At 46.2% G+C, this 144,179-nt stretch overlaps 7 protein-coding genes across 10 annotated transcripts; 6 read left to right on the forward strand and 1 right to left on the reverse strand.

The window, feature by feature from the left end:
• Nucleotides 1–1,985: 1,985 nt before the first annotated feature.
• On the forward strand, nt 1,986–3,113 carry LOC308311238 (actin, cytoplasmic 3-like; the record flags this gene model as incomplete). The annotated part of the gene is made up of 1 exon (XM_080757887.1): nt 1,986–3,113. The coding sequence occupies one exon, from the start codon at nt 1,986–1,988 to the stop codon at nt 3,111–3,113; it is 1,128 nt and encodes a 375-aa protein (XP_080614013.1).
• Nucleotides 3,114–6,804: 3,691 nt separating this feature from the next.
• Nucleotides 6,805–8,205, forward strand: LOC308310993 (serine incorporator 1-like; the record flags this gene model as incomplete). The annotated part of the gene is made up of 1 exon (XM_080757486.1): nt 6,805–8,205. The coding sequence occupies one exon, from the start codon at nt 6,805–6,807 to the stop codon at nt 8,203–8,205; it is 1,401 nt and encodes a 466-aa protein (XP_080613612.1).
• Nucleotides 8,206–12,607: 4,402 nt separating this feature from the next.
• On the reverse strand, nt 12,608–25,879 carry LOC308310994 (E3 ubiquitin-protein ligase HUWE1-like; the record flags this gene model as incomplete). Its single annotated transcript, XM_080757487.1, has 1 exon — nt 12,608–25,879. The coding sequence occupies one exon, from the start codon at nt 25,877–25,879 to the stop codon at nt 12,608–12,610; it is 13,272 nt and encodes a 4,423-aa protein (XP_080613613.1).
• Nucleotides 25,880–31,584: 5,705 nt separating this feature from the next.
• dnah12 (dynein, axonemal, heavy chain 12) lies at nt 31,585–109,669 on the forward strand (the record flags this gene model as incomplete). The annotated part of the gene is made up of 72 exons (XM_080757488.1): nt 31,585–31,774; nt 32,367–32,436; nt 33,051–33,215; nt 34,125–34,320; nt 35,080–35,268; nt 36,403–36,556; nt 37,217–37,308; nt 39,380–39,558; nt 39,850–39,985; nt 41,440–41,565; nt 42,185–42,319; nt 43,180–43,373; nt 44,155–44,413; nt 44,915–45,100; nt 45,973–46,173; nt 46,907–47,101; nt 47,683–47,804; nt 49,318–49,453; nt 50,142–50,288; nt 51,309–51,428; nt 51,717–51,873; nt 52,328–52,500; nt 52,766–52,918; nt 53,397–53,636; nt 54,623–54,744; nt 55,336–55,459; nt 56,949–57,068; nt 57,594–57,703; nt 58,103–58,286; nt 59,591–59,731; nt 60,175–60,258; nt 63,779–63,967; nt 64,080–64,199; nt 65,211–65,399; nt 66,149–66,300; nt 66,871–67,009; nt 70,020–70,186; nt 70,704–70,959; nt 71,250–71,414; nt 72,172–72,309; nt 75,952–76,133; nt 77,644–77,836; nt 78,581–78,742; nt 81,443–81,637; nt 83,436–83,569; nt 84,483–84,645; nt 84,937–85,017; nt 85,319–85,495; nt 86,288–86,419; nt 86,530–86,619; nt 87,373–87,513; nt 88,230–88,471; nt 90,072–90,219; nt 92,131–92,276; nt 92,609–92,823; nt 94,119–94,311; nt 94,724–94,916; nt 95,216–95,388; nt 95,488–95,628; nt 96,804–96,965; nt 97,143–97,438; nt 97,881–98,134; nt 98,428–98,568; nt 99,115–99,252; nt 99,648–99,878; nt 101,231–101,422; nt 103,057–103,160; nt 103,585–103,789; nt 106,490–106,627; nt 107,175–107,266; nt 107,912–107,979; nt 109,467–109,669. The coding sequence occupies 72 exons, from the start codon at nt 31,585–31,587 to the stop codon at nt 109,667–109,669; spliced, it is 11,640 nt and encodes a 3,879-aa protein (XP_080613614.1).
• Nucleotides 109,670–111,605: 1,936 nt separating this feature from the next.
• Nucleotides 111,606–116,426, forward strand: mrpl42 (mitochondrial ribosomal protein L42). The gene is made up of 5 exons (XM_080757539.1): nt 111,606–111,700; nt 112,502–112,565; nt 114,769–114,853; nt 115,817–115,983; nt 116,328–116,426. Exons 1-5 carry the CDS (start codon nt 111,619–111,621, stop codon nt 116,377–116,379), a joined length of 450 nt encoding a protein of 149 aa, XP_080613665.1. The 5' UTR covers nt 111,606–111,618; the 3' UTR covers nt 116,380–116,426.
• A 1,128-nt stretch (nt 116,427–117,554) lies between these two features.
• LOC308310996 (E3 ubiquitin-protein ligase TRIM11-like) lies at nt 117,555–121,117 on the forward strand (the record flags this gene model as incomplete). The annotated part of the gene is made up of 5 exons (XM_080757489.1): nt 117,555–117,563; nt 118,240–118,320; nt 118,491–118,625; nt 119,561–120,286; nt 120,737–121,117. The coding sequence occupies 5 exons, from the start codon at nt 117,555–117,557 to the stop codon at nt 121,115–121,117; spliced, it is 1,332 nt and encodes a 443-aa protein (XP_080613615.1).
• Nucleotides 121,118–123,543: 2,426 nt separating this feature from the next.
• Nucleotides 123,544–136,959, forward strand: LOC308310896 (ubiquitin-conjugating enzyme E2 N-like). 4 transcript variants are annotated; one of them, XR_013963560.1, is made up of 5 exons: nt 123,544–123,674; nt 127,991–128,237; nt 128,794–128,934; nt 131,457–132,474; nt 132,551–136,959. XR_013963560.1 is itself a non-coding variant. In XM_080757356.1 (4 exons), exons 1-4 carry the CDS (start codon nt 123,645–123,647, stop codon nt 131,501–131,503), a joined length of 465 nt encoding a protein of 154 aa, XP_080613482.1. In that variant the 5' UTR covers nt 123,544–123,644; the 3' UTR covers nt 131,504–136,959. The 4 variants fall into 4 exon arrangements, 1 of the variants encoding a protein (XP_080613482.1); XR_013963561.1 differs by having other exon boundaries at nt 131,457–132,449; XR_013963562.1 differs by having other exon boundaries at nt 131,457–132,394; nt 132,425–136,959.
• The last annotated feature ends 7,220 nt before the right edge of the window (nt 136,960–144,179 follow it).

The following is a 144,179-nucleotide window of genomic DNA, read 5'->3' on the forward strand; positions in this document are numbered from 1 at the left end:
TGTTATTTTTGTTTGTTTTTTCCAAGAGTAGTTTTTATTATGATGGTGTTTTCTGGCTTGTGTTTTTTGTCCAAATAAAATACTCTCGAATCAAACAAAAGCTTATTCTTTTCCTCTTTAGGTCTGAGAACGTGTAGGCTTTATTATTATGCCTATAGCCATACCCTATTTGAAGAGTAATTTTCTTGTTTACAAAACCACATTTCCAGACCTAGTTAGACAAAAAATAAAAACAATTACATCAGCAGATTTTAGCATGAGACAAACCAAGAATACAGAAATATGCAATCATGTATACAGTAGCCATGCATATTTGATATGCATATTGTCGGTATAAGTAGGCCTATATACATAAGGCGACGTTTATAGGCTATATACCACCATGTTTTCATGTCCATCTCTATACTTGTTGCGAGTCGCAGTTGCAGTTAACCCATTCTGACCTGAGATCAGATTCATACGAGGTTTTCCACTGGACACACACTGGTCTGATTAACCCATTCTGACCTGAGATCAGATTCTATAAAAATGTCAGTCGTTCAGTCGATTTTTCAAAAATAGCAGAACTACAAGCTCTTAGCGCGCCACTCGGTGGCGCGCTAAGAGCTTGTAGATCTGCTATTTTTCAATATCTAAAGCATAACATTTTTAACACCAAAACGGGTTCCCGTTCAGAATGGGTTAACTATGGGATTGTGCATTTCCCGTCAGTTTGTGTGTTGGTCGGGCACGTGACATCATCAGGGATGGAGATCCCTGATGCCATCAATATTGACCAGCACTTATATTATATTTATAGGTGCTGATAAATAATCATTATACTTTATAAGCGTAATCATAACACATTATAAACTTTATCATAATGACTTATAATATCAAGTATTATAATACTTCATAACTTGCTATGTATTCCAGGTTTATAACGCATTATACAAAATCTTATGAGACAAAATAATTTTCTCAAAAACATTTATAATTATATATATATATATATATATATAAGTACTTATAGTACTAATGATCATAACCCATTATAAAGCTGATTATACTGACCTATTCATGTCAAGTATTATAATACCTAAAACACCATGGACACTTGTGCTTTCTAGGGTGTGATTTGGGGCCCTAAAGATTAATTCAAAATTAATATCAACATCCTAATACTGTCCAATAATTAGATACGAGGGGGGGGGGGGGGGGGGGGAACTATGCCCTGTTCAGAGCCCGGGCCTTTCGTGGCGGTTCTGGGCATACCGTGGTGGGTCCAACCCACTCAAGGCCGGGCACGGCACTCCCGGTAGTGGTGGTGCGAACGGTTCTCGTCTCCGTCTGTGTCCCTTTTTATGCCCATATTTGGAGATTTCTGTATCTGCTTCTTTAATGTTTGTTTACAGCAGTTAAACATTGACGTCATGTGGCAGCCACAATGGGCCCTCACTTTTTATACTTCTGTAAATAAAAACCTGTGATGGGACACTAAAGCTACGAGCTTGTGTAGGTCTGCTATTTTTGAAAAATCGAAGAACCACTGACACAGAAAACTGTCAGGATGTAGAAGACATTTTTAGAATCTGATCTCAGGTCAGAATGGGATAAGGCACAGAACTCCATATATAGGAATAAAGGTACACAGAGAGACAGATACAGAAATATCCATATATGGGCATAAAAGGGACACAGACAGATGGGTGGAACGGGTACTCTGACACGGGTACAATGGGTATTGCATAGAGCATGGATCTCCAACTTCCATCGTTAGACCGGGCACCGGTCTAGTACAGATGATGTACATGTTTCCCCCTGTTGTCTATGCGCCTTCCAAATATGGACTTCTTCCACTGCCACGTCCCAAATGAACGATGGTCCTTACGGTGACATCACGGTGAAAACCATATAAAAGGAATGGAAACCGCGTGGCATGTCATTCCGCGTTGAAAGCACTTCCTCTTAACTGCATAAATCCTTCACTTAAAAAAGTTGTAAGCATGGAAGGTGAAATCAACGCACTGGTTTTTGACAATGGATCCGGCATGCTCAAAGCCGGATTCGCCGGAGACGACGCCCCCCGCGCCGTCTTCCCCTCCATCGTGGGTCGCCCCCGCCACCAGGGGGTGATGGTGGGCATGGGCCAGAAGGACAGCTACGTGGGCGACGAGGCCCAGAGCAAGAGGGGCATCCTGACGCTGAAGTACCCCATCGAGCACGGCATCGTCACCAACTGGGACGACATGGAGAAGATCTGGAACCACACCTTCTACAACGAGCTGAGGATCGCCCCCGAGGAGCACCCCGTGCTGCTCACGGAGGCGCCCCTGAACCCCAAGTCCAACCGGGAGAAGATGACCCAGATCATGTTCGAGACCTTCAACACCCCCGCCATGTACGTGGCCATCCAGGCCGTGCTGTCCCTGTACGCCTCCGGCCGCACCACCGGCATGGTCATGGACTCCGGGGACGGCGTGACGCACACCGTGCCCATCTACGAGGGCTACGCCCTGCCCCACGCCATCCTGCGTCTGAACCTGGCCGGCCGCGACCTCACCGACTACCTCATGAAGATCCTCACAGAGCGCGGCTACTGCTTCACCACCACGGCCGAGAAGGAGATCGTGCGCGACATCAAGGAGAAGCTGTGCTACGTGGCCCTGGACTTCGAGCAGGAGCTGGCCACCTCCGCCTCCTCGTCCTCCGTGGAGAAGAGCTACGAGCTGCCCGACGGGCAGGTCATCACCATCGGCAACGAGAGGTTCCGCTGCCCCGAGGCCATCTTCCAGCCGGCCTTCCTGGGCATGGAGTCGAGCGGCATCCACGAGTCCACCTACAACAGCATCATGAAGTGCGACGTGGACATCCGCAAGGACCTGTACGCCAACACGGTGCTGTCCGGAGGCTCCACCATGTACCCGGGCCTCAACGACAGGATGCAGCGGGAGCTCATGACGCTGGCGCCGTCCTCCATGAAGATCAAGATCATCGCGCCGGCGGAGCGCAAGTACTCGGTGTGGATCGGAGGCTCCATCCTGGCCTCCCTGTCCACCTTCCAGCAGCAGTGGATCAGCAAGCAGGAATACAACGAGTCTGGCGCTTCCATCGTCCACCGCAAATGCTTCTGAATAGACTTGTTGTCCCTCTTTCCCCCTCCCCGAAACAAAGGACCTGATCTCTGCTCCAACGCTATGTTCTCACACCCTCGGGCACACAGAGCTTAGTTACGGTTGGTGCTGGACTCGGAGGAAAACAAACAAAAACAAAACCAAAAAACAGACTGGGTCTAACGACAGTGTGGCTCCCCATGTTGACCTCTGACCTCATGTGGGCAGCATATGATGTCATCTAGGGGCTATTGCTCCATATGTATGGCTCTGGTTTGACTCATTCGACTCCCATAGACTTCCATCATAAAAAATTAAGTCAAACATACAAAATCCTTATATAACATGCAGTGTGCATGTGTCCTCCCTACATCTCGGGAGCTGCCTGACTAACTTACTTCAAACGTATTGGGTGAAGTGCCCATATATGGCCATTCATCCAGTTGTCCAGAACTGCCAGTCTGACCGATATGCACATCATATACTGATGACATCAGGGATCTCCATATACATGGGCATAAAAGGGACAAGTGCAGACACATCTCCAAATATGGACATAAAAGGGATACAAGACCACTGGTGCTCTGACAATGTGTACAAACAGTTGGTCCGCGTGTTCCCAACCTGCTTCGTTTTTGAGTCACGTAAAACAAAATGCAACGGAGGTATTCCCTCCTGGGCCTGCTGGCGGCGTGCACAAGGACGGATCGGTACCGATGGGTCTAGCAGGACATCGGTACCGATGGGTCTAGCAGGACATCGCTACCGATCGGTCTAGCAGGTAGGTAGCCTGGGCACCATTTCATTTCGGTATATGATCCGGGCTGGAGCAGGATGATATGCTTACGTCATGTTGTAGGCAATGGTTTGCCTACAACAAACAGGAAGCTGTTGTTGCTTCCTGTTTGATTAAAAGCAATAATAGCTCTCGTAAGCGAGAGCTTTTATTGAGAGGTAAAAGGAAGTTGTCGCCGCCTGTTCATCCTGTCTGGCGACTACAAAACAATACTACAATATGACGTAACCACATCATCCGGCCCCAGGCGGGATCATACAGACTTTTGAAACAGAGACCAGGCTTTCCTCCGAGGCGGTGGAAAGCCTGGTGATGCGAGGTTGGCAGGTAGGCGAGATTAGTTATCAGATCTACAAGCTGACAAACGCGTCACTTCTGCCACGTTATTGTTGTAAAGCTTGTGACAGTGGCACGCGGCGAATTACAAAGTGGGCGTTAATATTAGAGATATAATACTTGGGGGGAAAAAATAAACACATGTAATACAATGCATTAATACATTAAGTAAATAAAAAAAACAACGTGCTACATAATGTTTATTTATTTCTCAATCTTTTGAGCCTCTCCCCTTGGTGTGTGGGTGTGTTCACACATGCCAAAGGTCGCCCACATTGTGCAGACACTATACAGGCTATAGAGGGTCTGCACAAAGTGCCACAGATTCCCACATAACTTCCGGGTATGATGATGATGTCACGCGCATACCCTCTATAAGTGGTTGGCGCATATTTTTTTTTCCTACAACTTTAATTGGTTATGTCTACCATGAGCCGTTATTTTTTATTTCCCTTCTTTCTTTTTTTTTTTGGCCTTCCAATAATGAGCAGCTTATTGATATTAAAGTGCTCAATGTGTGTGTTTCCACGAGCACCACTGCCGACATCTGTTCAATGAAATTTGACATGGTTTCCCCTTTGTTTGAGAGCTAGCCCCTCCTATGCACAGCTTTGTATGTGTGTACCACGAAATGGGATGATTTGATTGGCTGAGCAAGGAATGTGATGATGTATAGTATGATGTAGTGAGCGGCCCTCACTTCACACAAGTGTGATTTTGACTATAGTATTCATTATTATGACATAGCAGTACATTTTTTGTTTTTATTTTTGAATTTCAAATTCAATGTTTGCTCATGTTTTGTTTATTCTCGAGATTACACTGAGTAATCAAACTCGTTTTCAGTGTCTTAATACAATATCATATAGAAAAGAAAAAAAAAACATCACAATAGATCAGAAGATCAGGAAAAGAAAAACAATATATATATATATATGTATACATGTGAATTACATAGGTTTACAAATTTCAAAACGATCTAAAAACAGTTAAATATTGTGGCGGTCTGTATTCTCAACAAGGTTTTAAACGACTCAAGGGTACCAAATAATTATGTGGTCAGTTTCAATGTCGTTTGCAGGTCATTCCATGTATTAGGGCCACAGAAGCCAAAAGCAGATCTACCAAGTTCAGAGCTAACTTTTGGTATACCTTGAATTTGGGGAAACCACTTGACCGGGTGTGGTAGGTCTCAGAGTATAGTCCCACTTCAGGACAGATGAGATGTATTTAGGACAATCTCCAAGCATGGCTTCATACAAGAACATGTGCCAACACAGTTCTCGTCTCTCTGTCAGGGAGGACCATCCAACCCTATCAGCCGTAATAAATCCAATCGATGAGTGATAAACAGAGAAGGGATTTAATGCTGTTGCATGTCTACAGATTATGTCTCCATAATCCAAGACAGACGGGAACAATGCCCTCTTTCTGCTAATGACAGGAAAGCTGGCCTTATTTCTATACAAAAAGCCAATTTTCTGTCGCAATTTACGAGCAAGGACCTGTATGTACATGGTGTTTAAAAGTAAGTCTCTCATCAATCCAAATACCAAGATAAGATATACTCTGTGACTCTTTCGATATCGGCTGTTCACACAAACACTCAAAGCTGGCCGTTCATTGTCAATGACATTCAATGTTTGTGTTAACACAAAGTGTATGCTTACACAAACCTTCAAAGCTGGACATAGGAGGGGCTAGAGCCCCTCAAAAATATAATAAAATAAAATCACACTCGTGTGAAGTGAGGGGCGCTCTCATCATCATACATCATTGTATAATCACATTCCGTGCTCCGCCAATCAAATCATCACAATAGTCATTCCACTTCCAGCCAATACGACTCACATTTATCTTCAATATGTACTTTGCTCAGCCAATCAAATCGGGGGGTTTATCATCGTACATCATCATGGCGTAAAATTGTCCTTTCTTTGTCAATGGCAATCTAATGTTTGCGTAGTGAAGGATTGATTCAACAATATGGGGTGCCAATTAAGACACAGTCAGAAAGTCCCTTTAGGGTTTTTTTACTTTGACATTTGCACAGGCACGATTACAGGGGGCTCATGGTCTTGTGGTCACAGACGCACACTCTCTGGCAAAACCAAACTGAACTGAGCTCTCAAACTAATTAGACAACACTTGTGCTGGCATCTATCAATCAATGAAATACACCTGGTGCTCGTTTAATAGTGGCTCTGGCCAGTGGAGTCACTCTGACCTCTGTCTGAATTACTACTTGAGCCTTTTGTACAGTTTGTGTAGGACGAAGTTTGTGCACGCACACTAAAAGCTGGACATAAATCACCTGTGTAAGGTATTGACCTACATGTCCCTTGGAGTGTGGCTATAGAAGGAATAGTTTTCCGTCCATATTTGGACAAAAGTTCGTGCCACGTCCGTGTTACGTCACACCATGGGCCTATATCAAGACGTGCAGCCGCTGCTGTCAGCGTGTAACTAACGTCTTGTAAAAGTAGACTCCTCTTTGCAGCTACTGTAGAGCTTTGTATACATTACATATCAGACCACCAAGAAAGAACAGCAGTTTGTTTCAACCCAGCGGTCATCGCGATGGGGGCCTGCCTGGCCGCGTGTTCCCTCGCCAGCTGCGTGTCGTGTCTGTGTGGCTCGGCGACCTCGCTGCTGTGCAGCTGCTGCCCGTCCAACAACTCCACGCTGACGCGTCTCCTCTTCTGCTTCTTCCTGCTGCTGGGGACCGCCGTCTCCGCCGCCATGATCTTCCCCGGGATGGAGGCGCACCTCCAACGGATCCCGGGCTTCTGCGACAAAGGAGGATCAGGGACCGGCGCCGCCGGCGCCATCATACCCGGCGTGGCGGCGGAGGTGGTGAACCAGGTGAACTGCGACGTCATCGTGGGCTACAAGGCCGTGTACCGCATGTGTTTCGCCATGGCCTGCTTCTACGCCCTCTTCGCCGTGCTCATGGTGCGCGTCCGGAGCACCAAAGACCCGCGCGGCGTCGTCCAGAACGGCTTCTGGTTCCTCAAGTTCCTCGTGCTGCTCGGCCTCTCGGTGGGAGCGTTCTTCATCCCGGGCGACGGAACCTTCCACACCGTGTGGTTCTACGTGGGAATGCTGGGCTCCTTCTTCTTCATCCTCATGCAGCTGGTGCTGCTCGTGGACTTCACGCACTCCTGGAACCGCTCGTGGGTGGAGCGGAACGAGCGGAGCGCCGGCAACCGCTGGTTCGCGGGCCTGCTGGCCTTCACGGCGCTCCACTACGCGCTGGCCCTGGCGGCCGCCGTGCTCTTCTACGTCTACTACGCGCAGCCCGGCGGCTGCGGCGAGCACAAGTTCTTCATCGGCCTCAACGTGGCGCTCAGCGCGGCCGTCTCCGTGGTGTCCGTGCTGCCCCGCGTGCAGGCGGCGCAGCCCCACTCGGGCCTGCTGCAGTCGTCGCTCATCTCCCTGTACACCATGTACCTCACCTGGTCGGCCATGAGCAACAACCCCGACCGGAGCTGCAACCCCAGCCTGCTGAGCATCGTGACGAGAGGAGGAGGAGGAGGAGGTCGCGTGCAGTGGTGGGACCCCCAGGGTATCATCGGCCTGGTCATCTTCGTGTTCTGCACGCTCCTCGCCGTCTTCAAGACCTCCGGCAAGGCCAAGGTGAGCAAGCTGACGTCGCTGGGGCAAGCGCGCGGCGGCGACTCCAGCGACTCCGGCGGCGAAGAGGCGGCGGTTGGAGAGGCGGGGCCGCGGAAGGCCACGGACAACGAGCAGGACGGCGTGGCCTACAGCTACTCTATCTTCCACTTCCTGCTCTTCCTGGCCTCGCTGTACATCATGATGACGCTGACCCACTGGTACCACCCCGAGACGTCGACCCACACCATGCAGACCACCATGCCCACGGTCTGGGTGAAGATCACCTGCAGCTGGCTGGGCCTGGGTCTCTACCTGTGGACCCTTGTCGCCCCGGTCGTCTTCCCAGACAGAGACTTCGATTAAGCCCTCCCTCCGACGTCATATACTGTATCGCGTCCAAGTCTATGGACTTTTAATGACGTAAAAGAAAACAGCACCCCACGTGATGTTATGTGGCAGGCAAGTCTATTGACTTCCTAATGTATGTTTAGCACACACAACAAATATAGTATTGTTTATTTGTTTATTTATTTGGATCCCCATTAGCTACTAACCTTAATAGCAGCTACTCTTCCTGGGGTCCACACATAAAATACATTACAATTACATATTTAAATACATTTTACAAGACTGTAAGAAAAACTGTTAAAAAACAAAAAATAAAACAAGTGATTAATAAATATAACATTGCAACCATGAATACAATTTGAATACAGTATGATGTTTGTTTTATTTCAAGGATATTTTATATGCACTAAGGGTTAGGCCACAGGCCACATTTTTGATCCTTTTTTTTTTGGGCCTCCCGGCATGCTCAACTGAATTCCCCACCAGATGATCCAGAACGCCACAGCACGCCTGCCTTCAACCCCCCAAAAGATGCCATCGCTCCGCCCATTTGCATTCCCTAATCCCTACACTGGCTTCCGGTTGCTGCCCACACCGTACAAAACACTGGAGTTGGCCTACGAGGCAAATTGAGGGCAGGCCCAGGCCCAGCGCGGCTTGGGCGCGGCTAGTCGTGCGGTACAAGTACTGGGAGCTGATGGTAGGTGTGGCCCTCCACCTCAGCAATCCATCTCCCAGAGGTCTAGCAGCACATCGTGAAACACGGATAGACTCCTGTGGGGATTAATGGGGATTACAATGCAAACTAGAACTGTTCTCTGTCGAGTGCCTACTTGAGCGTTGCACACAAGTAGTAGTGCGCAGTGCGTACTTTTGATGGTGACGTAATAAAGATAGATTACATACATGTATACATACAGACATTACCTTTAATTCACCCGACACTGAAACAGTCACCATGCGTCACCATCGACAGCCAGTTATAATCCGACATTGAAACATCTTAATTACCGTCAACATCGGTATACCTCGGAGCATACGCTTTTTGTTGTTCCTTTTTTGGCCAGTGGAAAGCGTGCATGTGCGTATGTGTTTGTAGTTAACCCCCGACATATCCGATATACACTAGCTGACTGATTATTATATATATGGCCTGGTTTAATGCACTTGATTGATTGGTCAGTATGATTTCAATCGACAATCTCTCAATAATCGCTATCAATGCTAAATGGTGCATCACTCCCAATCTTCCGCCGTAGTCTGAAAACCCACCTTTTCAGACTCCATCATGGCCCATAGCACTTACCCCACCCCCTTAGATAGCAATTCTGTAGACTTAGATAGCATTTGATACAGACTTATAGCATGTTATGTAGACAGCATAAGTGCATTGTATGTGCTATTGTCATAGCACGTCATAGTACATATGTATAGCATAGTAGTATAGATGTATAGCTTATATGTATAGTTTCATTATAGATATTCCACTGTTACTTTCTTAGCTTACGCATGTTTCATGATAAATGTTTTTATGTGATGTATTCCCATGCTTTTTTGTTCTTGCTTAATGTAAGTCGCTCTGGATTAAGAGCGTCTGCTAAATGCCTAAATTGTAAATGGTGCATTAACGTTATATATAGCGCTTTTATCCAAAGCGCTTTACACAGATTGTGCATTAAATTCATCCATTCATACACCGATGGCAGAGGCATGCAAGGCACCAACCAACCTGCTCATCGGGAGCAGTTGGGGGTTCAGAGTCTTGCTCAAGGACACTTCGACTAACTGGGGGAGCCCACAGGGATCGAACCGGGAACCTCCTTTCTTCTAGGAATGATCAGTTTCAATGTATTTTTTCTTGTTACAGTGGCACTGTTTCTTTCCTTTATCCATTCTGGCTTGTTTCTGGCTGTTGATTTTGCGAATAATTTATGTCTCATAAGTGCTCTAGTCTAAACAAATTTAACTATCTATACTTGCTGCCAATATCACGTAATCTTCTAAATCCATGTATTAGACAAAAAATCACACAAATATGAGACGTGTGCGGACAAAAGCTGTATATAGGAGGGGCTAGCGCTCCTCGATTAAAAGGACTAGCGCCCCTACCTTTTTTTTAAATCACACCCGTGTGAAGTGAGGGGCGATCTTATCATCGTACATCATCATACATCATCTCATTCCGGCCAATCGGAATTTGCGGAACCCTGGAACAACATATTTTGAGATATTTTGAGAATACATATAATTCTAGGGATCCTCGACATTAAATAGTTTGAGCACCACTGACAGAAACATATGTGTTTTTCAGAGCACATCATTACGTGACTGTCTTGACCATTTATCATTATAACATATCATTAAAAATACCATTCCACTTTAAACAGTTTTGGCTCAAAATGTTACAAATTCAACACAATTTTATGTGTAGGCCATGTAGTAAAAGTACAGTATGTACTTTTGAATATTTGAGGGGGTGCTATCCCCTCCAACGTCGTCTGACTTTTATAATTACGTCATATGCCAGCCAAGTCTTTTATGGTTTTGTTTAGAGCACTTTTAACAAACATAGTGGCAGCCAAATGTATGGACTTTTACTGTTTGCGTAGAGAAATAAACGTGGGGTCTATAGGTTGAGGACTATACAGTATTCGCTGTCTCTTCATTCATTGGTGGACTTCAGAAGAATCTGAAGACCGATTGTTCAAGCCGGCAATCGACCTTCGACCTCGGGCACATCGCCGAGTCGCAAGAGACCACAGGCGATCGAGTCGCCTGACTCTGCAACTCTCTCTCGCTCTAGGTGGTGTAAAGTAACTATATATATATATATATTTCTATTATTTATTTATCTTTATCCCCATGAGGATTATATTCATTTTCAAGAAACAAGGAAGTCAACATTGTCCCCATTTATAATCATCCCCATTGCTCATTACCGGGTTTGGGTGAACAAAACATTGGCTTGTGTTGTGATTGGCTGATCACCCCACAGCGATGTCATGATTGACAAAAGTGAAGATGCCAAAAGTGATTGGCCTTGGAATGACTTTTTGTGATGATTTGATTGACGGAATGTGATGTATATGATGATGATGATGATGATGACACAATTGTGATTTTTCTTTTTTTGCTAGCCACTCCAACCTCTGGTCTTAAGTTCAGACTCAAGACGTCATGTCTATGAAGTTTTAATGTTTTGTTGTTTTGGTGTTTTAAGCATTATGTTATACTTTAGCTATTGGAAATGAGCAGATCTACAAGCTCATAGCGTGCCGCGCTGCGAGCTTGTAGGTCTGCTATTTTAGAAAAATCGTGAAAATGTGGCACAAATCTTTGAATATTCTTTCAGAGTGAATGTTTTTAACTCAAATATTTTCTTCTGAGGGGGTCCCTGGAACAACATATTTTCAGATGGGGTCGGCAGCCACTGACATATAGAAACAGAGGGTTTTTCAGAGGGTTTTTCAGACATTTGTAGAATCGTCCTCGGGTCAAAATTAATACAGCCCCAAAAAGTCTGCATGCCCCCTTGACATCATGTGACAGTCACTGGGCACCCCTCACTTCACACAAGTGATTTTATTTTAGGGAGGGAGAAAAAAAAGATTCAATAAACATATAAACTCTCAAACCTTTTGCACAGAGTGGAGCAAATGCCTCTTATATTATATTAGTCCATGTCTTTAATCCCCTGAATGTGCTTCTGTGCTTTGCCATTAACCACATTAACCACGGTGTCTCCATTTTGGGAATGTCATCATAGATAGACGGAGAAATGTGTGATATGGTCGATTTGATGGCATTGTTTTTGTTACATATGGGATTTGCTTTAATTAGGTTTTACCCAGTTCATATCTTGTATTGCGTAATCCAAATATATAAGGTTGAGCTGATTAAAAAAATAAATCCACACTTAGGGATGGTTTCTATGGCCATTATAAGTGTTCAAACTGTACCGGAACATCAGGTCTCAATCCACATTTTATACACGTTTGAACTAAAAAAAAGGGGGGAAAAAAGAAAAAAAAATGTTCTGTTGTGGCCCCATCTCTGATACACACTGCTTTTTATTTGGAGTATTTTACGACGTTCACTTTACTTGCGACCACTGTAGCCACCACTGTAGCCACTTGGCTACCGGCATGTGGAAATATATTACCTTTTTTCCATTTTGTATCTGTATTACATACTGTTGATGAAGCTTTTAAAGGACATGTATGGAATTGGAAACCAATCCGTAATGTTTTTTTTAGGTGATAATTAGCACCTTTCAACTTTGAACCTCATCACACTGAAGTAACATGTATACATGTATGTGCTTATGGGTTGTTGGTATGAATTTGTCAAGAGTAGGCAAGTCTCAATTATATTGTTTTGAACGCATCTCTGTGTGTTTAAGAGTCTCTCTCTGTGTCTAAGCCAGTCCGAATCCCTCTGAGCATTCCTGAATGGCCATCAGCAGCAGGTGTCTAAGCTTGTCATAGTTCTCGTACACCGGCAGGTCCAGCTGGTTGAAGCAGGTGTGAGAAGACGGCAGACGGTCAGTGGAGCGGTCGTCGCGGTGGATCTGGAACTTCTGGGTGCCATTCATGCCTTCCAGAGACACGAAGCCCTGCAGGGGCACCTTGGACGTCCCTGTGACAAACTGCAGGAACTTGGCCCGGTCCGCCTGGTCGAAGGAACGCAGGGCCCTCCAGAACCACTGGATCTGAACGGAGCCCGACTGGTACTTGTGGTACTCGGTGTTGACCTTGAGGTCTTCGATGTCGATGGTGGGCAGGCCGGAGATGAGAAGCTCCAGCTCCTGCTCGGTGAAGATCGAGATCAGCCTCTTGGGGATGATCTCGTAAAAGCCCTCCAGGAATGCGCCCATTTGCTTTCTGATCGCGCCTGTGGTTTTCATCTGGCAGACGAGGTGCACGTACTCCTTCTTGTTCTCCTCCGTGACCAGGATGTTGGTGCCGTCGGGCTTGAGCTCCCGCACCTCGCACACGCCAAACTCCTGGACCTCCGTGCTGAACGTCAGCTCGTAGCCCAGCATCGACACGTTGTTCTCCAGCAGGTACACCAGGCCCTGGTAGAACGTGTAGTCCTCGCTCTCCATGTCCGTGTAGCGGACACTCTTGCCCAGGATGTGGTTGTAGAAGCTGCGCGTGAAGTAGCACTCGAGGAGCCGGTTGTCGTAGACGGCCTTGGCCACCACGCGGCCCACAAACTTGAAGTAGCTGAGGTGGTTGGCGTTGCAGTGGGAGGAGGGGTTGATGGTGTTGGTGACGCGGTCGCCCGGCGACGTGCAGAACAGAGCGTACATGGGGTTGAACATTTCTCTGGAGATGATCATGTACCACTCCCTGAGCAGTCCGCCCGCGTCTTGGCCTTCCTCTCCTTCGAACACCACGTACAGACGGTTCTTCATCTCCTCGAGGCTCCTGCGGTGCAGCTCCCTGTAAGAGTCCTCAAACACCTGGCCCCTCTTGATGTGCACTGGCATCTCCTCTTTCCTCAGGCCCTCGTCCAGACGCTCGAGCGCCTGGCGGAAATACTTCCTCTTGACGTCAAAGTCGAGGACGCGGACGTGGTCGACCAGCACGGCAAAGGGCCCGTCGGCCAGGTGATTGGTGGACTGGCGCAGGATCTGGTTGAGCACGGTGCGGTGCGTTTCGGCAAAGCGGAGGAATTTCTGGGTGTCGGGGGGCAGGTTGGAGACATACGTGGAGGAGGAGGGCTCTCTGGAAAAGAAGGGGTCGGCTGCCGGGGACAGAGGCACGTCCTTCATGTGGGATAGTTGACTCTCCCTGGTATCCCTTGCCAGAGGTTTGCTGTCCTGTTCTGTGGCGGCAGCGTGAACCAAGAAGAAGGCCTCCACCGCAGGCTGGAGAACCAGCACGGCATGCTCGTCCTGGGACTCTTCCAGCTCTTTCAGGCCCTCCCCGAGCACGTCCCACAGCTCGTCTAGAAGCAGCTGCTCGCTCAGCAGAGGGAGGTCCGGGAGCCTCTCCTCGCTCTCGGACTGACCGCTTCCATCTTCTTCGTACGGAGAGTCCGGAGGGGACTCCACGTCCATGGGAGAGTCATCATCCTGGTCCGCTGCCTGGATCTCGGACCCAGACTGCACCTCCGACGTGCCAGTGCCAGCAGCCGGGGCATCGGGAGCTGGCAAGGAGACGGTGACGGTGGTGGTGGGTGGCGAGGCCTGCAGGGGCTGGAGCTGGGGCGACTGCTGATGCTGGCCATCTCTCACCATCTGGATGATGGTTTCAGCATCGGTCTCTAACTGACGCACCACGGCCTGGATGCTGGCGCCGGAACCCTGCGCAGCAGAGCCTGAGTGTCCCGGCGTCTCCTTGGCCTTATTGGTCATGCAGCGTGTCGTGTCCTCGCGGAGTTGGATGATGACCTGCAGCACGCGCAGGAAGAACTTCTGTGTTGAGCTCTTGGCGGTCAGGGAGCTCATGCAGGGCAGCTGCAGCTCGCGGCCCTCCAGGGTGCGCTTTGTAGCCGCGACGATCACCACACTCTCTGCCCCGTCGAACCTGCTGGTCATCCTGCCCTTGAGCTTTGTGGAAAAGGAGCTGTCCTCTGGAGGGGCATCGGTGGACTGGGCATCGGCCTGCGCCCGCCTCTGCTGCTCCAAGCTGTATTCTCTGAGCTCTGCCAACAATGTGCCAATCTGTTTGCAGAGAGTGGATCCGAGGTGTGTGGCTCCACTGAGCAGCAGTCTGATCAGCGTGTCTCTAGTCGCTCCGTCTCCCCTGGACAGCTGAAGGAGGACGCTAGCAGCATCTTCCCATCCCCCCTCTGAACACGAGTGAGACGTCAACACCTCCACAGAGAGTTGCAATTGTTTCTCGGTGAGTCCAGTGGAGGCCATCTTGGTGGGCGTGGGTATAGACAGCGTTGTAGATGAAGAGGTCTGGGAGGCTGCTATTAAGGCAGGCTCTGAGGATGATGAGCCCTGAGCTATAACTTCCACCGAGCCCCCTGAGCTTCCCGCGGCAGCCTGGACAGACTCGGCCGAAGCCGGACCCTGGGTCGCTGCCATGTCTGTGGACACTGTGGCAGCAGAGCTGATGGTTTCTGCCAGGTCTGTGGCAGCAGAGCTGATGGTTTCTGCCAGGTCTGTGGCAGCAGAGCTGACTGTGGCCACTGTAGTGATAGTGGTTGTGCTGTTGGGGTTGGCAGCCTGTGGGGTAGCGTGGCCAGTGGCCACCTCAGCCACCTCACTGGCTTTGTTGTCGGGCAGGGCAACCGAGATGAGGGAGAGCAGTCGCAGCAGCTTCTCTGTGAGCAGGGAGCTGCGTCGTATGACAGGGTGGGAGAGCATATTCATCAGCTGGCCAAGTGGAGAGGCCTCCAAGCTGAACTGGCCCCCCTCGACCTCAGAATTGGCCCCCAGAGGGTGCACCGTCTTGGCCAACGCTTTGCCCTTACGACTGACATTCGCGTTGTCCAGCTTGACCAGCAAATCCCAGAAGTCTGTGGAGATGCCCAAGGAATGGGGTGTGACAGTACATGAGCCCAGGGAGTTCTGGGTGTTGGAGGTGTTGGTACTCGGGTTGTTCTGTGATCCTGAAGAGGACGATGAGAGATCCTTACAGCACTGCTGCGTGAACTGGCCAGGGAAAACCTTGGCCAGCTGGATGAGTGTGTCCAGTACGTGTCGACAGACTACCGGAGCAGCCTGAGGGTGAATGTGCACAGTGGAAGGGACCCCTGCCGATGCCCCAGACATTCCCGCTCCTCCTCCTAATACTCCTGGTCCTGCTGAGCCTCCTGCAGAGTGACGGTCAGCATACTTCCTACTGGACGCTCGCTGGATCTGGAAAATGTTCATGCGGCAGCCCAGGGCTGCGTCCATGGACACCGAGAGCCAGGACAGCTGGCTAGAGCTGCGAGACTCCATTCTGTTCAGTAGCTCCAAAGAGGAAGATGCCGAGGAGGAGGAGGAGGGCAAAGACGAGGATGAGAGGGAAGACACGGTAGTGGCCAAGCCTTTGGGTCCGCACCCACCCTGGGTGCTCCTCTTGCCCCGTGCGCCATCGTCAATGCGCAACGTCTCCCTAAACACATCGCTCTCGCTGCTGCGCTGCAAGATGGAGAGCAGGCTGCTGATCATCCAGCCACGGGTCTGCAAGTGGGTGCACAGGTTTCGAAGCACACGGTGCAGGCAACTGGTGTCCAGCTTGGGCTCATCCACAAAGAGCAGCACCAGTAGACAGGACAAGGCCTCGTGATCCAGCAGCAGCCGGCCGTGAAGACGTAATGAGTCTGCGCTGGAACTGGATGGTCTTCTGCGGTTGCTGTATCCTCCTCCTCCTCTCTGCACAGCCAGCCGGGTGTACTGGATGCGGCGGTTGGTGCCTAATCGGCTGGTGAAGGCTGGAGAGCGTAGCATGGCTGTCAGGGCTGAGGTCGAGTTGTGAATCACCTGCCTGTGTCGGCGGTCCTGTTCTCTGCGTAGCATGGCCGCCTCCGTGGCAATGTCCGGGGGCATCACGGCCAGCACACTGTCCTCCATGTCCTCCAGGACACTGCGCCGGAGCTCTGAGGGCAGCGTCTGGATGAATGATACCGGGTCCAGGGGAAGGTCTCCCTGGGCAGTCTGTTGGGAAAGCTCCCTGCGATGCTGCTCTGCCCGCTGCTGGGCCAACACCTCATTCTGGATGGCCGGAGGCAAGGCTGCCAGGAACTCAGGGCTAACGTCCGTGACCCCTGGCCCTCCCGGGACAGAGGAGGCAACAGGAACAGAGGGTGGCCTGATGCCAAAGTGATTCTGCAGGACTTCACGACGGATATCCTCAGGAAGTGCTGCCAGGAAGGATGGGTCCACGCCCTCTGGCAGACTAATGCCTGCCAGTGGGTCCTCCTCATTGCTAGTGGAAGGGATGAGCTCCCCTTGGATGACCTGGGATTGGCTGAAGACACTTGGGCTCCTGGGCATCATTTCCCCAGGAGATGAGTCAGAGCTGGAGCCTGTTTCTTCATCTATCTGCTGGTGTGTCACCTCACTCTCTCCAAAGCCAGACTCCCACTCCTGGGTGGTTTGGGCATGGGCGGAGTGGGCCGTGGCTTCTTCCTGTGTGTCAGAGCTGGTATCCATGGGAGAGCAGTGTAACACACCGACGTCGGGGTGTGTCAACAGTCCTGCTGCAGGCTCCGAGGTCTCCACAAAGCCTGGACTCTGGGAGGCTTCCCTGACTTCGTCAAACGCTCGTCCCAATTCCGGCCACATTTCAGAAACGCGAGTCATCACCTCTGCTTCACTGCTGGGCATATCAACTGCCAACACGGGTGGAAGATCTGTGGCTCGTGGAGGTATGGCAGGTGGAGGTGAAGCTGAAGGTGAAGAAGCTGAAGGTGTGGCCAAGAGGTCTTGTATCAGCTGGTTGACTAACACAAGTCCAGAACCCTGCAGGCTTTGTTCCCTAATCTCTGCTCCACTGGCTCTGCTCTCATTCTGCTTTGTCTCCTCCTCCGCCCGCTGCCTCCTCCTGTTCTCCCTACACTCTTCCAGTTCCTTGTCACGCAGACTCTCCAGGTGCTCCAGGATGGGTACCTTCACAACTTCCACGCAGTCGTGCATACTCTCGCCGTCCAACACTTTACACTCATCTGTCCATCTCATTAAGGCGGTGGGTACACTAGAGAGGGTGGCAGCAGCATGTCCACCTGTGCTGCTCTGCTCGGGGAATACGTAGTTTAGAGATTCATGTTCGGGCCAGTGGATGTATACGTCGTCCTGCAGCGACAGCAGTCTCTGTAGGATGAGTGGGGTGCTGGCCTGGCGGTTGCCGTGGTTCGCTGCGAAATGGCGCATACCGCGATGGCTCCGGCCCACGACGCCTCCTTGTTGTGGCAGGCGGCCGCTAGTGCTCGTCGAGGGCAGGCCGGGGGAGCCTTGGTTGCGAGGCCGCACCATCAGCGGGTGCGAACTGGGTATGACGCTTGAGGAGAGACGGCTGTTGTGAGTGCGAGGGTAGTAATTGTCTACCTCTATATGGAAGTCAATGTTTCCCCCCTGAAACACGGGGACGGTTGCGGTGTTGTTGTCAGGAAGGTCCTCTCCAAAATCCATTCCCAAAACGTCATCCTCATCCTCATCCTCATCGTCGTCATCTCCCTCTACCTCGTCCGGGCTGTCGCTCCCGCTGGAATCCTCCTCCTGCGAGTGCTCCTCGTCCTCCGGCTCCAGGATGCTCATGGAGTCCTGGCGGTTGGTCTGTAGGGCGGAGGCCTGGCTAATGTCGGAAGTGGCCTGATCCATCAGCACATCCTCCCGCGATTCATCCTCGCCGCTGCGTCCCAGCAAAATGGCTCTGCCGTCTCCCTCCAACAGTTCGTCGATCAGATCCACAAACTCGTCCTCCGCCTGCTGAATGTCCCGTGTGCTGAGCGGCTCGGGCTGGCCAGCGATGACCGCCGTGTCTCCCGATGCCTCTCCTTCCATCGGATCACGGTCAGTAGCCCGCGCGCCGTGGATTCCCTCCATTGGCTCTGACTCGCAGGACTCTCCGTGGTTCTGTGTACTGCTGGTACTGTCCCTGGCAGAGCCCACTGTGTCATGTTCGGCCCTGGTCTTGCTGGAACCTCCCTTTCCACCAAACAGACTGCTGTCCTGCAGCATGCGGGACAGAGTCTCCAGAGGCTTCAGGGCTGCATTGACAGTTTCGGCCATGTTGGGACTGGACAGATCCAGGCTGTGAGGCACGCGGGCCAGGTCATTGACCAGGCCTTTCTTGAAGAACAGGCGAATGATATTATTCATGCCATTGTGCTGTGTCTTGGCCGCCGCTGTGTTGAAGCTAGAGGTGGGAGAACACAACTCCATGATGGTACTGATTATGCACATCACTGCCTGCAGTCTAGCATGTTTCTCAGTGCCCTCTGTCATAGCTAGTGCGCGACCGAGTGCAGCTTTCACCTCGTTTACCAAGGCCGCCTGAACATCGGCAGTGGCTGAGCCAGCACCAGCCAGGCTGGCCAAGAACAGGTGGGCCATTGCTGGAGTGTCCTTGTCCTCATAATTCTTCTGGCTGTTGGGCAACAGGTGGTCCATCACAAAGGCCAGGACACTACAGTCCTCCTTGATGAGCTCAGACAGTCCGGCAGTGTAGCAGTAGGAGGTGATGAGGGTGGCGACGCCCACATAGGAGCGCACAAGCTCAGACAGCAATTTAAGGATTTCGGAGGTGGGCATCAGAAGTTTGCTGGTCTTAGCTGCATTAGCCTCCTCTGAGCTGACACCTTTATCTCCTTCCTGCATCTCCTCTGGTGTAGAGGTTTCACCTTGTAGTGTGCCAGACTGGGAAGTCTCAGCAAACACCTGAGCATTTATGTGGAAGGTGGACTGGGAGCCATAGTCGCTGCCCTGCTCAGTGAGTCTGTACTGCTGGTTGGCATCATCACCAACATCCTGGCACGAGTCCTGGCCACCAGACACAGACACTACTGACTCCTCTGGATCTTCAGGGGCATGGTAGACAGCCAGAGCATTGAGCATGGCATAAATTACCTCTTTGATGGTGTCAGGAAAAGGGAGCAGGGAGTACGGTTTGAGTGGGGTGGTTTTCACAAGCTGTACAGCATTTGGCCCCTTGATCTGCAGGTCAAACTCCTCGTCAGAGGCTGTCCCAGCTCCGAGGGATGCAGGCAGAGCGATACGGACACAGTTGCTGGCCGCATCAGTTAAGAATTCGGGGTTGCGGCAGGCAGCCGGGGCCAGGACACGCAGGATGTAGTTGATCTCCCTATTACCTGATGCAGTGTTGCCAGCTCCATTTGTCGCTGTAGACCTCACCACCTTCTCCATGGTGTGCCTAAGTGTGGCTGGGTCCTCTATTATGTGTCTGAATAGCAGTGTCACCAGTGAGTGGAAACCATTGAACAATGAGTCTTGCCTCAGCCCCAAGATAATTTGTGTGCTCTTCTGCTCAGCAAACATCATGGCATAGTCATGGGTACGTGTGAGGCGCAGGCAGAGGCGCAAGGTGGCGTGGAGTGTCTGCGGTTCCACAGGTACGCTGATCATCATGACGCAGGCTCTGATGAGGACGGTGGTCATGTCCTCCGTCAGGCCTTGGACCACAATGTCACCCTGTGGCTGGTCTGGATCCAGGGAGGCGGCGGGAGAGGAGGAAGTAGGTGGCACAGATGGAGCCTCCTTCAGCTCACTGGAGTCATCTTTCGAAACTCCCACCTCTGCTACCGCAGAGGCCGAATCTGAGTTAGGTTGGGTGTCCTCTCCTTTGCTCCCCTCTCCCTCGTCTTTCCCGGCTTCAGTGATGCTACTCACTTTGGCAGGATTGGGTACACAAGGCACTCTCTGGACAGTGCGCATCACTGGCCTCCTGTTACCCGTCTCCTCGTTCACCTGCACCATGGTGTTGAACTGCACCGTGTATCTCCTACGTCCAGATGTGACGCGGATACAGCTCGCCCCGCTCTTCCAGGCAGAGTCAATGGTATTACTGTTGGAAGTGCTGTAGCTGCTCCAGCGACCAGAGCGCTCGTCAAACCACTGCCAAATGTTACCGTTAGGCTGCAAGAGCGCGTTCATTTGTGCTCTGCGCCTGGAGGAGATGGCCATTTTCTCGTAGAAGTCAATAATCAACAGCACTGGGGCGATCCATTTGGGTGTCTGTACGTTCTCCTGTTCTTTAGCAGCCTGCAGACAGGGCTGCACCACCTCCAGCAGCTTAATGAGCATATTTAGAATGCCACTGTTCTCCACCACTCTGGCACCTGGCAGCTTCAGCTCTTCTAACAGCAAGGTGAGCAGCAGAATTCGAGTTTCGAGTTTGGAGGCCTGGGGCAGCGTGGCCATCTGCCTGGTCCATTCAGTCACTGTCTTTGTGTCGCTGGTGGTTAGAGGAACGGCAGCCTTGATCAGCGCATCTGCCGCATTCCACACCTGGTCAATGACCTGGCTGAGTATGAGGTCTCGGTACTCCGGGCCACTCCTCTTGATGGCCGTCATCAGCAGGTCGGATAGACGATAGATGGTGTCAGGAATCTCGTCCAGAAGATGGAAGCAGCCGGGCAGCATGGAGTCTGTGAAGGAATTCAGCTCTTGGGGTTCCAGGGGCTCAGCCTCCATGAAGTGTTCCAAACGGCGGTGTTCCTCCTGGGCTTGCTTGTCGTCCTGCTCACATCGCCGGGCAGCCTCCTCAGAGTTGTCGGAGCACTGCTCCGTGTCGGCCTCTTGTCCCAGCGACATAGCAATGGCCCTCATCATCTGGTCCTCTTCAGAGATGGCCGGGTCCCTGACAGCTCCACTGAGAACGGGCGGAGGGTGTGTCAGCAGGTACTCAGTTGCCTGTTCCATGGTGCTGGTGTTGACCAGAGCCTCCGTGGCATGCTCTCTTGAGAAACCCATATCCATCAACTGCTGGACTTGCTGCTGCTGAACTTGCTGTGGGTGCCTCCCTCTCCTTCTTCCTCCTCCTCCTCTCCCCTGTATGAGCTGGTTGACCTCTCTGTGGAGGGTGGAGCTGGCCTGCATGAGCTGGTTGACCTCTCGATGGAGGGCGGAGCTGGTGGAGCCATTGGTAAAGCCTCCCACCGCCCCTCCGGCCAGCACCATCTCAGCCACTGCTATTCCCGATCCCAATACCCCCGGAGCGCCAAAGCCGAAGGGACCCGAACTGGTCCCCTCCTCGTCCGGATGGGCCGTGGCCTCCCTCTCCTTGGCCAGGCGATGCTGGATGAGAGTCTGCCCTCTCAGGATGTGGCAGAGGATAGCCAGCATGGATTCAGCCATCCTGCCTCCATACCCCTTCAGAAGTTTGCGGTTCCACAGGCTGCGGATGCAGTTGAACGCAGCCTTTTGGGTCACGATGAGGAACTGCAGGGCACTGAACTGTGGCGTGGTTGGGGTGACACCGGGCGCCTTAGCTGGAAGGGAGTGGGGCGAATCCAGCATGGATACGGGATTCACCAGATTCTCCACCAGCATCAACCAGGCGTCCAGGAACTCACCTGTGCCATTTGGCAGATCAGTATGTTCCAGACTCTCGGAAACGGCCACGTTATCGCCACCCATGGACAAGGCCCAATTAAATGTCTCGAACAGGGCATCGTGTCCTCCGGAGCAGAGGAACTTCTGTAGCATCAGATGGTAGGGGTACTTCTTTTCGTCAAATAGCATTGGAGATGTGAAGTTCACAGAGCAGATGAAGAAAGTCAGCCTAAATCGATCGGTGGGCGTGTAGGTTGGGGGCTGCCAACTCAGGCCATTGGTGAGGAGCTTGGTTAGGGAGGAGGCGGTGGCATGGGCAGCGGGCGTGGGGGCCATGCCCATGCCTCCGACATGGTGAGAACGGCGCTGTCGTACTGGGGAGCCCACGCACAGCTTGACTAGCAGGCCGAAGAGCTCAGCCAGAGCCTTACCGAGAAGAGACGAGGCAGAAAGCAGCGGCTTAATCTGTTTGATGCGAGTGGCCATGGCAGGGCTGATGTTGCACTTGGCCTTGGTGGCAATGGGTCCATCAGTCTCCATTGGGGAAAGTGTGTCACTGTCCAGCCCCATGCCTTCCACCAGGACCCCATCAGATGAATCCACAGACGCCGTCTCAAACTCGGTTCTCCTAGAGTCAGAGGATGCGCATGTTGCAGCGTTGCCAGATGACGTCTCTTCCTTGGGCACAAGTTTTTGGATGTCAGACTGGCCAAATTTGCAGCCTGGAGGCAGACTGTTGGGTGTGCAGAGAGCGAATAGCACCGTGCTCTCCCACACTAGAGAACAGTAGAGCTGGCTGAGCTTGTTGAGAACACTCAGGCCAAGCGGAGACCCCCACTGGTTCACTGCGATTGACCTGATCTCACTGTGACTCACCTTGCAAGCATGGGCAAACATGAATATGTAGGCATGGGCTGCCGCGACCGCATGAAGCAGGGGTGTGTCACGGGCAGACATTGTGGCGTCGGTGACTTGACCGGCGGTGGCCAGCTCTCTGAGCAGCACAGAGCCTCCAGGCGCCTCGATGGGCTGATGGAGAGGCTCCAGTTCTGTCAGGATGCTGTCCAACTGGCACAGACCCTCCTGGAGAACTTTGGGTTCGTGAGCCACGGTCAGGAGGGACTTGCAGACATTCGCCACAGCCAGGCAGGAAGGTGAGGTGTAGAAGTCTACGGGTAGGTTAGGCAGACCCAAGATGGAAACTAGTGGAATCAATCCCTTCTGGTTTACAAACTCCTGACAGTGGGCATCTGTAATGTGTTGTGATGTGCTGAGAATGCACTCTACAAATTTCATAACATTCAGGATATAATCCATGAGAGGAATGGGTATCCGCTCCTCAGTTCCGACCACCAGTTCCCGTGGCACTGACTGTCCGTTCCTCTCCGGGTCCACCTGTCGCTGGCTGAACGCGTGGAGAGCCTCCTCATCGTCTTCGTCCTCACTCGATGCCCCCGTGGTAGAGCATGCTGGGGCTGCCGCGACCGCGCCGTCCGCCTTTTGGACGGAGGACTTCTGGCAAACGTACTCTGGTGCTCGGCCGAGGTTACAGACCTCCTCCAGCAGCTTGACAATGGCAGCGGTGGCATCGGCCTTCAGAGTGGGCTGGTGCCTCATCAGGTCGGCCACAGCGCTCCCCAGCATCGACGCAGTGTCGCTGCCACCTATTGGGTCACGGGAGTTGCGACGTCGACGCATGGACGGAAGGTAGTCGGGGGACAGCAACACCTTGAAGAGGCGCTCAAAGGGCTGGCACTGAACGAAGGACTGCAGACCCCTCGCATTCAGACACAGTGCACTGAACACGTTGGGAAGATAGGCGAGCACATTGTGGGTTGCAGGCACGTCTTTAATGAGAAGGGCGTGTAGCGTGACATCAGTGAGGCCATTATCCTGGAGGGAGGAGAGCTGGGACGGCTCCTGGAACACAAACACCGTAACAACCTCCGTCGCCAACAGGAACAGTGCAGGGCCATAATACTCTGGATTACTGATGATGTGCTTGAGTGAGGCGGGCAAGGACCCGTCCATTGCGTTGCGGACGCCATCAGAAAAGGACGGATCCTGAATAGCTTTCTTTAAGAAGCCTAGCATTGACTTCAACACGGCCACCCTTTGCTCGCTACACTGCATGTCCGTGAGGCGCGTGTTAGAAGTGCTGCTCTGCACCGCGTGGTCCACCTCTGGTCTGGAGCCAGAGGACGTGGAGAGGTCAGCGCCACTCTCCGCAACAACGTCCGACACTTGCATGTCTGTTTCCATGTCTTCGGACTCCACCGCTGCACCCGGCCTCTGGATCTCTGGCTTGATGACAAAGGGGCATTCTTTCCTCGACAGGTCCACTTCATGCTCCAGACGGCAGATAAAGATGGAAAGGCCACCGTGGGACTGAAAGGCAGCCATGTCCAGGTTAGTGATGATGTCCACGACTCTCACTGCCCGACACACAAAGGTGAGCTGGTCCTGCCCATCTCCCACGAACTTGATCACTTTAAGTAGGGCTTCTATCATGCCACAGGATACCAAAGCTTCTGCTCCTTCGTCAAAGGTGGAGGACATATGGTAGAGGAAGGAGAAGAGTGCTGTGGCAAACTGGTGGGGGTAGGGTTCCATCATGGGATCTATCATGACTTGTATACAGTTGCGCACCAACACAGGCAGGAGGCCATGATAGGAGGCGACGCCTGTGCAGTCGATTATGTTGGATAGTTTCTGTGTCCTGTGCTGACAGATGATGGAAGTTAAAGTGCGCAAAGCTGCTGCCTTTATATCCACAAGCTGTTTGTCTGTTATTTGCAGCACATCCACGAGCTCCTCTATCAGGCCGTTGTATAGAATACTGTTGGCTGGAGTCAAATACATCAGTATAGTGATGGCATGCAGGCGGGCCTGCACAGCCTGCAACCTCTTGCTGTGATTTGAGAAGCCGTGGGCCAATCGGATGTGTGTGAACAGCTGGGTGTGCTTGTCTTTAGGGATGTTGTACATTGCCGTCAACGACTGCATGATCTCAGGTGGACTCTCTGACACTTTGTCAAGCTGCTCGATGTGAATATAGTGCAGAGTATTATTGCTACTGGCTTGCTTCATCTCTCCTTTGACCTCAGGGCCCGGTTCAGCATAGAACTCAAAGTGCAGCGTGGTGGCACTGGGGGGATAAGTCACGGGCAGGTCCCTGCAACACTCCGCCAGACCAAAGCCATTGTCCTTTCCACCCCAGCTCTCTGCGAGGTGTTTCAGGGGGCCCAGCAGAGGGGTCCTCCTCTTGTCAGAATCCAGCCTGGCGAAGAATCTGGAGCGCTTGCTGAACACGTAGATCAGGTGCAGCACGGACAGGACCACCTGCATGTCGCAGGACGCCAGCAAGGCGGTCAAGTGCTCCAAGGAGCTGTAGAGGTGTCTGGAGAAGCTGTACTCGATGAGCAGGGCCGTGAAGTTGAGCACGGCCAGCAGAAGGGCTTTGAGCTGCCCGTTGTCCGGCCGGTCACACACCAGCCACCAGGACATGTTCTCCACGGTTTGGCCCGCGTCGCACAGTATGCCATCGAAGCGGTCCAGGAGGTCCACCCAGTGGTACAGCTCGCACTTGCCAATGTTCCAGGTCTTGATGTGCTGCAGTTCGAACAGCAGCTGTTCGTCGTTGCATGCTTTGAGCTTCTCTATGAGGGCCCTGCAGTCGGCAGGAGCTTCGCTGTGGTTCTTCTTTAGTTTACTTCTGTCGACTTTCATTATTGCTACTTTCTAATTGATACTTAGCAAGTGACTCTCATCTGCCCATTGCCTACGCACACAACCTATGCACTGAGCAATTGCTTAAAGGCGCTACGGTACTTATGTAACAACTGTTTCCGTGGCAACACATTTGTCTATCTTCCTAAGAATCCAAATATGGTAACTGTATAGCGGGCGGCCTAATTAATTTGAATTGCGAGAATCCAACCAAGCAAGTTTGCCATTCGCTACGGGTTAATTAACCACCTAAATAAACTGTTACTCTTCAGCCAATCTACAATCCAGGCTCACATGGTGATGATGCAACATGTGAGCTTATACTGTAGTTTTTTTTAATGCTTTTCAAATTTACAATATTACTGCAACCATCAACTCGGGAACGATACAAATTGGGAATGTATGCCCTATCCAGTATCGGTTGCAACTGTACTTGTCTTGAGTCATCTGTCTGTGTCCCTTTTGTGCCCATATATGGAGGAGTTATCTGTCTGCCTGACTGTGTCCTTCTATGCCTATATGTCATCAATAGGCTATATGCCCATATGGGCATGGCCAAATATGGGCATTGCAGTCAGATCTGTTGCTTTATACCAAAGCCATAGAGTAAGATAACTTCGTTCACTTCATGGGGCCAGGGTCCCAGTCTTAGCGAAGAGCATTTCGAAGAGTGACAATGTCCTGGACCGGGTGTTGGCAGAATGCACTGGACTCAGGCAACAGCCTAGCTTTAATGATCTTAAATTCCTTTATTTTATATCGTTTTTTAGTAATAGTACAACACAAACATTTCAGAGACTTTAGTTGTCACTGTGCAATAAACAGTTTAAAACTGTTGTCATGTTCCACGCATGCCTTAAATTGCTTGATATTTATTTATTTGAAAGCACGCTGACTAGTGGGCCAGGCTATAGTGTCAAAGTGTCCTTGAGCAAGACTCTGAAAACCTAGCTGGAATTAACCCCACATGTAAAGTGCCATGGATAAAGGCGCTATATATAAATGCAATGCACCATTTGTCCATTTTACCATATTTTACCACAGACACTGTCTCATGCATCTATCTCTCTCGTCTAGACTAGACTGTCCCTCTCTCTCTCTCTCTCTCTCTCTCTCTCTCTCTCTCCCCGTCTCCCCCCCCTCTCTCTCTCTCCCTGTCTCCCCCCCCCCTCTCTCTCTCTCTCTCTCTCTCTCTCTCTCTCTCTCTCTCTCTCAGTCCCTTCTGACGCTACGTATAACAACAACGCGGGTTACCGTGGCAACTATGTTGTTGTGTTTTCTCAACTACAGAATGCCAAGACAACTAAAAGTGAAGGGTTTTAATCGCTGAACAAAGAGGTAACTAATTAATTCATTAAGTTAGTTAGACTACTTTGTGTGATATAGCCATAGCAGCCAGCTACAGCCTACACACCTGTTTGAAAATTAGTCTACGTCATTGAATTCTGTAGCGTTGTAGCCTAAACCAGTGGTTTTCAACCCTTTTCATATCAATATATTCATTATTTATTCGGCATTTGAGTCACGGACCACCATTTGATGACATTTAGCCTCTCGCACCCAAAACTTTGTTATCGTTACGACTTTGTCCACAATTCCATGCTGTAGCCTAATGCTGTTGGTAGCCTACCAAACCAATAGAAGAGGTAACAGGCAAACGTACTCAAAATAACAATTCTTCTACATTCTCTAATTGTGTAGCCTTCTTGTAAATTAAGAAATGCAGATAACTCGTGAGAGTGTTTCATTTTACATTCTCAAGAGTTAAAGGTATATCATCAGTGTTTCACTTAATTCAAATATCATCAGTCCTTTTTTGTTTTGTTGTGATAATCTAATGTGTTGTCTATAGTAGGGGAGGATTATATACCATGAGTATATTAAAAAATATATATTTTAATTAAGTGAAATCACTGAAGAGCTGTAGGGCTTTTACTGAAGACTACACAAACACTCTACTATCAGAATATAGAGCTATTTAACACTGTTACTGAACAAACACTATAGCAATGATTATTTAACCTTTTTTATTATTATTAAATGTTTTATCCCACAATTTTGTAACCCATTTTTCACCCCTATGTCAATTATCTAATGTGATTTTCGCTCCTATGCCACCAAAATGTGGAACGCCCTACAAACAGTCATTAAGACATGTGAATCCCATGACTCCTTCAAAACCGCTCTCAAAGGGCTGCAATTCGAAACTGGTCCCTGTAAAATCGAGAGCAACGGACTTGAACTCATGCTTCCTTCATGACTGAGTGTCCAAGTTGCTCCTTTACACCTGACAGGGGGGAGTTTCCCTGGTTGGACGTAGCGCGTGGAAGGAACACGTTATTCCAACCAGTTCCTTTCACCTCCATCAGGCGCCCCGGCTGGCCAGGGGGAGGCAGTTTAGAGACCAGGATTACTGCATGTTTTTTGTGAGGGTACCTACCCTAGGGGACACGGGGAGAACATGCAAACTCCACACAGAAAGGCCCTTTCGCCAACCCCACCTCGCGTATGGGCACTGATGACGCGGAGGAGGAGACACGCCGCCAGCACCCACAGCGTCCCCAGCGGGAATCGAACACCTTTTAACAAAAAAAAAAAATGTTTGTTTTAACCCAAGAATAACACTTACCCTACCTTCTTTAACTGTGTTTCCAGTTATGTCTATGTCGTCGGACGCCTCCGCCTCCGCAGCAGCAGGTGGCGCTAGAAGCTTCTCACTGCTGCCTCCAATCCCATGCAGCCAGCAGGTACAGTAGGCCTGTCATCATGATTACATCATCGCCTAATCACAGTTGTGTTGTTTTTTTGCATAATCGTGTTGAAAAAAATGTCCTTACATTTTCCAAACGTTTTTCAAAAATAGCAGAAATAGCAGATCTACAGAAATACAATAACGTTCCAATGTTCAATGCAAATTGCAAAAAGAAACATGGCACAAACATGTCGGTCTAAAAGTGTATTGATACCTGCCAAAGCTGGGTAAACAAAATAACACTTTTAAGTTTAACAGTTTCTTTAATATTATTTTATTGGTATTGTTACTGTATCTGTATCTCAATAAATAAATCTTAAAAAAAAAGAAAGAACTGTATTTGAAGGCCATATAGTAAAAGATACTGGTTCTGTTCAGAATGTATTGTCTCCTGTCTTTCCACAAAATAATAGTAAATGGTCGATAGTGGGCTCGATAAGAACCCGGCTCGATAAGCCTGATCGATAAGGTGATCGTTATCAATAAGAATGAACGAGCTCCATCCCTAGACTTGACAAAGGGTGACAACAATTGACGGTCAACTCTGTGTACTGAGCAGGAGGACGGAGCCGCAGGGGGTAAGAGGAGGATGTTGTTGAAACACCGGAGGAGCAGACATCAGCGGGAGGAACTGCACAAGATCATGTGAGTACGCAGTGTTGATTCCGTCCACTAGTACTATGACAAAAAGAAAAGAAGTCCGTCGACTACCTTTTTTTTCACTGACGAACATTAAAAGCCTATTATTCATAGTCTGGATTTTCGGTGGTGAGGTGACCACCGGAGCTGAAATAACGTTGAGCGGTGGTGAGTAAAAACAGGCTGGAGCGCTGGCGGTGGTTTGCTCTTCACCGTGGCTCGTGACGTCATGTTGTAGTTCGGTGGTCACCTAACCACCGAAAATCCAGACTATGTATGAGCCTTAAATGGTAACCAAATGAAAACTAAGCTGTGTGATGACTAAAATAAAATCTGCCATTTTACGACGGCTAAAATGTTATGATATCTTGTTTTACTTAATCCTAGAACACTAACACTAAACATCTGGTATATTTTACCCAATGTAAAATATTCCATAAAACAATACTTATATATTGAAGTACAGCAATACATGACAACGTAACTTATTTAATATTTCATCATGACTTTTCACAAAAAATCAAATAAAAATAAAAATGAAAAAAAAGATATCATTGAAGGGCCATATCATAGGTGGGCAGAATCTGTGATAAACATGGGTAGGCCTATTATTTTAAAAATATTCCTTCCTTAAGGAAAATGGAGCTGAGAACTTCTCCTTTGGTCCACCACCCATTCCTGAGACAAAATGGTCCAGTGGGCAAAAAAATACCATTGTGGGTGTATGGGATTTTTCTCTATCACTATCACTAAACAGGGGTGAAATTCGCCCAAACACCTGCCTGTTGTAGAAAAAACAGGCATGTGGGCAGGGAAACAAACCTACCTTCTATGATGTCACTGAGCATCAAGAAGGTACTGAAAGACCCATCCATCTCATTTGATGAATTGAACATGGTGGACCCTCTTGTAAACAAGTGTAATGCTTAATTGGGTCGTCCACTCACAGTTAACAGTCTTTGTATTGAGTTTGTACTTGAAATGTACTGTAATTCTGCAAACTGTAAATATTTCAATCAATTAAATCAATCAATCAGACATCAGTAACATTATGAAAATCACCCGTGTTTGGGTTCTAGGGTTAAGTAAAAGTATCAATACTGCAATATAGAAATACTCTGTTACAAATACATTGAACATTTATACATGAGTATAAAAGTATTGGCATCAAAAGATACTTAAATTACCAAAAGTAAAAGTACTCATTATTATGCAGAATGTCCCATTTTCAAGTTTACAAACGTTATTTAAAGATCTACAAGCTCACAATGCGTCGCATCGCGATTCCGGCATTCCTCTTATTATATACTTAACCCATTTCGACCTGAGGACGATTCTACAAATGTCTTCTACAGTTTTCTCGAAAAACCCATGTTTCTATGTCAGTCGTTCTCATACATTTTCATGTCGAGGATCCCCAAAAATATCTGTATTTGGCCGCCGACTCCCATCTGAAAATATGTTGTTCCAGGGAGCAAAGATTTGAGTTGAAAACGTTCGCTCTGAAAGAATATATATTCAAAGATTTGCGCCACATTTTCACGATCTTTCAAAAAATATCAGACCTACAAGCTCGTAGCGTGGCACTCGGAGCTTGTAGATCTGCTATTTTCAATAGCTAAAAGTGTAACCTAATGCTTAAAACACCAAAAGGGGTTCCCGCTCAAAATGGGTTGAGAGATGACGTTGGCTTCCCCATCACACTTTTCAGGGTTACCAGTGCCATGGACACCTACAGAGCAAGACCCGACCGAAGCATGGTTCCCAAGACTCCTGAGCCACAATTCCCACCCACTGTAAGACTGTCTGTCTGTCTGTCTGTCAGTCTATTGATCTACGTATCTAATGTATCTAAAGCGGTAGTTCAACAACTGTTTATAGGAAGGAGCCCATTTTGGTATGCATTTTAGGCCACAGACCCCCCCCCCCCCCCCTAACTCTGAGAGTACCCCTAATGGGTCCATTTGGTTCCATTTGTACACATTATTTATCAGTATCTAATCTATTCTCGGTCTCATTCATTCCTGAACATTGGGAATGCAAATTGTTTTTGTATTCTATGATAATAATGTATTTTCTTTACAGATGTACAGTGAAGACCGGAAGCGGCGGGTGAGTTTGGTTTTGTAATCCTACAGTAAATGTAAATAATTAATAATAATAAATAAATAATACCTGGGTTAGCCAACATCTTAGCCGCTAAGTCAAAGGGATATCCCTTATAAGTGCTGCACGATTCTTGCTCAAATGTGAATCTCAATAATAATGTCCTCCACAAGAGATGGCGATTGACGGTCGTTCCGTTGTTCCGCAGATGAACTACCTGTTCCTGAGGCAGAGCGTGGAGAGCCGTCCCATGGCGCCCATCCCCCAGCGGTGGCTGGACAACGTGCTGCGCCGCGTCCCCCCCCAGCTCAGAGAGGGTCCCGGCAAGGAGCAGCTGCTGCAGCGCCTCTGCCAGGAGGTCAGCCAGGACTTCCTCAGCCAGATGGTCCAGCATACAGGTTTGTCTATTGGCTCATGGGGGGGTTGGACTCGCTAAAGATTTGGCTTTTTGCGACAAGTTATATAGGTATGGGTCAGAGTAATCTCATTGTAACAATGGAATGCGGAAGTGCTCGTTCTATCTCAATGGAATAGTTCCAGGCTCCAGCCATAGGAGCAATGTTTGGAACTATCGCCCATAGGCACCCGCTTTGCGGCGAGATCAAGTGTCTCCACTTTCTTAGTAGACCAGTAAGACGCGCAAACGCGGGAAGCGAACGCAGCTCGTACATATTTGGGTTTTGGACGTATAGCTGCTTTGGGGACTCCTTATATGGTTATAGCTGAGTCATGGTGACGTAATCACTCAGCTCCATATATGGGCACAAAAGCGGGACAGACAGACACACAGACAGACACACAGACATGATCTGCTAGGTCTCATAGTAAGTGCTCACTGCGTTCGCAATCACTGCGTTCGCAATTACTCTGTCATGGGTATAAGGTTTTCAAAAAGCTGTGCAAAGCTGTGCAAACAGACCAAAGCACGCCCCCTTAGCAGTGGACATAATTTTAACGATACATTGCTGTTGCTGTACTTATTCCCTGCAGTAAACACTGTGCTGCAGAAGCCAGACATTAAAGGAGCTGTTCTGGAGGAACGGAGAGATATTACACCAAGGTGAGAGCACCAACACCCTATAGACAAATCCACAGAGGGTTGCCTGGGTGCGGCCATTACTGAGGTGTACCATTAAGAACAGCGGCACTGATTAGCCACACCTGGCCTACGGAGCACCTGCTCCATGGATTACACCTCAGTAATGGCCGCGCCCAGGGCACCCCTCTGTGGATTTGTCTATACCCTATACCAACTAGTACAGGGGTGGGCAGCTTTGACGCTGGAGAGGGCCACTATATTTCCACACTCACTCTATCCACACTAACCCTATCCACACTATCCCAACCATAGGGACTCCGAGTCCCTATGGTTGGGACTGATGCACTTGATCAGAGTACCTAAAAAGCAGATCCAATACATCGCCAAGCCATAATAAATATATTGCTCATCTTATATTCAATAAATATATATTCCATCCATTCTTGAGTTGTCCTGACTGAAATATTATTATATATTTTGTGTAGAGTTGTAGATTTCTCCAGACCCTGGCACGAGTGCTTCATTATAATATAAATATTATTATATATTTTGTGTAGAGTTGTAGATTTCTCCAGACCCTCAGCCTGGCACGAGGGCTTCATTATAATATAAATATTCTTCTATATTTCTTGTAGAGTTGTAGATTTCTCCAGACCCGTACCGTGGCACGAGGGCTTCGTTCGGAGCCGCAGACAAATAAAGGACAACCTGCACATCCTTCATCCGGTCATGCGAGCCGTTTTGGACCTGGGCTACGTCACGTTTTCCCCCGTGCTCCTGGCCGACCTCTCAGACTGCCGGTAAGACCCAAAGCAACGGGAATGACTGTTGTTTTGAGATCTGCTTTGTGTTGGTGTGTCCAGGTCTTCAGGGCCTGTGGACTGTGAGATCTGCTTTGTGTTGGTGCAGGTCTTCAGGGCCTGTGGACTGTGAGATCTGCTTTGTGTTGGTGCAGGTCTTCAGGGCCTGTGGACTGTGAGACCTGCTTTGTGTTGGTGTGCAGGCCTTCGGGGCCTGTGGACTGTGAGATCTGCTTTGTGTTGGTGTGCAGGCCTTCGGGGCCTGTGGACTGTGAGATCTGCTTTGTGTTGGTGTGCAGGCCTTCGGGGCCTGTGGACTGTGAGACCTGCTTTGTGTTGGTGCAGGTCTTCGGGGCCCGTGGACTGTGAGACCTGCTTTGTGTTGGTGCAGATCTTCAGGGCCCGTGGACTGTGAGATCTGCTTTGTGTTGGTGCAGGTCTTCAGGCCCTGTGGACTGTGAGACCTGCTTTGTGTTGGTGCAGGTCTTCAGGGCCTGTGGACTGTGAGACCTGCTTTGTGTTGGTGTGTCCAGGCCTTCGGGGCCTGTGGACTGTGAGATCTGCTTTGTGTTGGTGCAGGTCTTCAGGGCCTGTGGACTGTGAGACCTGCTTTGTGTTGGTGTGTCCAGGCCTTCGGGGCCTGTGGACTGTGAGATCTGCTTTGTGTTGGTGCAGGTCTTCAGGGCCTGTGGACTGTGAGACCTGCTTTGTGTTGGTGTGCAGGCCTTCGGGGCCTGTGGACTGTGAGATCTGCTTTGTGTTGGTGTGCAGGCCTTCAGGGCCTGTGGACTGTGAGATCTGCTTTGTGTTGGTGCAGGTCTTCAGGGCCCGTCGACTGTGAGATCTGCTTTGTGTTGGTGCAGGTCTTCGGGGCCCGTGGACTGTGAGATCTGCTTTGTGTTGGTGCAGGTCTTCGGGGCCCGTGGACTGTGAAAGCCTGAAGAACAAGGTGGCTGTGGATTGCAGGAGGACTGAAGAGCGCCTCATGAACTCCTGGTTTCCCAGGATCCTCCACCTGCTGACCAGCAAGGACATGATGAAGGGAGTGAGGGCGGACAAACTGGACTCCTTCTACAGCTGTGTGACCACGCTCATCTCCAATCAGGTCAGATACGGCTACTGTAGGTGGGGTTTGCGAAAGGGCCTTTCTTGTGTGGAGTTTGCATGTTCTCTCCTAGGGTAGGTAGATACCCTCACAAAAAACATGCAGTAATCTTGGTCTCTGTACTGCCTCCCCCTGGTCAGCTGAGGCACCTGATGGAATAACGTGTTCCTTCCACGCGCTACGTCCTACCGGGGGAAACCCCACCCCCCAAGGAAGCATGGTGTCAGTCCGTTGCTCTCCCCAGGTTGGCAGAGGGAGTACTAGCGCCCAGGATTACATTCGAATCTAATGCAATCCTGGGCGCTACACTCCCTACACATTTTGCAATCCATTTTTTCCATTAAAACGATCGCAATGTAAGCTAGCAATGCAAAGTAATTTTTTTTTTTTGTAGATTGTTTCCGGGTCGTGGGTTTCAGAGTAAAACTCTGGCACCCCGGAGCTCCTATTTTGAAGAACGTCCGGCACCGATTGTGTTTTAACCCATTCTGACCTGAGATCAGATTCATACGAGGTTTCCACTGGACACACACTGGTCTGATTAACCCATTCTGACCTGAGATCAGATTCTAAAAATGTCAGTCGATTTCTCAAAAATAGCAGACCTACAAGCTCGTAGCCCGCCACTCGGTGGCGCGCTATGAGCTTGTAGATCTGCTATTTTTCAATAGCTAAAGCATAACATGATGCTAACACCAAAATGGGTGCCCGTTCAGAATGGGTTAATGTACGTATGTTGGTCCTCTCTGAACTCCACAGTTGAAATGCGTGCTGGAGAGGAACGTGCTGGAGTTTGCGAAGCTGTTTGAGCCTCCCGACGGCCGGCGCCTGCCCCTGTTCCGCATGGACCTGACCTTCGACGACGAGAAGATGGAGCTCTATCCCAGCTTCCAGGCCCTGGAGGAGGCCGTGCTGGAGATGCTGAACATCATCACAGATACTCTGCAGGTCCCAGAATACATTGTTATCCCATTCTGACCTGAGATCAGATTCATACGAGGTTTCCACTGGACACACACACTGGTCTGATTAACCCATTCTGACCTGAGATCAGTTTCTAAAAATGTCAGTCGCTCTTCGATTTTTCAAAAATAGCAGACCTACAAGCTCGTAGCGCGCCACTCGGTGGCGCGCTACGAGCTTGTAGATCTGCTATTTTTCAATAGCTAAAGCATAACATGATGCTAACACCAAAATGGGTTCCCGTTCAGAATGGGTTATATATATCTTTTTTTAAACGAGATTTATTTTTAAATATTTTTGTATTATCATGAGAACGATGGCTTCCATTATTGCATTGCAACTTTTCAGGAATAGAAAGCCTGCCGTTTCTATTAGCTTGGATTCCCCATAGACAATGTCACTGGTGGACAAAAATGGTGCTTATTCATCATGATCATTAGGTTGAAAAGTGGTGAAGTGGTCCTTTAACCCATTTAGACCTGAGGACAATTCTACAATTGTCTTCTAAATCTAAACCATGAAAAATGTGTGGTTTTATGTCAGTGGTGTTCAACTATTTTCATGTCAAGGACCCCAAAAATGATATGAATTTGGCCAGGCAGGCCCACATCTGAAAATATGTTGTTCCAGGGACCCCCCCCCCCCCCCAGAAGCAAAGATTTGAGTTAAAAATGTTTGCTCTGAAAGAAAATTCAAAGATTTGCTCCACATTTTCAAGATTTTTCAAAAATACCAGACCTTGTAGATCTGATATTTTTCAATAGCTAAAGCGTAACATCATCATCATACTATAATTCTAACAATGTCTGTCCGTGTCTGTGTGTGTGTGTCAGAAACACCGCCGTAGCTCCTTACTGCCTGCACCAATCACTCCCACTTTTCACCCAGGCATTGACCATATGAATATGGAGGGCGTAACGAAGCCCTTTTTTCGATTTGACACATTAATGATTATTAATGAATTTATTAGTCAATTACAAACGCACCCGGGCGCAGCAAATATCTCACAACGGGTAAGGGCTAGTAATGCTTAAAACACCAAATGGGGTTCCCGCCCCAAAAAGTAAAACATGTGAGTACTTACTCTTCCCCACCGTGGTCTGGAACGTTGCCCCACAGAAGGTCCAGACGGTGCAGTCGTGGATGACCGAGAGCAGCACGTGGTTCGTGGACGCCAGGCTGGTGGACCACGTCCACGCCTGGGCTCAGACCACCGTGAAGACCGCCGTGAGCAGGAACCTGGAGGAACCGGCCAGACACTTCCACAGATACGGTGAGGTTATGTTCTCTTTCGGGAGTGGCATGGTATATTGTGGGGATGAGACGGCCGGTAGCACGCGCACTGTACAGAGTATAAATAAAAAAAATTGTCTAAAAGGATTTTTCTTTAAAAAAATGTGAAGTGAGTTATCATCATACATCACATTCCGTGCTCAGCCAATCAAATCATCGCTATGGGGTGATCAGCCAATCATCAGCCAATGTTTGTGTTCACACAAACCCTCAAAGCTGGGCATAGGAGGGAGGGACTGACTATCGCCCCTCAAAATGTCCTTTTGGTCTTGTTTCCATTTGGTTCCCATCCGTGCTCAAAGTTGGATATTCCAATTAAGCCTCATTTGACTTCCGTTGAAGTGTAAAAAATGTTCCGGAGTGGTTCCAACGGATTGTGTGGCCCTGCATGGTCTTTCCCTAGTGGGTCTGATCGAGGGTAGCTACTGGGACGTAAGTCGGGACTTGATCACCCCGGCCAATTTCGGGTATGATGTTGTTAGACCCGAAACCCCGTTGACCTCAGGATACATCACTGAGGATACGTCCCAGGTGCATCCATGCGATGTATTTTGTATTTATTTATAAAGGTCCATTTAGTTCCAACTGAGGGTTCAACTTAAACTGAGGGTTTTTCCTGTGTATGTATTGTTGTTGGCAGTGGACAGCTATGACTGGCTGGTCAATGGAAGAGCCCAGGCCGAGGTGGACAAGTTCATGGAAGAGGAACATGCATTTGTCGAGTACACCCAGGTATGATTTTTTTACAGGGTATTCAAGCAGGTTGTCCATCCATCCATCCCTCTCCAGAGCAACATTAGTGACATCCTCCTGGGGGATTCTGAGACGTTCCAAGGCCAGTGAGTCGATGTTTTTCCTCCAATTGTGCCTTGGTCTGCCCCGGGGGTCTCCTCCCAGTGGGACGTGCATCGAGGACCTCCCTATAGGGAGACGCCTGAGAGGCATCCTAATCAGATGCCCCGAACCACCTAAGCTGGCTCCTTTCCAGGCGAAGGAGCAGCGGCTCTACTCCAAGTCTCTCCCGCGTGACTGAACTTCTCACCCTATCTCTAAGGGAGACGCCAGCCACCCGTCGGAGATAACAAATTTCGGCCGCTTGTATTCGCGACCTTATTCTTTCCTTCATGACCCACACTTCATGACCATAGGTGAGAGTAGGAACGAAGATTGCTCGGTAGACAGAGAGCTTTGCCTCCTGAACTCAAGCAGGTTGTCAGGCAGTGAATCACATATCAAGTATATAGTCCACTTTGAACGTTTCACTTAAGCCGTGTCAGCAAAATGCTTGATGCTGACATCAGCCTGCTCTCTGACCACGTGGAACAAGCGCAGGAGCTCCTGACCAGAGTGGAGTCAGAATGTGCCAAGGTTGGCCTCCGGCTGAATGCCAAGAAAACTCAAGTTATCACTTATAACATCCCATCAGAGCATCCACCTCTAACAACAACAGAAGGCACTGCTTTGAAGGAAGTCAATGACTTCAAGTACCTGGGCTCATGGGTCAACTCCACCGAACAAGACCTGAAAGTGAGGAAGGCCCTTGCATGGAGGGCCCTAAACGGCATGGCCAGTGTATGGAACTCCAACCTCCCCCGTCAAACCAAACTAAGCTTCTTCTACGCAACGGTAGAGTCCGTTCTCCTATATGGCAGTGAATGCTGGACCTTGAAGCCAACCCTGCAGAAGTCTCTCGATGGGTGCTACACCAGAATGTTGCGGGCAGTACTCAACATCAATAAGAGCACACATGTTACAAACACAACTCTGTATGATGGAATGCCAAGGGTGACCCAGAAAATAGCAGCCAGGAGAATGAGACTAGCAGGACACTGCCAAAGACACCAAGAGCTGCCAGCCAGTAAACTAGTGCTGTGGGAACCAACGCACGGGCACCGGTCACGAGGACGTCCAACGCTAACATACGTGGATGTACTCAAGAACGACGCAGGAGCGCAAAGTACCAACGAACTGGTCAGATGTATGGAGAACCGGGATGACTGGAAACGACGATGGAGGGCTCGTCTGAGGACGACCTAGAGAGACACTAACTGCTTTGGACCGATGCATCCGATTGTTTATGTGCTGTGCCAGGAATAAAAGTGCCATTATGTACAGTATGTGTGTCCTGTATTGTAGACTATGTTATATATTATATTATTATACTATAATTGTCTTGTTTGCATTGTTGCTCACATGGCTGAGTGTGCCCTCAGTGTCAGTAATTGTGATGGGACGAGTGGCCCAGGAAAGAATTCCCCATTCATCTCTGATTCATTCATTCATTCATTCATTCATTCATAGGCTTTTCTCACTACACAAATCAATAAGTTGTGGGAAACATCTATTTGGATTGGAATCAGGCCATGCTATACACAAAATAAGAACTTATAGCGTGTTGGCAGAAACAAGCTCGTAGCGCGGCACCGCATGCCACGCTACGAAAAATCGTGAAAATGTGGCACAAATCTTTGAATATATATTCTTTCAGAGCGAACGTTTTTAACTCAAATCTTTGCTTCTGGAAGGTCCCTGGAACAACATATTTTCAGATGGGGGTCGGCGGCCAATTACATATATATATATCTGGTGGTCCTTGACATGAAATAGTTTGAGACCCACTGATGTAGAAACTTGGGTATTTCAGAAAACTGTCATGATTTGAAGACATTTTTTTAATTTCGACGTCGGGCCTAAATGGGTTAAAAAGCAGTTGTGGTAGTATGAGAACAGACGTTTAATTTAAGCTGTAGGTCATTCCACGTGTTTGACGCACTGAAACTAAAGGCTGTGTGTTCTCCTATAGCGTGTGGAGGAGTTTGGTGCGCTGGCCAGGGAGATCCTCAGCCTCCCGGTGGTGGTCCATTTCACCATGGTCCACCTGCACTGTGAGGAGCTCAACCAGGGCCTGGCCAACAAGGCCAAGACGCTGGCCCGGAGTCTCCTGGAGAAGCTGGTCACCGACCACCGACAGCACAACCTGCAGTGAGTACATTCATTCATTCATTCATTCATTCATTCATTCATTCATTCATTCATTCAAACCTTTATTTATTCTCGAAAGACATACCATCATTTGGCAGTGCCGTCGAGATACGCCTGTTACCTGTTACCTATCCACTGTGGTGTCTTGTGGCACAGAGCTGCTATTTGTAAATAGCAGATCTACAAGATCGCATTGTATGTGTGTGTGTGTGTGTGTGTGTGTGTGTGCGTGTGTGCGTGTGTGCGTGTGTGCGTGCGTGCGTGCGTGCGTGTATGCGTGTGATCTCAAAGGATCTGCCGTGAATTTGAAAGCATCAAAGAGAAAGCCCTGGTGGTCCCACAGAACACAGAGGACATGGCTGAGATGGTGGCTTACATCAGCCACACCAAGACGAAGGGGGTCGCAGAGCTAAATAACCAGATAATGGTACGTCGGCAACCGGAACTATTCGTCCGAATAGTGTAAAAATAATTGCATAATTCGGTATTCGATTCGGTTGATTTTAGTGCCGACACCGAATAGTCAAAGACTTTTAGGTTACCTTTCGTAACCTACTGTTTTGGTGTGATGACGTGATCAAAATGTAATCATGTCTTTTGCCATTATCGCATTATTATTCAATATTATACTGCGTATGCTTTACAAATACATCCAAACTTTAGTTAGTAGTTACTTTGGGGATTTGAATTATGATTAGAAATCATACATTAACCACTTCAACCCTAAATACATTTCAGCCATTTGAAAATAGCGAGCTTGTAGATCGGCTATTTTGAAATGTGAAATGGGACTATGAGTGCTATGAGCAATACATTTTGTACATTTTGAGTACATTTTGATGCAGATACTTTTGTACATTTTTAATACGGGACTGTTACTTGTAACGGAATACATCTATATTCCAGTATACATTTACTTAACTAAAATATTTTACTTTTTCACCACTGCATTCAAACAGCTTCCTGGGCTACGCCAAGGTTCAATTAAAAGAGGTTAGGAAGTGAAGACCGTACGGTGGACTCCATGTTGCTCCCTAGAAGAAACATGCGCAATGGGTTATATGCAGCCAACACCTCCGCGTTCAGCTCAAGGAAGCTCTGAGAAGGAAGAGAAGTGGTCACGTGACTGGGCTGCGCCATGACACTTCCATGTACTGTACACTTTCATGGGAGCCAAACTACCTACCGTAGTCAATGAGAGCTCAGTGACCAGCTCATGAACATTATTTATGAATGACTGAGACGTTTTGTAAAGTAATCACTTCTGGAAAATAACACAAGACATGTAACACATTATTGTCTGCTGTGTTGGTTTTCGATGTGTACACTGTGTAATTTTTATAGAGGTATACCTAAAGAGCACAAAGCACCTTTCTGAATGCACCATGTATCGCAAAACTTCCAACCGTTTCCTGTCTGGCAGCCAAATCTTGCGATACCATGGAGCCAGAAACGATACCTGCTGCTGTGTAGATCCTCAGATAAAAGTATATACTGTGCACTCTGTGCACATCGGAAAGTAAGTGATGAAAACAACCTGTGATATGTCTTCTGTTATTTTCCAGAAGTGATTACTTTACAAAAGGTCTCAATTGTTCATAAATAATGTTTGTAATGAGCTGGTCCAGCCGGCTCTATTCACTGCCATGTATTCATTGCACTTCCGGTGTGAGTTTGGCTCCCATGAAAGTGTCCATGAAAGTGTCATGGCGCAGCCCAGTCACGTGACCACTTCTCTTCCTTCTCAGAGCTTCCTTGGTTCAGCTTCCTTGGTCTCAATTGCGCATGTTTCTTTCCTTCCAGGGAGCAACATGGAGTCTGGAGTCCTCTTTTAATAGTCCTTGGGCTACGCTCAACCGTCTTCATGTTCTCTTCTGACAGGAAGCCAACAAGACGTTGAACTATCTCCTGGACGTGCACATCTTTGACTCTGAGGATTTGGAGCTGATTTCCACTGTGCTTCTCTGGCCGCAGAACATCCTCCCTGCCTTTGAGCTCAATGACAAGGTATACAGTTCAGTCAAAACATCAAAAACAACATCAAAACGCCACCAGATGGCGCTGTTGGCCGTAATGATGGGAGCATTTTTTTTTGGTTTTTGATTTTTGTTTTGGCATAAATCAGTGCTATTGAACACCATTTACGTCTGTGTGTTGTTTCGAAAATATTGAACCAATGGAAAATAGTAAAAAGTGCTTTGGACAAAACCTCTTAACTCCATTGGACCCGCAAACTGTCTGCTAAAGCAACTAACTCCACCACCTCTCCCCCTCTCATGGAAGTAATTGACAATATATAAAGTTACAACACCGACTTTGATGAGGCTGTATTGCTTTGTTTAAAAAAATAAGGTTTTCTTAATTTCCTGAAAAATGAACATTTTGGAGTTATGAGGTTTCCTCCCGACAACAGAGATATAGAAATAATCATCAAGAATCATACGTAAGCTAAGAACCTAACATCCGTCTTAACAGTAGAATATCTGTACAACTAAACTAAGTATACATAAAATCTAAATATCTATCTAAATTACATAAATTGAGCATGCTCCACATCCACACGTCCCAGTGTTTTAGAGAAGGGAGTCCTCTTACTTAATGACTTCTTTGGTCTCTCCCCATGCAGGTGATGGAGGACGCGACACACCGAGGGGAGCAGGAGCTTCTGGGAAGAAAGGAGAGGTTGACGATGGAGTTGGAGAAGCTGGGGCGCAGGATGGAGGAGTTTGCAGGTTGCTCCGAGCTCGACAAGATGCAGCAGGTACTGTACTGTGCTGTGCTGTGCTGTGCTGTGCTGTGCTGTGCTGTGCTGTGCTGTGCTGTGCTGTACGCATTTTACGCATTTTTACGATTTAAAAAAAATAGCAGACCTACAAGCTCGTAGCGCGCCACTCGGTGGCCCGCTATGAGCTTGTAGATCTGCTATTTTTCAATAGCTAAAGTATAACATAATGCTTAGTTAAAACACCAAAAGGGGTTCCCGCCCCAAAATGGGTTAAAGGACGACTTTTAGAGAAAGTAAATGATGAGTGTGTTTTTTTTCCGCATTTACTGCTTTCTTTCGTTTTCGGGATTTTAGCTGTTTTTGACAGGGGGGCGGGGGCATTCGAGCATGGGGCTAAATGATGTATTTATTTTACAAAATATTATGGCGATTTTCTTTTTTTTATTATTTACTATAGTCCTAATAGACCTCAGGAAATTTCATCTGTCCACAAAAGATCACAGGATATACTGAATGTGAGCGAGGCCTCCTGGGGGGAAGCCACACTGTGTGTCATAGGCTCAATATTTCAGTTTGACACATTCAGTGGATCTCGTGATCTTTTGTGGCTAGATGTAATTTCTTGGGGTCTAGTAGGACTATAGTAAATAATTAAAAAATAAATCGCTATAAAGATTTGTGCAAAAAATACATATTTAGCCCCATGCCTGAATGCCCCCACCCCCTTGTCAAAAACAGCTAAAATCCCTAAAATTAAACAAAGCAGCAAATGAGAAAAAAATAAACTTTCTCTAATAACAACCTAAAACATGAACCTTGGTTGGAAAAAAAACTAAAGTTGTCCTTTAAATGTGTAACCGTGACATCCCTCTCCTTATATGTCTTGTTCTGAGCAGTACGTGACGGACATGCGGACGGTGCAGAAGAAGCTGCAGGACCTGCAGGAGTCCATCGTCTTCATCAACAAGGAGGAGGCCCTCTTCAACACGGAGCTGACGTGTTACCCCGAGGTGGAGCTCATCAGGGACAGCATGGAACCGTACCACAAGTTCTTTGGACTGGTGCTGAGGTGGCAGCGCACCGAGAAGAGGTTAATAATAGCACTTTATTTGTATACTGTAGCACCTTTCATGACATGAAATGCAGCTCAAAGCGCTTTAAAGAGCAATAGAGAAAAAAAGAAAACAACAAAAAGGCATAAAACAACATTAAAATAATAGCAGTAATGTGATACAGTGAGGACATGCAAAACAACATGGATTTTAAAAGCCCAACTAAAAGCAGGTAGGTTTTGAGCTGTGCTTTAAACATGTCTAGAGGCTGCCTGTTGCACTCTGAGCCCCCCACCACACGTATAAAGTACACGAGTAAGACGCGCAAACGCGGGAAGCGAACGCAGCTCGCACATTTTTGGGTTTTGGACATATAGCTGCTTTGGGGACTCCTTATATGGTGCCCCTTTTGTGCCCATATTATATGGAGCTGAGTGGACCTGGCCCCTTTTGTGCCCATATATGGAGCTGAGTGATTGCTGATGCAACACACTCCATATTTGGATAGAGGGACAGACACACAGACAGACAGACAGACAGACACACACACACACACACACACACACACACACACACACACACACACACACACACACACACACACACACACAGACAGACAGACAGACATGATCTGCTAGGTCTCATAGTAAGTGCTCAATGCGTTCGCAATAAGTGCTCACTGCGTTCGCAATAAACGGTACTTTTTGGCCGACCAGAGCTAGCAGCCCTATATGGATACGCTGATGGTCTTCCGAACCAAACAGTCAGTCAGACACAGACCTACTGCGGACGCCGATGGTCTCTTTGTTGTTGTTGCAGATGGATGGACGGCTCCTTCCTGGGCCTGGACGGAGAGCGCATGGAGGACGAGGTCAACGACTTCTTCAGGGAGACCTACAAGACGCTGAAGATCTTCCAGCAGAAGCAGAAGAAGATGGAGGAGGAGGAGAGGGAGAAGGAGAGCAGCGTGGTGAGGAGGAGGAGGGGAGGAGGAGGAGAGGAGGACGATGCCGGCCACCAGGACATTCCCACCGTACTGATGTGCTCCCAGGTCATGGAGCAGATCAAAGAGTTCAAGGTAGTACTGTTTATTCTGTCACATTTTAAATATAATATTAATATCTGAAATGTTTTGGTTTTAGTCTGTTTTAGTCGACTGAATATCATAAGAGTTTAGTCGACTGAATGTACAGTTGATTTAGTCGATTAAAATGTATTTTGGCGGGCCTTGATGCCGTCGTAATGGCTGACTTTAGACCTGTTGAAACATGCTGAAACTAGACGCAGCGCGATCTCTTCTCCACTAGTCCCTCCCTGACATTTTTTGTCTAGTTTTTGATGAGCGCGATTCCCTCTAATGTCTGGCTTTTAGAATTACGTCATATTGCAGCCAAGTCTATCTGGACTTTTGTTTATTTAGACTTTAGAGCACTTTTAACAAACAGAGTGGCAGCCTAGTCTATGGACTTTGTTTAGAGCACCTTAAACAAACATTACCTCACTTCAAACGAGTGTGCTTTCTATTTGTCGATGAAATTCTTAGTGTGTTCGTTCTTGTGTTTGGTTTTGTCGTCACCAGGAGCACATCCCCCTGGTGGCCATCCTGTGTAACGCAGGCATCAGGCGGCGCCACTGGGAGCAGATGTCACAGATAGCGGGTCAGGAGCTGGCGCCAGACTCTGGCACCACGCTGCGGAAGGTCCTCCGACAGGACCTGTCTTCACACCTGGAGCGCTTCGAAACCATCAGCACGGCCGCTAGTAAAGTGAGACCGCCATCTTTTCTTTGTCTTTCCCTTCATACTGTTGTGGTGGAACCAGTGTTGTTTTTCGTCGACTAAAACTAAGAGGAAAAATGTCCGTCGACTATCCTTTTTCCACTGACGAAAACTAAATGGAAACGTAATAAAAACTAAGCTATGGTGACAAAAAAAAAATAAGACTAAATATACTGACGATTTCGTCAACAAATAAAAACTAGGCTAAAATGTTAGGAAGGGACTGGTGGACAAGAGATCCAGTATAAGTCATTTTACAATTAGTTGGATGCTGAAAATAGCTGATCTACAAGCCCACAACGCGTCGCAGTTGTGGGCTTGTAGATTGGATATTTTCAGTGATTGGCTGATCACCCCATATAGCGAGTACACATTGAAGATAAAAAAAAAGGGCAGAAAAGTTAAGATGCCAAAAGTGATTGGCCGGAATGACTTTTGTGATGATTTGATTGGCTGAGCACGGAATGTGATGTATATGATGATGTATGATGATAATAGCGATAATAGGGGGGGGGGGGGGGGGGGGGGGGGGTGAGAGAGAGAGGGGGGAGTTGCACCACTCAGTTCACAATTTATTTTAGTAATAGTACATAAACATTGCAGAGACTTTAGTTGTCACTGTATAATAGGCACACATGCCTAAAATGATGAATAATAATAATGATATTTGATATGATATTTGCGCCGCCCTCATTGAAAACAATGTAGCGGTATTCCCGCTTGTCACACTCCAGGGCTGCATGAGCAGCTCAGTTTTCTGCCCCCTCAATGTCACATAACTCTCTCTTACTCTATGGCTCTGACGTGACCACCACCATCCTCTAGTTTAAATATAACTCTATGGTCTGTTGACACGTCAGGAGTTCTCTCTGGAGAAGACCATGCGCTCCATGGTGGAGCTGTGGGACGGAGTGTCCTTCCACCACCACCCCTACAGAGACACCGGGGTGAACATCCTCACGGCGGTGGACGAGATCCAGACCATGTTGGACGACCAGATCATCAAGACCCAGACCATGAGGGGCTCGCCCTACGTCAAGCCCTTTGAGGAGCAGATCAAGGTGGGTGGGCCGTGAGGTGGGTGGGTGGACCTATACTTCAAGCCCTTTGAGGAGCAGATCAAGGTGGGTGGGCCGTGAGGTGGGTGGGCACACTGTAGGGTTCCAACAGCGTTGAGATTGACGACTAAAACTATGACGAAACATGTTCGTCAACTGACACTTACGCAAGGGTTAAATTATTGTTAAACATCTGCATTACTTGTCTACACAATTAGAGAATATAGAATTGTTATTTTGATCAACGTGATGCCTGCTATCTCTCCTAATGGTACCAACATCAATACTATACAGCAAGGAACTTTGGACAGTAAAAGACATTCTTGGGTCTGAGAGGCTAAATCTCATCAAAATGGTGGTCCTTTCCAAAAGTAAAAAGGTCAATTGCCTCACACACGGTGTTAGAAAAGTACTGTATGTGAAGGCCCTAGCTAAAGATACTGGTTCTGTTCAGATTTTATTGTCGTCTGCCGTCTTTCCACAAAGGAATAGAAAATGCTCGATAGTGGGCTCGATAAGAGCGTGTGTGTGTGTGTGTGTGTGTGTGTGTGTGTGTGTGTGTGTGTGTGTGTGTGTGTGTGTGTGTGTGTGTGTGTGTGTGTGTGTGTGTGTGTGTGTGTGTGTGTGTGTGTGTGTGTGTGTGTGTGTGTGTGTGTGTGTGTGTGTGTGTGTGTGTGTGTGTGTGTGTGCAACTGTGCATGTGCGCATGGTGTGTGTGTGTGTGTTCCTCCTGTAGCTCTGGGAGGAACGTCTCCTCCGCATCCAGGACACCACAGAGGAGTGGCTGAAGGTCCAGGCCCAGTGGCTCTACCTGGAGCCCATCTTCTCCTCCCAGGACATCATGCAGCAGATGCCCGAGGAGGGACGTCTCTTCCACACCGTGGACAAGACCTGGAGAGACGTCATGAGCCACTGCGTCAAGGAGCCCAAGGTAGGCCTTTCTGTGTGGAGTTTGCATGTTCTCCCCGTGTCCCCTAAGCCTAGGGTAGGTACCCTCACAAAAAACATGCAGTAATCCTGGTCTCTAAACTGCCTCCCCCTGGCCAGCCGGGGCGCCCGATAGAGGGGAAAGGAACTGGTCGGAATAACGTGTTCCTGCCACGCACTACGTCCAACCAGGGAAACTCCCCCCTGTCAGGTGTAAAGGAGCAACTTGGACACTCAAGCATGAAGGAAGCATGAGTTCAAGTCCGTTGCTCTCCCCAGGTTGGCGGAGGGTGTGTAGAGCTCAGGATCACATTAGATATGGTAGATCCTCTCAGCCACGGTGAGCCACCTCCCTGTATATGATGGTGTGTTCAATGTGTTGTAGATCCTGTCGGCCACCTCCCTGTATATGATGGTGTGTTCAATGTGTTGTAGATCCTGTCGGCCACCTCCCTGTATATGATGGTGTGTTCAATGTGTTGTAGATCCTGTCGGCCACCTCCCTGTATATGATGGTGTGTTCAATGTGTTGTAGATCCTGTCGGCCACCTCCCTGTATATGATGGTGTGTTCAATGTGTTGTAGATCCTGTCGGCCACCTCACTGCCTGACCTTCTGCTGAAGCTCCAGGACTCCAACAACCTCCTGGATCAGATCATGAAGGGACTGAATGTGTACCTGGAGAATAAACGGCTCTTCTTCCCTCGGTACGGTGCAGATCCTTTTATAATGTGTATTATTAGGTTAATAATATTATTTATTAACCCGTTTAGGACTGAGACCAGATTCTACAAAAATGTCTTTTAAATCATGACAGTATTCTGAAAAACCTATGTTTCTATGTCGGTGGTTCTCAACCTTTTTCATGTCAAGGACCCCCAGAATTATCTGTATTTGACCGCAGACCCCCATCTGAAAATATGATGTTAAAGTTCCAGGGACCCCCCCCCCCCCAGAAGCAAAGATTTGAGTTAAAAACGTTCGCTCTGAAAGTATATAATATTCAAATATTTTTCAAAAAATATAATATTCAAATATTTTTCAAAAAAGCACCTATCTAGTGATTTCTTAAAGCTGTAGGTTCCTGTAGTACTCAGACAGCTGGTCAGTTTAAAGGAATGCTCCAAAACATTTTTAACCGTGATTGCTCCTGTTCAATTGAGTTATTTTATTTTGTTTTGTTTTGATTGACTGGCTGTTATATGCTTACCGGTAATTCTTTCTGTGCGATCTACGATTATACTCGTACCCTCTGGCTAGGGTGCAGCATCAGCCATCTACGGACATGTTCGTACCCCCCCGTATAATCCATAATATGAAAGAGGCGACCGTCACCTATACCTGTTAGCATTGCTGCCAGTGGCGTGCACAGCAATGTGCCCTTTTGAAAATAATAAATAATAATGAATCGGTTTTTTTGGGGTTTTATTTTTGTACACACGCTGCACAAGGTGCCCTTTTTTCACTTGATCACCTGCCCCTCTCTAAATGTCTGTGCACGCCACTGATTGCTGCGGTTGCTATGGAGCTCCTCCGTTCTCACCAGCTATGGGATTTTTTACATCCAGGCTCCATTTAAATCCATTAAAAGCAGGATTTTCAAAGCTCTGTATCTCTGAAGCTTCGAGCTCTGTCCATGGTCAGCCGCCGCGCATCCCGACGATCGTAAATCATTTTTTTTAACTTTGTATCGCATCGCTGATGACATGTAACCGCTTCTGACGAAAGCTCAAAACAACAGCCCCCACCTCCCCACCTCCAGTGATAACCTGGAAATTACGGGTCATTACAATGGGAGTGAACGGTGGCAAGGCTTAGCTGTGCTGATGCTACCACCTGCTGGGCCCACATGGAGTTAAAGTTCCTTTGTAATTTACCCTGATGTATGATGTAATGTGTAATAATGGGTGTATTTTCATTTGTATTGTGCTGTATTGTAACCTCGGCTACATTGACAATAACCCATTTTGGGCGGGAACCCCCTTTTGGTGTTAGCACCCCTTTTGGTGTTAGCGCGCCACCGAGTGGCGCACTACGAGCTTGTAGGTCTGCTATTTTAGAAAAATTGAAGAACGACTGACATAGAAACATAGCTTTTTCAGAAAACTGTCAGGATGTAGAAGACATTTTTATAATCTGATCTCAGGTCAGAATGGGTTAATTGTATAAATAAAGGTAGTGATGATGATGATGATGCCTCTCTTCCACGGTTCCTGACAGCTTCTTCTTCCTCTCCAACGACGAGATGCTGGAGATCCTGTCGGAGACCAAGGACCCTCAGCGCGTGCAGCCCCATCTGAAGAAGTGCTTCGAGGGAATCTCCAAGCTGGACTTTTTGCCTGACCTGGATATCCAGGCAAGTTACAGTACTATAGGCTTGCTTGATGTTGGTGTTGATTTTTACAGCACATTTTGATTTGGTTGTAGTCTTAGTCATTTTAATATATATATATATTTATTTCTTTAGTTTTAGTGATATTTTTGGTCATCTGAAATGTTTTCGTTTGAGTCTAGTTTTTGTCAACCCTAACCCGAATAAACCTACAGTGGATTTTGTTGACAAAAATGTGTGTTGGCGGGCCTTGGTGGCGTCGTACTCGTAATGACTGATTTTACACTTGTAGATCTTCTATTTTCAGAGCGCAACAAAGCATAAAATGTCTTTCAGCTCTACTGGATCTCTTCTCCGCTTGTCCCTCCCTAACATTTTAGTCTCGTTTTCATTTGTTGGACAAAATTGTGACTATATTTAGTCATAGTTTCAGTCATCATAGTTTAGTTTTTATTTAGTTTTCGTCAGTGAAAAAAATGTAGTCGACGAGCATTTTTTGTCATAGTTTTAGTCGACGAAATCAACACTGATCGATAGGCTTTTTTCCACATTGTTCCACTCCTATCTGTCCGTCAGTCTGTCTGTCCAGGCCATGTTATGGCAGAGTGTTGAAATATCTGTCCGTCCGTCCATCCGTCTGTCCGTCCAGGCCATGTACGGCAGAGTGTTGAAATATCTGTCCGTCCGTCTGTCTGTCTGTCTGTCCGTCCAGGCCATGTACAGCAGTGAAGGAGAGCGTGTGGAACTCATCCAGCTGATCTCCACCTCGGAGGCCAGGGGAGCGGTGGAGAAGTGGCTGGTGCAGGTGGAGGACGTGATGGTGCGGAGCGTCAGAGACGTGGTGGCTCGCTCCAAAGAGGTGAGAAGAGAAGATCCCTGCCCTCTTGTCCATACAACAACACAGTTCACAGGAAGAGAAGATCCCTGCCCTCTTGTCCATACAACAACACAGTTCACAGGAAGTGAAGATCCCTGCCCTCTTGTCCATACAACAACACAGTTCACAGGAAGAGAAGATCCCTGCCCTCTTGTCCATACAACAAATCTGTCTTAAATCTGGATAGTTTGAGATGCATCACCATTCACCAAAGATACATTTATTGATTTAGTCGACTAAAATGTATTTTGGTGGGTCTTGATGCCGTCGTAATGACTGATTTTACACTTGCTGACAATAGCCGATCTACAAGCTCACAACGCGTCGCGCTCTCCTATTGTCATCAAATTACTTATACTGGATCTCTTGTCCACTATAGTCCCTTCCTAACATTTTAGTCTAGTTTCAGTCATCGTGGCTTCGTTTTCATTTAGTTTCCATTTTGTTTTCGTCAGTAAAAAAAGGTAGTCGACAAACATTTTTCGTTATAGTTTTAGTCGACAAAATCAACACTGATTTCCATAAGAATCTGGACCTAGCGATCTGAAAAGGGATGGTGTTGTTTTGGACAGGCGTACTGTGAGACTCCTAAAGGGATGGTGTTGTTTTGGACAGGCGTACTGTGAGACTCCTAAAGGGATGGTGTTGTTTTGGACAGGCGTACTGTGAGACTCCTAAAGGGATGGTGTTGTTTTGGACAGGCGTACTGTGAGACTCCTAAAGGGATGGTGTTGTTTTGGACAGGCGTACTGTGAGACTCCTAAAGGGATGGTGTTGTTTTGGACAGGCGTACTGTGAGACTCCTAAAGGGATGGTGTTGTTTTGGACAGGCGTACTGTGAGACTCCTAAAGGGATGGTGTTGTTTTGGACAGGCGTACTGTGAGACTCCTAAAGGGATGGTGTTGTTTTGGACAGGCGTACTGTGAGACTCCTAAAGGGATGGTGTTGTTTTGGACAGGCGTACTGTGAGACTCCTAAAGGGATGGTGTTGTTTTGGACAGGCGTACTGTGAGACTCCTCGGGGTCAGTGGGTGACGGAGTGGCCTGGACAGGTGGTGCTCTGCACCTCCCAGATCTACTGGACCCTGGAAGTACACGAAGCCATCAGAGCAGGAGCTGGCGTGAGTTTTACCTGCTCTCTCTGGTGTGTGTGTGTGTGTGTGTGTGTGTGTCTGTGTGTGTGTGTGTCTGTGTCTGTGTCTGTGTGAGTGAGTGAGTGAGTGAGTGAGTGAGAAAGAAATAATTTTCCACATCTCCCAGTTAAAGCACCACCATTACCGGATCCGGATTACCGGCCAATACAGCCGATGCATCCTATTGACAAAACGCCTGTGGTTCCCGAGGCTAATGAAAATGCGACGAGTCTGTTTCTGAGGAGCAATAAGTGTGTTTTGCTTCACGGCATGCAGGGTTTAAAGAGATACCACGAGCAGCTGCAGAGTCAGCTGAATGACATCGTGGAGCTGGTGAGAGGACGACTACCCAAACAGACCCGCACCACGCTGGGGGCGTTGGTGACCATCGACGTGCACGCCAGAGACGTGGTCCTGGAACTGAGCCAGAAAGGTACTCCATGCATGAAAACCTTCATTTAGGACAGAAGCCTATCTCCTGTTTCTGTCACCATGGGACCCATAGGACAGGAGCTGCTGAGGAGTTCTCTGAGCTTGATGTACAAGTACACCCCCTGGACATGACGCTAGTATGTCGCAGGGACTTACCCAGAGTCTTTGGTATGACCCAGCCATTCACACATGGCAGGGGAAATCACCAACCTCCACATCGGGAGCAATTAGGGGTTCAGAGTCTTGCTCAAGGACACTTCGACACTGACTCTGGGGGGAGCCCACAGGGATCGAACTGGGAACCTCACTGTACCCATCCGGCCACTCTACCTCCTGATCCACTGCAGATGAGCCATGCAGCTCAGCTATGCACACCTCTAGGTTGCCCTATAGTTTGTATGCTTTCCCTGGTCAAATTAAAGTGAAATATACAGTAATAATTATCCACTTTTCAGGTGTTTCGCACGAATCTGACTTCCAGTGGCTGGCTCAGCTCCGTTACTACTGGACCGATGAGAACGTGCGCGTGCGCATCATCAACTGTGACGTCAAGTACGCCTACGAGTATCTGGGCAACTCCACCCGGCTGGTCATCACCCCGCTCACTGACCGCTGCTACCGAACCCTGGTCTGTCTGTCTGTCGACGTAACATGTCTATTTGCTCAGACACTATGACGTAAAAATAGACAACTATGACGTAAAAAAAGAGACAAAAATAGACACTAAGCCGTTTTGCTAAGACACTATGACATAAAATGTTCTATTCATTGTCAATGGGAATTGAATGTTTGTGTGGGACATAAATCTACACTAATAGCTGAATATAGGAGGGGCTAGCTAGCGCCCCTCAATAATGCCTGGTCATCATCATCTTGCTCGTCCTCTGTCTCAGATCGGAGCGTTCTACCTCAGTCTGGGGGGTGCTCCTGAGGGTCCGGCCGGGACAGGAAAGACGGAGACCACCAAGGATCTGGCCAAAGCCCTGGCCGTGCAGTGTGTGGTCTTCAACTGCTCTGATGGACTCGACTATCTGGCAATGGGGAAGGTGATTCATGTACTATTCTATTGTGCAATTTAGTTGTCTCCACCAGGCCGAAGGCCTAGGGGGAGAGAGTATGTTTTGCACTCCGTCCGTGTGTCCTTTCGTCTGTCCGTTCTTCCGTCCGTCCGTTATCAGCTAATCTCCGGCACCGTTGGCCTGATCCATGCCAAACGTTGCACACACACTCCCTGGATGCCAACGACGCACCTCTGCTCCAAATATTCCTCAACGGCCTGTTATAGCGCCACCAGGAGGCCACAACCTGACCTGCCCTGGTGGAGACCTGTGCCGATGGGCACTTTATCTTTATATTTTCTTACTGTAAAGCGGTGGTTTTCTCAGACCCAAATCTCCAGTAAAGTAAAAGTACCTCAAAATTGCATTTGCAATGTGTTGGTGGAAAGTTTCCACCAACACATTGAGACTGCGAATGAGTTTGGGCTTATTGACATGCGTGTTTCTCTCTCTCGTCTCGTGGCAGTTCTTCAAAGGCCTGGCGTCGTCGGGCGCGTGGGCGTGCTTCGACGAGTTCAACCGCATCGAGCTGGAGGTGCTGTCGGTGGTGGCGCAGCAGGTGCTGTGCATCCAGAGGGCCGTGGAGAACAAGATGGAGTTCTTTGACTTCGAAGGCACCCGGCTGAGGCTCAACCCAAACTGCTTCGTGTCCATCACCATGAACCCGGGCTACGCCGGACGCTCCGAGCTGCCGGACAACCTCAAGGTCTCCTGAATTCCTTCTGCTTTTCTTTTCTTGGGACCAGCAGTTTAGCCCACACTGCGCTTATTGTAGGCTATATAGGACTGGCCACATTTTAGCTGACGATGCAAATAATAGTTTAAATATTCCTAAAAAACTATATAAATAATGGAGCTGGGAACTTCTCCTTTGGTCCAACCATTCCTGTGAATTCCTAACCCTGTGAGAATGGTCTCACATGCCATACACGCACAATGGGCCCAAATAAAAAGTCCATTGTGGTTGTATGGGATATTTTTCTCTATCAATCTATAACTAAACACGGGTGAGATTCACCCGAACACCTGCCTGTAGAAAAATACAGGGATGAGTGCAGGGAAACAAACCTATACCTTCTATGATGTCATGAAGGTACTTGAAAGATACACTTCACACTCACCTCAGACATCAGCAACATTATGACAATCACAAAAATATAATTGTCCGATATAATCACCTGTGTTTATAGTGTCTCTGACGTTTCGCCTGCAGGTGTTGTTCAGAACGGTAGCCATGATGGTTCCTAACTACACCTGTTTCCCCCTCATGCAGGTGTTGTTCAGAACGGTAGCCATGATGGTTCCTAACTACACCTGTTTCCCCCTCATGCAGGTGTTGTTCAGAACGGTAGCCATGATGGTTCCTAACTACACCTGTTTCCCCCTCATGCAGGTGTTGTTCAGAACGGTAGCCATGATGGTTCCTAACTACACCTGTTTCCCCCTCATGCAGGTGTTGTTCAGAACGGTAGCCATGATGGTTCCTAACTACACCTGCTTCCCCCTCATGCAGGTGTTGTTCAGAACGGTAGCCATGATGGTTCCTAACTACACCTGTTTCCCCCTCATGCAGGTGTTGTTCAGAACGGTAGCCATGATGGTTCCTAACTACACCTGTTTCCCCCTCATGCAGGTGTTGTTCAGAACGGTAGCCATGATGGTTCCTAACTACACCTGTTTCCCCTCATGCAGGTGTTGTTCAGAACGGTAGCCATGATGGTTCCTAACTATGTGCTGATCGCAGAGATCTCTCTGTACTCCTACGGCTTCCTGAACGCCAAGCCACTGGCGGTGAAGATTGTGATGACCTACAGGTAGGGTGACCCAGATCGTGATGACCTACAGGTAGGGTGACCCAGATCGTGATGACCTACAGGTAGGGTGACCCAGATCGTGATGACCTACAGGTAGGGTGACCCAGATCGTGATGACCTACAGGTAGGGTGACCCAGATCGTGATGACCTACAGGTAGGGTGACCCAGATCGTGATGACCTACAGGTAGGGTGACCCAGATCGTGATGACCTACAGGTAGGGTGACCCAGATCGTGATGACCTACAGGTAGGGTGACCCAGATCGTGATGACCTACAGGTAGGGTGACCCAGATCGTGATGACCTACAGGTAGGGTGACCCAGATCGTGATGACCTACAGGTAGGGTGACCCAGATCGTGATGACCTACAGGTAGGGTGACCCAGAGCCTTAGAGATAGACAGGGTTACGAAAACTCTGTTCACTTCATAGACTATGGCTGTTTTTAATAACTGGCATTAAGCTACTGAATTGGACATGGCCCCCCCTTCCAAAATGAAACGTATGGGGATGGAGAGCAGGTGGAAAACTAATTACGCTTCTTGTTGTCAGCCCTGTCCACATTTCTTTTTTCTCCCTGGTCACATACAGGCTGTGCTCGGAGCAGCTGTCCTCTCAGTTCCACTATGACTACGGCATGAGGGCCGTCAAGGCCGTGCTGGTGGCGGCCGGGAACCTCAAGCTCAAGTTCCCCCACCAGAACGAAGATATCTTGGTACGGTGTTGGTTTTTAACCCATTCTGACCTGAGATCAGATTCATACGAGGTTTCCACTGGACACACACTGGTCTGATTAACCCATTCTGACCTGAGATCAGATTCTAAAAATGTCAGTGGTTCTTCGATTTTTCAAAAATAGCAGACCTACAAGCTCGTAGCGCGCCACTCGGTGGCGCGCTATGAGCTTGTAGATCTGCTATTTTTGAATAGCTAAAGCATAACGTGATGCTAAACACAAAAATGGGTTCCCGTTCAGAATGGGTTAATACATTTTGACCTGGGAACGATTCTACAAAAAAGTACCACAGACGAAAGACAGTCCAAGTCCAAATTTCATTCTGACCCCTCCACGAAAAGGCCTCGTTGTCCTCCTGACCCCTTATCTATCATTTATACATTATGGATTGCTAGTGTGGACTTAGACTGTTTTTCGTCTGTGGCATTTAGTATCATGACAGTTTTCGGAAAAACCCATGTTTCTGTGTCAGTGGTGGTCAACCTTTTTTACGTCAAGGACCCCCAGAATTAGCTGTATGTGGCCGTGGACCCCCATCTGAAAATATGTAGTTCCAGGGACCCCCCAGAAGCAGAAGATTTGAGTTAAAAACGTTATAGAATATATATTCAAAGATTTGCATCACATTTTCACAATTTTTTTCAAAAATAGCAGACCCACAAGCTCGTAGCGCAGCACTCGGTGACCTTGTAGATCTGCTATTTTTCCGTCGACTAAAATGTACAGCTGATTGTGTTGACTGAAACCTGTATTGTGGTGGTGCCATGATGGCATCGCAATGCCCGATTCTACACTCGGTTGCATGCTGAAAATAACACACCTACAAGTTCCCAACTTGTAGATCACGTTGTGAACTTGTAGATCTGCTGCTATATTTCAGAGTGCAACACCCGAGCGCAACCAACCGTAAAATGACTCTCCACTAGTCCCTCGATCCCTAACATTTTAGTCTAGTTTTAATTAGTTGACAAAATTGTCAATAGCCTATATTTTGTATATAGGCTATATATATCTTATTTAGTTTTTGCTTGATGGCTTGGATGGCGTTTTAACCCATTCTGAACGGGAACCCATTTTGGTGTTAGCATCATGTTATGCTTTAGCTATTGAAAAACAGCAGATCTACAAGCTCATAGCGCGCCACCGAGTGGCGCGCTACGAGCTTGTAGATCTGCTATTTTTGAAAAATCGAAGAACGACTGACATTTTTTAGAATCTGATCTCAGGTCAGAATGGGTGAATCAGACCCAGTGTGTGTCCAGTGGAAACCTCGTATGAATCTGATCTCAGGTCAGAATGGGTTAATGGCTTGGATGGCGTTTTAACGACCGCGCGAGCAACAGATTTTACAAAGCGACAAACTATGCTGTGACCTTTGCATCTTTGCATCTTTTGCACCTGCCCGTGGTGTCAGAAGCATGTCTGTCTGTGATGTCGCCTCACGGTTTATTCTCCTGACCGCCACCAGGTGCTGAGGTCAATCAAAGACGTGAACGAGCCCAAGTTCCTCTCGCACGACATTCCGCTGTTCAACGGGATCACCAGCGATCTGTTTCCTGACATCTCCCTTCCGGCGGCCGATTATAAGGTTTGTTTATTATATACATTTTAACACAATGCCATGTGTGTCAGTTAACACGAACACTGGACAACTCACCCCGGTGCTTGCCCGTTTTTCCTCCCGGAATTTTCACCAGTGAGGGGGATAACTTTGTAATATGCTATTGGCTGTTTGTATTCTTTTTGGAAAAATATAAAAAGATACTCCTGTGGAAAGGCTATATTATTTTACTTATATTGACCCTATAAACAATTTAGTATTATTTAGTATATGTAAGGTTTTGCACACTCAAATGGTACCTCGTCAGATAATCCCCCACATATCCTACAGCAACTTATGTGAACAGACTTCACTGTAGTAGCCTTTCATAAATTATATTTGTCATGAAAGTTTATAGTTGGATAAATTCAAAGTCCAGCCGTCTCATGCTGTCCAGCCTCTCCCATTCTGGGAGGAAAACAGCAACGGGGTGAGTTGTCTTGTTACCGTTAACACAATGCCTGTGTAGTTACACACTGCCCGTTCTCATGGGTTGTTCCTGGTCCTGTGCAGCTGTTTCTGGAGGCTGCCGTGGAGTGCTGTGAGAAGGTCAACATACAGCCAACACAGGTGTTCCTGGAGAAGATGATCCAGACGTACGAGATGATGATAGTCAGACACGGGTATGATATATATACGATACGGTATCAAACTTTATCAAATCAAAATCAAACTTTATTCATAGAGCACGTTTAAAAACAACCGAGGTTGACCAAAGTTCTTCTTGTACAGAGCATGAGCGAAAAACTATCCAAGCAAGAAACGAAAATACATGAGAGGGGGAAAAAAGTGTAGACATGAGGACAAAAACACATGTATATTAACAAAATAAAACACAACATTGGATGAGCTCAGATGAGATTAAAAGCGAATGAAAATAAGTGAGGGTTGTGAGAGCTAAATGTCACATGCTGAATATAGCCAATCTACAAGCTTGTGAGCTTAATGTATATTGTAGAATTGCTGTCAAAATCAACACGTAAATTAATTCCCACATGTGATGTGATGGTGTTTTTTTGCAGGTTCATGCTGGTGGGGGAACCCTTCGCTGGGAAGACCCAAGTCCTCCACGTTCTGGCCGACACTCTGACGCTCATGAACCAGAGAGGACACAACCAGGAGGAGAAGGTCATCTACCGCACGGTCAACCCCAAGGCCATCACCATGGGACAGCTGTTTGGACAGTACGACCCTGTCTCCCATGAGGTAGGCCCTCACTAAAAATGAAAAAAATGACGGTGCTACATAAATATTTGAACTTTTTCCACACTAGTGTTGATTATAGACCCTGTCTCTCATAAGGTGTGACTGAGTGGGACAACACTATTGATTATAGACCCTGTCTCTCATACGGTGTGACTGAGTGGGACAACACTATTGATTATAGACCCTGTCTCTCATAAGGTGTGACTGAGTGGGACAACACTATTGATTATAGACCCTGTCTCTCATAAGGTGTGACTGAGTGGGGCAACACTATTGATTATAGACCCTGTCTCTCATAAGGTGTGACTGAGTGGGACAACACTATTGATTATAGACCCTGTCTCTCATAAGGTGGGACTGAGTGGGACAACACTATTGATTATAGACCCTGTCTCTCATAAGGTGTGACTGAGTGGGACAACACTATTGATTATAGACCCTGTCTCTCATACGGTGTGACTGAGTGGGACAACACTATTGATTATAGACCCTGTCTCTCATAAGGTGTGACTGAGTGGGACGACACTAGTGTTGATTTTGACAGCAAATTTGTATTTTGTTTTAGTCACAAACGGGTCCAGTGTAGACCCAGTGTTTGGCGACCAGTGGAATCGAGGGATGTTTAATTAAGTGAAATCGTACATGCATGGATGTTGTAATCCAAATCATTATCCATCCATCCATCTTCAACCGCTTATCCGTAGTCGGGTCGCGGGGGCAACAGCTCCACCAGAGAGCTCCAGACTTCCCTCTCCAGAGCAACATTAGTGACTTCCTCCTGGGGGATTCCGAGACGTTCCAAGGCCAGTGAGTCGATGTATTTCCTCCAACTGCGCCTTGGTCTGCTCCCCGGGGGTCTCCTCCCAGTGGGACGTGGTCCTTGGTCTGCCCCGGGGGTCTCCTCCCAGTGGGACGTGGTCCTTGGTCTGCTCCCCGGGGGTCTCCTCCCAGTGGGACGTGGTCCTTGGTCTGCTCCCCGGGGGTCTCCTCCCAGTGGGACGTGCGTCGAGGACCTCCCTAGGGAGGCGCCCGAGAGGCATCCTAACCAGATGCCCGAACCACCTCAGCTGACTCCTTTCCAGGCGAAGGAGCAGCGACTCTACTCCGAGTCTCTCTCGTGTGACTGAACTTCTCACCCTATCTCTAAGGGAGACGCCAGCCACCCGTCGAAGAAAACTCATTTTGGCCGCTTGTCCCCATTATATTCCCCTCTGCTGCTTCTTTTCTTCGTGTACTTGTTGTTTTCTGCATGTACTGTACATACTGTAAGTACAGTGGGCAGATGGGTGTTGTTTCTCTTCCAGTGGGCGGACGGGATCGTGGCCAACACGTTCCGTGAGTTTGCGTCGTCGGACACCGTGGAGCGTAAGTGGGTGGTGTTTGACGGACCCATCGACACGCTGTGGATCGAGAGCATGAACACCGTGTTGGACGACAACAAGAAGGTAAATATGATGTAGCGCAATGCTACATGTAGCGCTACGCTTTTAATATATTTACATCCATATTTTGGGCATGCCATGATAAGTAAAGTTCACAACGCATCCCGAAGGGACGCATTGTGAACTTGTACATCGGCTGTTTTTCCTTTTTTTTTTGCAATTTCCACACAACACCGTTGTGTGACTTAAGCTTAAGTGGTTAATTGATTGATTTAATACTATACTGTTTCTTGAACATTCAATTAAATTGAATAAGTTATCCACAGAATGATCTCTCGATGCAGCCTATACAATACTACAAGGATTTTAGACGGTCATTGAAGTTTTGCACTTAAGGTCCTTGCAGACTGGACAACTTTTTAGGAAATGTGAGAACACCTTTACTGTACGGTGTGCACTGGGCAGACACCTGTACTGTACCTTTACTGCTCTTCCTCCACACACAGCTGTGCCTGATGAGCGGTGAGATCATTCAGATGTCCAGTCAGATGAGTCTGATCTTTGAAGCCATGGATCTGTCGCAGGCCTCAGTAAGTCGAGCAACGGTTAATCCAACTAATCGATGTTGTAATCCAATAATAATTGATTGATTTTGCCGGAATTTTTTTTATGTCGTTTTAGTCATAGTCTTTTGAATAAAACTTAATTTAGTTTTAGTCATATTTTAGTCATCTGAAGTGTTTTACCTTTAGTCTAGTTTTAGTTGACTAATTATCAGGTGATTTTAATCGAGTAATTCTGCAATTGATTTAGTCGACTACCCTAATCTAACCTTAACCGCATGCGGGAGGCAACACATGTCGGACAAACGCATGTCGGACGTTTGGAGTGTCGCATAAGCGTGCGCACCCCGACCCTTGATGGTGTCGTAATGGCTGAAAATAGCCGATCTTGTAGATCGGCTATTTTCAGAGTACAACCACAACACAAAGCAACCAAATATAAAATGACTTGTCTTTAAGTTCTACTCGATCAATTTTTTTCACTTTAGTCCCTCCATTGCATTTTAGACTACCGGTAGTCTAGTTTAAGTTTTTATTTAGGTTTTATTTAATTTCCTGCTGAAAATGCTAGTCGACGGACATTTTTCGTCATAGTTTTAGTCAACACTGATGCATGAAAGCGTTTAAATATGGTGACAGAAGGTCATAATGAGAGGATTGTTTCACGACAACGTGCTGTTTCAGCCCGCCACAGTGAGGTCATATGGTTCTGTTTCAGCCCGCCACAGTGAGATCATATCATAATGAGAGGGTGGTTCTGTTTCAGCCCGCCACAGTGAGGTCATATCATAATGAGAGGCTGGTTCTGTTTCAGCCCGCCACAGTGAGGTCATATCATAATGAGAGGTGATGGTTCTGCTTCAGCCCGCCACAGTGAGGTCATATCATAATGAGAGGTGATGGTTCTGTTTCAGCCCGCCACAGTGAGGTCATATCATAATGAGAGGTTGGTTCTGTTTCAGCCCGCCACAGTGAGGTCATATCATAATGAGAGGGTGGTTCTGTTTCAGCCCGCCACAGTGAGGTCATATCATAATGAGAGGGTGGTTCTGTTTCAGCCCGCCACAGTGAGGTCATATCATAATGAGAGGGTTGGTTCTGTTTCAGCCCGCCACAGTGAGGTCATATGGTTCTGTTTCAGCCCGCCACAGTGAGGTCATATCATAATGAGAGGGTTGGTTCTGTTTCAGCCCGCCACAGTGAGGTCATATGGTTCTGTTTCAGCCCGCCACAGTGAGGTCATATCATAATGAGAGGGTGGTTCTGTTTCAGCCCGCCACAGTGAGGTCATATCATAATGAGAGGGTTCTGTTTCAGCCCGCCACAGTGAGGTCATATCATAATGAGAGGGTGGTTCTGTTTCAGCCCGCCACAGTGAGGTCATATCATAATGAGAGGCTGGTTCTGTTTCAGCCCGCCACAGTGAGGTCATATCATAATGAGAGGTGATGGTTCTGCTTCAGCCCGCCACAGTGAGGTCATATCATAATGAGAGGTGATGGTTCTGTTTCAGCCCGCCACAGTGAGGTCATATCATAATGAGAGGTTGGTTCTGTTTCAGCCCGCCACAGTGAGGTCATATCATAATGAGAGGGTGGTTCTGTTTCAGCCCGCCACAGTGAGGTCATATCATAATGAGAGGGTGGTTCTGTTTCAGCCCGCCACAGTGAGGTCATATCATAATGAGAGGGTTGGTTCTGTTTCAGCCCGCCACAGTGAGGTCATATGGTTCTGTTTCAGCCCGCCACAGTGAGGTCATATCATAATGAGAGGGTTGGTTCTGTTTCAGCCCGCCACAGTGAGGTCATATGGTTCTGTTTCAGCCCGCCACAGTGAGGTCATATCATAATGAGAGGGTGGTTCTGTTTCAGCCCGCCACAGTGAGGTCATATCATAATGAGAGGGTTCTGTTTCAGCCCGCCACAGTGAGGTCATATCATAATGAGAGGCTGGTTCTGTTTCAGCCCGCCACAGTGAGGTCATATCATAATGAGAGGCTGGTTCTGTTTCAGCCCGCCACAGTGAGGTCATATCATAATGAGAGGTGATGGTTCTGTTTCAGCCCGCCACAGTGAGGTCATATCATAATGAGAGGGTGGTTCTGTTTCAGCCCGCCACAGTGAGATCATATCATAATGAGAGGGTGGTTCTGTTTCAGCCCGCCACAGTGAGGTCATATCATATGAGAGGTTCTGTTTCAGCCCGCCACAGTGAGGTCATATCATAATGAGAGGGTTGGTTCTGTTTCAGCCCGCCACAGTGAGGTCATATGGTTCTGTTTCAGCCCGCCACAGTGAGGTCATATCATAATGAGAGGTGATGGTTCTGTTTCAGCCCGCCACAGTGAGGTCATATCATAATGAGAGGGTGGTTCTGTTTCAGCCCGCCACAGTGAGGTCATATGGTTCTGTTTCAGCCCGCCACAGTGAGGTCATATCATAATGAGAGGGTGGTTCTGTTTCAGCCCGCCACAGTGAGGTCATATCATAATGAGAGGTTGGTTCTGTTTCAGCCCGCCACAGTGAGGTCATATCATAATGAGAGGGTTGGTTCTGTTTCAGCCCGCCACAGTGAGGTCATATGGTTCTGTTTCAGCCCGCCACAGTGAGGTCATATCATAATGAGAGGGTTGGTTCTGTTTCAGCCCGCCACAGTGAGGTCATATGGTTCTGTTTCAGCCCGCCACAGTGAGGTCATATCATAATGAGAGGGTGGTTCTGTTTCAGCCCGCCACAGTGAGGTCATATCATAATGAGAGGTTGGTTCTGTTTCAGCCCGCCACAGTGAGGTCATATCATAATGAGAGGCTGGTTCTGTTTCAGCCCGCCACAGTGAGGTCATATCATAATGAGAGGGTGGTTCTGTTTCAGCCCGCCACAGTGAGGTCATATCATAATGAGAGGCTGGTTCTGTTTCAGCCCGCCACAGTGAGGTCATATCATAATGAGAGGCTGGTTCTGTTTCAGCCCGCCACAGTGAGGTCATATCATATCAAATCAAATCAAATCAAATTTATTTATATAGCACATTTAAAAACAACTCTCATTGTACCAAAGTGCTTCACAAATGCAATACAATACAATACAATACAGTGCAGAAGACGTCAATAATAAAAGAGGAAAATAGGACAGAATAGCCTAAGAGAAAAGGTGCAGGATCAAGTCGGTGGTGAAAATGCTTGTGAATATAAAAATGTTTTAAGTTGTTTTAAAGACTCAACGGAGGGCGCAGACCTAACCGCGAGGGGAATTCTGTTCCACAGAGTGGGGGCTGAGACAGCAAAGGCGCGGTCGCCCCCTGAGCCTCTTATTTGTGTGCGGAACCCCTAAGAGACCCCTGTCTGCTGACCTGAGGGTCCTGGTAGAGGGGGGATAGGATAGGAGGTCAGTGATGTAGGAGGGGGCCAGCCCATTGAGGGCTTTGTACACAAACAGGAGGGTTTTTAATTGAATTCTGAACCAGACCGGCAGCCAGTGGAGAGAGGCCAGGACAGGGGTGATGTCTCTGTCATCTGTCTCTGTCATGTGAGAGGGTTGTTCTGTTTCAGCCCGCTACAGTGAGCCGCTGTGGGATGATTTACATGGAGCCATCCCAGCTGGGCTGGGAGCCCTTGGTGACGTCGTGGATGAAGAGGCTGCCAGAGGTCCTCCAGAGCCCAGAGCACCTGTCCCTGCTGTGGGACCTGTTCCACTGGCTGCTGCCCCCCGCGCACGCCATGCTGCGAAAACACTGCAGGGTAAACTGCCCCGCTATACCCCACAACAGTCCCCCCACACACACACTGCAGGGTAAGAGCTGAATACCCCTGGTATGTATAAAGTTGAATAATGGAGACTTGTCCTCGACAGGAAGTGGTTGCGACCAGCGACGGCAACACTGCGGTGTCTCTGTGTCGTCTGTTTGAGATGCTGCTCGCCGAACCTGTGAAGGACGGTACTGGACACCAGAACATACGCACCTGGATCATGGTAATGGACACAAGAACATACTTAACGCTATCAACTAAGTACTACGTTGCTAGCCCAGTCCCGTCCCACACAAGCAATACTTCTGTCCCTCAAAACAACAGTTTCAGATCTAGTTACCCTATTCAGTATTTAACCCATTCTGACCTGAGATCAGATTCATACGAGGTTTCCACTGGACACACAATGGTCTGATGAACCCATTCTGACCTGAGATCAGATTCTAAAAATGTCAGTTGTTGTTCGATTTTTCAAAAATAGCAGACCTACAAGCTCGTAGCGCGCCACTCAGTGGCGCGCTATGAGCTTGTAGATCTGCTATTTTTCAATAGCTAAAGCATAACATGATGCTAACACCAAAACGGGTTCCCGGTCAGAATGGGTTAAGTCCGACGTCATTTTGTAGTGCTACGTTACGTCCGGGTCCAAGTGGCACCAGCTCCCGTTCCTCATCTCATTGTAAATAGAATATCTAAACGCGTGAATCTTTTTACAATGACGTTATTTTTCAGAAAGAAAGCCATTGAGGGTTAAAATGGGTCTTGACTTAATGCTTCCAACTCGAGTAGAATTATGAATGTTTTGTACAAGTGTCCATGACAACAAAAATATATGATGTGGAGACAATAAAGACTATTATTATCATTATTATTGAAGGTGGCATCCATTTGCTCTGTAAAATATTTTGGAGGCATATTTAGAATGTGTGCAGGCTTGAGTATATTATATGAGGATTTAGTTGACACAATACGGCGATAGTATTCCATGTGGAGCAGACGGCCTGTCACAGCCAGATTTGGGAGAGCAGCAGCTTTGTTGTTGCGAGGAAAGCGGTAAAATTAGACTTTCGTGGTTGTTTTCGTCTCAGATTTAGTCTTTAGTCCGACGGAGCGTCACAGTATAAGTCTATGGGGACACAAAAGCGACACAAAAGTAGGACCCGGAAGTATCTCAGGAGGCGGCGCGCACGTCACGGTTAAAATACTGAATTGTCATGTGCCTTCTTCACCACAGGCGGCCTTTGCGTTCTCTCTGGTGTGGTCGGTGGGAGGAAGCTGCGATGCGGACAGCAGGGAGCGCTTCGACGCCTTCCTCAGGAAGACGCTTTCGGGGAAGACGGAGGGCCACGGCGTCCCCGCCTCTGTGGGCCGATGGGAATGTCCCATGGACCAGAGAGGCCTCGTCTACGACTACTCTTATGAGGTGCTATGATGTGACTCTGAGTTGTAATCGTTCTAAATGCTTAGACCCGTTGTAACCTATACGTTGCCTTTCAATCCGGTCTGTGTCTCACTAGTCTGGCGGAATATACGGCGGGTGTGATGCCTCCTCCCCACTTCCATTTTGTCTTTAACGTCGCACAAATGTATCCTAATATAAATCGAAATCATCTAAGCATACATATAGCTTGCTGCTCAGCAGAAACGGAAATTATGAAATGTAAAGACATTTTAAAATATATTTCCGTGAACGGAAATGCCAGCTCGGATTTGGGGAGGTGTAGTTCCAGACTCTATATAACATTCGGAGACTGTGGAATAGTCGTCTGGCTACGCGCGCGAGACTGCATATACTGCACATTACATGTACATTCAGGTTTTCAGAAAACTTAACCTAAGACGAAAACATAGCTAAAGTGACGTAGCCAGCCAAAACGGCCGTTTGTCTTGTTAGTCCAGGCAATCTAGCCCATTTTCAACAGTGTCTAGAATAACATACTAAGAGTCCTAAGAAATCCTAGATGCGGAAATATGTTTAATTCTCATCAATTCAAGATGTGTGCTAATACCTCGAGAAAACTAAACACCCTAACCCTTTAAGTGCCGGAAGTGCATCAAAATAGAAGCTCAGCAGCAGCAGTCATACCAGACAGACAAACGCGTTTCGGCGCGCAGGCCTTCGTCAGTGTCACACCGCATGCAGCTGGTAATAATGTCTCATCTGTTGTCCAGTTCAAAGGGAAAGGCCAGTGGGTGCACTGGAACGAGGCCATCAAGAACGTCGGTCTGGGACAGCAGAAGACCAAGCTGGAGGACATGATCGTTCCCACCATTGACACCGTGCGCTACACCTACATCATGGATCTCTGCATCCACCATGGAGTGTTAGTATTGAAGATATGCCATACTTATATATTTATCGCCGTGCCTGTAATTCATAATTATACGTGGCATTGTAGAGCTTTCAGCCTCTGCCCCTCCAACAATGGGCTGCCATTGAGAATCTACAGATTCCGTTCCTAGACGATGGGTTTTATGGGTAAGTCTCCGATTGGCTTAGAGGTATAGCCTAGAGACAAGGCAGCCAATCATGAATAAGTGTCTACTAGGTCCCTACTATCACACCCGTGTGAAGTGAGTGGTGCAACTCCGTGTGGGGGACCCCCTGGGGGGGGTCACACACACATACACACTGAGTTCAATGGAGAAATGGCGTCCTTCAAGCTACTGTATACAGTACTGTATGTCGGCAAACCTGATATATCGGTTGGGTTCTGCTACATATTATGAAAAATGATTGAAACCTTTGTCGTTCCACACAATCATTTCTTTCTCTCTCACATTTCATTTATGCCCCACAGTATGTGGCATAATCTTACAGAAGGCTTACAGACGTATCATCTCATATAATCATGTGAAATGTAATGTAGTATTATTGCTCTACTATTTCTTAGGCCTCTGTTGTTTGTGGGTCCAACCGGCACCGGGAAGTCTGTGTATGTGAAGGAGAAGATGATGAACAACCTGGACAAGGAGCGCTATCTGCCGTTCTTCATCAACTTCTCAGCCCGCACCAGTGGAAACCAGAGCCAGGTCAGAGGGCTTTTTTTTAACACATTCCCTGTGGTTCACTCCATGTTTTCACCAGTGGAAACCAGAGCCAGGTCAGAGGGCTTTTTTTTAACACATTCCCTGTGGTTCACTCCATGTTTTCACCAGTGGAAACCAGAGCCAGGTCAGAGGGCTTTTTTTTAACACATTCCCTGTGGTTCACTCCATGTTTTCACCAGTGGAAACCAGAGCCAGGTCAGAGGGCTTTTTTTAACACATTCCCTGTGGTTCACTCCATGTTTTCACCAGTGGAAACCAGAGCCAGGTCAGAGGGCTTTTTTTTAACACATTCCCTGTGGTTCACTCCATGTTTTCACCAGTGGAAACCAGAGCCAGGTCAGAGGGCTTTTTTTAACACATTCCCTGTGGTTCACTCCATGTTTTCACCAGTGGAAACCAGAGCCAGGTCAGAGGGCTTTTTTTAACACATTCCCTGTGGTTCACTCCATGTTTTCACCAGTGGAAACCAGAGCCAGGTCAGAGGGCTTTTTTTAACACATTCCCTGTGGTTCACTCCATGTTTTCACCAGTGGAAACCAGAGCCAGGTCAGAGGGCTTTTTTTAACACATTCCCTGTGGTTCACTCCATGTTTTCACCAGTGGAAACCAGAGCCAGGTCAGAGGGCTTTTTTTTAACACATTCCCTGTGGTTCACTCCATGTTTTCACCAGTGGAAACCAGAGCCAGGTCAGAGGGCTTTTTTTTAACACATTCCCTGTGGTTCACTCCATGTTTTCACCAGTGGAAACCAGAGCCAGGTCAGAGGGCTTTTTTTAACACATTCCCTGTGGTTCACTCCATGTTTTCACCAGTGGAAACCAGAGCCAGGTCAGAGGGCTTTTTTTTAACACATTCCCTGTGGTTCACACCATGTTTTTGTCTCTTCCTGCGGAACACGCTATTCCTGACTGTTGTTTTATTATGATTTATTTGACGTTTTAACGCATTCTATAGACGGGAATCCCATTTGGTGTTTGCATTGTGTTATACTTTAGCTATTGAAAAATAGCAGATCTACAAGCTCTACGAGCTTGTAGGTCTGCTATTTTTGAAACAATCGTGAAAATGTGCCTCAAATCTTTGAATATATATTCTTTCAGAGTGAACGTTTTTAACTCAAATCTTTGCTTCTGGGGGGGGGTTCCTGGAACGACTCGCATAGAAACATGTGTTTTTCAAGAAAACTGTCAGGATTTAGAAGACATTCATTTGTAGAATCGTCCTCGGGTCAGAATGGGTTAACCCAGAATGGGTTAACCCATTCTGACCGGGCACCCATTTTGGTGTTGGCATCATGTTATGCTTTAGCTATTGAAAAATAGCAGACCTACAAGCTCATAGCGCGCCACCGAGTGGCGCGCTACGAGCTTGTAGGTCTGCTATTTTTGAAAAATCGAAGAACGACTGACATTTTTAGAATCTGATCTCAGGTCAGAATGGGTTGATCAGACCAGTGTGTGTCCAGTGGAAACCTCGTTATGAATCTGATCTCAGGTCAGAATGGGTTAAGACATACAGGGTTTCCGTTGGACCCGGTGACATGTGTCATGCGTTTAGATCACGTGACCGGAAAACGCTGACGCTCAATTCTCAGGGCTTCTGGGAAATGGAGGCACAATGTAAAGTCCATGATGCGTAATGGCAGCTTCCATTGAGCTCTGTTCCTCGTACAGTAGTTGTTTCGGATCACGGTGGTGGTGGTGGAATATTTTTCGACTGAAACTATTTTCAGGCAGACTTTCATGAAATGGAGGTACAATCGCGAGGGGGTGATTCTTAGGTTAGTGAAAAAAAGATGTTTATTATTGATTCCCGTGGGAGGTCAATGTGTTAATGGCTGCTAGCCTATAGCCATCTGTGACATAGCGCTCGCATTCACACCAGGATGTTTTACTGCGATTTAAAATAAATCCCGCTGCGTATTGTCAGACACTAAGTGCACTTCATTTGGCAGGTGTGAAGGCTCGTTCGAATTCAGGTGTGGCTCAACCGAACGCATTCTAGATCACCAAAACACGCGTGGGTCTCGCTCTCGCTTCCATCCGAGCGCACCTGTGGGGCGGATCGCCGCAGCTGTGAATGCAGTCGCTTCAAATAATATAGGGAATAAATAATGTGGGGAGCCAAATAATATGGAAGGAGGTAGGGCCCACACACCATTCTTTTGGTAAATAATTACTTTATTGAATAAATAAACGAAAACGCTTCGATCTTGACTGATCTTCGTCAGTTCAGTAAACATATGCACACACGTTTCATCACTTTTATCCAGTTCCCTCAGATTGAGTCCCTCCCCCCCCCCCCCCCCCCCCCCCCCCCGGTATGTGCCACCCCCACAAAATGTGCATATGTATACTGACCTGACGAAGATCTGTCGAGATCGAAACATTGCCGTTTATTTATTCAATAAAGTAATTATTTACCAAAAGAATGGTGTGTGTGGGCCCTACTGTACCTCCCTCCATAATTGCCTTATTGGCCCTGCACCCACCGTCGAGGTGCGTGTAAATATGTATCCACCAAATAATATGCCATTGTGGGACGAAGAAGTTGGTGTTTGGCAAGAAGAGGAGGAAAGAGACGGCATTATTACGCAGCGTAAAGATGTCCCGTGGACAGACGTGGTCTGTAGAGATAGAAGCCCTTGGCTTATGGCAATATGGCCAGGCGATCACATTTATCAAATGCTGAAGGTTACACCCAGAACTTGAGGCAAGACAATTGACCCTATGGGAGCCAACCCAGGGCAAAGCCAGGAGGGGAAAGAAGCGTAAAACCTAATGTAGACGTGCTGCGGCTACGACAGCTTGGCTGACAACACTGAAGAGCTCAAGAACCTGATGTTGGAGAGGACATTGTGGAGGGCAGCGACCCAGGAATCCCAAGTTCGTGTTGGCTACTTCACTCTCGCAGCAACTAACTAACTAATTATTCTCTCTTTCTTTGCATGTATTGTATTGTGACCTGGGATGCTGCATGGTTGGTCTTCCAGAGCATCATCATGTCCAGGCTGGACAAGAGGAGGAAGGGCGTGTTCGGGCCTCCCGTGGGGAAGAAGTGCGTGATCTTCGTGGACGACATGAACATGCCTGCTCCGGAGAAGTTCGGGGCGCAGCCGCCCATGGAGCTGCTGAGACAGTACCTGGACCATGGACACTGGTAGGTTCACAGCCCCCCATGGAGCTGCTATAAGACAGTACCTGGACCATGGACACTGGTAGGTTCACAGCCCCCCATGGAGCTGCTGAGACAGTACCTGGACCATGGACACTGGTAGGTTCACAGCCCCCCATGGAGCTGCTGAGACAGTACCTGGACCATGGACACTGGTAGGTTCACAGCCCCCCATGGAGCTGCTATAAGACAGTACCTGGACCATGGACACTGGTAGGTTCACAGCCCCCCATGGAGCTGCTATAAGACAGTACCTGGACCATGGACACTGGTAGGTGGACCACAGCAGTGTTGTTTTCGTCGACTGAAACTGAGACGAAAAATGTTCGTCGACTACCTTTTTCGACTACTGACGAAAACTAAACGGAAATGACATGGAAAACTAAGCTATGATGACTAAAACTAAGACTAGACATACTGACGATTCCGTCAACAATATAGTCTAAAATGTTAGGAAGGGACTAGTGGAGTAATTTTACCTCTCCGGTATACCACCGTATAGGTACGACCTGAAGGACACCTCCAAGGTCACCCTGGTGGACCTGCAGCTGATCGGGGCCATGGGAACGCCGGGAGGAGGGAGGAACGCGGTGACGCCGCGCCTCCTGCGCCACTTCAACGTGTGCAGCGTGGTGGCGTTCAGCGACCACACCATGGTGCACATCTTCTCCAGCATGGTGGACGCGCACCTCCGCAACAACCGCTTCCCAGCGGAGTGCCTCGCGGCGGGCAGGAACATCGTAGCCGCCACCATGGAGGTGGGTTCTCAGAAAAAAAGACACACGAACCGATTTTATGTATAGTGTGACCCCTCCAACACTGTTCCTTATCCCCACACAAGGTGTACAAGAGAGCCATGTTGAAGCTGTGCTCCCCACCCCTCCAACACTGTTCCTTATCCCCACACAAGGTGTACAAGAGAGCCATGTTGAAGCTGTGCTCCCCACCCCTCCAACACTGTTCCTTATCCCCACACAAGGTGTACAAGAGAGCCATGTTGAAGCTGTGCTCCCCACCCCTCCAACACTGTTCCTTATCCCCACACAAGGTGTACAAGAAAGCCATGTTGAAGCTGCTCCCCACACCGGCCAAGTCTCACTACACCTTCAACCTGCGGGACTTCTCGCGGGTCATCCGCGGCTGCCTGCTGCTCAGGAAGCAGTCCCTAGGGGGCGACAACACGCGCACCATGGTCCGCCTGTTCGTCCATGAGGTTGGTTTGATTGATTGATTGAGTGATTGGTTTATTGATTGAATACTTCATTAGTCAGAAATGTAAACAGTACAGAGTACAGTCAAACACTTAGTCTAAAAGGATATCAACAGGTCTTGATTCCATTCAGGTCTTGGGTATTCAATTAAAAATCATGACATGAAACAAAACGACAAGATTCAAATCATCACAATAAAATAATAGAAATCACACCCCGTGTGAAGTGAGGGGCGCTCTTATCATCATAGTGATAGTGTGATAGAGAAAAAAATCCCATACAACCACAATGGACTTTTTTAATTTTGCTTTTTTTTTCTTCACTGGACCATTCTCACATGTCTTAGGAAGGGGTGGACCAAATGAGAAGTTCCCAACTTAACCCATTTAGGCCTGACGTCGAATAAATGTCTTCTAAACCACATTTTCACGATTTTTTTCAAAAATAGCAGACCTACAAGCTTGTAGGTCTGTTACTTATATTTAGTGTTCTACGGTTAAAGGTATATTCAGTGATTTCACTTAATTCAAATATCACTTATTTTTTTGTTTTGTTGTGATAATCCTCCCTACTATAGAGTGTGCTGACCATTATAAGGAGTTCCTCCCTGTCCCCAGTTAACGCCTGGGGGTCAAAAAAAAACCTTAGGTTTAGTTTTTGGCTCTCTATCCTGATTGGATGAAAGGCTTAGGTCCCACAGCCAAAAACGAAACCTAAGGTTTTTTGAGTGAAATCACTGAATATACCTTTAAATGTCAGGTGTTCCGCGTCTTCTACGACCGGCTGGTGGACGCCGCGGACCGCGCCTGGCTGTACCAGCTGACCAAGGAGCTCGTCAGGGATCACTTCAGGGAGAGCTTCGACCAGCTGTTTGATCACCTGAAACGAGACGCTGAAGTGAGTCGGATGTTACATTTTTTTGCCAGGGCTCATCATGTCGCCATTACATTACGTTTGACCTTGTGTTTGTGCCTTTTTGGTTCGTTTGTATCAAATCAAGTTGAAGTCATTTTCGGAATCTCTTAACCCATTCTGACCTGAGATCAGATTCATGCGAGGTTTCCACTGGACACACACTGGTCTGATGAACCCATTCTGACCTGAGATCAGATTCTAAAAAATGTCAGTCGTTCTTCGATTTAAAAAAAATAGCAGACCTACAAGCTCGTAGCGCGCCACTCGGTGGCGCGCTATGAGCTTGTAGATCTGCTATTTTTAAATAGCTAAAGCATAACATGATGCTAACCCCAAAAGGGGTTCCCGTTCAGAATGGGTTAATTAACAGAGATTTCGACGTTTTTCAACTACCTCGCTAGTGGCAACATAAAACCCAAGTGCCAACAATGTGATACATCGGGTGGTGCACGACCGTTGGTTCTGATCAAGCAATGGTTGGCCGAGTGCCATGTGTTATACTGCCAGGATGTTCTCATCTCTCTCTCTCAACCTCAAACCATGACCCAGTGTTTCAGTGTTTCGTTAAAACGTGAAGTGAATCCACATTGTTGTGTGAAAGCAATAGAACACTATTGGGGTTGTGTGTTAATGTGAATAACAGTGGTGTAATGCATACATGGGCGACTGTCGGCCCCGGGGCCACAGGCGGTTTGTTCCTGTATGTTCACAGCTGGTTGAGGAGGACATGCGTGACCTGATGTCTGTGTCCTATGTTCCCATGAGGAGGACATGCGTGACCTGATGTCTGTGTCCTATGTTCCCATGAGGAGGACATGCGTGACCTGATGTCTGTGTCCTATGTTCCCATGAGGAGGACATGCGTGACCTGATGTCTGTGTCCTATGTTCCCATGAGGAGGACATGCGTGACCTGATGTCTGTGTCCTATGTTCCCATGAGGAGGACATGCGTGACCTGATGTCTGTGTCCTATGTTCCCATGAGGAGGACATGCGTGACCTGATGTCTGTGTCCTATGTTCCCATGAGGAGGACATGCGTGACCTGATGTCTGTGTCCTATGTTCCCAGCTGGCTGAGGAGGACATGCGTGACCTGATGTCTGTGTCCTATGTTCCCATGAGGAGGACATGCGTGACCTGATGTCTGTGTCCTATGTTCCCAGCTGGCTGAGGAGGACATGCGTGACCTGATGTCTGTGTCCTATGTTCCCAGCTGGCTGAGGAGGACATGCGTGACCTGATGTCTGTGTCCTATGTTCCCAGCTGGTTGAGGAGGACATGCGTGACCTGATGTCTGTGTCCTATGTTCCCATGAGGAGGACATGCGTGACCTGATGTCTGTGTCCTATGTTCCCAGCTGGCTGAGGAGGACATGCGTGACCTGATGTCTGTGTCCTATGTTCCCATGAGGAGGACATGCGTGACCTGATGTCTGTGTCCTATGTTCCCATGAGGAGGACATGCGTGACCTGATGTCTGTGTCCTATGTTCCCAGCTGGCTGAGGAGGACATGCGTGACCTGATGTCTGTGTCCTATGTTCCCATGAGGAGGACATGCGTGACCTGATGTCTGTGTCCTATGTTCCCATGAGGAGGACATGCGTGACCTGATGTCTGTGTCCTATGTTCCCATGAGGAGGACATGCGTGACCTGATGTCTGTGTCCTATGTTCCCATGAGAAGGACATGCGTGACCTGATGTCTGTGTCCTATGTTCCCATGAGGAGGACATGCGTGACCTGATGTCTGTGTCCTATGTTCCCATGAGGAGGACATGCGTGACCTGATGTCTGTGTCCTATGTTCCCATGAGGAGGACATGCGTGACCTGATGTCTGTGTCCTATGTTCCCATGAGGAGGACATGCGTGACCTGATGTCTGTGTCCTATGTTCCCATGAGGAGGACATGCGTGACCTGATGTCTGTGTCCTATGTTCCCATGAGGAGGACATGCGTGACCTGATGTCTGTGTCCTATGTTCCCATGAGGAGGACATGCGTGACCTGATGTCTGTGTCCTATGTTCCCATGAGGAGGACATGCGTGACCTGATGTCTGTGTCCTATGTTCCCAGCTGGCTGAGGAGGACATGCGTGACCTGATGTCTGTGTCCTATGTTCCCATGAGGAGGACATGCGTGACCTGATGTCTGTGTCCTATGTTCCCATGAGGAGGACATGCGTGACCTGATGTCTGTGTCCTATGTTCCCATGAGGAGGACATGCGTGACCTGATGTCTGTGTCCTATGTTCCCATGAGGAGGACATGCGTGACCTGATGTCTGTGTCCTATGTTCCCATGAGGAGGACATGCGTGACCTGATGTCTGTGTCCTATGTTCCCATGAGGAGGACATGCGTGACCTGATGTCTGTGTCCTATGTTCCCAGCTGGCTGAGGAGGACATGCGTGACCTGATGTCTGTGTCCTATGTTCCCATGAGGAGGACATGCGTGACCTGATGTCTGTGTCCTATGTTCCCAGCTGGCTGAGGAGGACATGCGTGACCTGATGTCTGTGTCCTATGTTCCCAGCTGGCTGAGGAGGACATGCGTGACCTGATGTCTGTGTCCTATGTTCCCAGCTGGTTGAGGAGGACATGCGTGACCTGATGTCTGTGTCCTATGTTCCCATGAGGAGGACATGCGTGACCTGATGTCTGTGTCCTATGTTCCCAGCTGGCTGAGGAGGACATGCGTGACCTGATGTCTGTGTCCTATGTTCCCATGAGGAGGACATGCGTGACCTGATGTCTGTGTCCTATGTTCCCATGAGGAGGACATGCGTGACCTGATGTCTGTGTCCTATGTTCCCAGCTGGCTGAGGAGGACATGCGTGACCTGATGTCTGTGTCCTATGTTCCCATGAGGAGGACATGCGTGACCTGATGTCTGTGTCCTATGTTCCCATGAGGAGGACATGCGTGACCTGATGTCTGTGTCCTATGTTCCCATGAGGAGGACATGCGTGACCTGATGTCTGTGTCCTATGTTCCCATGAGAAGGACATGCGTGACCTGATGTCTGTGTCCTATGTTCCCATGAGGAGGACATGCGTGACCTGATGTCTGTGTCCTATGTTCCCATGAGGAGGACATGCGTGACCTGATGTCTGTGTCCTATGTTCCCATGAGGAGGACATGCGTGACCTGATGTCTGTGTCCTATGTTCCCATGAGGAGGACATGCGTGACCTGATGTCTGTGTCCTATGTTCCCATGAGGAGGACATGCGTGACCTGATGTCTGTGTCCTATGTTCCCATGAGGAGGACATGCGTGACCTGATGTCTGTGTCCTATGTTCCCATGAGGAGGACATGCGTGACCTGATGTCTGTGTCCTATGTTCATAGCTGGTTGAGGAGGACATGCGTGACCTGATGTCTGTGTCCTATGTTCCCATGAGGAGGACATGCGTGACCTGATGTCTGTGTCCTATGTTCCCATGAGGAGGACATGCGTGACCTGATGTCTGTGTCCTATGTTCCCAGCTGGCTGAGGAGGACATGCGTGACCTGATGTCTGTGTCCTATGTTCCCATGAGGAGGACATGCGTGACCTGATGTCTGTGTCCTATGTTCCCATGAGGAGGACATGCGTGACCTGATGTCTGTGTCCTATGTTCCCAGCTGGCTGAGGAGGACATGCGTGACCTGATGTTCGGGGACTACATGAACCCGGACGCGGTGGAGTCGGAGCAACGCCTCTACGCCGAGGTGGCGTCGGTGGAGAGCTTCGGCCAGGTGGCAGAGCTCTGTCTGGGAGAATACAACCACACTCACAAGAACCGCATGGACCTCGTCATCTTCCGGTAATAGAACACCCGCTTCCAATGTTACGTTGGGGATAATGTATGGCTGCGTTGGTCACTGTTGATAGATAAATCGCCGACAAGGTGATCATCAACAATGACCACTCGGCTTGGAGATCGGCTATTTTCTGAACATTGTTATACATTTGTTGTTAGACATTCAGCAAAATGAGTACTTTTACTTTTTGTACATTCTTTTGACGCCAATACTTTTGGTACTTTTACCGAAGTACATTTTGAATTCTGGACTTTCACTTGTAACGGAGTATTTCTACGTTGCAGTATTGATACTTTTATACTTGAGGTAAAAACGGAAACCTAACCATAACCCTCTCCCAACCCTTAACGCACCCCTCAGCAACCTTAATCCGGTCGTTTTAACGCACCCCTCAGCAACCTTAATCCGGTCGCTTTAACGCACCCCTCAGCAACCTTAATCCGGTCGTCTTAACGCACCCCTCAGCAACCTTAATCCGGTCGTTTTAACGCACCCCTCAGCAACCTTAATCCGGTCGCTTTAACGTACCCCTCAGCAACCTTAATCCGGTCGTTTTAACTCACCCCTCAGCAACCTTAATCCGGTCGTTTTAACGCACCCCTCAGCAACCTTAATCCGGTCGTTTTAACTCACCCCTCAGCAACCTTAATCCGGTCGTTTTAACTCACCCCTCGCCAACCTTAATCCGGTCGTTTTAACGCACCCCTCACCAACCTTAATCCGGTCGTTTTAACTCACCCCTCAGCAACCTTAATCCGGTCGTTTTAACGCACCCCTCACCAACCTTAATCCGGTCGTTTTAACGCACCCCTCAGCAACCTTAATCCGGTCGTTTTAACGCACCCCTCAGCAACCTTAATCCGGTCGTTTTAACGCACCCCTCAGCAACCTTAATCCGGTCGTTTTAACGCACCCCTCAGCAACCTTAATCCGGTCGTTTTAACTCACCCCTCAGTAACCTTAATCCGGTCGTTTTAACTCACCCCTCAGCAACCTTAATCCGGTCGTTTTAACGTACCCCTCAGCAACCTTAATCCGGTCGTCTTAACGCACCCCTCAGCAACCATAATCCGGTCGTTTTAACGCACCCCTCAGCAACCTTAATCCGGTCGTTTTAACGCACCCCTCAGCAACCTTAATCCGGTCGTTTTAACTCACCCCTCAGCAACCTTAATCCGGTCGTTTTAACTCACCCCTCAGCAACCTTAATCCGGTCGTCTTAACGCACCCCTCAGCAACCTTAATCCGGTCGTCTTAACGCACCCCTCACCAACCTTAATCCGGTCGTCTTAACGCACCCCTCACCAACCTTAATCCGGTCGTCTTAACGCACCCCTCACCAACCTTAATCCGGTCGTTTTAACGCACCCCTCACCAACCTTAATCCAGTCGGCCCAATGCTAAACCAATGCTATATGTTTAACCAAAGTATGCCTCCCGGTAAAACACGTGAGTAACACGGTAAGTATACATGTGAGTAACATTTCCCCCCCCTGTGTGTATAATATAAAGGTACGTGTTGGAGCACCTGTCGCGCATCAGCCGCGTGTTGAAGCAGTCAGGGGGCAACGCCCTGCTGGTGGGGGTGGGGGGCAGCGGGCGTCAGTCCATCACCCGCCTGGCCACCTCCATGGCACACATGACGCTCTGCCAGCCCGAGATCACCCGGAGCTACGGCATGAACGAGTGGAGGGACGACCTCAAGGCAGGTGGCAATTATTTTTTAACCCATTCTGACCTGAGATCAGATTCATACGAGGTTTTCCGCTGGACACACACACTGGTCTGATTAACCCATTCTGACCTGAGATCAGATTCATACGAGGTTTTCCGCTGGACACACACTGGTCTGATTAACCCATTCTGACCTGAGATCAGATTCATACGAGGTTTTCCGCTGGACACACACTGGTCTGATTAACCCATTCTGACCTGAGATCAGATTCATACGAGGTTTTCCGCTGGACACACACTGGTCTGATTAACCCATTCTGACCTGAGATCAGATTCTAAAAAATGTCAAGTCGTTCTTCGATTTTTCAAAAATAGCAGACCTACAAGCTCGTAGCGCGCCACCGAGTGGCGCGCTATGAGCTTGTAGATCTGCTATTTTTCAATAGCTAAAGCATAACATGATGCTAACACCAAAAAGGGTTCCCGTTCAGAATGGGTTAATAAAGCATTATGTTATACTTTAGCTATTGAAAAATAGCAGATCTACAAGCTCACCGAAAAAATCATGAAAATGTGGCGCAAATTTGGAATATAAGTATATCCTTTCAGAGCGAACATTTTTAACTCAAATCTTTGCTTCTGGGGGGTCCCTGCTAACCTGACTCTGCCACCAAAACTAAAAATCAAAATGTGCTTGTCAAAAAAAACCAACGACTAGTTTTACAACAACAACAACAACAACAACATCCTGTCTCTCCATCCTCGTTCCGTGCAGCTGCTGCTGAAGAACGCCGGGGTCAAAGGTCAGCGGACCGTGTTCCTGCTGACCGACGCGCAGATCAAAGAGGAGGCGTTTCTGGAAGACGTGGACAGCCTGTTGAACACGGGAGAGGTCCCCAACCTGTTCCCCCCTGACGAGAAGAGTGACATCATGGAGGTACGTAAAGAGGTCCCCAACCTGTTCCCCCCCGAGGAGAAGAGTGACATCATGGAGGTACGTAAAGAGGTCCCCAACCTGTTCCCCCCTGACGAGAAGAGTGACATCATGGAGGTACGTAAAGAGGTCCCCAACCTGTTCCCCCCAGACGAGAACAGTGACATCATGGAGGTACGTAAAGAGGTCCCCAACCTGTTCCCCCCTGACGAGAAGAGTGACATCATGGAGGTACGTAAAGAGGTCCCCAACCTGTTCCCCCCTGACGAGAAGAGTGACATCATGGAGGTACGTAAAGAGGTCCCCAACCTGTTCCCCCCCGAGGAGAAGAGTGACATCATGGAGGTACGTAAAGAGGTCCCCAACCTGTTCCCCCCTGACGAGAAGAGTGACATCATGGAGGTACGTAAAGAGGTCCCCAACCTGTTCCCCCCCGAGGAGAAGAGTGACATCATGGAGGTACGTAAAGAGGTCCCCAACCTGTTCCCCCCTGACGAGAAGAGTGACATCATGGAGGTACGTAAAGAGGTCCCCAACCTGTTCCCCCCTGACGAGAAGAGTGACATCATGGAGGTACGTAAAGAGGTCCCCAACCTGTTCCCCCCCGACGAGAAGAGTGACATCATGGAGGTACGTAAAGAGGTCCCCAACCTGTTCCCCCCTGACGAGAAGAGTGACATCATGGAGGTACGTAAAGAGGTCCCCAACCTGTTCCCCCCTGACGAGAAGAGTGACATCATGGAGGTACGTAAAGAGGTCCCCAACCTGTTCCCCCCCGAGGAGAAGAGTGACATCATGGAGGTACGTAAAGAGGTCCCCAACCTGTTCCCCCCTGACGAGAAGAGTGACATCATGGAGGTACGTAAAGAGGTCCCCAACCTGTTCCCCCCTGACGAGAAGAGTGACATCATGGAGGTACGTAAAGAGGTCCCCAACCTGTTCCCCCCTGACGAGAAGAGTGACATCATGGAGGTACGTAAAGAGGTCCCCAACCTGTTCCCCCCCGAGGAGAAGAGTGACATCATGGAGGTACGTAAAGAGGTCCCCAACCTGTTCCCCCCCGAGGAGAAGAGTGACATCATGGAGGTACGTAAAGAGGTCCCCAACCTGTTCCCCCCTGACGAGAAGAGTGACATCATGGAGGTACGTAAAGAGGTCCCCAACCTGTTCCCCCCTGACGAGAAGAGTGACATCATGGAGGTACGTAAAGAGGTCCCCAACCTGTTCCCCCCTGACGAGAAGAGTGACATCATGGAGGTACGTAAAGAGGTCCCCAACCTGTTCCCCCCCGAGGAGAAGAGTGACATCATGGAGGTACGTAAAGAGGTCCCCAACCTGTTCCCCCCCGAGGAGAAGAGTGACATCATGGAGGTACGTAAAGAGGTCCCCAACCTGTTCCCCCCTGACGAGAAGAGTGACATCATGGAGGTACGTAAAGAGGTCCCCAACCTGTTCCCCCCTGACGAGAAGAGTGACATCATGGAGGTACGTAAAGAGGTCCCCAACCTGTTCCCCCCTGACGAGAAGAGTGACATCATGGAGGTACGTAAAGAGGTCCCCAACCTGTTCCCCCCAGACGAGAAGAGTGACATCATGGAGGTACGTAAAGAGGTCCCCAACCTGTTCCCCCCTGACGAGAAGAGTGACATCATGGAGGTACGTAAAGAGGTCCCCAACCTGTTCCCCCCCGACGAGAAGAGTGACATCATGGAGGTACGTAAAGAGGTCCCCAACCTGTTCCCCCCTGACGAGAAGAGTGACATCATGGAGGTACGTAAAGAGGTCCCCAACCTGTTCCCCCCTGACGAGAAGAGTGACATCATGGAGGTACGTAAAGAGGTCCCCCAACCTGTTCCCCCCTGACGAGAAGAGTGACATCATGGAGGTACGTAAAGAGGTCCCCCAACCTGTTCCCCCCTGACGAGAAGAGTGACATCATGGAGGTACGTAAAGAGGTCCCCAACCTGTTCCCCCCCTGACGAGAAGAGTGACATCATGGAGGTACGTAACAACCTGTTCCCCCCTGACGAGAACAGTGACATCATGGAGGTACGTAACAACCTGTTCCCCCCCGGGGAGAAGAGTGACATCACGGAGGTACGTAGTGCTGCACGATTATTCGAAATAAATACACACACCTAGGCGATCTCATTTCTAAATTTGAGCAAGAATGGTGCAGCACTACTCTGCTGGCTGTCCAATTCATTTTAGTTACTCAGAACGCCTCGGCATACCCCAGGAGGAAGTTACTGTTAATGTTGCCTCTGGAGAGGTAATCCTGGAGCTCTCTGGTGGAGCTGTTGCCCCCGCGATCCGACTACGGATAAGCGGTTGAAGATGGATGGATGGATGGATGGATAGCCCGAATCGATTTGGTCCCTGGGCGTTTAAAAGGAACCAGGTGGTTATTTGCAGCAGGCTTTTGTTTATTTTTGCGCCAGGCCATCCTTTGGCTACAGTTACAGTTAGGCTGAAGAAATGGAAAATAATAGCCCGTGCGGACCCACAATATTAGGCTGAAGAAACGGCAAATAATCCCAACCCCTTATACACACAAAATGGTGTCAGACCCTGAGCGTTTAAAAGGAACCAGGAGGCTATTTGCAGGCCCCATGGGTGCATTAGTTTATTCTCTAATGTCTTCACTTTGCCCCCCTCTCTCTCTATTTCTCTCTCTCTCTCTCTCTCTCTCTCCCTCTCCAGACGGTGCGTCCTTTCGCCCAGGCTGGCAACAAGACGCTGGAGCTCAGCCCTCTGGCGTTGTTCGCTTTCTTCGTGACGCGCTGCAGGGAGAACCTGCACATCGTGGTGGCCTTCAGTCCCATCGGAGACGCCTTCCGGAACCGACTGCGCCAGTTCCCTTCTCTCATCAACTGCTGCACCATCGACTGGTTCCAGGTAACGGTTCCCTTCTCTCATCAACTGCTTTACCATCACCTGGTTCCAGCCTGGTACACGTAGCCTGGCCCAGCCAGCGTGCTTTCTGCTCTAGAGGGGCGGGCGCGCTTGGAGCAAGAGCTGGAGAAATATTGGTTCACCGATCAGAGTCTGCCCCTCTCCCCTCCGCCCCTCCCCTCCCTGGTAGAAGATGACAGCAGCGAAAACGAACGTCACTCTATTGAGAGCGATGCCCCTCTGCACTGTAGTTCCCTCCCACTCCTAGACCAGAGCCTTTCATTTTTTTGAGCCGAATGCGAATGAAAATAAAAGCCTGGATATACCGAGGCTCAGGCTATACAGGTACACCCAATAGAACCATCTTAGGTAGGAATAGTCCTCTGTCCTCTCCTCCTGTCATGGCAGCCGTATCGTATGTGGTGTTGTGCTCTGACGGTTCTCTGTTCCAGAGATGTAAATAGGTTTTCTATGTAATGAGTCCCGGGATGCAGGAATGGTCTTTTAGAAATGAGTCCCAGGGACATTTTATGAGTCCCACTTCAACGTTAGGAGTCATATTTTGCCATTTTTACAAATTGCAGCATTTAATTCCCATTTTATTTTATATGGTTATAATGTGGTTATATTCATGTAGAAAACAGAAGAAATTATTATTATAACTAAAGCTAGCAAAATAAACTAGAATAAAAAACAGTACAGTAGTACAGTAGTGCATCCCGTGGATGCAGAGGTTGTTGTTTTATTGCGTCCCTTAACTATAAACTGCGTTTTGGGATGCAACATGCACCCTATTTTAATCTCTGCTGTTCTCTCCTCCTGTCATGGCAGCCGTATCGTATGTGGTGTTGTGCTCTGACAGGTTCTCTGTCCTCTCCTCCTGTCATGGCAGCCGTATCGTATGTGGTGTTGTGCTCTGACAGGTCCTCTGTCCTCTCCTCCTGTCATGGCAGCCGTATCGTATGTGGTGTTGTCCTCTGACAGGTTCTCTGTCCTCTCCTCCTGTCATGGCAGCCGTATCGTATGTGGTGTTGTCCTCTGACGGGTTCTCTGTCCTCTCCTCCTGTCATGGCAGCCATATCGTATCGTATGTGGTGTTGTCCTCTGACAGGTCCTCTGTCCTCTCCTCCTGTCATGGCAGCCGTATCGTATGTGGTCCTCTGACAGGTCCTCTGTCCTCTCCTCCTGTCATGGCAGCCGTATCGTATGTGGTGTTGTCCTCTGACAGGTCCTCTGTCCTCTCCTCCTGTCATGGCAGCCGTATCGTATGTGGTGTTGTGCTCTGACAGGTCCTCTGTCCTCTCCTCCTGTCATGGCAGCCGTATCGTATCTGGTGTTGTCCTCTGATGGTTCTCTGTCCTCTCCTCCTGTCATGGCAGCCGTATCGTATGTGGTGTTGTCCTCTGACAGGTTCTCTGTCCTCTCCTCCTGTCATGGCAGTATGTGGTGTTGTCCTCTGACAGGTTCTCTGTCTTCTCCTCCTGTCATGGCAGCCGTATCGTATGTGGTGTTGTGCTCTGACAGGTCCTCTGTCCTCTCCTCCTGTCATGGCAGCCGTATCGTATGTGGTGTTGTGCTCTGACAGGTTCTCTGTCCTCTCCTCCTGTCATGGCAGCCGTATCGTATGTGGTGTTGTGCTCTGACAGGTTCTCTGTCCTCTCCTCCTGTCATGGCAGCCGTATCGTATGTGGTGTTGTCCTCTGACAGGTTCTCTGTCCTCTCCTCCTGTCATGGCAGCCGTATCGTATGTGGTGTTGTGCTCTGACAGGTCCTCTGTTCTCTCCTCCTGTCATGGCGGTAGGCGTGGCCGGAGGAGGCTCTGGAGCGCGTGGCCAACTCCTTCCTGGAGCCGCTGGAGATGAGCGCACACGAGCGGCGGGAGATCGTCCCCATCTGCAAGACCTTCCACACGTCTGCCAAGGAGCTCTCACAGAGGCATGGGCACATTGTCGTCTTTGTCCCATTTCTGACCTGAGATCAGATTCTAAAAAATGTCTTCTACATCCTGACAGTTTTCTGAAAAGGCTAAGTTTCTATGTCAGTCGTTCTTCGATTTTTCAAAAAATTGCAGACCTACAAGCTCGTGTAGGTCTGCTATTTTTGTCAGAACTGTGTTAAAGAATACAGCTAAACGTTGTGACCCGGTCAGGTTCCTGTCAGAACTGTGTTAATGAATACGGCTAAACGTTGTGACCCGGTCAGGTTCCTGTCAGAACTGTGTTAAAGAATACGGCTAAACGTTGTGACCCGGTCAGGTTCCTGTCAGAACTGTGTTAATGAATACGGCTAAACGTTGTGACCCGGTCAGGTTCCTGTCAGAACTGTGTTAAAGAATACGGCTAAACGTTGTGACCCGGTCAGGTTCCTGTCAGAACTGTGTTAATGAATACGGCTAAACGTTGTGACCCGGTCAGGTTCCTGTCAGAACTGTGTTAATGAATACGGCTAAACGTTGTGACCCGGTCAGGTTCCTGTCAGAACTGTGTTAATGAATACGGCTAAACGTTGTGACCCGGTCAGGTTCCTGTCAGAACTGTGTTAATGAATACGGCTAAACGTTGTGACCCGGTCAGGTTCCTGTCAGAACTGTGTTAATGAATACGGCTAAACGTTGTGACCCGGTCAGGTTCCTGTCAGAACTGTGTTAATGAATACGGCTAAACGTTGTGACCCGGTCAGGTTCCTGTCAGAACTGTGTTAATGAATACGGCTAAACGTTGTGACCCGGTCAGGTTCCTGTCAGAACTGTGTTAATGAATACGGCTAAACGTTGTGACCCGGTCAGGTTCCTGTCAGAAGTTCTCAGAACTGTGTTAATGAATACGGCTAAACGTTGTGACCCGGTCAGGTTCCTGTCAGAACTGGGCCGCCATAACTACGTGACGCCCACCTCCTACCTGGAGCTCCTGGCGTCGTTCCGCATGCTGCTCACCCGCCGGCGAGACGCCGTCATGAAGGCCAAGAGGAGGTACACCAACGGCCTGGACAAGCTGGCCTTCGCAGAGTCTCAGGTATGTCGTATGTCCTTGAAACCCATTCAGGACGGGAACCCCTTTTTGGGGTTTACCCATTTAGGCCTGACTTCAAAATTTCAAAATTTCTTCTAAATCCTCAAGTTTTCTGAAATAAATATTTTCCCGATTTTTCAAAAATAGCAGACCTACAAGCTCGTAGCGCGCCACTCGGTGGCGCGCTATGAGCTTGTAGATCTGCTGTAGGTGTATGTCACTTTGGTGTTAGCTTCAGTACCCAGGCTTTTATTTCCGTTGGCATCGCTGTGATGTTAACATGTCTCTCTGCAGGTGGGTGAGATGAAGAAGGAGTTGGTGAACCTCCAGCCCAAACTGGAGCAGGCCAAGATCGAGAACATCAAGATGATTCAGGTGAATGAGTGCTAATTGCTTCATTGAAGGTTAAAGCATAATGAAATGTAGTAGACATGTTTTGCCTTATAGGCCTATATAGGCTGTTAATGGTGGCCCGAAAGGTCGCCAGCTGCAGGCGCCCCTAGCTAAATCATTAGAGCATGCCCTGGGCTACATAATGTGCAAAATGTGCTGCTTTTAGACGAATTAACGCGAAATATATATAAATATCCTCTACTACATATCCACTTTCAACCCCACATTGATGTAACTGGCGAGTTTGTTTTCCACCCCTGCTACCTTCCTACCTTCCTTCCAGGTGATTGAGGTGGAGTCTGTGGAGGCCGAAGCTAAGACCAAGGAGGTGCGCGTGGACGAGGAGGCGGCCTCCGTCAAGGCCGGCGAGGCCCAGGCTCTGAAGGACGAGTGTGAGAGCCAGCTGGCCGAGGCCATCCCCGCGCTGGAGGCCGCCCGCACCGCCCTGAACACGCTGAAGGTACCAGGGCTTTGATTGTATTATATATACACTGTGGTCCCAGAGATAGAAACGGGGGACGACTGTATAGCCTAATTCAGGTCAAACCAGGTCGACTGTGGCTCAGGAGGTATAGAGCAGGTCGTCCAATGATCCATGGGTTCGGCGGTTCGAATCCCGGCTCCTACGGGGTCCACATGTTGAAGTGTCCTTGGGGCAAGACACTGAACCCCAAATTGCTCCCGATGTGCTGGTTGGTATACCTTGCATGGCTTCTGCCGCAATCGGTGTATGAATGGGTGAATGTAATGCAATCTATGTGAAAGCGCCCTTGGATAAAGGCACTATATAAATGCACCATTTACCATTTACCAATCAGTGTCATTTTGGGGGTCCTAGACGTGAAAAGGTTGGAGAGCCACCCGTTTAGATTGTGTGACAGGCGGTCTTCTCCTTCCTTTCAGCCGTCAGACGTGACGATAGTGAAGTCCATGTTTAGATTGTGTGACAGGCGGTCTTCTCCTTCCTTTCAGCCGTCAGACGTGACGATAGTGAAGTCCATGTTTAGATTGTGTGACAGGCGGCCTTCTCCTTCCTTTCAGCCGTCAGACGTGACGATAGTGAAGTCCATGTTTAGATTGTGTGACAGGCGGTCTTCTCCTTCCTTTCAGCCGTCAGACGTGACGATAGTGAAGTCCATGTTTAGATTGTGTGACAGGCGGCCTTCTCCTTCCTTTCAGCCGTCAGACGTGACGATAGTGAAGTCCATGTTTAGATTGTGTGACAGGCGGTCTTCTCCTTCCTTCCTTTCAGCCGTCAGACGTGACGATAGTGAAGTCCATGACCAACCCTCCAGAAGGGGTGAAGCTGGTCATGGCGGCCGTGTGCGTGATGAAGGACATCAAGCCGGATAAGATCTCTGACCCGTCTGGGACTGGACAGAAAGTTAGTGACCATACAGTACACTATACAGTACACATCATCATCATCATCATCATCAAACGTGTGGCATTTTAAAACGTTGCTATCACTTCACATCATTTTGTTTGTTTCAGATCGTTGACTATTGGGGTCCAAGCAAGAAGCTTCTGGGGGACATGAACTTCCTTCGTGATCTGAAGCATTACGACAAGGATAACATTCCAGTGAGTTCTTCTAATTCCACTTCATTCCTAAACGTCTGTATTAACTATTTATTTATTATATAATATTATCTGAAACATTACCACAAGGGTAACATTCCAAATCTAATTCCACTTCATTCCTAAACGTCTGTATTAACTATTTATTTATTATATAATATTATCTGAAGCATTACAACAAGGATAACATTCCAGTGAGTTATAATTCCACTTCATTCCTAAACGTCTGTATTTATTATATAATATTATCTGAAACATTACGACAAGGGTAACATTCCAAATCTAATTCCACTTCATTCCTAAACGTCTGTATTTATCTTGTGTTGCTTACCTTGACCCAGTCAGGACAGGAGGAACCTATGTTATACTTTAGCTATTGAAAAATAGCAGATCTACAGCTCATAGCGTGGCACTCGGTGCCGCGCTATGATCTTGTAGATTTGCTATTTTTGAAAAATCATGCAAATGTGGCACAGATCTTTGAATATATATTCTTTCGGAGCAAACGTTTTTTAACTCAAATCTTTGCTTCTGGGGAACATCATAGTTTCAGATGGACCCCCGGGCTTATTACATATATTTTCGGGGGGTCCTAGACATGAAAATGTCTGAGAACCACTGATATAGAAACATCGTTTTTATTTTCTTCCTGAAAACTGTCAGGAACTGTTTGTCAAATCGAACTTAGGTCTAAATGGGTTCAACTAAAGTCTCTCTCTCTCTCTCTCTCTCTCTCTCTCTCTGTCCATATCTCAGGTCCCGGTGATGCAGAAGATTCGCACCAAGTACATGAACAATCCTGACTTTGACCCGAGCAAGGTGGCCAAAGCCTCCTCCGCTGCGGAGGGCCTTTGCAAGTGGATCCAAGCCATGGAAGTGTACGACAGAGTGATAAAGGTACAATGACCTTGAGGCCGACACATGGCAGGACAAAAGTGACGTCAACAACAGCTATAAAAATCTGTCTCGAAAGGTCTTCTCAAACTGTGATATCTAAACAATAATGAGGTGTAATAATAATAATTAGCTTTTTTTTGAGAAAGTGTCTTGGTCCACGCACTTGGTACGTCTGTCAGAAAGACACCCGTGGCTTGGCGTGTTCGGTGCCACTCAAAGTGAGGGAGCCCTCGCCCCCCTACGGTCTGGCAGAAGCCCGAAATCACGCCTGATTTCACCCCATGATGCAGTGTTGTTTTTGGCAGCAAATTTCTATTTTAGTTTTAGTCACATTTTAGTCACCTGGAATGTTCTAGTGTTTAGTCTAGTTTTAGTCGACTAAATGTCATACGATTTTAGTTGACTAAATCTACAGTTGATTTAGTCGACTAAAATGTGTTTTGACAGGCCTTGATGTCGTTGTAATGACATATTTTACACTTTACAACCCAGCATAAAACTGGATCTCTTGTCCACTAGTCCCTTCATTCCCAACATTTTAGTCTAGTTTTTATTTGTTGACGAAATTGTCAGTATATTTAGTCTTAGTTTTACTCATCATAGATTCGTTTTTATTTAGTTTTAGTCAGTGAAAAAAGGTAGCCGACGAACATCTTTCGTCTTAGTTTTAGTCGACGAAAACAACACACCCATGATGTGCGCTTTCTTTCTTCCAGGTGGTGGCGCCGAAGAAGGACAGCCTGGCGGAGGCCCAGCGCTCGCTGGCCTCCACCATGGCCCTGCTGGAGCAGAAGAGGGCCGAGCTGAGCCAAGTGGAGGACCACCTGGCCTCGCTGAGGAGGACCCTGGAGGAGAAGACGGAGGAGAAGGCCCAGCTGGAGCACCACGTGGAGCTGTGTGCCCAGAAGCTGCAGAGGGCAGAGAAGCTGATCCTCAGCCTGGGTGGAGAGAAGACCAGGTGAGAAGCTCTGATCCTCCTCAGCCTGGATGGAGAGAGAAGACCAGGTGAGAAGCTCTAATCCTCAGCTTGGGTGGAGAGAGAAGACCAGGTGAGAAGCTCTGATCCTCAGCCTGGGTGGAGAGAGAAGACCAGGTGAGAAGCTCTGATCCTCAGCCTGGGTGGAGAGAAGACCAGGTGAGAAGCTCTGATCCTCAGCCTGGGTGGAGAGAAGACCAGGTGAGAAGCTCTGATCCTCAGCCTGGGTGGAGAGAAGACCAGGTGAGAAGCTCTGATCCTCAGCTTGGGTGGAGAGAGAAGACCAGGTGAGAAGCTCTGATCCTCAGCCTGGGTGGAGAGAAGACCAGGTGAGAAGCTCTGATCCTCCTCAGCCTGGGTGGAGAGAGAAGACCAGGTGAGAAGCTCTGATCCTCAGCCTGGGTGGAGAGAAGACCAGGTGAGAAGCTCTGATCCTCAGCCTGGGTGGAGAGAGAAGACCAGGTGAGAAGCTCTGATCCTCAGCCTGGGTGGAGAGAAGACCAGGTGAGAAGCTCTGATCCTCAGCCTGGGTGGAGAGAAGACCAGGTGAGAAGCTCTGATCCTCCTCAGCCTGGATGGAGAGAGAAGACCAGGTGAGAAGCTCTGATCCTCAGCCTGGGTGGAGAGAAGACCAGGTGACCAGAGCCATCTAATAGAAGAGTTACGATATAGAGGGGTTAGAAACCGAGCACTCTTCATGCAGCCTGAACTGAGCCAAGCTGGAGTTGGAAAGCATGTGTGCAACATGCCAACTGTTTTAGCGTATTGTACAGTAACAACTAAAGTCTCTTTAATGTTTATGTTGTGCTATACTCCAAACAATCTAAACTAAAGGGATTTAAGATCATTAAAGCTGGGCTGTTGCCTGAGTCCAATGCACTTCTGCCTACTTCCGGTCTAGGACTTGTCCCAGTCGCGAGTCCCCATTCTCAATAGAAGTCTACGCCATGAAGTGAACGCACTTTGCGTAACTCTGTCTATATCTATGGCTCTGCAGGTGACGACAGCACATGAGATTTTTGAGTGGTGCAACCACTCCTACAATCAGCAATGTCCATGTACCTACCTGTGTGTGTGTGTGTGTGTGTGTGTGTACCTGTGCACATGAGCCTGAGTATGTTACTGATTTATACCAGTAGGGGGCGGCAGAAACAGAGGGAGGGGTAGTGCTGTGTAATGAGAGAGAGAGAGAGAGAGAGAGAGAGAGAGAGGGGGGGGGGGGGGGGGAATTGCACCACTCAGTTCACACGTGTGTGATTTTTTTTTTTTATGTCTGGCTTTCGGAATTATCTCACATGGCAGCCAAGTCTATGGACTTTTAATGTTTGTTTAGAGCACTTACAGAGAGAGAATTACAAGGCTGACTCCCCTCACTTCACACGATTGTGTGCTTTTGAGGGGCGCTAGCCCCTCCTATATACAGCTTTTTGTCCTTAACTCGTGTCACATTTGCCATTGACAATGAATGGAGAATTCACGTCATATGTGGACAAGCAAATCGGCTATTTTCATCCTATACACAAAGATTACATTGAGTAAGTGCGCCCCCTCACTTCACATGGGTGTGATTTTCTCTGTGTAGATGGTCTGAAGAGGCCGAGGAGCTCCAGAGCACCTACGACAACCTGACCGGAGACGTGCTCATCTCTGCAGGCGTCCTCGCCTACCTGGGAGCCTTCACGGCTGGCTTCAGACAGGACTGCACCAAGCTGTGGACCGCACTCTGCCAGGTGAGGAATGCACAAAACTGTGGACCGGACTCTGACCGGACTCTGCCAGTTAGTCATAGACGTATAACTCTAATCCAGTGGTTCCCAAACTTTTTTAGCTCAAGACCCCAGAAATGTTTAGTCATTTTGCACGCGACCCAAACTAGTGAAAATGTGAAATGTGTAAAAATGTGAAATGTGTGAAAATGTGAAATGTGTGAAATGTGTGAAATGTGTGAAAATGTGAAATGTGTGAAAATGTGAAATGTGTGAAAATGTGAAATGTGTGAAAATTATTTTGGCAAATTATTTTGGCAATTTATTTTGGCAAATAATTTTGGGGGGCAAATAATTTTGGCAAATTTTGGCAAATAATTTTGGCGGGCAAATAATTTTTGGGGGCAAATAATTTTGGCAAATAATTTTGGCAAATAATTTTGGGGGGCAAATAATGTTGGGGGGCAAATAATTTTGGGGGGCAAATTATTTTGGCAAATTATTTTGGGGGGCAAATAATGTTGGGGGGCAAATAATTTTGGGGGGCAAATCATTTTGGGGGGCAAATCATTTTGGAAAATAATTTTGGGGGGCAAATAAATTTGGAAAATAATTTTGGGGGGCAAATAATGTTGGGGGGCAAATAATTTTGGGGGGCAAATAATTTTGGGGGGCAAATTATTTTGGCAAATTATTTTGGCAAATAATTTTGGGGGGCAAATAATGTTGGGGGGCAAATCATTTTGGGGGGCAAATCATTTTGGGGGGCAAATCATTTTGGAAAATAATTTTGGGGGGCAAATAATTTTGGGGGGCAAATAATTTTGGCAAATAATTTTTTTTGGCAAATAATTTTGGCAAATAATTTTGGCAAATAATTTTGGCAAATTATGTTGGCAAATAATTTTGGCAAATAATTTTGGCAAATTATTTTGGCAACCTATACTCTCCATTCAAAACATGGCTACTATTAGGGGTGATATTTCTCGCTAACCTTAGGATGCTGTTATCATACGTGGATGTACAGTATAGATTCTCTGAAGTGGTTGTCCAACAATCTTTGAACACATTTTTAGTTTAGTTGTTGCAGCATTTGTGACTTTGAGGCTACAGACAAACATCCATACCAGGTGGTACTACAGTACTGAAGAACACTCATAATAACAATGAGTGTGGAAATATAGTGGCCCTCTGGAGTCAGTGTGGAAATATAGTGGCCCTCTGAAGTGAGTGTGGAGATATACTGTAGTGGCCCTCTGGTGTGAGTGTAGAGATATAGTGGTCCTCTGGAGTGAGTGTGGAGATATAGTGGCCCTCTGGAGTGAGTGTGGAGATATAGTGGTCCTCTGGAGTGAGTGTGGAGATATAGTGGCCCTCTGGAGTGAGTGTGGAGATATAGTGGCCCTCTGGAGTGAGTGTGGAACTATAGTGGCCCTCTGGAGTGCGTGTGGAGATATAGTGGCCCTCTGGTGTGAGTGTGGAGATATAGTGGCCCTCTGGAGTGAGTGTGGAGATATACTGTAGTGGCCCTCTGGAGTGAGTGTGGAGATATAGTGGTCCTCTGGAGTGAGTGTGGAGATATAGTGGCCCTCTGGAGTGAGTGTGGAGATATAGTGGCCCTCTGGAGTGAGTGTGGAGATATACTGTAGTGGCCCTCTGGAGTGAGTGTGGAGATATAGTGGTCCTCTGGAGTGAGTGTGGAGATATAGTGGCCCTCTGGAGTGAGTGTGGAGATATAGTGGTCCTCTGGAGTGAGTGTGGAGATATAGTGGCCCTCTGGAGTGAGTGTGGAGATATAGTGGCCCTCTGGAGTGAGTGTGGAACTATAGTGGCCCTCTGGAGTGAGTGTGGAGATATAGTGGCCCTCTGGAGTGAGTGTGGAGATATAGTGGCCCTCATAAACGTTGTGTTCCTTCTGGTTCTTCCTCTGTCCAGTCCAGGAACATCCCGTCGTCCGATGACTTCTCCCTCAGTAAGACCCTGGGTGACCCCATCAAGATCAGAGCGTGGAACATCGCAGGCCTCCCCACCGACACCTTCTCCATAGACAACGGCGTTATTGTCACCAATTCACGTCGATGGTGAGTCCTCTCCCAAGAGATCTATCACGACAACATACTTCCAGTACTTTAAAGGTTGGGTAAGTGATTTATTTGGTTAAAATAAGTGTTAAAAATCTCTGTATTGTGATAGTACTCATTGGTATATAGTCTTTGTTCAGTAACAGGAGTCTCCATTTCTGTCCAGCTTTTTATTAAACAGAAAATGCAATTTCAGGTCGGGATACCAATTTTGTCCAATCAGGATGGAGAACGTCAGTCAGGATACAGATTAAATGTGAGCACTTTTTTCCACCACTGTTTCAAACCACCACCTCCTGACTGACCCTCCCTCCCTCCGTCCGTCCGTCCAGGCCTCTGATGATCGACCCTCAGGGCCAGGCCAACAAGTGGGTGAAGAACTCGGAGAGGGAGAACAACCTGAGCCTGATCAAGCTGACGGACCCCGACTACATGAGGACTCTGGAGAACTGTGTCCAGTTCGGGACGCCCCTGCTGCTGGAGAACGTAGGGGAGGAGCTGGACCCGTCCATGGAATCACTGCTGACCAAGCAGACCTTCAAACAAGGTGAACACTAGAAACTCTGCTGACCAAGCAGACCTTCAAACAAGGTGAACACTATAGAACCTCTGCTGACCAAGCAGACCTTCAAACAAGGTGAACACTATAGAACCTCTGCTGACCAAGCAGACCTTCAAACAAGGTGAACACTATAGAACCTCTGCTGACCAAGCAGACCTTCAAACAAGGTGAACACTATATAACCTCTGCTGACCAAGCAGACCTTCAAACAAGGTGAACACTAGAACCTCTGCTGACCAAGCAGACCTTCAAACAAGGTGAACAGAACCAACGTGACACTGTTTGTTTTCATTCAGGCGGTATGGAGTGCATCAGACTGGGAGTGATGGAGTAGCTACTGTTTGTTTTCATTCAGGCGGTGTGTGGAGTAGGGCTTTAAGCAACTAGTCGACTGTTGGTACTAGTTGATAAAGTCAGCTAGAATGCACTATTATAGTCACCAATGTTCACAGTTTTTAAATGTACACATATTATTATATATTTCTTTTAATTTTAGTAGTTAAACAACTAGTCGACTAGTAAAAATCACTAGAAGTGAAAGCCCCAGTGTGGAGTACATCAGACTGGGAGACAGTGTGATCGAGTACTGTACTGTTTGTTTTTCCTCCAGGCGGTGTGGAGTGCATCAGACTGGGAGACAGTGTGATCGAGTACTGTACCGTTTGTTTTTCCTCCAGGCGGTGTGGAGTGCATCAGACTCGGGGACAGTGTGATGGAGTACTGTACCGTTTGTTTTTCCTCCAGGTGGTGTGGAGTGCATCAGACTCGGGGACAGTGTGATGGAGTACTGTACTGTTTGTTTTTCCTCCAGGCGGTGTGGAGTACATCAGACTGGGAGACAGTGTGATCGAGTACTGTACTGTTTGTTTTTCCTCCAGGCGGGGTGGAGTGCATCAGACTGGGAGACAGTGTGATCGAGTACTGTACTGTTTGTTTTTCCTCCAGGCGGTGTGGAGTGCATCAGACTGGGAGACAGTGTGATCGAGTACTGTACTGTTTGTTTTTCCTCCAGGTGGTGTGGAGTGCATCAGACTGGGAGACAGTGTGATCGAGTACTGTACTGTTTGTTTTTCCTCCAGGCGGTGTGGAGTACATCAGACTGGGAGACAGTGTGATGGAGTACTGTACTGTTTGTTTTTCCTCCAGGCGGTGTGGAGTGCATCAGACTGGGAGACAGTGTGATCGAGTACTGTACCGTTTGTTTTTCCTCCAGGCGGTGTGGAGTGCATCAGACTGGGAGACAGTGTGATCGAGTACTGTACCGTTTGTTTTTCCTCCAGGCGGTGTGGAGTGCATCAGACTCGGGGACAGCGTGATCGAGTACTCCAGTGACTTCCGGTTCTACATCACCACCAAGCTGCGTAACCCCCACTACCTCCCCGAGCTGGCCACCAAGGTGTCCCTGCTCAACTTCATGATCACCCCCGAGGGCCTGGAGGACCAGCTCCTGGGCATCGTGGTCGCCAAGGAGAGGTAGGTACAGTAGTAGGACGAGTGAGCATTTGTCCTTGCCATTCTTCATTGTACAAAAGCATTATTCAACCTCAAAAAGTAGGATTATCATTATTTTTATCCGAAAAGGTAGCGCATCCAAAATTGTAAATGAATGGCGGACAAAGTACTCATATTTCCACTTTTTTATTGGCACACACCAAAAAGCATTCCTGATGAACGCTCACAGCTGAAACGCGTAAGTGCTCCTTTTTGGTGTATGCCGATAAAAAAAAGTGGAAATGTGCGTACATTTATTAAAATACATATATATACGTCTAGCACTCCACTGAAAACCATCACTGATGCACAACCAGATTGTGAAGATGAATATCCTTCGGGACAATAAAGATTATTACTCTGGATGATGTATTTATTCCTGTCTGTGTTCCAGGCCAGAGTTGGAAGAAGAGCGCAACGCCCTGATCGTGCAGTCTGCGGCCAACAAGAAGCAGCTGAAGGACATCGAGGACCAGATCCTGGACCTGCTGCAGGCCTCCGAGGGCAACATCCTGGAGGACGAGAGCGCCATCCACATCCTGGACTCCGCCAAGATCATGTCCAACGAGATCTCCAAGAAGCAACAGGTACAAAGGGATCATCATGTCCCAACGAGATCTCTAATTAACAGCAGGTCTGTCTGTCTGCCTGTCTGCTGGGCTAATGAACAAAGATCATGTCCCAACGAGATCTCTAATTAACAGCAGGTCTGTCTGTCTGCTGGGCTAATGAACAAAGATCATATCCCAACGAGATCTCTAATTAACAGCAGGTCTGTCTGTCTGCTGGGCTAATGAACAAAGATCATGTCCCAACGAGATCTCTAATTAACAGCAGGTCTGTCTGTCTGGTCTGTAACTGTTTTTTAAACCACCACCATCAACAGGTGGCTGAGAAAACAGAGCTGAAGATAGCCGAGTCCAGAGAAGGCTACCGGGCCGTGGCCAAGCACTCGTCCATCCTGTTCTTCAGCATCGCTGACCTGGCCAACATCGACCCCATGTATCAGTACTCCCTCAGCTGGTTCCAAAACCTCTACGTCAACTCCATCCAGGACAGGCGAGTGAAATATAACTCATTCTGAACAACACCTAGAATCAGCTGTGTCAGGCCTAAATGTGAATAATAATAATGATATTGTCACGTGGTTTTGTTCAGTAACAAGTCCAGGATCCTGGAGAAGAGGCTGCGATACCTGATGGATTACTTCACGTACAACCTGTACTGCAACGTGTGTCGCTCTCTGTTTGAGAAGGACAAGCTGCTGTTCTCATTCCTGCTCTGTTCCAACCTCCTACTGTAAGTAGACTGTACTTATACAACCTCCTACTGTAAGTATACTGTACAACATGACAGCTAAGCACTTTTACTTATGTATTGTACTTAAGTACAATTTTGAGGTATTTGTACTTTACTTCAGTATTTCCAATTTCCAATACTTTTACTTCTACTCCACTACATCAAATATTGTACTTTAACATGTATAGTCTGGTAGGTATTTTATTTCTCCTGTGATATTTGTGTTGTTGTTGCTTTTACCCGTGATTATATTGAATCTTGTTGTTATTCTTCATGTCATGTCTATGAATTGATTGCATAGGGCCTAAATGGAAACAAGACCGCAAGGATGTTTTTTTTTTGTCTTATCCCTTTTGGACTGAAGTATTCAATCAATCAATCAATCAATCACATTAGTTAGTATTGATGTTTTTTTTGTTTTCTTCTTGTTGTTGGGCTGTGTAAAATGGAATGGCCTTCCTCTGCATATAAGGGATTGTGCTACATTTTCCTCTTTTAAATACAATCTGAAAAAATGGTTTCTTGAAAACCAAAGCTGCAACCATTCATGATTATTTCATGTGTATTTCTTTTGTATGCTGTGTTAGAGAGATTATTAGAGTAAACCTATCCTAATAATAGTTTTATCTAATAGTTAAAATCTTCTTATTTATTTTTCTTTCTTTTTTTAAATAATTTTTATCCCACGATTTTGTAACCCATTTTTCACCCCGTGTCAATTTTCTAATGTGATCCTGGGCTCTACACACCCTCCGCCAACCTGGGGAGAGCAACAGACTTGAACTCATGCTTCCTTCATGTCCAAGTTGCTCCTTTACACCTGATAGGGGGAGTTTCCCTGGTTGGACGTAGCGCGTGAAAGGAACACGTTATTCCAACCAGTTCCTTTCCCCTCCATCAGGCGCCCCGGCTGGCCAGGGGGAGGCAGTTTTATTTCTTATTCTTACTAGTCTTATTAAGTTTGAAATGTACTAGGTATTTGTATGCTATGTCCCGTATGTCAGTCCTGTTTGTATTGTTTGATGTTTGATGTCTGGGGACTGCAGATGGAAATTAGCAAGTCTTGCTAAATCTGGTATATTTACACTGTATTTTTATGTAATGTTCATCAATATACAAGCTGTCCCGACCAAATAAACGAATAAAGTAAAGTAAGTAAAGTATTTTTTATACAGGGCGAAGCAGGAGATTGCGTACGCTGACTTCATGTTCCTGCTGACGGGAGGAGTGGGCCTGGAGAACAGCACCCCCAACCCAGACCCCACATGGCTTCAGGACCGCAGCTGGGACGAGATCTGCAGAGCCTCCGATACACTGCCTGGCCTGCAGGGGATAAAGTAATGTATAGATCTGTAGAACCAGCGACACACTGCCAGGATTACATTTGATTAGATCATTGACACTGGGTGAAAAAAATGGGTTGCAAAATTGTGGGATGAAAATGTGTACGGTGCTTGAGCAAATGCACTTACAGTACAGCTGCTTTCCACGCCTGCCTTTCCCCGTCCCGTCAGAGAGGCGCTGGTGGAGTCCGCGGAGGGCTTCAGGGCCATCTACGACAGCACGGAGCCCTACAGCAGCCGCCTGCCGGCGCCGTGGGCAGAGCGCCTCAACGACCTGCAGAAGATGGTCGTCTATCGCTGCCTGCGGCCCGACAAGGTCACGCCGGCCGTCGCCAACTACGTGACCAACAAGCTGGGCAAGAAGTTTGTGGAGCCGCCGCCCTTTGACCTGAGCAAGAGTTACCTGGACTCCAACTGCACCGTCCCCCTGGTGTTCGTGCTGTCACCGGGAGCCGACCCCATGGCTAGTAAGTGTTGACCCGATGGCTAGTAAGTGTTGACCCCATGGCTAGTAAGTGTTGACCCGATGGCTAGTAAGTGTTGACCCCATGGCTAGTAAGTGTTGACCCGATGGCTAGTAAGTGTTGACCCCATGGCTAGTAAGTGTTGACCCGATGGCTAGTAAGTGTTGACCCCATGGCTAGTAAGTGTTGACCCGATGGCTAGTAAGTGTTGACCCCATGGCTAGTAAGTGTTGACCCCATGGCTAGTAAGTGTTGACCCCATGGCTAGTAAGTGTTGACCCCATGGCTAGTAAGTGTTGACCCCATGGCTAGTAAGTGTTGACCCCATGGCTAGTAAGTGTTGTATGACCAGTATATTATGTTTTATACTGTGCCGCGGTTTCAAATCAATCAAACAAATCAATCAATCAATCGACATACAGCACATGTCCGTCTCCCTCTCCAGGTTTGCTCAAGTTCGCCCACGTCAAGAGGATGGCCAGTTCCAAGTTCCAGGTCATCTCCCTGGGGCAGGACCAGGGTCCCATCGCTGCCCGGCTGATCGCGGCCGCCATGAAGGAGGGCACGTGGGTGTGTCTGCAGAACTGCCACCTGGCCGTGTCCTGGATGCCCATGCTGGAGAAGATCTGCGAGGACTTCAGTCCCGACCGATGCCACCCGGACTTCCGCCTCTGGCTCACCAGCTACCCCTCGCCCAAGGCAAGAAGGACACGATGAAGTGCACGCTGCAGCCATAAGGGGCTGTAGCCCGGCCCAGCCTGTACCCATGATGTCTGGTCTAGAGGGGCGTGTGCCACTGGAGGCGGTGGATCCTTATTGGTTCACCGATCTGAGCGTTTTGTAGTTGTGTAGTTTCCACTAACAGCCTCCATGTTTGTAGTTTCCACTAACAGCCTCCGTGTTTGTAGTTTCCACTAACAGCCTCCGTGCTTGTAGTTTCCACTAACAGCCTCCATGTTTGTAGTTTCCACTAACAGCCTCCATGTTTGTAGTTCCCAGTGGCCATCCTGCAGAACGGTGTGAAGATGACCAACGAGCCCCCTACTGGCCTCAGACTCAACCTACTGCAGTCGTACCAAACGGATCCCGTTTCTGATTCACACTTCTTCCATAACTGCCCCAGCAAGGAGCATGTGAGTAGCAGGCCTGTCACAGTTACAATTAATTACAACTTATTGTCTAATCCAATCAATTATTAGAGATAATCACGATTATTCTTGCATAATCGTCAATCGTTTCCACGTTGAAAAATGTCCATACATTTTCAAACATTTTCTATAGTTTAGAAATAGTTTACATAGCTTACAACGTTACAAAATTACGTGTTGTAATCAACTCTTTCCGCTATTTCAAGTATATGAAATAATTACATTTGTCAGTAGTTTCTTTGTATATTCAAGTCATTTGTCATATCTGCCCTGTGCAATTCATGTTTGCGAAGCCTAAAAGCCAAACAGAATTTTTAATTCTATTCATAACAATGTTCCAATGTTCGATGCAACAAAAACAAAACAAAAAAAATCTTTAATCGCAATTATTTGTGTGAAAATTAACAGTATCACTTACTGTAAATAAAAGTATTTACAGTAAGTGGTTATTATTAGTACAGTACAGTACAGTACAGTACAGTACAGAATATTCCATTCATGCTGTTTCTGTCTCTTTGGTTTCCTTTCCAGATTTGGGAGAAGCTTTTATATGGAGTGTGCTTCTTCCATGCTCTGGTTCAAGAAAGGAAGAAGTACGGTCCGCTGGGATGGAATATCCCCTATGGCTTCAACGAGTCTGACCTTCGCATCAGCATCAGACAGCTGCAGGTATTCACAGAGACACGGAAAGGTAGCGGAAGATTGGGAGTGAGTCTGCAGTTCTGATTGCAATGGGAAGTGCATTCCATAGTTTTGGTGGAGCCAGAAGGGAGAAGAGTTTGGGACGTATGACCCATGTGTTGTCCTTGCTTACTGCAAATCGTTCTGGGGGGCGGGAACCCCTTTTGGTGTTAACATTATGCTATGCTTTAGCTATTGAAAAATAGCAGATCTACAAGCTCATAGCGCGCCACCGAGTGGCACGCTACGAGCTTGTAGGTCTGCTATTTTAGAAAACTGTCAGGATGTAGAAGACATTTTTAGATGTCAAAATGGGTTAAGAGCGTCTGCTAAATGCCTAAATTGTAAGTGTAAATTGCTCTCCTCTCCCGTCGTGGATCCAGCTGTTCGTGAATGACTACGACGAGGTTCCGCTGGAGGCCATAACGTACCTGACGGGAGAGTGCAACTATGGCGGCCGAGTGACGGACGACTGGGACAGGAGGCTGCTGCTGACCACGCTGGACGACTTCTACAACAACGACATCATCCACAAACCCTACAACTTCTCCCCCAGTGGCAAATACTACGCCCCGCCCAAATCCACCTATGAGAACTACATCGAGTTTATCAAGGTAACACACCAGTGGTCTATTTATACAAAGAAGACGGGGATGGGTACTTTTTCGTGCAAGCAAACATAGCAGATGTACAAGCTCAGCTCACAATGTTTTGCAATAAATTACTTTTTTGTCCTTGACAAACAAATTTGCTCAAAATTGAGATGACTCAAACACCATATTCTGGGGAAACATAGCAAATCTAGCAGAAAACAAAATAGCAGATCTACAAACTCACAACGTGTTGTGACGTGTGGTAGTGGTACTATAAGCTTCCAAGAGCTCAGAACCTATAACCAAAGAAACAATCAAAAGACGTTACAGTTCTGGAAAGTTTCAGGTTAGCGGTGTGGAAGGTTATAAGCCAGACCGAATCAGCCGTTGGCAACAAAAAGATTGCGCGACATATGTGTTGCGTGATATTAGTCTGTCTTATTAGCCAGGCTAGGTTTGACTACCCTTCGACCTTCGTAGTCAAACAGAGCCACGCTGTATGTGTCTAACCTCGGGAATTATTTTGGGTAATATTATTTCCGGTTTGGTGGTTCCGGTCTGATGACTACAACAGTGGCGTGCACAGACATTTAGAGTGGCAGGTGCTCAAGTGAAAAAGGGCACCTTGTGCAGCGCGTGGAACCGGCCGGTTTCTGGGCGGGAACCCCTTTTGGTGTTTTTACCCCCTCAGGCCGAGAACCCATTTTTGGGTTCTGTACAGTATGTACAGTATTCAAAAATGTAAATAATTTGATGCTGCTATATAAATATTTGTTTTTCAGAAAACTTAAGTCAGGATTTAGAGGCGTTTTAAGAATCGGCCTCAGGCCTAAATGGGTTAATAGTGTGAGATTTATAGATTTTGGGGCATACATAATATATTAGAGCTTTTTTTAATTTTATCCACATACTGTACACTGTACAAAAAAAAAGGGCACATTGCTGTCCAGAGGGCGAGGGCAGGCGGTGTCTATCTGTGCACGCCACTGGACTACAATATGACATAAGTTACCATCATAAGTATGCCTCCCCCAGGCTATAGTATCGAGCCCCACACACACACCGGTGGCGGCCGACGCGCGCTCACGCCTCGCCTGACGCTCCGATACGCCACTGTTCTATTTTCCTGTGCTGCGTCGCTGCGCACCCGGTGTGTGTTGGGCTTCAGTCTGCACATTGTGTTCCAGAACCTCCCACTGGGCCAGAACCCCATAAAGGCTATAGTATCAATCTGCACATTGTGTTCCAGAACCTCCCACTGGGCCAGAACCCCATAAAGGCTATAGTATCAATCTGCACATTGTGTTCCAGAACCTCCCACTGGGCCAGAACCCCATAAAGGCTATAGTATCAATCTGCACATTGTGTTCCAGAACCTCCCGCTGGGCCAGCACCCAGAGGTGTTCGGCATGCACGAGAACGTGGACATATCCAAGGACCTGCAGCAGACCAAGCTGCTGTTTGATTCGCTGCTGCTCACCCAAGGAGGCGGGGCCATGAAGGCTGGCGGCAGCTCGGAAGGAGACAACACCCTGTACGCCATAGCCAATGACATTCTTACAAAGGTAGAACACCTGACCACACTATAGCCAATGACATTCTTACAAAGGTAGAACACCTGACCACACTATAGCCAATGACATTCCTACAAAGATATAAGATATGAGCACATTTTTACTTTCTCTTTTGCTTGGTTAAAATGAAACCCCCGGCATAAGGTCCACAACATTCTATACCATTGTGCTTCTGTAACGAGTGACTTTGAGTTCACTGACAAGGTGTAATTGGTTTATTCTATGGAAATGTGGCTGTGGCAAAATAAAATTGTTGCCATGGAGTCATGGACCTACAAAATGAGTGGACTCACAAAAAGTGCTAGCCCTGAATCACCATAACAGGCCTGTGATATAGTGTACAGTACACATGGAACCAAATGGACCCTTACAGATCCATTGGGTTCCATTTTGTACACTCTCCGAGTCAAGGGCGTCCATGCAAGTAAAACATTTGAGAACCACTAGTTGGACTCGTCCTAATGTGCCACAGAGAGCGCCGCAGTCCCCGCCCCCCTTTCAGAAAAGCGAGTGGCCCAGGAAGTGGAAGCCCCATGCATTCTCCCATCGGCACTTTTAATAATAATTTATTTAAAGACGGTTACGCCGCGGACAAAGCCAATTCGGATCGTGACGAATCATGACAATGAACACAATGTTTTGGGACGATCAAATCTTTAGAAAGAAGAAAAGAACGTCAGGAGACAACACTATTTGTTTTATTCTTCGTCTTATAAATTATTTGATCGGCACAAAATATTGTGTTCATTGTCATGATTCGTCACGATCCGAATTGGCTTTGTCCGCGGCGTAACCGTCTTTAAATAAATTATATTAGAAGTGCCGATGGGAGAATGCATGGGGCTTCCACTTCCTGGGCCACTCGCTTTTCTGAAAGGGGGGCGGGGACTGCGGCGCTCTCTGTGGCACATTAGGACGAGTCCAACTAGTGGTTCTCAAATGTTTTACTTGCATGGACGCCCTTGACTCGGAGAGTGTACAAAATGGAACCCAATGGATCTGTAAGGGTCCATTTGGTTCCATGTGTACTGTACACTATATCACAGGCCTGTTATGGTGATTCAGGGCTAGCACTTTTTGTGAGTCCACTCATTTTGTAGGTCCATGACTCCATGGCAACAATTTTATTTTGCCACAGCCACATTTCCATAGAATAAACCAATTACACCTTGTCAGTGAACTCAAAGTCACTCGTTCCACTTCCTGGGCCACTCGCTTTTCTGAAAGGGGGCGGGGACTGCGGCGCTCTATAGTGCCAATAAGTGGCCTACTGTACATATCCTGAAGAAAACCTGGGGATTCAGTAATTGGGTCTTATGAGCAAAATAAGAACATAATGGTATGTAAAGTAGAAAATGTAGAATTTGCCACACGTACAAGACCAAAGTCTTTCCCACGGACACATTAATGTCTGTGTATGGACATATTGATGACCCCTGACTAGTGCCACACAGTTGTTATTCTTGGAAAAACTCCCGCACATCTTTAAATGCAAAAACATAAATAAATCAAGGTTTGTTTGTTGGCCCTGAGACCTTCATCGTGCATATGTTATCTTAGTCTCATTTCTTTTAACTTTGGTGTTGACATTTGACTGGTGGTTTGCTGTGCTGTTTGTCCTTTAGCTTCCGGACAATTTTGACACGGAGGCAGCGCTGGTAAAGTTCCCGTTTGTCTATGAGGAGAGTATGAACACTGTGCTGGTGCAGGAGTTGGAGCGCTACAATACGTACGTATTATTATTATTATTATTATTATTAAATAAACACGCCACGGTGAAGCAGCTTTCTGCTTCTACGGCCCGACGGCTTGGAATAAACTCCCATTACACCTAAGACCTCTGTAGACCGTTTCAAAGCACAGCTCAAGACCTATTTCTTCACACTTGCTTTTAGTTGAGTTTTAATTATCTGTGTTGTTACTCATGTTCCCACTGTTTTGCCTTATTCACTGCCCCTTTTGCTATTATTTATGTTGTTTCATGCTTTTTTCTTTATTGCTCTGTAAAGCACTTTGAGCTGCATGTCATGTCATGTCATGTCGTGTCATGTCATGTAAATTTTTATAAATGTATTAGTAGTAGATCTTTAACTAATTTACATATAATAATGCACTAATGCAATAATGTGATGTTGCTACTTGTTCTGCCTCAGGCTCTGTGTTACACTCCGTGAGAGTCTCCAGAACCTGCTGATGGCCATCAAGGGCCTGGTGGTGATGGATGGCGACCTGGAGGCCGTCGCAGGCAGTCTCATGCTGGGTAAAGTCCCGGAGAAATGGGCCAAGCGCTCCTACCCCAGCCTCAAGCCTCTGGGAAGCTACGTCACTGACCTGCTCTCCAGACTGACCTTCTTGAAGGTCAGTCTCGTCTGTTTAGACCCCTGTGAGGCCGTATTTTTGTTAGTGCCCTTATTCCTAAATGTCTTTGCCTTTTTCTTTACTGTTTTGAAACGAAAACCATTTAAAAATTGTTCAACTAGCTGATCTACATCGACACTTTGTTGTGAGCTTGTAGATCAGCTATTTGAACTGTTGAAAAACAAATCTAAATGATAGTATAAAGAAAATCACACCTGTGTGAACTAAGTGGTGCAACTCCGTGTGGGGGTCCCTGGGGGGTCCCCGGAACTTCCAGGCCTGCAGGAACGCACCCAGGGTGCCGGCCCGGTTCCGGCCAGGCTCCCCACGTCCGAAACGGTCGAGAAATGACAGAGTTACCGTGTGGGGGTCACTTCACACGGGTGTGATTGTTTTATTATTATACTATAGGGCTGATTCATAGTGATATTTTAGAGCCGAAGTTCAGCCAGGCCTACAATGTGACGTCATTCCAGGTTCGGGGGCGGGGGGGATCGTCCTAAAGTCGGTACTTCGATGCCACCGAAGATTTCTGACGAGCCGAAATTATTTCGGCACTACGGCGGTAATTCCCCATTCATTCAGCCCAGCTTCGACTTCAATTTGTCGGCCGTGAAGCCATAAGGAAACACCAGGAGTTTGGAAGCCAACTTCCAAAATGCTTGTGACCTGGAAATGATCTCGCCAGAGCTGATACTGTCTGTCGCTGGTCTGCAGCAGCACTGGTGTTGTCAGACCAGGGGCACGCGATGAATGCGAGGTACACAGTGCAGTACACAAGTCACAGAAAGCTTGTTTTCGCCAATAAATATGCCACATCCTATGGCTGGTACAGTACCACATCAGTACAGCATGGAATTATGGATGGAATTGCATCCAACGATAACAACAAATATTGTTCGTTTTGAGTCTGAGAGTCTGATTTCAGTCATTGGGATTCCACAGCAACCAGCAGTGTGTCTACTATAGACCACCCCTTGCACTGAAAATAGCCGATCTACAAGCTCACAACACGTCGCAGCGCAACGTGTTGTGAGTATTTGAAGTGGTCAATCTGGAAATAGAAGACATGTTCAGAAGTATCTTCAATAAAACCGCAATGGTCTCGCACATGTATATCATACAATTTAAGGCTCAGTCTCGACAAATAGAATGATAGCGTCTAAACATCACAGTCCTACGTACTAGTTAAAAATAGAATGATAGCATCTAAACATCACAGTCCTACGTACTAGTTAAAAATAGAATGATAGCATCTAAACATCACAGTCCTACGTACTAGTTAAAAATAGAATGATAGCATCTAAACATCACAGTCCTAAATAGAATGATAGCATCTAAACATCACAGTCCTACGTACTAGTTAAAAATAGAATGATAGCATCTAAACATCACAGTCCTACGTACTAGTTAAAAATAGAATGATAGCATCTAAACATCACAGTCCTACGTACTAGTTAAAAATAGAATGATAGCATCTAAACATCACAGTCCTACGTACTAGTTAAAAATAGAATGATAGCATCTAAACATCACAGTCCTACGTACTAGTTAAAAATAGAATGATAGCATCTAAGCATCACAGTCCTACGTACTAGTTAAAAATAGAATCATAGCATCTAAACATGTTTTTTTCCAACTGTCCTGGGGATTGTGGGTGTGACAGGGGATTTAACTTCATTAACTTGTGACGTAATGACGTTTATGATTGCCCCTGCAGGCTTCTGTTAAAAAACCTTAAAACTTGAATAGAAATATTTTGGGGGAAAAAAGAAAGAAAGGAAACAGCACTAGTGTGGAGGGAAAATAGCAGATCTACAAGTGCGCCACCGAGTGATGCGCTATACGAGCTTGAACTGTAGGTCTGCTATTTTTTGAAAAATCAACGTCAGGCCTAAATGGGTTAATGCTATTTCACAACTCACAGATTCGGACAAATTCAATCCTAATCGGATTTCGGGCGTGAGATTTAATTTAGCTTTATTATACCACCATTTATATAGCACATTTTAAAACAACAACGTTGTACCAAAGTCCTTTACAGTAAAACATTAAAAAACACAACTTCATTGAAAAACCACAACCAACATGCACAGTGTCACATTAAACATCAAAACATCTCATACTGTGCTTGGAAATGCCAAGGAATAAAGGTAAGTCTTGAGGCGTGACTTAAACACCTGGAGGGTGGTGGCTTGTCTTATGTGCAGAGGCAGCTCATTCCAGAGCTTGGGAGCTGCCACTGCAAAAGCTCGGTTCCCTCTGAGCTTCAGCCCTGATTTAGGCACCACCAGGAGAAGCTGGTCAGAGGACCTGAGCGTCCGTGTCGGAGCATAGGGTTTCAGCAGTTCAGATAAATAAGTGGGTACCAAACCATTTAGACACTTAAAGACAAAGAGCAATACTTTGAAGTCAATCCTGTATCGCACGGGAAGCCAGTGGAGGGAGGCTAGCACAGGGCTGATGTGGTCTCGCTTACGTGTGCCTGTAAGTAACCTAGCAGCGGAGGTCTGGACTAGCTGTAATCGAGAGATGGAAACCTGGTTTACGCAAATATACAGGGCATTACAGTAGTAGTCAAGGAGGGATGTCATAAAAGCATGAATTACAGTTTCAAACACAGAGCGGGATGGACAAGATTTAACCTTAGAATTTAGCCTTAGAATTATTCCATGTGTTCTGTCTGTCTCCTCCTAACAGGACTGGTACCGCTCCACCAAACCCAATGTGTTCTGGCTGTCGGGCTTCTTCTTCACCCAGGCCTTCCTGACCGGAGCCATGCAGAACTACGCCCGGAAGTACCACATCCCCATCGACCAGCTGGGCTTTGACTTTGAGGTCAATAATAGGTCATAGGTCACAGGTCATGCTCTGTGAGCTCTGTCCACTCACTCAGACCTCATCTGAGTAGAGTTATGATGTCATTGTTGTGCACATTACACATTATATTACACATTATATGTGGTCTAACGAACAGATCAGATTCTATAAATAAATCCTGACAGTTTTCTGAAAAAGCTACGTTTCTATGTCAGTCGTTCTTAGATTTTTCAAAAATAGCAGACCTAGAAGCTCGTATCTTTGAATATATATTCTTTCAGAGTGAACGTTTTCAACTCAAATCTTCTGGTGGGGTGCCTGGAACAACATATTTTCAGATAGGGCTCCGCAGCCAAATACAGATAATTCTGGGTTTTCTTGACATGAGAAAGGTTGAGCAGTGCACCACTGACATAGAAACATGGGGTTTTACAGAAAACGGTCAGGATTTAGAAGACATTTTGTAGAATCGTCCTCCGGTCTATAAATGAATGCTCAGCAGGGCTTTTTACAGTATGTGCTGATCTGAGTTTAATTTGCATCGTTGTCTGTCTGCCTACCACAGGTCCTTCCTATCAGCGCTTCAGACACGCTCCCTGAAGACGGGGTCTATATCAACGGCCTGTTTCTGGATGGAGCTCGCTGGGATAAAACGGGGTAGTTATTTATATTGGGTTATTTTCGAGGGGCGGTGCTATACAGTAGCACTAGCTAGCCCCTCCAATGCATGGCTTTTGAAAATGACGTCAGCCAAGTCTATGGGATTTGTTTAGAGCAACTGAAGGCTTTATTATTCTTTACACAATGCACACAACTCTGCACTACACCTCAAAATACAGCTCTTATAATGTAATTCTGCTCGTGTAGACAACTGCAAATGTGGTTTGACGTAAATCGAAGTCTATGGACTTTTAATTTAAGTTTGTTTTAGGCCAGCAGTAAAAGCAAACATAATGAAGAATATATTTCGTTGTAGTTTTTGTCCACAATTCCATGCTGTATTGCTGTTGGTACCATTAGGGGAGATAACAGGCAAACGTTGATCAAAATAACAATTCTTCTATACATTCTCTAATTGTAAATTAAGTAATGCAGACGTTTAACAATAATTAACTCTTGAGAGCGTAACATGAAACCAAATGGGCCCATGTACGGGTCAATTTCGTTTTTATTTTGTTACGCTCTGAAGAGTTAAAGATCTTTGAAGGGTCCATTTGGTTACGCCAAAAGTGGTTCCCGCCCAATATAGCCTAAAACAAGTTTCCTTTTTTTTTTTAATTCTTCTTTTTTTTTCCTCCACAGGGGAGTCCTGGCCGAACAGCACCCCAAAGTCCTGTTTGACCCAATGCCCATTATTTGGATCAAACCCAGTAAGTAGTATATTATCCCATTCTGACCTGAGATCAGATTCATACGAGGTTTCCACTGGACAACACACTGGTCTGATTAACCCATTCTGACCCGAGATCAGATTCTAAAAAATGTCAGTCGTTCTTCGATTTTTCAAAAATAGCAGACCTACAAGCTCGTAGCGCGCCACTCGGTGGCGCGCTATGAGCTTGTAGATCTGCTGTTTTTCAATAGCTAAAGCATAACATGATGCTAACACCAAAATGGGTGCCCGGTCAGAATGGGTTATACTGACCAGTGTTGTTTTCGTCGACTAAACTAAGACAATGTTCTTCGACTATATAGAAACTAAATGAAAACTAAGCTATGATGACTATAAACTAAGACTTAATATAATTGACAATTTCGTCAAGAAATAAAAACTAGACTAAAATGTTAGGAAGGGACTAGTGGACAAGAGATCCACTATGAGTCATTGTACACTTGGTTGCGTGCTGAAAATAACTGATCTACAAGCACGTTGTGAGCTTGTAGATCAGCTATTTTCAGCAAGTGTAAAATCAGCCATTACGATGGCACCAAGGCCCGCAAAAATATGACTTATGACGTTTAGTCGACTAAAACTATCACTAAAACATTCCAGGTGACTAAAATGTGACTAGAACTAAATTAAAACTATTCAAAAGACTATAATGACTCAAACTAAAATCAAATTTTGCTGCCAAAAACAACACTGGTACTGACCAGGGGTGGAAAAAGTACTCGTATTCTCTGCTTAAGTTAAAGTATCAATACTGCAGCAATGTGTAGAAATACTCTACTGCTGTACAAGCTCACAAGAATGCACTTGTTACCAGGAACTTCAACCATGTGCTTGCAGTGCCATCTAGTGGCGACACTAGAAAGGAACAGCTAGAACAATTATGTGGTCTGTCTCACTGTCACAGTGGTGGAACAAAGTATCCTACTCAATTGTTTTACTTAAGTAACAGTATCAATACTGCTATTTAGAACTACTCCGTTACAAGTAAACGTCCCGAACTCAAAATGAGCTTGAGTAATATTCGTATAAAAATGTACCAAAATTAACAGTAGGCCTACTCATTGTGCATCAAGTCCCATTTCATGATTTCGGCAAATCTTTTGAAAAATAGCCGATTTAAATTTGTATTATTATATTATTTATTTATTTATAAAATGGTAAAGAAAAGGCAAAGACGTTTGGGGATAAGGGGTTTGGCACTGATGAAGATAGAGCCCTATGACTAAACACTGAGGGCTGTATTTTGCGTGTCTTAAGTACCAGGTCTTATTCCCTAACTTGAGTAAACTAAAGACCTGGAGGCGTGATCAATGCTCTTTGGCCACTCAGAATAGCCAAATGGCATTGATCACGCCTCCAGGTCTTTAGTTTATTCAAGTTAGGGAATAAGACCTGGTACTTAAGACACGCAAAATACAGCCCTAAGTGTCAAAGTCACCACTGCTTCCCTCTGCTCCCGCCCAGAGAGGAGGAGCCAATCGGGGGAGCAGCAGCCTGACGAGACTCTGTACGTATGTCCGATCTACAAGACCAGCGAGAGGAAGGGCACCCTGTCCACCACGGGACACTCCACCAACTTCGTCATCTCCATGACGCTGCCCACGGACCGGCGCCCGCGCCACTGGATCAAGAGGGGCGTGGCTCTGCTCTGTCAACTAGACGACTAGGACGACGATGATCGATCAGATCATCAAAAAAACACTGTCTCATTGCACTGTATACTTCAACACAGGGGCGGCGGTGGCTCAGGGGGTAGAGTGGCTGGATGGTAACCGCAAGGTTGCCAGTTCGAACCCTGTGGGCTCCCCCAGAGTTAGTGTCGAAGTGTCCTTGAGCAAGACACTGAACCCCTAATTGCTCCCCCGATGTGCTGGTTGGTGCCTTGCATGGTTTCCGCCGCCATCGGTGTATGAATCTGTGTGGGAATGGGTGAATGTAATGCACAATCTATGTAAAGCGCCTTGGATAAAGGCGCTATATAAATGCACCATTTACCATTTACTTCAACACACTTTGGTTCCATTTCTGTACTTCAACTATAGACCGAGTGGTTTTCTAACTTTTCTACCCGTTTCTTATCAAGGCCCATTTTCTTTGTTTTTTGGCTTTTCTGCCTTTATTGATATAGTTTAAAGTGAAGATTGACAGGAAAGATGGGGAAGTGAGAGACATGCAGCAAAGGTCGTCATGAACATGACTCGAACATGCAACAGTAGGCACCCTCAAGGCCCATTTTATTGCGGTTTTTGATCCACACAGACCACCATTTGATGACATTTAGCCTCTCAGACCCAAAACTAAAGAATATCGTTGAATAAGATTTTGTCCACAATTCCATGCTGAATTGATGTTGGTTCAATAATTGGAACTCTTGAGAGCGTAAAATGAAAAGATCTATAATGGTTTTTGATTTTTGTGGTGCATGTTGATGTTCTCTCATGTTCGTGATAAATAAAATAAATTATTTCAAGATCAGCGAGATGACTTCTATTTTACGTTAATTTGCCCTAAACAAACACAAATTACATCATAACAAAAAAAACATTGCATGGATGCACCTGGGACGTATCCTCAGTGATGTATCCCAAGGTCATCAGGGTTTCGGGTCTCTCGAACCTCATACCCCTCGCTCAGGCGACCCAGCCGGGGTGATCAAGTCCCGACTTACGTCCCAGTAGCTACCCTCGATCAGTCCCATTAGGGAAAGACCATGAGGCCACACAATCCGTTGGAACTACTCCAGAACTACTCTGCCGGGGCTGGGAGGTACGCTTCTGGTGCATGGAAGGACTAAGCTCTGTGGGTTGACTCCTGTCCGGGCCCCTCCTACGTCTCCAGGTCCACTCCTGGTCCTGTATAATCATTCATAATATACCCTAAATAGACTTTAAAATCCATAGACTTGGCTGGGACGAGTTGCATCATAATTTACCCTAAATAAACATTATGTCCAGTCATAGACTTGGGGTGCCCGCTGGCCTAGTGGTCCAGGCGCATGCCACATATAGATTCTGGCCTGACAGCGTGTCACGTGGTTGAGTCCCGTTCATGAGGTTCAGGGTCCAGGCGAACGTTCTTGTAATTACGACAGGAATACATTTTTAATAATGAATAAATTCAAATGATTCTAATTTGTTGTTTGTTTGTTTGTCTTTTTAAATAGGACAAATGGGTACGTTTACTTTTGGTGCTTTAAACTTAAAGTACATTTTGATGCCAATACTTTTACTCTTGTATATATTTTTTTAATTCTGACTTTTACTTATACGTATTGCATTATTGATACTTTAATTTAAAGTTATAATAATAATAATAATTTAAAAAAGAAGAGTACTTTTTCCACCAGTGATGGCAGGGTAGATCTAAATATATTTAAAGCCACCAATGTAATTGTACAATGTAAAAGGTTGCATTTTGGAGTATAGCTATTTTATTCATAGTATTTCAATAACAGGTGCGTTCAAGATACAAGTATCCCAGACAGACAGTTTAGGTCGCATGACGTCTATGATGACGACCTACAATGACGACAGACCAAACGCACCTCGGAACAAATCTCCGCTTTATTATTGTTCACCACGGGACTGTTTACGAGACGTACCATTTTCCAAGCGTCATGGCGTCGGGTCATTTGTTGTGCAGGAGGTTAAATGCTTTGTCTAATATAACTACACAGCTACTGCTACGGCATGGGCGAAGTAAGTTGTTCCGTGTAGAAAATGTTCATGTTTATTTAAATGAGTATAATCAAAATGTATTCTGGCTTCAACGTAAGATAAAAGAGCTAGCTCTGGTGGACTAGAGAGAAGCAAGCTGACGTTAGCCGAGTATGTACCTTGATCAACTCCGACATGATGTAAATAATCTAATCATTTATTATTATTGCGACCTAGTCTGTACGGTTATGTATCAGTATGGGTATTTAACTGTCGACGTGTCAAAGCATGCATTCGGAGAAATAAGATCAATGTTTAGTAGTTGATTAGAATTTGATTGACATTTTTATTAACACATATTGTAGAATGACTTAATCACGAGGATGAAACCATGAAAAGCACTAAAGACTTTACATCAGGCTCCTCCATTTTCAATTCAGTTCAGGAGTTACAGTTTGATGTCAGTGGAAGAGATGTGTGATTTGTATGGACCATATTCCATATACATTTATAGCCTAAAGATCAAATAAAATACTAAATCTTGGGCTATAAATTGACCCTAACAACCGCCTAATGTTTGTATGGTCATCATGTAACTATACAAATGCAGGACAGACATGCATCTTCACTTCCCTGTGTCAGACACAGAAATGCCTAAAAAATTAGTCCTGACTCCTGAGTGAGTGAGGACACTGGACTGACACTGGACTAGGACAGTGCATTGATTGAAATATGTATAGTTTGCAGAATTACAGTACATTTCAAGCACAACTCGATATAAAGAATGTGAGTTAAATTAGTTGTAAAATGTATCTAACAGAATGTCACCTCATGTCTTCGCAGCTTGTTTTGTGCCGACGTTTCAGAAGTCAACACTCAGTGGGCCGTCTTTGGAAGACGTGAACTGGTATGTCCGTTAGTTAGCCTGCATAATGCTGGTAATATGAACTGGTATGTCCGTTAGTTAGCCTGCATAATGCTGGTGATATGAACTGGTATGTCCGTTAGTTAGCCTGCATAATGCTGGTAATATGAACTGGTATGTCCGTTAGTTAGCCTGCATAATGCTGGTGATATGAACTGGTATGTCCGTTAGTTAGCCTGCATAATGCTGGTAATATGAACTGGTATGTCCGTTAGTTAGCCTGCATAATGCTGGTAATATGAACTGGTATGTCCGTTAGTTAGCCTGCATAATGCTGGTAATATGAACTGGTATGTCCGTTAGTTAGCCTGCATAATGCTGGTAATATGAACTGGTATGTCCGTTAGTTAGCCTGCATAATGCTGGTAATATGAACTGGTATGTCCGTTAGTTAGCCTGCATAATGCTGGTAATATGAACTGGTATGTCCGTTAGTTAGCCTGCATAATGCTGGTAATATGAACTGGTATGTCCGTTAGTTAGCCTGCATAATGCTGGTAATATGAACTGGTATGTCCGTTAGTTAGCCTGCATAATGCTGGTAATATGAACTGGTATGTCCGTTAGTTAGCCTGCATAATGCTGGTAATATGAACTGGTATGTCCGTTAGTTAGCCTGCATAATGCTGGTAATATGAACTGGTATGTCCGTTAGTTAGCCTGCATAATGCTGGTAATATGAACTGGTATGTCCGTTAGTTAGCCTGCATAATGCTGGTAATATGAACTGGTATGTCCGTTAGTTAGCCTGCATAATGCTGGTAATATGAACTGGTATGTCCGTTAGTTAGCCTGCATAATGCTGGTAATATGAACTGGTATGTCCGTTAGTTAGCCTGCATAATGCTGGTAATATGAACTGGTATGTCCGTTAGTTAGCCTGCATAATGCTGGTAATATGAACTGGTATGTCCGTTAGTTAGCCTGCATAATGCTGGTAATATGAACTGGTATGTCCGTTAGTTAGCCTGCATAATGCTGGTAATATGAACTGGTATGTCCGTTAGTTAGCCTGCATAATGCTGGTAATATGAACTGGTATGTCCGTTAGTTAGCCTGCATAATGCTGGTAATATGAACTGGTATGTCCGTTAGTTAGCCTGCATAATGCTGGTAATATGAACTGGTATGTCCGTTAGTTAGCCTGCATAATGCTGGTAATGTTTCTAAAGAATGATCAATGATCAATCAGTTTAGCTCGTACATGGGCAATATGCGGCCCCCACCTTCACTTAATGCGGCTTAATAATATAGTTAAATAGAATATTGACATATGTATTTCGGCTGTTACATTTCCAAGGTTCATAAAGTTAACATAACTTAATTAAGGGCATTTTAAATGCATTTGAAATTAAATGAAAATGTACATTTTCAGGATTCCAATTCAAATATAGCAAAAAATGATTCAGGATTTCAATTCAAATTGCAGCTCTACAAGCTGCGACACGTTTTGAGCTTGTAGATCTGCTATTTCTTTGCTAGGACAGTAATGTGGCCCTCTGGAGTGAGTGTTAGAAATATAGTGGCCCTCTCCATTGTAAAAGTTGCCCACCCCTGGTTTAGCTGATCTGAGAGTTATTCTGCGTTATGCTGCGTTCACACGGGCAGATGCAAAGCTACAGTCATTGTCGATGTAAGCACAGCGACATGCAGATGCAAAGATGCATGCAGCTGCTGCTGCAAAAGATGCAAAGCTACAGAACAGATGAGCCGGTTTCAACTTCAGATAAAAATGTGAATGCAGCATTGCAGTTTAAGGGGCTGACATAGCTTTTCTTTGAGTATTTTTGATCAATTCCTCTTTTGCAGAATGTCCCTTTAGTGTAATTTATGCTACGTATAAAACTAATGTGTACAGATTACTAATTGTTTCTACCACCATAATGTGTAAAAAATAATTTATGAAAGTTTGTTTGTTAATATGAAATACATGCTCCCTTTAACCTAAGGAATTATCACTGATTTAACAGTAACACTAGCCTTTAATTGTTATAATTTGATTGATCTCGTGATGGACAACAAAGTTACTCACCAGCATCAAGATGTCTTAAGGTCAAAGCATGTTAACCATGTCTTGATTACTTAGTTTGAGCATGAGTTCTCCTCCCAGCCCCACTTTTATTTTCTTATGTATTCATTGAATGTTTACCTTTTTAAATGGTAATTTATTTCTCTCCGACTTCAGCAACGTGGAACTAGGTGTGACATCTGATGGAAAAACCATCGTCTGCTATCATCCCTCTGCTGATGTCCCTTACGAGCTTACACAGGTTAGACACTTAACTGTTCTGTTTAAATGATACACGTTGGAGAAGACCAACTCAGGTGGTCTTTACACGAGAATGGTGTTCGTAGAAAACGGCAAAATAAAGTATCGTTTGCTGTGGTCCCTTTAGACAGGAACGGTGTTTTCAGGAGGTGAAAACGCAACAAAGTGAAACCACCTTCCAGAGTGGAAATCTTTGAGAACGCCGTTTTATCCCTTCTCCGTGTAAACAGGCAAAACGGTGAATCCGCAAAACTTATGACATCATGGCTCACGTTGGCTCACAGCGCATACCGGTATGTTTATTACATTAATGCAGAGCCATATATGATATAATGGAGTTCCTGAACAAGCCTCCCTCCTCGCCTACAAAGCGCTGCTCATCAGTGATGGTGAATGTAAAACCATGATGTAAATAAAAAGCCTTGTGATAGGCGGCAGCAGCGTTTATGTAGCCTAATGTATTATATATATATAACCATCCCATGGCGCGCTCTGCCTGCATGCTCTGGGTTGCGTGAAGGGGTTCTTCTTCTTGTACGTGGGCGACTGGTCTATTTGGCAGCCCGCTACCCCCACATTATAGCGTTTTCATAAAGTGTGCGTTCTCGTGTAAAGGGTCAATACAAATCTAGAACGCAACGGGACTTTGCCGTTTTATCTGGAGATGGTCGCCGTCTAAAAGAGGCTTCAGACATGCTATAATAGACACCACCGTCTGTCAATCATAGCATCGTTCAAGTCCTTGGGGCTAGAATCTAGATCGTATAGTGTTTTTTAAAAAAAAATTCCATTGAAGTAGTCGGGACCATGATCCTGTAACCAGAAGTATAAACAACTGATATTAAAATAAGGAATTATTTGAATATGTTAAAAGTTCTATGATGACTCGCTCTGGATTAAGAACGTCTGCTAAATGCCTGCCCTAAATTGAAACAGACTAATAATCCCAATCAAACCCACACAGCCCATCGAGCGCCCAGACCCGCTGACCAACGCGGCGGAGACGCATGACCAGGTGTTGCAGGCTCAGCTCAGTAAAGAGGTTCTGAAGATGAAGAAATCTGGACCGACCGTGGAGGAGCTCAGCAACATGTTCTTCACCACCAAACACCGCTGGTTCCCCAGAGGACAGTACGTACATGGTTGGGGCGAAAGGGACAGTGTGCTCCACGAGTCCACACGAAATTACATTTACAAAAATATGTACAGTTTTTCCGATGTTACTAGTGTTACTACTACTACTCACCCATGGGGTATCTTGACACGTTTTATTTTATTTGTATAGTCTCTGTGTGTGTGCAGTTTGCACATGCGGCTCTCACACACACACACACACACACACACACACACACACACACACACACACACACACACACACACACACACAGATGGGTGAAATGAAAACGCTACTCTCTGACCTCGGCCTGCGTAGATAAAATAAAACAGTTGTCTTTTGTTTGTTTTTCTGTTCACAGGTACCACATGAGACGGATAAAGAAGGACCCACCGAAGGACAGACCTACTTGAGTTGTTTGAGTGTAATTTAGTGTTTAATAAAATGATATATGAAGTCTGTTATGAGTTTAATACTTTTGTAATTATGTGTAGTTGAAGCTACATTTTATGTATGTAATGTACAGTATGTAGTCTTAAGGCCAGTAGGATATACGTTTTGTGATAAAATACAAAAATTATAAGAGCTAAATATTCCGCTACACAACACCTGAATATTATCAGGTATCAACTAAGTTGATCACAGACATACTGTTGGTGGAGCAACAATTGTTTATTAGACCAGATTCTACAAATGTCTTCTAAATCATGACAGTTTTCTGAATATCCTATGTTTCCTATATCGCCTATAACCCATCGTTTTTGTCATTTTTTTCAAATCCTCAAAAATGATGAAAAACGGCGCGCTATAGTATGCCGTACGATATAGGCTATAGCCCATGGTCCAAAATGATGAGAAACGAGGATAACTTTATTTTTCAAAATTTCAAAAAACATGGGCTATAACCCATCGTTTTTTTCATTTTTGTCAAATCATCAAAAATGATGAAAAACGGCGCGCTATAGTATGCCGTACGATATAGTTTACACAGTGGAAAGCATAGGAAACTATTTTGGTTGAACTCTCTCACATTGAAATCAATGTCTGTGGCAACTGGCAAATTATAGATTTTCTTTTTTACACACCACTTACTGAATGTCAATCTCCAGGTAGGTTTTCTTCATAATATGTATGTATATCTAGTAGGCCTACTAGTGTTTTATTTGCAAGGACCCCCTTAAGGGTCCACTCCATTTGGTTCCATTTGAACACTCCTAGTTACACACAGACCTATTATTCAGGGCTATCTCTGGTTTGTGATTCTGGTATTTATTATTGTCCACTCATTTTGTGCGTCTGTGGCAAAACATTTATGTTGACAAAAAGCGTTGTTTGTAAAATCTACTGGATACTATAGTCCCTTCCTGACAGTTTAGTCTAGTTTTTATTTGTCGACGATATATTTAGTCTTACTTTTAGTCAGGTACCACAACATAAGATCCCATAAGATCCCATAGCTCCAGTCGAAAGAAGGACGGTCAGTCGCGTCGTGGTTGGCTAAATTGGGTTATCCGCCTTGCCTCTGATTGGATAAGAGCTCGTTGCCTGGACAACTAACCCAACTCTATGCAAGTAACCCATAGCTCATATGACGCAAGTAATTTAGAGTATGATTGGCGACACCTGTGTGTGTTGGAAGGAAGATACGTTGCCCAGTGCGGCCTGGACTCTTTTCCCAGTGAAAGGGTGAGTGAAAACAAAACATTAGTAGTACTGTTGAAAGTTGTCAACTTGTCATAAGTAGGAATTGTAACTATAACGGCCTACAGAAATAATAAGACCTAGCTGTACCATCATCCACTACCATAGGTGAGTTCAATGTTTATTGTTCTCATTTGAAACAAAAGCATACATGTGGTCTAGACTCCGAGGCTAATGTTCTTCCTCATTGTACACGTTCCCCCCCCCCCCCCCCCGAGTCCATTATTATTAATATTTAACTTTAGTATTTAACTTTTCATTCACAAGGAATCCCAGAGTGACATGGTAAACACTTAATCAATCATAGAAGGTTAAAAACGGCTATACTTTATGAACAAAAAAAACAACAACGTAACTTTCGAATACTATAGGCATTAAGCTACTAATCAATATCTCAGTATTATGATTCTCATTCAGTTCTTTCTTTTCCTGCGCGCCAGCTGCCACATTAAGTGATGGTGGGTTGCCATATATGGTGGCCCTGGTTGCCCATGACTACATAGTAAAATGTTCTTGTTTTTGTCACGGTCAGATATTGCATAATTAAATATAAAGTGTCCGTCTCCTTTCAGGTCTACTCAGAACTCTGCTCTCCTGTCCAGACCTGTGGCCCTCTGCTCTTCTGCTCAGAGCTATTGTCCATCATGGCCTCGGTCAGTTTTGTTGTAAACGGTCTACTCCTTTACTGTACTGTACTGTCAAGTAACTTGAAAATTAACAATAAAAAACCGCATGAAAACATATTGTGATAATGTCATGCATCGTGATACAGCTGGACAAAAATATTGTGATATTATATCGTTCCATATCGCCCCAACTCTAGCTCAAGGCCCAGAAGCGCGTGGCCCCTGGGGGTCCGGAGAGCAGGACGTGTCAGAGCCATGCCGAGCCTCTGAATATCTTCTGCCGAAGCGACCTGGAGGTCATCTGTCTGGAGTGTCTGAAGACTGAGCACAAGGTGATGTGAAATAATGTGTATTTTATTTAACCAATCAGCTTAACTCAATGTCTGCCAAGGACTTAATTAACTGCTTCTTTTTTTTATCAAAGGACAACTTTTTTTCAACCAAGGTTCATGTTTCAGGTTGTTATTTTATTTGTTTTCATTTGCTGCTTTCTTTAGTTTTAGCGATTTTAGCTATTTTTGACAGGCGGGCGGGGGCATTCGAACATAAATATTACCAAAGAATATGGTGATAGAATATGGTGATAGACCCCAAATTACATTTGGCCACAAAAGATCTCGGGATCTATTGAATGTGACAAACAGACATATTGAGCCTAGGACACAGTATGGCATCCCCCCCTAGCCCTAGTACCTCTACCCTCACATTCAGTAGATCCTGTCTGTCAAAAATAGCTAAAATCGCTAAAACGAAAGAAAGCAGCAAATGAAAAAAATTGAACACTCACCTTTTACTTTCTTCTTACAACCTAAAACATAAACTTTTGTTGAAAAAAAACTAAAGTTGTCCTTTTAACACTCGCATGACTGAACTACTGAAGTAAGGCCACCTACTACACAAGCTGAATTGAGCTCAAAAATACCCATTTTTTCCCCCTGTGATGTTATTGGCTACAGTAGACCAGACGCCCACAACACCAGACAGGTTTGTTGAACACCCTGTTTATGGCTATATAGAAGTGTTTATTTTGTACGTCTCTAAATGTTATGATGAATTGAACACGGTGGACCCTATTGTAAATAAGTGTAATGCTTTATGGAGTCGTCCACAGACGACAGTTTTTGTACTGAGTTGTGCTTGAAATGTACTGTAATTCTCCATTCTAAATCCATCAATCCATCAATCAATCAGACGCTTTGATACCAAACTAAACATGAACAAGAACAATTCTTCCTCGTCTCCCTTTCTCCCCAAATCCTGGCGGCAGGCCCACTCAGCCGTGCTTCTGGAGGAAGAGTACCAGAGGTTGCACGCCGAGCTCTGCCAATGCAGGAAAGGCATCGTGTCCATGATCGCGGAGCGTCAGAACAGAGTCCATGAGCTCCGAGAGTTCATGCACAGGACCGACGACGTCGCGGCGAAGAGCAAGGCGAGCGCCGTCAAAGTGTTCGAAGATCTGGCGGCGGCCGCCCACAGCCACTGCAACGCGCTCGTCGAGGAGATCGAGGAGAGGCGGCGAGTGGCCCAGGTACGAGCCCGGCACTCCGCGGAGTGGCTGGAAGCCGACATCGCCGCGCTCCAGGGGAGAATCGCCGAGATGGAGCGGTCGTTGAACACAGAGGAGCACCACCTTCTCCTCCAGACGTTCCATTCGCTGTGCGGCGTTCCGGAAGTCCTCGCTTTGAGCGAGGTGCCGAAGACCCAAGCTCCTCAGAGCTTGATGGGTGTTCAGACGGCCATCGCCGGGCTGGAGGAGACGCTGCATCACAAGATGGAGGCGGTTCCCGGAGCCAAGCTGGCGTGGGCGCGACGGCGCTTTGCGCGTCACGTGACCCTGGACCCCGACACGGCCGCTGCCGGCCTCGTGCTCTCCGAATGCGGGAAACAGGTGTGGGCCAGGAGGTCGACGATATCGACGCGACACACCAACGACCTGTTCGTCCTGGCCAGAGATTGCGTCTCTCAGTACCTCAAGTACTACTATGAGGTTCAGGTCAGTGTTGTTTTCATCCACTAAAACCAAGTTTTCACTGACAAACTATAATGGGAACTAAATTAAAAACTAAGCTACGATGACTAAAACTAAGAGTAAATGACAATTTCGTCAACAAATAAAACCTAGACAAAAATGTTAGGAAGGGACTAGTGGACAAGAGATCCAGTATAAGTCATTTTACACTTGGTTGCATGCTGAAAATCAGCTATGAAAATAGCTGATCTGCAAGCTCACAACGTGTCGCGCTGTGACGCGTTGTGATCTTGTAGATCAGCTCATTACGACGGCATCAAGGCCCGCCGAAATACATTTTAGTCGACTAAATCACCTGTAGATTTATTCGACTAAAAACTAAACCAACACTAACACATTCCCGGTGACTAAAACTAAGTGAAAACTATTCAAGAGGCTATGACTAAAACTAACTTGCTGCCAAAAACAACACAGGTCAGAGGAAACACGGACTGGATGCTGGGAGTCGTCGACCAGTCCTACAAACACAACAGGATGCGGCAGGTGGCGTCCTGGTCGCTGCGACTGGATAAGGACGGAAACTATTTGTCCGGACGAAGCAGAAGGCCACCGGCGGCGTGGGCGATCGCCACCACCCGTCTCTTCCCGAGCACGAGGCCCGAGATCATCGGGGTGCTGGTGGACTACAGGCGACGCGAGGTTTGTTTTTACGACGTCAACACCAAGGCTCTGCTGCAGTGTTTCACGCAGTGCGTATTTATGGAGCCGCTCTACCCGATGCTGTGGTGCAACTGTGACAACGCTCCTCTCGTAATCCTGTCACCTGGGGATCACGCGTTTAGGTTGACCATTTGATTGTTGCCACAAATAATTTGCGCCCAACGATTTGATTGTGTTCTTTTGCGTCTCACTGAACATTGCCACAATGTTACAATTAGTATTTCTGTTTGCCTTTTTAGTCTTTGTGATCACAAACGGCACAGGGCTGATAATGACGAATAACTTGAATGTACAAAGGAATTATTTCCCCAAAATGTACAAAATAGCGGAAATAGTTGATCTACAAGCTTACTGTGTTGTTGTAAGCTTGTAGATCTGCTATGGGTTGTGTGCTATTTTTTGAAAGAAAATAGATTTTCTTCCCTAAAATGAATGTGATTTTTGTGTTACTGCACATACATTACTGTATGATGATTGAGCCTAGGCCTGTAGTGTACAATATTATTGTACTTATGTTGGGAACAAGCTGATATGCAGGCATGTTTAATTTTCCTGTATTTTTTTCTCTTTCGTTTCCCAAGTCCGTTTCTGTTCAAGGCTGGAAAGAAAGTAGAGTTATTTGTGAAACATTTGTGGTGGTGGTGGTGGGGGGGGGGGGGCTAGGCCAGTACAATATTATTGTACTTATGTTGGGAACAAGCTGATATTGCAGGCATGTTTAATTTTCCTGTATAATTTTTTCTTTCAAGTCAGTTTCTGTTATAAAGAAAGTAGTTATCTTTGAAACATTTGTGTTGGGGGGGGGGGGCTACTGTACTTATTTTGGGAACAAGCTGATATGCAGGTATGTTTAATTTTCCTGCATTCTTTTTTTTTTGTCAAAATTGTCATATGTTTATTTTATATGGTATAATAATTTGGTGTTTTTTCTTTCGTTTCCCAAGTCAGTTTCTGTCACAGTCAAAACTGGGAGCGAATTAAAAAAAAAGGTTACTCTAGATTCTAGAAGAATAATAAGAAAGAAAGTGGGGCAACCAGACTAATAAAAAAAATACTCTTTTGTTTAAGTTAAGTTGAAGTGTATTGCAGTGTCTGTTTTGCCAAAACACAAAGGAGTCACACTTTTGTCGGTGGAAACATTTTTCGTCATAGTTTTTAGTCGACGAAAATAACACTGGTTACCTCAAATAATTGCGATAATTAGAGTATTATGTAATGAAAATAGCCTGCTATAACAGGGCCTTAGCATTGTAAAATGTCTATAACGTACGTCCACCACATCAGTACATTACGTTTTTTTTGTTATGGTATTACATACACCAGTGGTTCTCAAACAGTGTCCCGGGGACCATTACCAGCGGTCCTTGAGGGGGTTCCAGTTCCAGCCATGGTGGTCCACTCCCCAGCTAAATGATGGAGAGTCGGTAACCAACTGGACCCTTTAATCCCCTATAGATCTTTTAAGAGTGTAAAATGTTGTTTATACAGGTCCATTTAGTTTAATTTGTGTTAAAATACACAATTAGAGACTGAAATAATTGTTATTTTGATCAACGATTGCCTATAATGGACTGGTACCAACAAACGGCATGGAATTGTGGACAAAATCTTATCGAACTATAGCAAAAAAAATATTTTGTTTTACGTCTGAGGCTAAATGTCATCAATCATCAATCAATCAATCTTTATTTATACAGCACATTTTTCAGGCAGTGAGTGCAGTTCAAAGTGCTTTACAGTAAGAACAAAAAGTAATAATAATAAAAATAATATATATATATACACACATACATATATACATATAAATACATATACACAAATATACATATGTACATATCACACAAAGAGCAAAACAAAGCAGGAAAGCATCAACTATATAGTAATAAAAACAATAATAAAAAGGAGAGACTAATCACAGGAAAAGGACATGATCTAGGTCCTAGGAGGTAAAAGCGATGCTAAAAAGGTGTGTTTTAATCTATGGTTTTAAGATTTCGTTTAAAAATGTCAACAGATTCAGAGAACCGTATCACATGGTGGTCCCTGGCTAAAATGCTGAATAAATATGGACCATTGATATGAAAACCACTACATTGTAATCCAGTGCTTCCCAAAGTTGGGTCTTGGGACCCCCCCAGGGGTACTTGAGGGAGTGCTCCCCTGGTTACAAAATGATAGTTTGGAACCGGTTCTTTTTGTAGTTGAGTTAAATTACATTGATTTTACAATATAAATTGGGGGTCCCAGACATGTCATTAAATCGGGGTCCGTAGAACTAATGCACGTCAAACCTGGGGGTTCTTGAAATGAAACTGGTTGAGAATCACTGCTAGAGACGTAAAAGTCTTCTCTTATGGGGGTCCATCATGGAATATCTTTTCAAATGGGGGTCCGCGGGCTAATTAGTGTCAATTTGGGGGTACTTGACATGAAAAAGTTTGGGAACCACTGCAATCATTACATTACACTGACTGACTACACATCATGAAACCACTACACTTCCCAGCATTCCTTTGCCGACGTCATCAGAACCCACCGGAAGTGTGCTAGGTCTGGCCGCGCCCCCCGACCGTCACTTCAGTTCAGTTCAGTCACTCCAACCTGAAGAAGAAGAAGATTCTCCAACAAGAGGATCAAAAATAATAAAGCTTCATTATACAACATGGCCGGCTTGCCCCGAAGGATTATAAAGGTAAACTTTAACGTTTTGACAACAAGCGAAGCCCTTTTGGCGGGACTGTTTGTGTTGTTTCCCCACGTAACGTTGGCGCCCCAGACAGGCAGACAGCTAGTAGCGTGATGCTTGTTATCATCAGGCTAGCTGTTAGCTACCAGCGTTGCCATGTCAGCTTTATAAGCGTCTTTGGGCTTGTTTTTTCTGTAAAGTAGCTCGTACATATTTTGTAGTCGGGACTCGGGGCTTGTTTCTAAAGTGTAGTTGTTTATTTGGGCTTGTTTCTAAAGTGTAGTTGTTTATTTGGGCTTGTTTCTAAAGTGTAGTTGTTTATTTGGGTTTGTTTCTAAAGTGTAGTTGCTTATTTGGGCTTGTTTCTAGTTGCTTATTTGGGCTTGTTTCTAAAGTGTAGTTGCTTATTTGGGCATTTGGGCTTGTTTCTAAAGTGTAGTTGCTTATTTGGGCTTGTTTCTAAAGTGTAGTTGCTTATTTGGGCTTGTTTCCTAATGTTTAAACCAGTTATTGTCATTTCTCACACATTCCCAGTCCCAGGACCTCCAGAGTCTAGATTAATGTATTTGTCTCTACAACATGAATCTATGTTAAAAAAAAAAGTTGTACAGGGACCCCATACCAGCTTTGTGTTAAAATGTTTAAAAAAAATATTCCACATTTGTCACCTTTTTTCCATTATTTGTTTTGTTGAAAATAGCAGATTTACAAGCTGTAGATATGCCAGCCTAGTGCCCTATAGGGCCAGAGCGTAGGGAGGAGTTTCGCTCAGAACGGGTTATTCTGGTTGCCATTTTCCTGCCTACCAGTTGGGCCTGTTTTCATAGACCTGGATGCTTATTTCTCTCACACAATCTGGCAAAACTGCTGCTGCCAGTGCTTTACTTCCTGCTCACTCCCCTGGCTGTGCGTGGCTTCATTAAGACACTTATTTAGGACGTGTGTGTGTATGTGTGTGGAAATTGTAAGTGAAATAAGCATAGCCTGGTTTGGAGACTTATTTGCTTGAAAACTCAATAGCGATTGTTAGCTAGCTCACACACACCAACCACCAACGCCAACCATAACTGAAATATATAAGCAATATCACAATTATTGTGATATTGTTGTGTTATTATTAACACGTATTATGTTATTTACTTGAATGTAATGATCAGATCACTGAACTGAAGGCCGCTTTTACTGGTCCCTAAACTAAGGCAACTTCAAGTGAGCCAGGCCCCCCCCAAAATGTTGCACACTCATCTTATCAGTTCCTTTACCTCCAGGCCAATATAAGATGTGTTTTCATTTTGTTTTACAACAAACATATTGGTCATTGGAAGCAGCAGGAGTTAGTAACAAACAAGAGTTCGTTTTCCTTGTAAGGGCAGTGGTTTTCAACCTTTCATGTCAAGTCCCATTATTTATTGGGCATGTTGAGCCAAGGACCACCATTTGATGAGTTTAAAGCCCTAACCACACTAGTGGTTTCTCGGCCCCACCTCTCTCCCTGTGTTTTAGGATCCAAGATGGCCGCAGCACCAGGAGGGGGTGGCCTTACTGGGCTGCGTTCACAAATTCAAGACACATTTTGTTTTCTGGGGGGGAAGGGGGCAGAACACATCCATCAACGTAGCCGCAATTTGCAACTCTAGATTTTTTTACAATTGGCTGAATCTAGAGTTGCAATAACCTCCATCGACTTCCTATGCATGGTTTTGGTTTTGCATTGGTTTGTGACCTCCTGGTCTTAAATTACGTTAAACTCACCAACATTGCAGCTGTAGTCCAAGCTTGAATTATCCTCTTTCGATCTGGTGTCGCTTGTTTATCATAAAAGTCCCCGTAAAAAAAGTTATGAGCTACTTTCTGTCCAAAATATTCCACAACTATTATTCCGAGCCGCCATCTTGGATTTTTTCAACGTGCCATAAAACAAGACGTGAGGGGGAGCGCTTGTTTAATAGTGTCCCTCCCTCCCTAGGGTGTCGGCCTCTTCTTTGGGTGTCTTACCTGCGCAGGTAAGATTCTATTAAACAAGCGCTCCCCCTCACGTCTTGTTTTATGGCACGTTGAAAAAATCCAAGATGGCGGCTCGGAATAATAGTTGTGGAATATTTTGGACAGAAAGTAGCTCATAACTTTTTTTACGGGGACTTTTATGATAAACAAGCGACACCAGATCGAAAGAGGATAATTCAAGCTTGGACTACAGCTGCAATGTTGGTGAGTTTAACGTAATTTAAGACCAGGAGGTCACAAACCAATGCAAAACCAAAACCATGCATAGGAAGTCGATGGAGGTTATTGCAACTCTAGATTCAGCCAATTGTAAAAAAATCTAGAGTTGCAAATTGCGGCTACCATCAACGCTGTGTTCAGACACAAGTCAGGTGTCAGACGCAAGGCAAGTGTCTTGAATGCAGCCCAGTAAGGGCATATGTCGACCCGAAAAGTCGGTTCGGCTCTGTAGAGCCTACAATGTGACATCATTTGATGTTCGGGGGGGGGGTACCGTCCTAAAGTCGTCTCTTCGGTGCTACTGAAAATTTCTAACGAGCCGAAATCATTTCGGCACTACAGCGCCGAAACAGCGGTAAAATAGGAGTATGAATCGGCCCTTAGCGTTAACTCCTTGCAACCGTTTGGACCCAAGGAGTTGCATGGTGACCCTTTGGTGTGGTTTAGGGCTTTAGCCTCTCAGACCCATAACTAAAGAATATTTTGTTGTTGTTATTGGATAAGATTTTGTACACACACACACACACACACACACACACACACACAATTCCATGCTGTAATATTGATGTTGGTACCATTAGGAGAGATATCAGGCAAACGTTGATCAAAATATCAATTCATCTACATTCTCTTAATAGTGTAGAGTAGACTCTAGTCTACAGTCTACACTATTAAGAGAATGTAGAAGTGTAGACTTCCTAACTTAAGTAATGCAGATGTTTAACAATAATTGAACTCTTGAGTGTAAAATGAAACCAAAATGGACGCGTAATGGGTCTATTTTGGTTTAATTTTGCGCTTAGATCTATGAGGGTTCAATTGGTTACCAACTCAGCTGGGGTGGGACCACCTGGAACCCCCTCAAGGACCACTGGTGGTCCCCGGACCACCTGGAACCCCCTCCCGGACCACCGGTTGACTGACTTTCCTTTTGAGAAATAATAAATGGTGGCATTAACAGCTTCTCTTAAATAAACCCCACAAGTATGACATACAAGAGTAAACACATTGAATTTTCACCCCAAAGAAAAAGGACAACAGGAAACAAGACAAACAAAACCTTACAGGATATACAGGATCAGTAAAAGTAGAAAATCGGAAAGAACCTATTCAAGGAGAGTCTAATCTTCTCCAGTTTTACACAGTATCCGTATCTGCTGTTTTGACTGATTTTAAGATATTATTTTGTGGCTTTCGACCTTTATTTATTTGTAATAAGAGGGATAGGCTGACAGGAATTGGGGAGACACGCGGTAAAGGCAGTCGGGGATCAGGAGTGGAACCCGCGGCACACTGCCAGCCAGACCGGACCACCAGCCAAGGTGCCCAGAAGGCTACGCCCGCCGCCCGGGCCTATCCCTATCCCCATCATTTGGAATTGCTATAGTCCCAACTCCGTATCCATTATTCTATTGTGATTAGTCATTATTACTTTTTTATTATGTTCGTATTTCATAATATGACATCACAGGTATGTTTGATTGAATTTAACGATTGATTGCTTAGGCGTTATTCATAGTCTGGATTTTCAGTGGTTAGGTGACCACCGAACTAGTAACTACTACATCAGGCTACAAACCACCGCCCCAGCCCTTCTCTCTGTTTTTACTCACCACCGCTCAACGTTATTTCAGCTCCGGTGGTCAGCTCACCACCGGAGTGGTGGTCAGCTCACCACCGGAGTGGTGGTCAGCTCACCACCGGAGTGGTGGTCAGCTCACCACCGGAGTGGTGGTCACCCCACCGCCGAAAATCCAGACTAAGGGCCGATTCATACTCCTATTTTACCGCTGTTTCGGCGCTGTAGTGCTGAAATTATTTCGGGCTTGTCAGAAATTTCCAGTAGCACCGAAGAGACGACTTTAGGACGGTACCCCCCCCCCCCCCGAACCTCAAATGACGTCAAATTGTAGGCTCTATAGAGCCGAACCGACTTTTATTCGGCTCTAAAATAGGAGTATGAATCGGCCCTAAGAATGAGCCTTTATACAATGACTAAACGCCTAGTTTATATTTAGTCTTTTGTCTGTGGAAAAAAAGTAGTCGTTGAGGAAAAATGAACCCTGATTGTCTCTTATCTCCTCCCTCTTTGGTCACAGGAGACCCAGCGGCTGATGGCGGAGCCCGTGCCGGGCATCAGGGCGGAGCCGGACGAGGGGAACGCGCGCTACTTCCACGTGGTGATCGCCGGGCCCCAGGACTCGCCCTTCGAGGGAGGCACCTTCAAACTGGAACTGTTCCTGCCCGAGGAGTACCCCATGGCCGCGCCCAAAGTGCGCTTCATGACCAAAATCTACCACCCCAACGTCGACAAGCTGGGGAGGATATGCTTAGACATTTTGAAAGGTACTAGGAACGTGTTTGTGTTGTCGTTGTTGCCTCTGTAGTCGGTACCAGTGTTGTTTTTGGTTGGCAGCACATTTTAGTTTTAGCCCATTCTGACCTGAGATCAGATTCTATAAAATGTCTTCTACATCCTGACAGTTTTCTGAAAAAGCTATGTTTCTATGTCAGTTGTTCTTCGATTAAAAAAAAATAGCAGACCTATAAGCTCATTGAGCTTGTAGATCTGCTATTTTTCAATAGCTAAAGCATAACATAATGCTAACACCAAAAGGGGTTCCTGCTCAAAACCGCTCTACAGCCTAGGAGCTCTACAGCCTAGGAGCGCTTGCTGCAAAAATGTTGTGCCGACAACGGAAATCTTAAAACGTTAATAACTCGCGGTCTAAATCATTCCGTCTAATTCTAAGAAAGGATTATGTGTTAGACGGGGCCCCTGATGTCCAGTCGCTAGTTGCGATAGATAGATATAACTATAAACTGCGTTTTTGGGATGCAAAATGCACCCTATATTTTAATCTCTGCAGGTTCTTATTAACCTAATCCTCCCGTTCTCCAGATAAGTGGTCTCCGGCACTGCAGATCCGAACGGTGCTGCTCTCCATACAGGCCTTACTCAGCGCTCCCAACCCAGACGACCCGCTGGCCAACGACGTGGCGGAGCAGTGGAAGTCGAACGAAGCCCAAGCCATCGAGACAGGTGAGTCACCACGGGGTCACATGGGGTCGTTTGTTGTTCTGTTTGTGGCAGGCAATGTTGATTCAAAGTCGTACTATTTGTCACACACGTTAACGCAGTGAAATTTGTTCTCCGCATTTGACCCGTCTCTTGGAGCGGTGAGCTGCAGCGTGCGCCGCGCTCGGGAATCATTTGATTAGTAGATTTGACCCCCCAATCCAACCCTTTGATGCTGAGTGCCAAGCAGGGAGGCATTGGGTCTCATTTTTACAGTCTTTGGTATGACCCGGCCGGGGATCGAACCCCGACACTCTAACCACAAGGCCACTGTCTGGTAGGTCTACTATAAAACTATGACAGAAAATGTCCATGGAGGAGTCGACTATCCGAATGTCCATTTTCACTGACGAAAAACAAAATAAGAACAAAAAAATAAATAATCCTATGACTACTAAAACTAAGATTGAATGTACTGACAATTTCGTAAACTAATAAACTAGACTCAAATGTTAGGGAGGTAGTAGTCGTTTGGTTGTGCTTAGGTGTTGCGCTAATAAAATAGCAGATCTACAAGCTTGTACATCGGCTATTTTCAGCATACAACCACGGGTAGGACGCCATCAAGGCCCGACGAAATGCGCTTTTGCAGACAAAATCCACTGTAGATTAAGTCGACTAAAATCATATATTTATCGACTAAAACTTGACCAACACTAAAACATTTCAGGTGACTAAAATATGACTAAAACTAAATGAAATTCATTGTGGGCGTGTTCTGTCCTCTGCGTGTCATCAGCGTCTACACCCTAGGTGGGGTTGGTTTCAGGGCCTTTCTGTCTTTGAGTTTACTGGAAACGTCAATAATAATAATAATATGAAATGGATCTGAACTGCAGAACAAAAGTATCATTGACATTTTGAGTCAATCCGTGAAAGACAAGAGAGAGTCTGCCATAGCATGAATATTTCTATTGTTGTAAACTGACTGCAACATTTTCATTTTATGTCTCATTCAATGGACAATAAAGTGTTGTTTATCTGACAGCTTGCTCTGTTGGTATCCCATCATGTGGGGGGACACAATTCAATTGTTTCCTAGATTATATTTCCTGATATGTCATGAATATTTGCTGTCTTGGTTTTATTCAGTCACAACAATGGCTTGGCTTGCCCCCCCCCCTCCATTTCATCTAATGTCGTTCAGTTCCAGAATAAATGGAAAATGTTTATGAATGGTATTTCTGTACGCCCTACGAGGCTGTCAAAATACAGCGACCCGCTTGTTTGTTTGCGCAACTTTAAATGATTTATAATGCAGATAAACATGTTTTCTTCAACGTCCTTTTAATTGGCTTCTGAAACTTGTGTAATGTTTGGTTAGGAGTTTGGTTTATTAAGTGTTTTGACAACCCACACCGAAGCAGCTTGTTCGTTCCCACATCATCCAGTTCTAATGTTGACTAAATATTCCACTGGGATCCTCCTCCAACTCGGAGCAGTGGCGTGCACAGACATTTAGAGGGGCAGGTGCTCAAGTGAAAAAAAAGGGCACCTTGTGCAGCGCGTGGAACCGGCCGGTTGCCTTAATAGTGTGAGATTTATAGATTTTGGGGCATAACTAATATATTAGAAGCTTTTTTTTAAATCAAGGATTGATCAATGTCACCATGGTCCACATACTGTACACTGTACAAAAAGGAATATATATATATTTTGGCCAGTTGGAAATTATGCTGATCCCCTAGGGCTGCTGTCACCAGTACACGTTTAACTTGACCATTCATTGTCACACTGATGTGATTAAATGGTAAATGATACATTTATATAGCGCCTTCATCCAAGGCGCTATACATAGATTGTGCATTACATTCTCTTTATTTGAATCCACAAATTACAATGATGGTGGAGGAAACCATGCAAGGCACCAACCTGCACATCGGGAGCAATTAGGGGTTCAGTATCTTGACACACTTGACACTAACTCTGGGGGAGCCCGGGATCGAACCGGGAACCTTACGGTTCCTATCTGGCCACAGTGCCGCCATCGATTAACGTTTAATTGTGTTTTTGTCATCGGAATATATACGAACACACGCACACACACACACACGCACGCACACACACGCACATCCACAGTATGTTCTTTTCTTATCAAGACCATTGAATGCAGCCAGTATGGACATTTCCTACATACTGCCTGCAGCGATCAGGCCACTAGGAAGCGCAGAAGTGAAATGACTGCCGTCGAAGCGAAAACGTCGTGAAACTGACTTGCATTACATGGCTGGTTAAGATTGATATTTCAAGGTTAAGGGAATTTCGTAGCCGGGTTAAGACTGAGGTTAGGGTTAGGGTTTAGCCATTTACGGTTAGTGATTGTGCGACGACCGCGACCAACGCCACGTCGGGGAAAACGATGGCGGACATTGGCATGCTGTCGATAAACCGCTGACGATGACCGGACATTAAATGACGGAGATAAAACATCAAAAAACCGCTCACCTCTCTTCTCTTCTCCTCTCCTCTCCTCTCCTCCCCGGCAGCCCGGAAATGGACCCGGCTCTATGCAGAGAACAACATGGAGGTATAGAGAGGATCACGAGAAGGGCCAGAGAGAGGTCGTCTGTCTGTCTGAATGTTCGGCTCCGTTACTTAAAACACAATGTATTTCCTCCTCCTACTCTTGTCAAGATGGCCTCTCTTCCCCCTTCACGCTTCTCGCTTTTAATGAACTCAACAACAAACGACGACAACCTACGACGACGACAACAACAACAACAACGACTGCAGCAGCATAAAGAAATGAAATGACCGCAAGTCCAAATCTAGTCCGAAAAGAAAAGCTGACAATATATTTACTGCTACAAGCCTCTTGTTGACTTATGTTCCTTAACCCCCCCCCCCCCGTTCCCCTTCCAAAAGACATGTTAGCTGTTTGTTAGTCTTTGTCCCGTCTCTCTCTCTCTCTCTCTCTCTCTCTCTCTCTCTCTCTCGCTGTACGGAAAATGCAAATCTGGGACAGAGGCCGACGACTTCCTCCCCGCTAGACTTTTTACGAACGGATCTGTCGTCGAAAACGACACGAGATGTGCTGCCGTTGCTAAGCTCTGAACGCATACCTACCATGTGTTGTCATGTTTAGAAATGTACATGGACGGCGTTTAGTGCTGCTTCAAATGCAGCATATCGTCATTTTTTCACCCCCAAATACATCGGTATGTGTTTTATTATTATGCCGTCTGTCATCTCATTAAGAACGTACGTCACGGTTGACTATTCTCCCGTTAGATGATGCTGGTGGCTTGAATGAAAAGTGGAAATGGTGAATATAACTCCCCACGTTGTAGGAGTAGGGTTGGGGGACCTGCAACCGGTTCTTTTCCAGACCCCGGTTTCCCCAGATTTGAAGAACCGGAATCAGTTCAATCGTATTTGGAACCGTTGTTTTTTTTTATATTTATTTTTATCACTCTGTCAAGAGGTAATTCTGTATCACTCTTGTCAGTCAGAGGTGATTCTGTATCACTCTGTCAGAGGTGATTCTGTATCACTCTGTCAGAGGTGATTCTGTATCACTCTGTCAGAGGTGATTCTGTATCACTCTGTCAGAGGTGATTCTGTATCACTCTTGTCAGAGGTGATTATGTGGACTTGATGTCTTCTGCTTTGTAATTACAGATGCCAGTGATTCTCAAACGTTTTAATTTCACTCTGAGAGAGTACACATGGACCAAATCCATTTGGTTCCTTGTGTACTCTCTGAGTTACAGTCCTGGAAGGGTCCATTTGGTTCCTTGTGTAATCTCTGAGTTACAGTCCTGTAAGGGTCCATTTGGTTCCATGTGTACCCTCTCAGAGTTACAGACCTGTAAGGGTCCATTTGGTTCCTTGTGTAATCTCTGAGTTACAGTCCTGTAAGGGTCCATTTGGTTCCATGTGTACCCTCTCAGAGTTACCGACCTGTAAGGGTCCATTTGGTTCCATGTGTACCCTCTCAGAGTTACCGACCTGTAAGGGTCCATTTGGTTCCAAGTGTACCCTCTCAGAGTTACCGACCTGTAAGGGTCCATTTGGTTCCATGTGTACCCTCTCAGAGTTACCGACCTGTAAGGGTCCATTTGGTTCCATTTGTACTCTCTCAGAGTTACAGACCTGTAAGGGTCCATTTGGGTCCATTGATTTGTACACTCTCAAAGTTAGTCCTGGAAGGTAACCCACTAGGAATCGATAAAGGGAATCGTTAAGGAACCAGAATCGTTAAAAATCCTAAAGTTTCCCAACCCTAGCTGTGAGGTCTACTTTAACTATGATGAGATTAGTTTCACGGTTTCACGCCCGTCCGTGTGTGTGCGTGCGTGCACGCGTGCGTTCTTCCCCCGATGTTCTATGGCGTTCGCTGCGGCACATGCCGACGCTATAGCTGACAGGCTATAGCGTTCGTACAGTAGGTGGCGGTGTTGTTCTGTAAGCTCTGCAGCGTGCTTGGCAGGCGTTTGGAAAAAACACACCACAAGTGAAGTTGCTTCCGGTCACATCATTTTTACAGACAGTGGTACATACAGAAGTATGTTATTATTATTGCCAAAATGTTGGTCTGCTTCTTTTAACGGGGTGCCATAATATACGATATTAATCCCCGTAAACCCTAACCTAAACCCTGCACTGTCTTAACCAAATACCGTTTTTTTTTTTAAATTAGCGTGTGTATTAATTAACGGCGCTGTAATTGTGCAACATCTCCCAGTTCCAGCTACTGTACTGGCAAATTACGTGAATCTTTTGAAATGAATGTACACATCCTGACAAGCTGTTTAGTGTTGAGGCAACGACGTCTCTAGACGTGAGTGTTGTGGTTCACGAAACCTTTTCAGTTCCAGTTCCAAAAAAAGACACATTTTGGTGTCTCCCTCGGCGGGACTCAAACTTACAATCTTACACGATGATTTAATCGCTGAAGCCCCATGAAATAATAGTTACGATAGCAAGTTATACATTCAAGCTCAAAGTGTGACACCTTTCATTACGAATTGTCTGTTACTTTATCCCTTGCTTTTTATTCTCAGCTCTGCACGAGTGCAAGTGGGAGTTTTGTTTCTACAGGCCTTTTAAAAACGCAAAACCTTCCATTTTTAGAAATTGTGAAGGTGGAAACGGATATCTTTACATTTATCTTCCCTCTAGCGCCGGTCATGTCGCATCGCAGGACCGCAGTTTCGACAAGATGACCGTCGGCTTTCCTTAAAATGCCTTATTATTAGTATTATTATGCATCGTAGACCCACCCGTCATTAACTGATGAAGCCATATTTAAAAAAAAAAACCTTCGGAAAATTAGGTTATCTACAAGTTCACAATGCGCTGCCTGTGTGAGCTTGTAGATCAGCTTTTTTTTATGATTGAAATGTATAGATAAAATAAATATATGCATACTTTCCCCATTTAGCTATCTAGTGATTAAAAAAAATAATAATAACTCAAATGTTTTAGTGACATTTGAGTTTGGGTGTGTTTAGTGGGAGGTGCATTCTATGACTTGAAATGAGGTGTAAAAGAAAAGAAAAGACAAAATGACTCTGTAAGCTAGAATCTTCTAAGGCAGTGGTTCTCAAGGTGGGGGTCCGGGGGGAGTTCCAGGGGGTCCCCAGCTAAATAATAGATGGCAACGAAACCAAATGGGACCCTTATGGGACTGTAACTCGGAGAGTGTGCAAATTAGCATTGATTTTACAATATAAATTGTGGGTCCCAGAGATGGAAATGCCATTTAATGGGGGTCCCTATCCTAATGCATGTCAATGGGGGTCCTTGAAATTAAAATGTTAGATGCTAGAGCCGTTTAAAATCTTCTCTTTCCCTGGCATATTTTTTTTCAAATGGGGGTCTGCAGGCTAATAAATGTAAATTTCAAAACATGTTCAATAACCCCCCCCCCCCAAAAAGCTAACATTTTCATGGATTAAAAACAAAATTCAATGATTTTCTTTTTTCCTTCAGTAATTTCAAAGAAATCCCATACATTAGAAATCAAATGTTTCAACGCGGCACAAAGTGATCTGCTTGTAGATCTGCTATTTTCACTAAGTTTGGGTCCCCAGGTCATCTCTTTTTAGTGCACTTGCCAGAATGTGAACCCGGACATGTTGAGTACACCAAGATTTTATGTTATAAATGTTGAGTATGGGTCCCCAGCATGTAGAAACTGATGTTATATAAATGGCAAGGCAAAATATTCAAAATGTCATCATGCTTTATGTAGCATGTGACATGTCAAACAATTGTGCTTTTATAGGTTGTTAATGGTATTGTCACATATTATGCCAATGATGAAAATTGCTCAACATAATTGCAAGTTAGCATCCAGCAGTTTCTACATGCTGGGGACCCATACTCAACATGTATAACATCAGTGTCTACATGCTGGGGACCCATACTCAACATTTATAACATCAGTTTCTACATGCTGGGGACCCATACTCAACATTTATAACATCAGTTTCTACATGCTGGGGACCCCTACTCAACATGTATAACATCAGTGTCTACATGCTGGGGACCCATACTCAACATGTATAACATCAGTGTCTACATGCTGGGGACACATACTCAACATTTATAACATCAGTTTCTACATGCTGGGGACCCCTACTCAACATGTATAACATCAGTGTCTACATGCTGGGGACCCATACTCAACATGTATAACATCAGTGTCTACATGCTGGGGACACATACTCAACATTTATAACATCAGTTTCTACATGCTGGGGACACATACTCAACATTTATAACATCAGTTTCTACATGCTGGGGACCCCTACTCAACATTTATAACATAAAAACGTTGGTGTACTCAACATGTCCGGGTTCACATTCTGGACTATTTTGGGGTCTGGACTCTGAAAGGTTTGGGAACCACTGCTCTATCAATGTTCTCTACTGTGTGAACTGTATTATGTCTGTGGAGGACTTTGTGTCGTTGTTTTCAGTTAAAAAAAAACAAAAACAAAAAAACTATGTTTGTTCAGCGTCGGTTGGGGTTTCCTTCATGATAACTGTTTTACTGATTTACTTTACAATGGCCTTATTCCTGTGTAGTATAGAGCACCGCAGTCCCGCCCCCTTTCATGACGACGCCAGGCCCAGGAAATAGTTCCCAATGCATTTTTCCCCATAGACATTTCAAAATGTATTTATTTAAAGACCTTATAAGCGTCGTACAAAGCCAACTCTTGTCGTGACAAATCATGACGACAAACACAATATTTTGGACCAAACAAATAATTACAAAGAAGAAAAACAAAGTGTTGTAACCTGCCGTTTTCTTCTTCTTTCTGATTATTTGTTCAGCCCGAAAAATTGTGTTTGTTGTCATGATTTGTCACGACAAAAGTTGGCTTTGTTCGAGGCTTAAAAGGTCTTTAAATAAATGCTTTCAGAAAAGTCTATGAGGAAAATGAACGGGGATTTATTTCCCGGGTCTCTCGAGGGGGCGGGACTGCGACGCTCTATTTCGGACACGAACCCATGATGAGTGCAAGTAAGTACGCATTAATACTGTGTCCGTATTAAATTATTATTACTAAATTTGTGTGTGTGTGTGTGTGTGTGTGTGTGTGTGTGTGTGTGTGCATGTGTGCGTGCCTCCTCTATTCGTACTAGGACAACATTGTTCTGTACTTGTGTGTCTTTTCTACGGCGTCATTATGAACACGAGGAGTAAAGCCATTGTGAGGCAAACTGTCAAAACATTTGATCAAGTCTGGGTTTTTTTTAATTTATTGTTTCCTCCAAAAAGGACTTCTCTTCATGGGTTGAATTAATCAAAGCCAAAATAATTACTGGGATAACTTCAAGTATTAAATCTCAGATCTTGATCGAGTCGGAATCCGCAATCTGAGCGATCGTTCGGCCATGCCCGCGTGAATAAATAAATAAATGAATGAATAAAATTAATTAAAATCAGCCGAAGAGTTGTGTTGTTGGTGATTTCGGTACGTTTGCATAAATGGCTCTTCAAACACTGTAAATAAACTGAGTTGAGTTAAAGGGTCTCGTGTGCCTTATTGCTATTATTAACCCATGTAGACGTGAGGACGTATCTGTGTCACATAACCGTTTAACCACTTTAACCCTTATTTTAAACTTTAGCTGTTGAAAAATAATAATGCATTGCAATTTTTATAGCGCTTTTCCAAGTGCTCGATCTTTGAACACTCACAGACCAGGGGGATCATCAATCATCACTGCATACTGCAGCCTGCTCCACGTTTTTTGGGGGGGATTTCGGAGCTGCAAAATGCAAGAAATAACGCACTCTATGTGCAAACTCCTCGGTGCGCCTTGGATATGAGCGCCTTGGAGTTGGAGCGCAATGGAAATGACTAAATGAGCATGCTCAGAAAGTCCAGAATGAACATACATCCGAAGCAGTGTGTATACATGAGTCCAATTTTTCTTTCAATCGCATTGAACATCGGAGTAATCCGGCCAGTGACATCGGAATGGTTTTGAAATCGCATTGAGTGTTTTCATTCGGATGTGCGTTTTTGTAGGGGTTTACATAACAACGTTTAATAGGATTGAACTTCTATTCGGAATGAAAAGGGGATTTAACTGCTCATGTAAACGTAGCCAATGATTCATTCATGCATTGGGAGGTGAAGCGGCGAACAGTCGACGCCAGCCTCCTCACTTCCCTACATTCACACACCAATGGGGGAACGTTATTTTCAGATGGGGGTCGCGGGCCAAATCAGTATAATTCTAGAGGTCCTTGACATGAGATTACATGAGAACCACTGATATAGAAACAACTTTTAGAAGACATTTGTGGAATCCGGTCTCTGGTCTAAAGGGGTTAGGCTACAGATGACTATTTTATATTTCATAAGAATATTACATAATGGCAGTGGTGTAAAGTATTGTGATAAGTCTTGAGATATTTGTACTTTACTTGAGTATTTTCAATGTCCAATACTTTTACTTCTACTCCACTACATCTCAGAGGCAAATGTTGTGCTTTTACTACACTACAATTATTTGTAGTGGGTTATTTGTAGTGGATTATTACCACATTTCCCTAAATCCCTGCTGTCCTTTCTAGTATCGCCACTAGATGGCACTGCAAGCACATTGTAGTTCTTGTCTCATCACAAGTGCATTCTTGTGAGCTGCACCATATGAATCTATAATTTGATCCACGGACCACCATTTGATGAGTTTTAGCCTCTCAGTCCCAAAATGAAAGAATATTTTGTTATCGTATCGGATGCCATTTTGTCCACAATTCCATGCTGTATTGTTGTTGGTAGGCTATTAGGAGAGGTAACAGGCAAACATTGGATCAAAATAACAATTCTTATACATGCTATAATTGTGTAGACTTCTTCCTAAAGTTAAGTAAAGCATATGTTTAACAATAATCTAACTCTTTAATCTATAAGTGGTCCATTTGGTTACCAACTCTCCATCATTTAGCTGGGGACCACCTGGAACCACTTCAAGGACCACTGGTTGGAAAAAAAATCACACCCGTGTGAAGTGAGTCTTGCAATTCCGTTCAGATTCAGATACCTTTATTTGCCATTGTGTAAAACACGCAGGAATTAGTTTTGACATTGCGTGTGTGCATTCCTTATTCCTTTTTTCCACATATAACAAAAATAACAACAACACAAATACAACACCGTGCAGGAAGTATAAATATAAAGTGCATAGTTTATGGAACATAGTGCCTAGGGAGGTGACACTCCCTAGGGGGCGTTTGGGGTGGGAGGGAAACCAGAATCATTTAGCAGCCTGGTGGCTGAGGGGAAAAAGCTCAGTCTGTGGGGGACTTCTGTAGCCTTCGCCAGCTGCAACCGTCTCCCAGAGGGGAGCAGGCAGGGTGAGGAGGCCATGGCCAGGGTGTGGGAGGGGTCGGCCATGATCTTTCTCCCTCTCCTCAATGCCCTGGAGTCGTGCAGGGACTTGAGGGAGGGCAGAGGACGGCCAATCACCCTCTGCAGCTTGGCGAGATCTTTTGCAGCTGCAGCGGGGAAACCAGGTGATGATGGAGTGTGAGGATGGACCATAGACTGTAAAAAATATGGACAATGCGTTCCGCGGGTCTAACATGAACGTAAAACGAAGCCTGTCAGTCCTTGAATTGTACATCGCCATCTTTCTAGATCCGTTTGGGCCCAGCTGGCCCATTGGCTGGCCCAGACAACGAGGCGGGACTTCCCCCCCCCCTTCTTCTCCGTTGGTTTTTATTTTGACTCGAGTGGGTGGGGGATCCCGATCATAGACTGTAACGGTAGCCACGCCCCTCAGAACATACGCGACTTTCTGGTCATTCTTTTTATAAATGGGACCATAATTTTCCAAAAATAATATTATGACATTAGAAATGAGACTTTAAACTATAGTGACTGGAAGCAGAAAATATTCATGACCATGTTTATTAAGGTTATACTGTCTAGGTGAAGTTGGGCCCAAATACATGGACTTCTATGGGGCTATGGGGTTTTTTTGGGCCCAATGACAGCGCCACAACAGGCCATATTTACAAGCATTTGATAAACTCTGCTGTTTCCTGTTGGTATACAAACATAATAAATGGGAACCTCACCAAACAACAGCAGTTAATGCACTGTTTGGACATTCAATGATTTACTTGACGCGTCAAGGACGGTTTCCCTATACCTGTGCCCTGCCTATAGCCGAGTGGCACGTCTGTTTGTTAGAGCCACTGCACTCATAATATAAACTAAAGCAAGAATCCTGTTGGATATAAAATGAGTGTTTGTGTTTTTGAGAGGCGCTAGAACCCTCCTATATACAGCAAGTTGTGCTTTATAAGCCTATTAAAATAATATGAGGAATATCCCCTATACTATAGGCTACAGTACCAAGTTGGCCACACCACCCGTTATCTATTTTAAAACAAAATGTGAGACGCCAGAGTGGTTTAAAGTATAGGCTAAAATATGTGATATTATATATGGTTGAATAGGACATCAAGGCATTTAACCCATTTTGGTGTAAGCATTATGTTATGCTTTAGCTATTGAAAAATAGCAGATCTACAAGCTTGAGCTTGTGGAAAAAACGACTGACATGGAAACACATAGCTTTTTTCAGAAAACTGTCGGGATGTAGAAGACATTTTTTGAATCTGATCTCAGCAACTTTAACTGCATGGGTTTGGATGTCGGTGTGGGTCACACGGACTCATAGGGACTGGGTTTGGACTCCTATTAGGACTCCCATGTGCCCCACGGCCCACACGAACATCCAAACATGGAACATCTCCTATGATTGAAATCCCAGCAGGTCCGTTCTTCGCCCCGTCGGTTTCATACAGTCTCTCCTTCTCAGCTTTCTAATGTGTATCTTTGGTGAAAAGAAAGAAGCACAAAGGGGAGTCGGTGATCCGAAGGACAAAAGAAAATATCACGTCTTTGTATTCAAATGCCAATGTCTAGATACAGACACCATCACAGACAAACAATATCTGTTGTTGCTAATTTGCCGTCCATACAAATATAATATGTAACTTTCTGAAAGGTTCTCCGCTGTTGCAACTGTCTGTCTGCGTGCAGTGCTGGAAAAAAAGTACTTGTTCTTATACTTTACTTACTTAAGTAAAAGTAAAAGTATCAATACTGCGATGTATAGAGAAATAGTCTGTAGGTGAAAGTAAAGTAAAAGTCCGGAATTCCAAATGCACTTTGAGTAAAAGTACAAGCTATCGAAATGTACTCGAAGTGCAAAAAGTAAAAGTGCTCATTGTGCAGACTGACTGTCCCATTTCAAGTCTTTAGAAAATAGCCGATCTATGTTCAAACGGACGGAATTAAGTGGTTATATGTTTTGTAATAATAATAATACGTTTTAAAATGAATGTAAAAAAAGTACAATGTTTGGATCCAAGGTGTAGTGGAGTAGAAGTAGAAGTAAAAGTATTGGATGTTTGGATCCAAGGTGTAGATGAGTAGAAGTAAAAGTATTGGATGTTTGGATCCAAGGAGTAGAAGTAAAAGTATTGGATGTTTGGATCCAAGGAGTAGAAGTAAAAGTATTGGATGTTTGGATCCAAGGAGTAGAAGTAAAAGTATTGGATGTTTGGATCCAAGGTGTAGAAGTAAAAGTATTGGATGTTTGGATCCAAGGTGTAGATGAGTAGAAGTAAAAGTATTGGATGTTTGGATCCAAGGTGTAGTGGAGCAGAAGTAAAAGTATTGGATGTTTGGATCCAAGGTGTAGATGAGTAGAAGTAAAAGTATTGGATGTTTGGATCCAAGGTGTAGTGGAGCAGAAGTAAAAGTATTGGATGTTTGGATCCAAGGTGTAGTGGAGCAGAAGTAAAAGTATTGGATGTTTGGATCCAAGGAGTAGAAGTAAAAGTATTGGATGTTTGGATCCAAGGTGTAGAAGTAAAAGTATTGGATGTTTGGATCCAAGGAGTAGAAGTAAAAGTATTGGATGTTTGGATCCAAGGTGTAGTGGAGCAGAAGTAAAAGTATTGGATGTTTGGATCCAAGGTGTAGATGAGTAGAAGTAAAAGTATTGGATGTTTGGATCCAAGGTGTAGTGGAGCAGAAGTAAAAGTATTGGATGTTTGGATCCAAGGAGTAGAAGTAAAAGTATTGGATGTTTGGATCCAAGGTGTAGAAGTAAAAGTATTGGATGTTTGGATCCAAGGTGTAGATGAGTAGAAGTAAAAGTATTGGATGTTTGGATCCAAGGTGTAGATGAGTAGAAGTAAAAGTATTGGATGTTTGGATCCAAGGTGTAGATGAGTAGAAGTAAAAGTATTGGATGTTTGGATCCAAGGAGTAGAAGTAAAAGTATTGGATGTTTGGATCCAAGGTGTAGAAGTAAAAGTATTGGATGTTTGGATCCAAGGAGTAGAAGTAAAAGTATTGGATGTTTGGATCCAAGGAGTAGAAGTAAAAGTATTGGATGTTTGGATCCAAGGAGTAGAAGTAAAAGTATTGGATGTTTGGATCCAAGGTGTAGAAGTAAAAGTATTGGATGTTTGGATCCAAGGTGTAGAAGTAAAAGTATTGGATGTTTGGATCCAAGGAGCAGAAGTAAAAGTATTGGATGTTTGGATCCAAGGAGCAGAAGTAAAAGTATTGGATGTTTGGATCCAAGGTGTAGAAGTAAAAGTATTGGATGTTTGGATCCAAGGAGCAGAAGTAAAAGTATTGGATGTTTGGATCCAAGGAGTAGAAGTAAAAGTATTGGATGTTTGGATCCAAGGTGTAGTGGAGCAGAAGTAAAAGTATTGGATGTTTGGATCCAAGGAGCAGAAGTAAAAGTATTGGATGTTTGGATCCAAGGTGTAGTGGAGCAGAAGTAAAAGTATTGGATGTTTGGATCCAAGGTGTAGTGGAGCAGAAGTAAAAGTATTGGATGTTTGGATCCAAGGAGCAGAAGTAAAAGTATTGGATGTTTGGATCCAAGGTGTAGAAGTAAAAGTATTGGATGTTTGGATCCAAGGAGTAGAAGTAAAAGTATTGGATGTTTGGATCCAAGGTGTAGTGGAGCAGAAGTAAAAGTATTGGATGTTTGGATCCAAGGAGCAGAAGTAAAAGTATTGGATGTTTGGATCCAAGGAGCAGAAGTAAAAGTATTGGATGTTTGGATCCAAGGTGTAGTGGAGCAGAAGTAAAAGTATTGGATGTTTGGATCCAAGGAGCAGAAGTAAAAGTATTGGATGTTTGGATCCAAGGAGCAGAAGTAAAAGTATTGGATGTTTGGATCCAAGGTGTAGAAGTAAAAGTATTGGATGTTTGGATCCAAGGAGTAGAAGTAAAAGTATTGGATGTTTGGATCCAAGGTGTAGAAGTAAAAGTATTGGATGTTTGGATCCAAGGAGTAGAAGTAAAAGTATTGGATGTTTGGATCCAAGGTGTGTAGTGGAGCAGAAGTAAAAGTATTGTAAATTCTCAAGTAAAGTACAAATACTTCAAAGTTGTTGTTACTTTACACCACTCCCTGTATGTGAGGTGTATTTCTTAATCGACGGACGGATTGATGACAGACAGACGGACGGACGGACAATGGTCTTTTAGTACCCACCTGTGTGCATTATGGGTAATTCACGCATACTGTCGCGTGTCTCATGTTTCCTTTCCTATCGCAGCCAGGCCAGCGTTTCATTTCACAACATTTTTATGGTGCCTGGCTGGGTTTATATGGCAACAGTGAGTCATTCAGGGTGGTATGTGGCCCATTGTGAGAGCTGAAGTGCAGGAAATGGCCTCTCTCTCTCCTCTCTCTCTCTCTCTCTCTCCATCTCATCCGATTCTCTGCTACATTAACCCATTCTGACCTGAGATCAGATTATAAAAAATGTCTTCTACATCCTGACGGTTTTCTGAAAAAGCTATGTTTCTATGTCAGTCGTTTGAGTCGATTTTTCAAAAATAGCAGACCTACAAGGTCATAGCGCGCCACCGAGTGGCGCGCTACGACCTTGTAGATCTGCTATTTTTCAATAGCTAAAGCATAACACAATGCCAACACCAAAATGGGTTAAGCCACTATAAGACCGGCTATAACGCATCTGTGTCACCCCAGCTTTTAATCACTTTTAAACCGTTATTTTATAAATACCAAAAATGGTGCACTGTATATTTTAAAGAGAACATTTTTGTAACTAAATAAATGATCTAATTCGATGTGGTTATGTTTGAGAACCACTGTCCACTGATGTAGACGTATAATACGCATATCGACAGGTAAGAGACTTCAGATAGCACACTACACAACGTACAAAAAAAGACTTCTATGTTAGTCTGACCACGTTTCAATCCTGTGGATCTTCATCAGGTCACCATGGATGAATGGCCTGATGAAGACACACGGATTTCTCTGAAAAGTGTTAGAATTTAGAAGTTTTTTTTTTTTTTTTTGGTATAGAATCTGGCCTCAGCCAGGTCTTAATGGGTTAACTAGTCATTGGAGAAGATGGCCATCTCTCTGAGAATAGGTCATCATTACACACTTCATCAGCGGGGGGGTCTTGTGTGGTTTTGTTCCCGTGGTAACGGATATAGCTGGGTGTCACTGTGGTAACTGTTACTATTACAGTAACAGTAACGGATAGCTGGGTGTTACCAGAGGACACGCATGCAGGGAAAAGGGAATCTGCTCCCTTTTCCCCTGCGTGTCTGAAAAGCGTTGAAAACCACTGCGGTGTAGGGCAAGACAAAGACATCAGGCTGAAATACATCACACTCAACGAAGCACCATCAATAATTGATCAAATA

Source organism: Protomyctophum bolini, assembly GCF_963924005.1.
Source record: "Protomyctophum bolini genome assembly, chromosome: 23".
NCBI lineage: Eukaryota > Metazoa > Chordata > Actinopteri > Myctophiformes > Myctophidae > Protomyctophum > Protomyctophum bolini.

Bases quoted from the DNA above. Each gene is read 5' to 3' on its own strand.
- mrpl42 (XM_080757539.1), top strand. From the start codon at position 111,619: ATGGCGTCGGGTCATTTGTTGTGCAGGAGGTTAAATGCTTTGTCTAAT. The intron at 111,701-112,501 runs GTAAGTTGTTCC...ATGTCTTCGCAG, and splicing joins ACTGCTACGGCATGGGCGAA to CTTGTTTTGTGCCGACGTTT. The intron at 112,566-114,768 runs GTATGTCCGTTA...CTCCGACTTCAG, and splicing joins TCTTTGGAAGACGTGAACTG to CAACGTGGAACTAGGTGTGA.
- LOC308310896 (XM_080757356.1), top strand. From the start codon at position 123,645: ATGGCCGGCTTGCCCCGAAGGATTATAAAG. The intron at 123,675-127,990 runs GTAAACTTTAAC...CTTTGGTCACAG, and splicing joins TGCCCCGAAGGATTATAAAG to GAGACCCAGCGGCTGATGGC. The intron at 128,935-131,456 runs GTGAGTCACCAC...CCTCCCCGGCAG, and splicing joins AGCCCAAGCCATCGAGACAG to CCCGGAAATGGACCCGGCTC.